A 144,179-nucleotide genomic window follows, 5' to 3' on the forward strand; every position below is an offset into this window, starting at 1 on the left:
AGAGTTCGAGAAGAAAGAACAGACAGCTACTTTTTTTTTTTTTTTTTTTTTTATGGAGTCTCACTCTGTCGTCCAGGCTAGAATGCAGTGGTGAGATCTCGGCTCACTGCAACCTCCACCTCCTGGGTACAGTAGTGTGATTATAGTTTACTGCAGGCTTGAATTCCTGGGCTCAAGCGATCCTCCAGCCTCAGCCTCCTGAGTAGCTGGGACTACAGGCATGTGCCACTGTGCCCAGCTAATTTTTAAAAATAGAGACAGGGTTTCGTTATCCTGCCAAGGTTTGAGAGCTGCTGTTTCTATTATACCTTCCTTTCCATTGTGGGGGAAGCTTTGTCTTTTTTTTAAGCCTTTTTTCCCCAATTAGGTTATAATTCATGTAATATGCAATTCATTATTTTAACCATTTTCAGTTGTACAATCCAGTGGCTTTTAGTTCATTCACAATGTTGTGCAACCAGCACCAGTATCAAATTCCACAACATGTTTTGCTTTGACCTCTTTAGCCCAGAAGATGGATGGAAGGGGGTGGACCTCATCAACAGAAACCAAGGCAGCCAGGGCGCCAGAGGAATTCGTGGTTTCCTTTGCTAAACAGATCCCCTCATTTTGCAGTTTCCATTGATAATGTGTTTTCCTCCTTGAGGGCCATAAAATGGTAAAAAAAAAAAAAAAAAAAAAAGGTTTTGCTTTATTGAGAGGCTTTCCACTTATCTATTTGTTCATCCCATTTCATTCATTCAGCATCGTTAGCATCTCTTCTAGGCCAGGTACTCAGGTAGTGCTGATGATCCAGAGGCGAAGGAGAACACAGGGTCCCTGTCCTCTGGGGTTTGCAGCCTTGCAGGGATGACAAGTAGGAATCAAACAATTACCATTGTGGCAAGAGCTGTGGGAGTGGGTCATAGAGAGACAACTGCGGCAGAGGATTGGGTGCAATTTCCCGGAGAAAGTGGTATTGAGTGTGGGAGGATTAGCCAGGGAAGGACAGTGTGCCACATGAGTGTGGCTGGGGTGGGAGAAGAAGGATGCGTGGGTGTAGACAAGGTCAGAGGGGATGGCACATGGTGACACCTGGAGCAGGAAAAAAAATGGCCATGAGGACTTGGAATTCCAGGGTGGCTAAAGCCTCAGGAGCTGCAGGAGAGTAGAGCAAGATGACACGAGGTACTGGGGCAGGAGGAAAGTCATGCAGGGCCTTGCAGGCTGTGTCAATGGTCTGGGGCTTTGTCTTCAAGATAGGAATCTGACCAGGCACGGTGGCTCACACCTGTAATCCCAGCACTTTGGGAGGCCGAGGTGGGTGAATCACCTGAGGTCAGGAGTTCAAGACCAGCCTGGCCAACATAGTGAAACCCCGTCTCTACTAAAACAGAAAATTAGCTGGGCATGGTGGCGTGCACCTGTAATCCCAGCTACTCGGGAGGCTGAGGCAGGAGAATCGCTTGAACCTGGGAGGTGGAGGTTGCGGTGAGCCAAAATTTCACCACTGCACTCCAGCCTGGGCCACAGAGCGAGACTGCATCTCAAAAAAAAAAAAAAAGGAATTCATCAAAAGAGATTCAGGCTGAAGACGAAAGGATTCACCAGCTCTACAAACAACAGCCGGGAGGTCATTATTGGGTGAGAAAGGGTAGCTGTTTGGGTTAGGATGGTGGCTGTGAGGTGGGAGAGGATGGAAGGATTTAAGAGATATTTGGGATGTAGAACAGACAGGGAAGGAGAGGGAGGTCTAAGGATGACTTGAACAACTAGGTGGATGGTAAGATGGGAACTCCGGTGAGAAACAAATTTGGAAGGAAAGATCATGGGTTCAGCTTAGAGCAGGCTGAGTTTGGGGTGCCTGAGAGGCTCCATGTGGAGACACCAAGTCCATAGCTAGGAATGTCTGGTCATTCAGAGGACAAGCATGGGTCAGAGATGTAAAATGAGGAGAGGTGAAAAGTAACAGTGAAAGCACCTTTCACTTGCACATATCACAACGTCTGAAACACTTGATTGGAGTTTTCTTTTCTTTTTTTTTGAGACAAGGTCTTTCTTGCTCTCTTCCCTAGGCTGGAGTGCCATGGCGTGATCATGGTTCACTGCAGTCTTCACCTCCTGGGCTCAAGCAATCCTCCCACTTCAGCCTCCTGAATAGCTGGTACCACAGGCGCACCCCACCATGCCAGGCTAATTTTTTTCTTTCTTTTTTTTTTTTGTAGAGAAGGGTCTCCATACGTTTCCCAGGTTGGTCTTTATCTCCTGAGCTCAATGGATCCTCCTGCCTTGGCCTCCCAAAGTGCTGAGATTAGGGTGTGAGTCACTGTGCCCAGCCTTGGATTGTCAATGGCCTGTCTTTTCTCTTAGTTCAGTGATTCTCAACTTTGTTCCACCCATTTCTGGACCACGTGTGCACTGCTCTCTCCGGTAGCTTCCCTCATTGTCTGCAGTGATTCTCCCTCATCCACAGGCTCCTTAAGGATAGAAATGTGTTGCTTATCTTTGCATCCCCAGCATCCAGGGCCCATTTTAGAAAGCCAGTAGGTGCTCAGATGGCTGATAATCATGTGTGCTGAGAGTACACATGAATCAATGATTGTGTTGCAATCTACATAAAATAATTCATCAGAGACAGTGATTGACATCTTTAATTTTGTAGCACCCATTATTAGAGTTTAAAATAATCTTTACTTATTTAGAAGCAAAACATACAATCATACAGATGATAACATGAAAGCAGCTTAAAAAGTACAGCACAAAGATGTATAAACAGTGTCACGAAGATTTAGGAGCTCAAGAGCATCACCTTTGCGGCTAAGGAACATCCTCCATGAAGCTTTGAGGACCTGCCTTGGGAAGATGCAGGGGTCACTGGGCCGTTACACCAAATAGAAGAGCATGGCTGAGTTCAGGATGTCCAGGGAAACTACCCTCTTGTACATTTGCAAAAGCGCTGATGAGCTCAATCGTTTAATTTCAAGTGGCACTGTGCATTGCTTTGGTCTCTTCAGCGGTGGAGCTGATTTCTAGGAGGCATCCCTAGCTAAACACGGCCACTAGACCCATGACTCGCAGCCCCTGCAGCCACAGGAAGAAAGGGAACAGGTTCTCCCTCACCTTGGTTCTTCTGGTCTAGGTGGTGAGCACCCCGAGGGGCGGTATCCACCAGCCCAGGGGTGCCAGCAGGCCCAGTGCATGGCCCAGCATCTCAGCCACGATCCTCTGTAAACACAGGGGAAGGAAGCAAGACTTGCCCTCATCCATTTACAACCGAGTACACAGGGTTCAGAAGGTGGAGATCAGAGAAGACATGGGGGTGAACGTTGCTACTGCCTTGGGCTCATGTAGATAAGCTGTGTTTCAAAGAGTAGAAAATGGTTTTAGCAATAGTAGGACCAAAGTGTCATTAAAGATGAAAGCCAAGGCTCATGCCTATAATCCCAGCATTTTGGAAGGCCGAGATGGGTGGATCACCTGAAGTTGGGAGTTCAAGACCAGCCTGGCCAACATGGTGAAACCCGTCTCTACTAAAAATTAGCCAGGGGTGGTGGCAAACACTTGTAATCCCAGCTACTCCGGAGGCTGATGCATGAGAATCGCTTGAACCTGACAGGCAGAGGTTGCAGTGAGCCGAGATTTCGATACTTCACTCCAGCCTGGGTGACAGAGCAAGAGTCTGTCTCAAAAAAAAAAAAAGAAAGAAAGAAACACAAGCCAACAATTGCCTCGGCACGGTCAGGAAAAAGGAAGCCCGTGGCGGGGAGAGGAAGGCTGTCGGCATATGGAGGAAATCTGATTTGAGAAATGAGTGAATGGCTCGAAAACAAGTGACACGAAACAATGACATGGACCCAGAGGAGAGGAAAATTATCAAACAAGGAGGGCAGAAGTGGAAAGAGATGTGATAAGAAGGACAGTCTCCTCAAACCTAGGTAAAACATTAATTCATCTAAAAGAGAAAGGAAGGGGGAAGAAAATCTCCTAGACCTTACTTATTAATATTGTACTTAAAAGAACATATTTTTGCATTGCATATTATAGAGGAAGTGACAAGGATAGTGCTCTGGGTCAATATTTGCTGTAACTATGAACTTTGTCCTTTAACATTACAGCTACCTTTGGTCACAACCGCTTCCTCGGATGCTAAATTGAAAGGGAAAGAGACCAAAAGCCCACAAAGGGCTAAGCCTAAGTCTACAGGAAGAAGGCATCCTGCTGAGTGGTAAAAATAATTCCCAGAGTATGGAACTGTTACTGGAGTTGGCTGGTCACACACTGGATCCGAATGACAGGGTGAAGTAGCGATGGACACATCCAGAGGACGGGGACCCTCATCTCAATTATGCCAGCCTCGTTCTGCTTGTATGTGCTCATTGGTAAAACAGCCTCACTCTTCTATCTTCTAGTGGGGCTACTTGCAAGGCTTTTAGCATACAACCAAGAATGAATTTATTTTTATTTTTATTTTTATTTATTTTTGAGACAGAGTCTCGCTCTGTAGCCCAGGCTGGAGTGCAGTGGTGCGATTTTGGCTCACTGCAACCTCTGCCTCCTGGATCCTAGTTCAAGTAATTATCCTGCCTCAGCCTCCCGACTAGCTGGAATTACAGGAATGCACCACCATGCCAGCTAATTTTTGTATTTTCAGTAGAGCCGGGGTTTCACCATGTTGGCCAGGCTGGTCTTGAACTCCTGACCTCACGATCTGCCCGCCTTGGCCTCCCAGAGTGCTGGGATTACAGGCGAGCCACCGCACCCGGCCAAGAATTAATATTAATAAAAGGCTGGTTGGTCCTAGGCTGGTTTTAGGACGTCAGCCCAGTCAGAAAGGATGTGTATAGATGCTATACTCCAGCAGGGGGCAGTACCACATAAAAATTACTATTAAGGAAACTCCAGGGCGCAGCATCTTTTGTCTGCTACCACATATTTTCTATGTTGTTGAATAATTATTATTTAGTGCCGTAAAAATGGGTGACTTGTTCATACAGTTGATCTTTTGAGTACTTGTGGGAAATCCCAGCACCACTTAAGCCCTAACAATGTAAACCTTTGCCATTTGAAAAGTCACGTGCCTTCTTTGAGTCTCCCTCCTGTGTGAGCCCTCCTGTGTGTGGATGTGTGGGCGAGTGTGGCCTTCCTTTCTCTGTGTGCAGTAATTTGCTATTGCAACCAAGGAAATGCATACTACATAGAACCTCATCAACTACCATTACAGATCAAAGTTTTGTTTAAGAGAATATACCCCAGATTTTTCTCTTTTTAAAATAGAGACAGAATTATCACGTGTTGCCCAGGCTGGTCTCGAACTCCTGACCTCAAGTGACCCTCCCACCCTCAGTCTCCCAAAGTGCTGGGATTACAGGCATGAGCCACCACACCCAGCCCTGTAATTTAGCAAAATATATTTCATTCTAGGCTGGGAATGGCGGCTCCAGCCTGTAATCCCAGCACTTGGGAGGCTGACGTGGGAGGATTACTTGAGGCCAGGAGTTTGAGATCAGCTTGGACAGCATAGCTAAACTCCATCTCTACTTAAAAAAAAAAAATTAGCCAGGCTTGCTTGTATAGGACTACAGTTTCCATTACTTAGGAGGGTGAGGTAGGAGGGTGAGGCAGGAGGATTCCTTGAGCCCAGGAGGTTGAAGCTGCAGTGAGCTATAATTTCGCCACTGCACTCCAGCCTGGGCAACAGACCAAGACCCTGTCTCCAAAAAATAATTTAAAGAAATAAAAACTAGATGTCTAATAGCAAAAGGACCTCATCATCAGCAGTTAAGTTTATAATATGCCCAATTTAACATGGATCCCTATGGACAGAAGTAAAAGTATTAATAAACTTAAATTTTAACAATTATTTGATCAATTAGTTATAATGTCCTACCTTTCCACTCTCTCCTTTGTAAAGTATCATCATGCTTATGCTATTACAGTACTTATTTGCTATAAATTAACTTTAAATAAAATGATTTTTGCGTTGTTATACAATTGATTGATACTTGTATTTCAGTTGGGAATTACTGTTTGATATTTTTGTATGCAACATTGATATAAATCATACTACATTTAGTCAAAGTCTGGACTCCGAAGGAACTTTAAAAATCTTTTGATTAAATTTCTCTCTGTTAATGGCATGTTCCTACTCATCAAAAATTTTCATAAACTCCAGTCATTACAGATGACAACACGTGCAAGAAACAGTACAGTCAAATTATAACAGCAAATTTATATCAACTCTCGTTTTTTGAGATGGAGTTCTGCTCTGTCTCGCCCAGTGGCAGATCTCGCCCAGAGTGCAGTGGCGCCATCTCGGCTCAGTGCTGCCTTCCGGATTCAAGTGATTCTCCTGTCTCAGCCTTCCCACTAGCTGGGACTATAGATAATTTTGTATTTTTAGTAGAGATGGGGTTTCACTAGGTTGGCCAGGCTTGTCTTGAACTCCTGACCTCAGGTGATCCATCCGCCTTGGTCTCCCAAAGTGCTGGGATCACAGGCGTGAGCCACCGCCCCCAGCCAACTCGCCTTCTACAAAAAAGAAAAAGAAAAGAAAGAAAATTCCTCCACCTTGGACCTTCCCCATGCAATTTTAATAGGAATTAAAACAGAACTATAAGGATGTTCAAAGCTTTCCTAGCCATGCTAGCAACGAGATGATGATAAATCCAGTGTTAGACATGACTAGCAATCAGGACTCTGGAAATAATGATACCAAATGAGACAAGTGGGAGGTTACCCTGTGATCCTGTGTTTTTCTTGTTATTCCTGTTATTACTGAATTTAAGGATAAAGGCACACACTCAACTCTGCCTGTATCTTATCTGCCTGAACCCTGCAAATCAGCAAATGTCATCTTGCTTGACATTTCTGATCCGTCTCAAGGAAGGAAAGTTCCACTGACACTTGTGAACAATAGCTGTGCTTCAGATAAGACGGTACGTTCCGTTTACAGTCGGTTTTGAGACTGCACTTTCGTGGTTGGAATTTTGGAAACATGCCCCCTAGAAGCTGTGCTCACTAAATTTTCCAAATTTAGAATTTAGAATTTAAGATCATTTTACAATTTTTATTTATGTTCGCTGCTGTGGCCCTTCGGAGGGAGTTAGAAGCCCACTTCTTGGGCTGCTGTCTCAGGCCACCGAGAGTGGCCCTGTGGCTTTCAGTAGAGCAGGGCTTCCTCTGAGCGGAGGACTTGAGTGAAGACTAGGAAAGGATCGGGGCGGGAAGGAGGATGGGCAGGGGGTGGGGGTAGGTGCTGTTTCTGTTTTTGTTTTTTGAGACGGAGTCTCACTCTGTCGCGCAGGCTGTAGTGCAGTGGCACAATCTCGGCTCACTGCAACCTCCGCCTCCCCGGTTCAAGCAGTTGCCTGTCTCAGCCTTCGGAGTAACTGGGATTACAGGCACCTACTACCACACCCGGCTAATTTTTGTATTTTTAGTAGAGACGGGGTTTCACCGTCTTGACCAGGCTGGTCTTGAACTCCTGACCTCGTGATCCACCTGCCTCGGCCTCCCAAAGTGCTGGAATTACAGGTGTGAGCCACCGTGCCCGGCCGCAGGTGCTACTTCAATGCCCTTCTTCCCCAGGGTGCCCTTTCTTCTTGCCAGGCCTCTACCCTTTTGTCAGTCTGAGGTGGAGGAGTCTCTTGAAATGAGAGAAACCTTCCCACCCCCCTCCACCGGGATGAAGGCTTGGGTGGGGGGTGCAGGTCCCACCTGTTCTTCCATCTTTTCTGTCTTTGTTTGCGGGGGGTGGAGGCCCAGAGGCGGGAGGAGGAAAAGAACCAGGTGAGGAGAGTATAGAAAGGGATTTTCCCTCCCACCCTCCCCTTTCCCTCTCCCACTGCCTGGATGGTGGCCACAGACTGCAGGCTGGTGTTAGGCTCAGGTGACAAGTGGGCCTGGGTGGAGATGGGGGAAGGAAGGGGCTTTCTGGAGGCACTTGGCCAGGCAGTCGTGCCAAGAAGATTGTCACCCCGAGATCCATTCTTTGCATCCCCGGGGGTGGCCGGATAGAAGAAGTGCAGAGCATGGGACAGCTGGGGTCTGCTACCACCAACACTAAACAACCACAGCCTTTTAAATCCCACTTCTCCAAAAGGTAAAAAAGGAATGTCCTCTTCCATTTCCCCGCAGTAAATTCTGGGCTAATAAATGAGAATGTGTCACACGTAGTTTAATGAGAATGTGATACATCAAATCCAATTTGTAGATGGCGAGAACTCCTAACCGCTTCTGTACAGTGCCCGGAACCTGGCTGACAACAATGTTTCATAATTGCCTCACTGAACACCAATTTGCCAAAGAATCTATTTTTTAAAATCTCAACATTTTATTACTGGCTGTTACTTTCAATATATCTGGTGATAAATCTGACATTTATCTCATAAATCTGACAAGAGAAGATGAGCTGGGTGAGATGAGCACTAAATCAGAAGTGATAAGTATGTCTCTATAATAGATTTTGCTAGTTTAGAGTTTACAATTGATGGTGAAGCTGACTTCATGTGCTAGCAACCTAATGAAAACCACTGTAATTGTCAGTGGAAAAAAACATGGTGGTTTAGAAAATAACTTTCTTTTGAGTTAATCCTAATCTTTCGGTTGCACTGAATCAGTGTTATTCATCATTTTTGCTTATTTTAATCAGGGACTTATACAGAATCCTTCCAAATTGAACTAAGTGTCTCAATTTTCTAAGCCCATAACCAAAACTAAATAGCACTTTCATGGAATTGTCAGTCAAAGCAAGGCTTTGCCTTTTATCTTTTCTCCCCCAAATTACCTAGAAAAACTGATCTTTCCAATAACAAATTTGAACCAAATGTTTCGTTTGTTTAAAATCCTTTAAAGTTTGGATTTGAAGGAATCCCTTCCCTCCCAGCGTCCACATAAAGACTCCCTCTTCTTGGATAAACCGCTGTGTAGTGTGATGAGGTACTGTTTTAAGCCAGGCTAGTAGAAGCTGGAGGTGGTTACATTTCACCAGTAGGTTACTGGATTTTCATTTATTTCTTAACTGAGCTTTATCTTAGGGGTGAAGCACTCAGCCTTACACAAAGGATGAAAAAGTAAATATTACATTAAATTATTATTATTATTACATTTTTTTTTTTTTTTTGAGATGGAGTCTCGCTCTGCTGTCTAGACTGGAGTGCAGTGGCGTGATCTCGGTTCACTGCAACCTCCGCCTCCTGGGTTCAAGCAATTCTAATGCCTCGATTTCCCAAGGAGCTGGGATTACAGGCGCCTGCCATGACGCCTGGCTAATTTTTGTATTTTTAGTAGAGACGGGGTTTCGCCATGTTGGCCAGGCTGGTCTCAAACTCCTGACCTCAAGTGATCCACCCACCTCGGCCTCTGAAAGTGCTGGGATTATAGGCATGAGCAACCACGCCCAGCCTAACTATCACATTACATTTTTTAAAGTCCCAGGTAACCAAAGGGGATTTGGAGTCCTTTTTTTTTTTTTTTTTTTGAGACAGAGACTTGCTCTGTCGCCCAGGCTGGAGTGCAGTGGTGCGATCTCGGCTCACTGCAAGCTCCGCCTCCCGGGTTCAAGCCTCAGCCTCCCAAGTAGCTGGGACTATAGACGCATGCCATGACGCCCGGCTGATTTTTTGTGTTTTCAGTAGAGACGGGGTTTCACCATGTTAGCCAGGATGGTCTCAATCTCCTGACCTCGTGATCCGCCCGCCTCAGCCTCCCGAAGTGCTGGGATTACAGGTGTGATGGAGTACTCTCTTTTTTAAAGTCCTGAGTAACCAAAGGGGATTTGGAGTACTCTCTTTGTCAAACACTATTCCCATGGCCTTGATTACCTCACTGCTTCCTGACTGTTTTCCCAATAATCATCAGTTTCTACAGGTCTTTAAAAAATATTTGAGCAAATGACATTACTGATAGTCCACCGATTGTAAACATATTTGCATAAAAAAGATGGGGCAGGTGTTCTCAAGAGTAACAGCATCCTGTTAATTCACCAAAGTACTTTCTAACAAAAAAAGTAATAAACCAACAAGACAGGGTCACTTCTCATTGCTGTTTTTTTTTTTTTTTCTTTTTTCTCATGGGTCACTGAGGCTTTTTATTTTGAGCACAAAATCACTGGGGATCTTGCCTGTGGCCACCCTGGAGGTGACACCGGAGGGTCACGTGGCTCCAGACACTTGGTGGAAAGTGAGGCGAGAAAAACAATGATTTGGGCCAATTACATGACCGCAAAGTTAGAGCTGCCAACAGGACTCCAGGGAGCTTGGCTTCTGTAGAAATTCTTTTTTTTTTTTTTTTTGAGATGGAGTCTCGCTCTGTCACCAGACTGGAGTGCGGTGGCATCATCTCGGCTCACTGCAACCTGCTTCTGTAGAAGTTCTAAAGAAGCAGTGCAAACTCCACGGCGGTGGGCGAGGGGAACTAACTAGCAGCGGCCCCTACAAATGTTGGTCAGGGGCCTTCAGCTGCCCGAGCTGACACGAGGGGAAGGGTCTAATTAGCCACCAGGTGACTGAAGGGCTTGCCTGCCCGCAGCTTAGTTGGCCGGGGGGGTTCTGAAGTTCCTGCCAGCAAACTTAGCCTTGCTGCCAAGCTCCTCTTCAGTTCTGAGGAGCTGGTTGTACTTGGCCAAGCGCTCAGATCAGCAATGGGCACCAGTCTTGAGCTGCCCAGGGCACAGCCCCACCACCAGGTCAGCAATGAAGGTATTTTCAGTCTCCCCAGAATGATGAGACACCATGACACCCCAACCACTGGCCTGGGCCAGCTTGCACGCCTGAAGGGACTCAGTCATGGAGCAAATCTGGTTCACTTTGAGCAGGAGGCAGCTGCACACCTTCTCATTCACGGCCTCGGCGGTCCTCTTTGGGCTGGTCACCGTGAGACCATCCCTCACTACCTGGATTCCTGCACTGGCCGTGAACTTCTGCCAAGCTCCCCAGTCATCCTGGTCAAAGGGATCTTTGACAGACACCACTGGGTAGTTTTTGATGAAGGACTTGGACAGGTCAGCCAGATGGTCAGGTGAGATGTACCTTGTGGGGTCGTCGGGAGACCTGAATTCCAGGTCACACTTCCCACACCTGAAGAAGTCAGAGGCCGCTGCGTCCCTGCCGATGATCACCTTATCAGTGTAGCCAGCTTTCCCAATCGCAGTCTTCAGCAGCTTCAGGCCTTCTTTATTCTCCAGGATGTTGGCAGCAAACGCGCCTCCATCCGCCACGCTGGTGGCATCTTTCCCTTATTTCTCCTTGATGACATTTTTCAGCTTGTGGTAAACCTCCGCTCCACTGGGCATGGCTTCCTGAAGTTTGCCACACCGACTGGGAGGACCATGAACTCCTGCATGGCCAGCTTGTTGCCAGCATGAGAACTGCCATTGATGACATTGAACACCAGGACTGGCAAGATGACTTTGGGGTTGCCAGGCAAGTTGGCGATGTGGTGGTACAGGGGAACCCTCTTCACAACAGCGCCAGCTTTGCAGGTGGCGAGGGAAACCCCAGAATAGCATTCCCACAAATTGAGATTTATGTTCTGTTCCATCCATCTTGATCATCAGTTTGTCAATCTTCTCTTGTTCTGTGACGTTCAGTTTCTTGCTAACCAGGGCAGGTGCAATAGTTTTATTGATGTACTCAACAGCCTTTGAGACACCCTTCCCCATATGGTGAGTCTTATCATTGTCCTGGAGCTCTGGGACCTCACAGATACCAGCTGAAGCACCACTGGGCACAGCAGCTCTGAAGAGACTTTTTGAGGTCAAGAGATCAACCTCAATAGTGGGATTCCCATGAGAGTCAAAGATCTCCCTGGCATGGCTCTTGAGAATAGACGTGGTGAATTTCTAGCCACTGGGTCTCATCGCCTAGGAGAGACGTGGAGGGTGCTGCAGACACTGAGGTGAGCATTCCTCATTGCTGTTTTCTTTGAAACCGTGGGAATGGCACTGATCAGGAGAGATGTTACATATAGTGCTGTGGGTATGTCTGGGCCTATCAGCAGTCTCAGGACCTATTTAAATTTTTAGCCGTATTTCAGGGAGAGGATAATTTTATTTTCACCATGGCATGAATCCATTCCGACTGTAGGACTTTGGCCCTTAGCGGATACTAGAAAATATGCTTTCCTAATTCCAGATTTGAATATTAAATTAAAACAGATGTGCAAAACTAAACAGAGATCCACCACCGAAACAAGCTACCCCTCCACAAAACTGCCAGCTTTGGGGAAAACCAGTGTCTACCGTTCCACGTCCTCATACTAAATTCCTACAAAAGAACAGATTCACATTCCTTCTTGATCTGTGGTTGTTTCAACGTCCGGAGAGGCCAATGAAGGAAGAAGAAGAGCTCTAGAAGCGCCTGGAGGGGTCTCCACGCTCCCGCTTGGGCCACTCCTCGTCCACCCACCTGCGCAGAACCTTCTCCACGTCGGCCCTGTGGTAGAGCCTGCAGAGCTCCATCAGCTGACCCACCGTCCTCTGACTGTTCCGCAGCAGGAACTCCAAGGTGGGGCTCTGTGGCCTCTGCTCCAGGAAGCACAATTCATCATAGGACATCCCCCATTTGCTTGCAAAATTCCTCCAGTTTTTCACCGTTGGGTGACATGGATCCAGCTTTATCCTGATCACATCTAATAAGTCCTGATCATTGAGCAAGTCACTGATGGTGGGGGCCTGGAGCAAGCAGGAGGAATAAGTACAGTTTTCTTTGCAGGAGTTGTCCTTGCTGATCTCTGCAGGGAGAAACAATTTAATCCACAGGTCAACAAGAGGCCTAACATACGCATTCATTTCTTACATCCTTTATTTTCCTGCTGAATTGTCAAAAGCATCATATGGAAGACTATTTCAGAATTCTCTTTTTTTTTTTTTTCTGAGATGGAGTCTCGCTCTGTCGCCCAGGCTGGAGTGCAGTGGCGCGATCTCAGTTCACTGCAAGCTCCGCCTCCCGGGTTCACGCCATTCTCCTGCCTCAGCCTCGTGAGTAGCTGGGACTACAGGCGCCGTCACCGCGCTCGGCTAATTTTTTGTATTTTTAGTAAAGACGGGGTTTCACCGTGTTAGCCAGGATGGTCTCGATCTCCTGACTTCGTGATCTGCCCGCCTCGGCCTCCCAAAGTGCTGGGATTACAGGCGTGAGCCGCTGCGCCCGGCCTAAGAATGCTCATTTCTAATAATGTGTTACTTTTTTTTTTTTTTTTTGATACAGGGTGTCACTCTGTTGCTCAGGCTGCAGTGCAGTGGCATGATCTTGGCTCACTGCAACCTCTGCCTTCCAGGCTCAGGTGATCCTCCCACCTCAGCCTCCTGAGTACCTAGGACTACAGGCACGTACCACTAAACCTGGCTATTTTTTTTTGGTAGAGATGGGGTTTCACCACGTTTCCCAGGCTGATCTTGAACTCCTAGGCTCAAGTGATCTGCCCACCTTGACCTCCCAAAGTGCTGGGATTACAGGCGTGAGCCACCGCGCCTGGCTGTGTTATTCTTCATAGCCAAAGATGGCTTGCTTTGCTGGAAGGAGTAGGAATTTTTAAAGCCAGTTTCCCTTTCTTTCCAAGACTATGTCTTACAGTGTGCATGTGTGACACTGCTGGCCAGAATAAGGCTCCAGCAGACAGAACTCTCTCCGAGGCACAAAGGTCTGCAGTGCCCGTGAGTAACCAGCCCACACTTGCATGCACCTCAGCCCTTGCCCCTTCCAAGTGACCAGTCAGCCCTGACAGTTTAACACCAAACACACCATGTCAGCGTGTACAAAACTGCACACTTCTTTGAAAGGTCTTTTTTTTAAAACAACAACAACAACGCAGACATGAAAACTGGAATATCCACTCCATATGCATATTTGAAAACAAGCGATAGTTGATAGTGCCAGAAATCTTACTTTTTAAATTTACGGCCCCCTTATCAGCCCTCTGCCTTTACCTGTGCTTTCTTCACCCACAGGCTCCCTTTGAAGTGGCGCCAGCACCCTGGGGTGTGTGCAGTGGGAGGGAAAGAGGCAGAAAACCCAGCAGGAGGCTTTTCCGCTGAGCTTCAGCATGAAGAGCATGCGTCCACACCAGAGGAAGGGCCGCCTTCCTACTGAATCTTCAAGACTCAACTGCAGCCTCATGTGACGAGCAGGAGGCATGTTAGGAGGAGGACAAAGTTTGTAGGTGAGAGGCGTGGACAAGTCATTTGTAATAAAGTATTAAGTGGTGTCTAAACAACACGGCAAATTAAGCAGCTTAAATTCTACAACAACACTGAGTCTCATGAGCCCTCTGAATTCAGATTTTAATAGCCAAAGGCCACTTTGCTTGGAAAGTGGGCTTGGCTTGGAAAGGCCACTGGCTTGGAAAATTCTGGGGAAGGTTATAATGGCCTTTACTATATATATTACGTTGAGTCATGGCCTTCCCAGTTTGGGAAGGTAAAGAATTTGGACAGAGGGAGTAACTCTGGTGATCATAAGGGAGCAAACCAGCTATCTTGAGGCCAGTAGAAATTCAAAGGCAATAAAACAAGAGCCACGAAAATATGCTCATACTCTTTGACCTACTAATGTAACTCCTGGGAATCCATCCTAAGGAGAGAATCCAAAATACGCATTTACATAAACATTGTTATCACGGTGTTATTTACATTACTGAGTTTCAAAAACAACCAAAATGTCTAAAGTTAGGGGACTAGTGAAATAAATGATTGTACTACTTGATGGAATATTATTTAAGTAACTATGAAGACAATATGGCAACCTAGAAAATGTTTGTGATGTCATGGGAAAAATGCAAGATAGAAAAAAATGTATGAATTCTACGATTAGAACTACATGAAAATCAATGAGTGGATAAAGAAAATGTGATATATATATACGATATATGTGATAAATGTGATATATATATCACATTTTCTTTATCCACTCATTGATTTTATATATATATGATGAAATACTATTTATCCATAAAAAGGAATTAATTAATGGCATTTGCAGTAACCTGGATGGAATTCGAGACTATTATTCTTTTTTTTTTGAGATGGAGTCTCCTTCTGTCACCCAGGCTGGAGTGCAGTGGTGCGAACTCGGCTCACTGCAAGCTCTGCCTCCCGGGTTCACGCCATTCTCCTACCTCAGCCTCCTGAGTAGCTGGGACTACAGGTGCCCGCCACCTCACCCGGCTAATTTTTTGTATTTTTAGTAGAGACAGGGTTTCACCGTGTTAGCCAGGATGGTCTCAATCTCCCGACCTTGTGATCTGCCTGCCTCAGCCTCCCAAAGTGCTGGGATTACAGGCGTGAGCCACCATGCCTGGTAAGACTATTGTTCTAAGTGAAGTAACTCAGGAATGGAAAATCAAACATCCTATGTTCTCACTCATAAGTGGGAGTTAAGCTATGAGGATGCAAAGGCGTAAGAATGATATAACAGGCCAGGCGCGGTGGCTCAAGCCTGTAATCCCAGCACTTTGGGAGGCCGAGACGGGCGGATCACGAGGTCAGGAGATCGAGACCATGCTGGCTAACAGGGTGAAACCCCGTCTCTACTAAAAAATACGAAAAACTAGCCGGGCGAGGTGGCGGGTGCCTGTAGTCCCAGCTACTCAGGAGGCTGAGGCAGGAGAATGGTGTAAACCCGGGAGGCGGAGCTTGCAGTGAGCTGAGATCCGGCCACAGCACTCCAGCCTGGGCGACAGAGTGAGACTCCATCTCAAAGGAAAAAAAAAAAAGAAAGGATGATACAATAGACTTTGGGGACTCAGGGGGAAAAGGTGGGAAGGGGGTGAAGGATAAAAGATACAAACCGGGTGCAGTGTGTACTGCTCGGGTTATGGGTGCACCAAAATCTCACAAATCACCACTAAAGAACTTACTCATGTAACCAAATACCACCTGTTCCTCAATAAACTATGGAAATTAAAAAAGAAAAAGTAAAAAGCACCCTGGGAAAACAAAAATTTCTCCCTGGCCAGTCACAGTGGCTCACACCTGTAATCCCAGCAATTTGGAAGGCTGACGCAGGAGGATCACTTGAGCCCAACAGTTCAAAATCAGCCAATGCAACATAGTGGAACCCTGTCTCAAAAAAAAACCTAAAAATTAGCCGGGTGTGCTGGCACATGCCTGTGGTCTCAGCTTCGTGGGAGGCTGAGGTGAGCGGATTGCTTGAGCTTGGGAGGTTGAGGCGGCAGTGAGCCGTGACTGCACCACTGCCATCCAACCTGGGCAACAAAGCGAGACTCTGTCTCCAAAAAAAAAAAAAAATTTCTCTCTGTGCACCTTTTAAGAATACCTGGACTTCCCTATGTACACTTAAGCTTTGCTGGGGTCCTTAGATTTTCTTCTGCTGTATCTGTCTAGTTACCAAGTCCCAGCCTTCCACTCCATGCTCCCCATGCTCTCTTCCTGTTTTATTTTCCATGACTGCCTCAATATAACTTGTGCTCAACCAAACTGGACTACTCGGTTCCCTGCATTTTCTTTTTTAAAGTTTAATTTAAAAAAAACAAAAACAAAAACTGGCTGGGTACAGTGGCTTCTGCCCACAGTTCCAGTGCTTTCGGAAACTGAGGCAGGAAGATTGCTTAAGGCCAGGAGTTCAAGACGAGCCTGGGCAACACAGCAAGACCTCCATCTCCACAAAAAAAATTTTAAAATTGGCTGAGTGTGATGGTGTGCACCTGCAGTCCCAGCTGCTTGGGAGGCTGAGGCAGGAGGATTGCTTGAACCCAGGAGTTCCAGGTTACAATGAACTATGACTGTGCCACTGCACTCCAGCCTGGGTAACAGAGTGGGATTGTCTCAAAAAACAAAACAAAATCCCTAATCTAATCTCAGTGTAGAAAATTTGGAATATATATATATACACACACACACACACACATATACACACACGTGTATATATATACACACACACATATAATACACATATATACACATATATAATACATATATACGTATATAATATATAATACACACATATAATACATATATACACATATAATATGTATATGTACACACATATATAATACATATATACACATATATACACGTATATATTATATATATATGAATTTTGGATAAACTATTAACAGTTAGGGTTTTCCCCAATTCTCCTGAGTGAAGATGTGATGCACACCTTTCACATAAATTTTGGCCGCATCTTTAATCATCTCACCACTAACAGGATAATTAAGTCAAAAGAATGAGCCTTCTAAGGCTACTGGTGCATGTGCCCCAAATTGCTCTCCAGAAAGAAAGGCTGTACCAGTTTACAGTACGAATTTCTTTTTTTCTTTTTTCTTTTTTTTTCTTTTTTTGAGACATTCTCGTCCTGTCATCCAGGCTGGAGTACAGTGGCACAATCTCAGCTCACAGCAACCTCCGCCTTTGGGTTCAAGCAATTCTCCTGTCTCAGCCTCCTGAGTAGTTGGAATGCCAGGCACCCGCCATCACACTCATCTAATTTCTGTATTTTTAGTAGAGATGGGGTTTCACCAGGTTGGCCAGGCTGGTCTCAAACTCCTGACCTCAGGTGATCTCCCCTCTCGGCCTCCCAAGGTGCCGAGATTACAGGTGTGAGCCACCATGCCCAGTCATTTCACCTTTGTCAGCGCCAAGTATTCGTTTTAAAAATCTCTTTTTAAAGGTTCTTAAAAAGTGGTAGGTTAAAGAATCATAAAAGGCCTTATCTTTTTCTGTCTCCACGCCTTTTTCAGTGTCTCCTTCATGATCAGAATGTCCTTCCTCTCCTTCTCACCGAACTTCCTCTATTGCACTTCTCTTCCTCTAATGAACTTTACCCATCCTAGAAAACCCACCTCGGATTCCTCCTTTCCATGAAGTCTTCCCGGCCGCTGTCTGGAATTCCACCTCACTTGGAACCCCCACATCATTTTGTTTGCATCTCCTGACCCCGCCTTGTAGTGAGAAACATTGTACAGTTTTCTTATTTCCATGCAACACCTTACAATCCTGAGAACAGACAGGCATCTCTGCTCCTGCCTCAGCCTCCCGAGTAGCTGGGACTACAGGGCCCTGCCACCACGCCCGGGTAATTTTTTGTATTTTTAGTAGAGACGGAGTTTCACTGTGTTAGCCAGGATGGTCTCGATCTCCTGACCTCATTATCCGCTCACTGTGCCTCCCAAAGTACAGGCGTGAGCCACTGTGCCTGGCTATAATGCAGTTCTTATAATGACAAATAATTCATTTATATCCCTGTAAATCGTGTATTATAAATACAGTCACAAGCATGGAGAAAAGTTTGGAAGGATCTATAACAAAAATGTTAACAATGGTTAATTCTGGGTGATGAGAGCACAGGTGACTAATTTTTTTTTTTTTTGCTTATGGATATTTTCCAATTTTCTATAATTATTGTGTTTATTTGAATACTATATGTATTTTTGAGACAGGGTCTTGCTCTGTGGCCCAGGTTGGAGTGCAGTGCTGCAATCATGGCTCACTGTAGCCTCCACCTCTCAAGCAATCCTCCTGCTTCAGCCTCCCGAGTAGTTGGCATGCACCACCATACCCAACTAATTTTTTAAAACTTTCTGTAGGCTGGGCGATATGGCTCATGCCTGTAATCCCAGTACTTTAGGAGGCCGAGGGGGGCAGATCACCTGAGGTTGGGAGTTTGAGACCAGTCTGACCAACATGGAGAAACCCCATCTCTACTAAAAATACAAAAATTAACTGGGCATGGTGGCACATGCCTGTAATCCCAACTACTTGGGAGGCTGAGGCAGGAGAATTGCTTGAACCCGAGAGGCAGAGGTTGCGGTGAGTGAGTTGAGACCATGCCACTGCACTCCAGCCTGGGCAACATGAGCAAAACTCCAGCTCAAAAAAAAAAATGTTGTAGGGACAGGGGTCTCACAATGCTCCCCAGGCTGGTCTCGAACTCCTGGGCTGAAGCAATCTGCCTCCCTCAGCCTCTCAAAGTGCTGGGATTACAGGTGTGAGCCACTGTGCCTGGCCTAAAATAGACATTTTTTAATGTCATAAAAAAATAAGGATTTAAACTGCTAAGTCCAGAATTATATGTAATGGTGTCTCAAGTTCCCTTTCTTGTCTTGTCTTTGTAAGAGTTAGCGTAGGCAATGTTACCGTCAAGAAGGAAAAAACATCAGAAAGTTTCTGTAAAGCTCCTTTATTTATTTATTTTTGAGACAGTGTTGCTGTTGTCAGCTCGGGCTGGAGTGCAATGGCACCATCTCAGCTCACTGCAACTTCTGCCTCCCAGGTTCCAACCATTCTCCTGCCTCAGCCTCCCAAGTTGCTGAGATTACAGGCACCAGCCACCATGCCCAGCTAATTTTTGTATTTTTTAGTAGAGACAGGGTTTCACCACGTTGGCCGGGCTGATCTTGAACTCTTTACCTCAGGTGATCTACCCGCCTCGGCCTCCCAAAGTGCTGGGATTACAGGCATGGGCCACCACGCCTGGCCTAGAAAGTTCCTTTAAACTGAGTATGAAAAGCTCTTATTTCTTTGAACAATCATATCGACCATTATCAGTTTATTTTAAAAAATGATATGCCAAAACATCTACTAAAGTTTTTGTTTGTGTGTGTTTTCTTTCCTTTTTTTGAGACGGAGTCTTGCCCTTGTTGCCCAAGCTGGAGTGCAATGGTGCCATCTCGGCTCACTGCAACCTCCACCTCCTGGGTTCAAGCGATTCTCCCACCTCAGCATTCCGACCTAGCTGAAATTACAGGTGCCTGCCACTACTCCCAGCTAATTTGTTTTGTATTTGTAGTAGAGACGGGTTTTCACCATGTTGGCCAGGCTGATCTCAAACTCCTGATCTCATGATCCACCCGCCTCAGCCTCCCAAAGAGCTGGGATTACCAGCATGAGCCACCGCGCTCGCCCTGTGTGTGTTTTCAATAACACAAGTGACAAACCATTTCCTTAATTGGAATCTACATGAACTGCTAATATAAATGAATCTATAGCTGCCTTTTAGAATTACAAATTCTAATTAGCTCTCTGGAGGACTTAACACAGAGCAAGCAAAGTTTTTTCCTGTCAAATACATTTTGTCCTGCTATACTTTAAATTACTATCATATATATTATACATGAAAGGTTAAACTGGGTAATGCCTCAGAGAGAGGAGAGAAAGACTTCGGACCAAATAAATCTTTATCAGAAATGGAGAAAAACGAGATTACTTATTTTATTTTATTTTATTTTTGAGACGGAGTCTCGCTCTTATCGCCCAGGCTGGAGTGCAATGGGGCGATCTTGGCTCACTGCAACCTCCGCTTCCCAGGTTCAAGCGATTCTCCTGTCTCACCCTCCCGAATAGCTGGGATTACAGGTCCCTGCCACCACGCCCGTCTAATTTTTATATTTTTAATAGAGACAGGGTTTCACCATGTTGGCCAGGCTGGTCTCAAATGCCCAACCTCAAGTGATCCACTGCCTTGGCCTCCCAAAGTGCTGGGATTACAGGTGTGAGCCGCCGCGCCCAGTCAAAAAATGAGATTATTATTTGATGCTTCTCAAATAACAAGCCCAGGGTTGCTGTACAGTGGAAATTCAAAAATTATCTGCTACATGAACAAATGAATGAGAACTGTGTATTGTCCCTGGGGGACAAGGTAGATTTGTTATTGTCGCTTAATGCATCTTAATACCTAAAGCGGGAACTTCTACTAAAGGAGAAAGAATGTAGCTGATATCTGCTAGCAGTAAATAGATACTGATGGAAAATACTAGAGAATTGGCCTTAAAATACAAATGATGGATTAATTCTAGGTTTGGGGAGGAGAAGAGAAGGTTATTGAAAAATTAATTACACATAAAAATTCACTTAGATTCGCTAATAATTGGGATCCCCATTTGCCATGTTTTGACTCTTGACCTGTATATTTTCCACTGGTGCAAAGCAAGAATGAAGCCACGTCAAGTCATTTATGTTGACTTCCTGTTTTAAAGGCCAAAGCCCCGAAGGTCTACTCTTGGTCAGTCTAGTTTGAGCAGTGGCTCAAACGAAGAAAACATTTGTCAGGTGAAGAAGGGCCAGGTTCCTTGTCATCACAGTAACTGTCATGATGAAGTGACAATTAACACAGTAATTATCACTATCAAAATTCTTGTGCCTAACGTATGGTAGCCCTGCCCCGAGTCCGTGACAAGCATAATCCCAAATCATCCTGATTCTGGGTCCTTTTGGATGGTGTTCTTCAAATCCCAATGCTCCAATTTCCTCAAGGCTTGATGTCTCAGGGCACTGAACCTCTAGGAATGTCAGACTCCTCATCTCCTCATCTATAAAATGGAGATGGCAGTAGTGTCTGTATTTCTTGGACTAGATGAGATGAGGGACAAGATGCCATTTTTGCCAAGTCTTATGCCAATGTTCTTTGAAGATGTTCGGTTTTGATCAGTCGGGTGTGGTGGTGCACGCCTATAGTCCCAGCTACACAGGAGGCTGAAGGGGAAGCTCACTTAGCCCAGGAGATTGAGGCTGCAGTGAGCCATGATCGTGCTACTGCATTCCAAGATGTTAGGTTTTAGATTTATTTATTTATTTAGAGACAGAGTCTCACTCTGTCACCCAGGCTGGAGTATAGTGGCACAATCATGGCTCACTGCAGCCTCCACCTCCCAGGTTCAAGCAATGCTCCTGCCTCAGCCTCCTGAGTAGCTGGGACCACAGGAGCACACCACCAGGCCCAGCTAATATTTTTATTTTTTGGTAGAAACAGGGGTCTCACTATGTTGCCCAGGCTGGTCTTGAACTCCTGGACTCAAGCAATCCACCCACCTCAGCTTCCCAAATTGTTGGGATTACAGGTGTGAGCCACCACATCCGGCTAGTTTCATGTTTTGAAGGAGGCAGGGGAAGAAAGAGGCCCCAGGCCATCTCTCAGCGCACCTCCTCTGCTGCTCCTCACTGCCCACACCCATCCTAGAACACTGAGCTCAGTCCAGCCTCAGGGTGTTTGCCCCAGCAAGTTCGTGTCCCTGGCATCCTCCTGTCTTAGATCTCCACGGGCCGGGTCTTTCGCATTGTTCGGGTCTCACTGCCCCTTCCGAGCTAAAGTGGCACCCTCCCCCTATCAGGCTTAATCCCATTAACCTGGCTTATCTTTCTCAAGGCACCTACCACCATATAAAATGACTTACTGATTCTGTGTTTATTGTCTGTCTCTCCCAACTAGAATATAAGCTCTACGAGGAAAAGGTCTTTGGATGTCTGGTGTCACTGCTGCACACCAGGCACACAGCAGGTGCCCAATAAATATCGATGAATATATCAAATGAATGAGGAGTGTGACAGTTCAAGAAAAAAATCAAACAAGAAATTAGGCTTCTTAGCAGCCCAAGAAGAGCTCTCTATCTAGAAATTTTCAAACCAGCTGACGCAAGTGTTTTTGGTGTTAACCAGGCAGCTGCAAGATTGCTATGGAGAGGACACCGTGTACCATGGAGATTAACGGCATGAGTTTGGAGGCAGCTAACCCCGCGCAGATGTGCGACTTGGACAGGTTACTGAGCTTGCTAAGCCTCTGTCTCACTCTCCAAACAGGGATGACACCTCTCTCACAAGGTGGTTGTGAGGATTAGATGAGGTAATCCTTTAAAGCCCCCATCCTAGCACACGGTAAAAAGCACGCAACAATGAACAGAACAGCTGTGGGGAAGCATTAATAACCAACAGCCTTTTTTAGGAGAATCGCTTGAGCCCAGGAGGCGGAGGTTGCAGTGAGCTGAGATCATGCCACTGCACTCCAGCCTGGGCGACAGAGCAAGAACCCGTCTCAAACAAAACAAAAAACCAAACCAACAGTCTTTTAAAAAGCAGTGGTTCCCAACCTTGGTCATAGGATGGACCCCCATCCCCCCACCCTACCAACCCCCCAGGGAAATTTACAAATCCCTGACGTGTGGTCCCACTCTCGGAGATCCTGATTAATTAGTCTGGGATGCAGGGAGGACACAGGAATTTTTAAAAGCTCCCTTGGGACTTCTAATGTGCAGCCAGGACTGAAAACCTCTGCCAGCCTTGAAGACATCTCTAGATTAAGTATTTAGTCAGGAGCACCTGGCAAAATCAGGTTTTGGAATTACACCCACCTCTCTTTGTGAGAGGCCATGTCTGTTGATGATTAAGAGTTCTCAGATACGCAGTGCTTCTCCACACTCACAACCTGATGAGCGGTTTTCCATGGGACATTTCTCCCCCCACCCTCCTCCTTTCCATCATTTCTCACTCAAATATTTTAAAATTATACTGTAAAGAAGAGTTCAGGAATCAAGCATGCTCATTAATGTCATTTAAAACAACTGTTAAAAAAATAGTGAATGTCTGGTAGTGTCTGTATCTAACTCATAAGTTCATGGCTGGCGGGTTATAAAATATGGGTCAATTAACAGTTAATTGTGAATTGGAACAAGATTCACAATTCACAAACGTCATGATTAGTTAGGTGTAGAAATGGCTCCAGTCAGGATGTTGGCAGCGGATCACAGACTGACTTAATGTGCCTCCCTGCAGGGAAGGTGCCCTTTTATCTTGCATCCTCTGGCTTTTCGAGAGTGATTGTCACGGGAGTGTTTCCCTCCACGGCCGCAAGAGGACTGTTAGCTCTCAGATCATTTGTAAGGATGCTCCCCGGGATAACCAGGTCTTGAGTTCGTTCAAAACCATTAGAGAGTAAACATTTTATATTGGCAACTTCAGAGATAGCTAAGTACTGTGGTTCTGAAATAAAATAACTCTATCCTGGCTGGGTGCGGCGGCTCATGCCTGTAGTCCCAGCACTTTGGGAGGCCCAGGCGGGCGGATCACGAGGTCAGGAGATCAAGACCATCCTGGCTAACATGGAGAAACCTCATTTCTACTAAAAATACAAAAAATTAGCTGGGCGTGGTGGTGGGTGCCTGTAGTCCCAGCTACTCAGGAGGCTGAGGCAGGAGAATGGCGTGAACTGGGAGACAAAGCTTGCAGTGAGCCGAGATCGCGCCACTGCTCTCCAGTCTGGGTGACAGACCAAGACTCTGTCTCAAATAAATAAATAAATAACTCTATCCCAGGTGGTTATACATGATCAGATTTGGAGGCTGCAAAATATCAACAAATGTTGAAGTAGAGTCACATCCTTCTGCAGTAATGGTTATTAAGGGGGCATAATCATGCTTTTTTTTTTTTTTTCTGTGTGTGGTTTCCAATGTGGTTGGAAATAAACATAGTTACATTACCAGTTTCTGGCTTTGATAAATCATTGGAACTTGGGGCACACACAAACACACACACACCACATTATTCATCGTAAGAGTCATATGTTAGCAGCTTTCGGAAAGTGATAAAGAATTATTTTTACCTACTAAGAAACTGACCCAAGGGCTTTTGGTGGGCGTTTGATCTCTTAACCAAAGGGGAAGAACAACGTGATTTCGTTTTCTCTAAACTATCCTTTTAAGGAGACATTAAGTTGGCAGCAGCACTGGGAAGTCTAACTGACAGGTTGGGTGAATCCAGGCAAGTAAATCATGCTGGGCCTCAATTGTGTCATCGAATAAAACTGGAGTAGAGAAAGCACGTGAGAAAAAGAAGCTAACTCTCACATACAAAAAGACCCAGGTTGGGCTGGGCGTGGTGGATGAGGCCGGTAATCCCAGCACTTTGGGAGGCTGAGGCGGGTGGATCACCTGAGGTCAGGAGTTCGAGTCCAGCTTGACCAACCATGGTGAAACTCCATCTCTATTAAAAATATAAAATTCACTTTGGGAGGCCGAGACGGGCGGATCACGAGGTCAGGAGATCGAGACCATCCTGGCTAACACGGTGAAACCCTGTCTCTACTAAAAAAAAATACAAAAAACTAGCCAGGCGAGGTGGCGGGCGCCTGTAGTCCCAGCTACTTGGAGGCTGAGGCAGGAGAATGGCGGGAACCCGGGAGGCGGAGCTTGCAGTGAGCTGAGATCCGCCACTGCACTCCAGCCTGGGCGACAGAGCGAGACTCCGTCTCAAAAATAAAATAAAATAAAATAAAATAAAATAAAATAAAATAAAATTATCTGGGCATGGTGGTGCATGCCGGTAATCCCAGCTACTTGGGAGGCTGAGGCAGGAGAATTGCTTGAACCCAGGATGTGGAGGTTTTGGTGAGCTGAGACCACGCCATTGCACTCCAGCCTGGGCAACAAGAGTGAAACTCCGTCTCAAAAAACAAACAAACAACATTCTGGTGGTTCATTCTGACACAAGTAAAAAATGTTTGAAGATGACCAGAAGCCTGATTAAAATTAATCTACTAATTAATAATGACTATCATTCAGAAGAGTCCTTGAAGGGTTTATAAATATTTCTAAACAAATTTCTGTACTCATTTTTATTTTAGTTAACGTGCCACACTAGTGTGTGGGGTGTTAGTCTTTAAAGAGTTTAAATATAGATTTTTTTAAATTAGAAAATAAATATGTGCTTGTCATGGCAAATCTGAAAATTCAGATGAGCATATGGAAAAAAGTAATGCTCCCATTACCCAGGCCAACCACAGTTAACCTTTTAGAAATTTCCTTGGTTATTTACCACGCAGCAAGGTATACTTACCGACATGTGATCATTTGTTATATATACATTTGTATACACAGATTAAATGCGGAGGGGCATTTCTGATACCAGCTCATGTTAGAAATTTTAGAAACATAGGATAGTGGAAAGAAAATAAAAACTCACCAGGCATGGTGGCTCATGCCTGTAATCCCAGCACTTTGGGAGGCCGAGGCGGTTGGATCACCTGAGGTCAGGAGTTTGAGAACAGCCTGGCCAACATGGTGAAACCCCATCTCTACTAAAATTACAAAAATTTGATGGGCGTGGTGGCTCACCATTGCACTCAAGCCTGGGTGACAAGAGTGTGAAACTCCATCTCAAAACAAAACAAAAACATCTACGGAATGAAAAAAAAAATCACCTAGAACTGCACCTTCCAGAGAGAACTGCTGCTCACATGCTGGTATTGGTGTATTTTCTAATATCATGTTTCTAAGGGGAAAAAACATTGAGTGTGCACTGCATGTTCTGCTTTCTCAGCTTGGTTACCTGGGCTGATGATAGCTGTCCTGAGGGCTCTATGGGTCCCCCACCCTGCTTAAGAAAGAAATAAACAAAACTCTGGTGACTCTAGTCAGTCAACGTATGCTTTACAAGATGCAGAAAATGTTGGTGAGGTCTTTTTATTATTATTATTTTACCAGCATTTTTTTGAGATGGAGTCTTGCTCTGTCGCTCAGGCTGGAATGCAGTAGTGTGATCTCAGCTCACTGCAATCTTTGCCTCCCGGGTTCAAGCAAGTCTCCTGCCTCAGCCTCCCGAGTAGCTCAGATTATAGGTGCCTGTCACCATGCCTGGCTAATTTTTGTATTTTTAGTAGAGACGGAGTTTCGCCATGTTGGCCATGCTGGTCTCGAACTCCTGGTCTCAAGTGATTTGCCCACCTTGGCCTCCCAAAGTGCCGGGATTACAGGCGTGAGCCACTGCACCTGGCCATTTGCTAGCTTATTTTAATGCTTACTCCCTCGCTCCCTATCCCTTCTGATTAATTAATGAGAAATTTAAACATTGCAAAAATGTCTGTCTTATGATTAAAAAAGGGGAGGGGGGAGAAATAAACTTTAATGTTTCTTTGCTTAAACACACTGAAAGCAGAAAAGGAGCAGGACTAACACCTGGCCTAATGTCAGGAGGGCTCCTTTGGCTACCCAAGTAGCCAAGACACACAGAGAGAGATGACCCAGCTGGCTTCTGGTCCCTTCCACCAAGCAACAAACAGCACGTTCTCCACCAATGCTATGGCTCTTAGAACTCAGAGGGAAGGAGAATCCGTTCAGTCTCAACTGGCAGGATCCTAAACCTGCCCCATTCAGAACCCTGCCATGCCCCTCACATGCAAAGGAAGGGTAGTGCAGAGAAAATACTCTTTGAAGGCTTTTGTGAAGTCTTGTAAGATAGGGCTTTCCCTGCAGTTTGCCGCGAGTAGAAAGTTGCTCTATTCTGCAGTACAGATTTTAAAGTTAATGATAAACACAGTCTCAAATTACTTTTATTTTATTTTAATTTAATTTTTTGAGATGGAGTTTCACTCTGTTGTCCAGGCTGGAGTGCAATGGCGCGATCTCGGCTCACTGCAACCTCCGCCTCCTGGGTTCAAGCGATTCTCCTGCCTCAGCCTCCCAAGTAGCTGGGATTACAGGCGGCCGCCACCACGCCCAGCTAATTTTTGTATTTTTGGTAGAGACGGGGTTTCACCATGTTGGCCAGGCTGGTCTTGAACTCATGATCTCAGGTGATCCACCCACTTCAGCCTCCCAAAGTGCTGGAATTATAGGCGTGAGTCACTGACTCCGGCCTCCAATTATCTTTAATTCAGTCATACTAGCTATTAGCCCAGATATTTTTAGAATAAATCATTTACCTGGAAGGGGATCTCCAGTGCTATCTGGAAAGCCATTTTCTTCTCCCTAAAAACCAAAAAGCAACCTTCATTAAAATCATATCCAAATGTGAATGGAGATATTATCCATCTTCCAACTTACTTAAATTTCCACCAAAACTCTGGGGGCTGGGGTGGGTGGAGGGACTGGATCTTGAGAATGGTATTTTAATGGGAGGTGAACCCAGCATCTGCCTCTAGAATATGAGCACCTTGAGTGCAGGGACTTTTGTTTATTTGCTCCCTGTGCTGTCCCAGTGTCCAGAACAGTGCTTGATACACAGCAGACACTCAAATTTGCTAAATGCTCTAGTGTCCCTATTTTTAAAAATTATCAGCTAGACACCATAGTTTGTGCCTGCAGCTCCAGCTACTTGGGTGGCTGAGATGGGAGGATCGCTTGAGCCCAGGAGTTGGAGGCTGCAGTGAGCTAGGACTGAGCCACTGTACTTCAGCCTGAAAGACAGCAAGATCTCAAAGAAAGAAAGAAAAAAAGGGTGTCAATGCAAGCAACAATGTGCTATTTTTATTTTACATTATGGGTTACTTTCCTTATTTTATTTCTTATCTGCTTTTTGTCTGTCAGGGCTTGTTGTCTGTCGATCCAGGTTACAATTCTTTCCCTTTTCTATTTATTTCAGTATATATTGCAAAGCAGCTAAAACCAACTATGAAAAAGTGGTGTCCAAATCTCTTGAGAGACAATCGTGTTTCTACCCTTCTGACTGGGGTTCCATTTTTATAATTAGGACCATGCTACAGGGATGTGAGGGATTTACTCTGATCTTGGAGAGGTGTGTGTGTGTGTGCACTTCCCATGAAGTCAGCAGAGGAGACCAGTCCCAGTATATCTTCGTTTATCTTAACTCCATCTTTCTACAACCAAATCTTTCTCATCAGCTAATGTCACCCCCCACCCACCCCCATCCACAGTACTGAAGAAGCACAACAGGCCAGTCAGAAGCCCTGGGCTTTAGAACCTCAGGCACAGTGCCAATGTGGGTCTCAGATTCCCCGTTTGTGTATTGAGGTAGCTGTTTAGCTCAGCTCTAACGTGCCTCTATTTTCTTGGGTCTGAGAGTTTCACCTGTCAAGATGTGCCAACTCCGTGGTGTCAATGTGTTTTAAGCCTTTTTTTTTTTTTTTTTTTTTTTTTCGAGATAGAGTCTCTCTCTGTCACCAGGCTGGAGTGCACTGGCGCAATATCGGCTCGCTGCAATCTCTGCCTCCCAGGTTCAAGTCATTCTCCTGCCTCAGCCTCCTGAGTAGCTGGGATTACAGGCATGCGCCACCACACTCAGCTAATTTTTGTATTTTTAGTAGAGATGGGGTTTCACCATGTTGGCCAGGATGGTCTCCATCTCCTGACCTCGTGATCTGCCCGCCTCAGCCTCCCTAAGTGCTGGGATTACAGGTGTGAGTCACTGTGCCTGGTGTGTTTTAAACATTTTAAACAATCTTTCTCTCTTAATCTTCTCAGAGAAGCCTTTTGCCTCATCCCAAGCTCATCCATCCCCATGTCTCAGCAGTGTACATACCTTCACCTAACCACAAACCTCGATTTTTTTTTTTTTTCACACAGGCACATTCCCATGTGTTACCAGCTAGACTTTTCTCCTAAGTAATCTAAATATTTCTTTGCTGGAACTAAAAACCAACTTGCTTACCATAATTCATACAATTTCTTTTCATTTAGTTGAAGTCGTACTTTCTTCTCACATTTCCCTTACTCAGGAGTGTGTGCGTGCATGTGTGTGTGTGTGTGTGTATCAGAGACAGAGTGTGAGAGAGAAAGAGAGAAACAGATGAAGAGGCAGAGATGGAAAGAGAGAATTATAGTGAGTCTCTGAGCAAAGAGAAATCTCTCTCTTTGCAATCTTTTGTTTTATTTCAAGGCTAACCCCAGAAGCCCCGTGACTTTAGGGACACTAGTCATTACTCTGCAGGTCATGTGGAGACCTGCCTTTTCATATCTGCATCACTCCTGCAGGATCGGGCAGGTATGTGGGCTCTTTTATCAACACAGTCACGGTTCTGCTCACTGAATTGGAAACCTGGGCTGAGGAAACAGAAACAGGAACTTCAGGTACTCTCGAGAGATACAAATGTTAGAACTTGACAGATTTTGTGGTATTTGAGGTTCCTGCTAAAACATGAACTTGACTCTAAGTAGAAACTATGTGACTTGGCATATTTGACTTGATTTCTTATAATCGGGAGAAAATTTTACCAAGGTCAATGTCCAGCCAGAATCATCCCCGTGATGCAGACAGGGAATACGAATTACTTGTGAAAGTTGATAACGATAGAATTTAGATGAATATGCATGATCTTTGTTCTTAGCTCTGATTATCAGGTTGCGCTATGTTGTGGGTTTGTTTTCTAAGAGTGAAATAGGGAAACCAATGATTTTTGTGGGTTTTGTAGTCTGAATGAAAGCATACACATGCCTTTATTCAACACCTATTTATTGAGCAGCTAATATGTAAAAGCCCCCATATTGCAATGCACAAAGATAAAAGGACCTGAACCCTTGACCTCAAGATATGCTGGGAAATGGAGACCACTTAAACAACTAAAATGCAAGGCACAAGATAGTGAATTCCAAGAGAGGGGTACAGATGAAGCCAGAGAGGAAAGGTGTCTTCTGATGAAAAAAATCAGAGGCAGTCTCTTGGAAAGAGACATATTTGAGATGGACCCTACTGAAATCCGGACAGTGGGGACTTGAGAGGAAGAAGCATCTAATCTTAAGCAAAGACCATGAGAGGGGCAAGAGGGAGATGATTCAGAAATCAGGCTGGAAGTTAAGAAAAACAAACAAAACAAAAGGAAGGGGGTGAGACAGGTGAATAGACTGGGGCCTGTCCAAGGAGCTGGATGTCATTCCAGACAACAGGGAGTCACTGAGGGGCTCTTGTCTGAAGCAGGGCATCCTCAAAGGTGTCTAAGACCAGCGCAGGAAATACCTGCCGGGCTACAGTGTAGGACGCATGGGGGAACAGAACATGTGGAGGCGACGGACAGAGAAGGGGGAAGAATGACATAAGCAAGGATTAATGAGACTCCGCATCACTCCTCTAGGAGAGAAGGGGATGAAGCGAGAGCCGCTGTAGAGATGCGATCACTGGGGAAAACAGGAAAGGAGGTGAAATGCAGAGCAAGCTGTGAAGAGGTGACAGAGAAGACAAGGGCAGGCTCACACACAACAAACTTGAGATACCCACAGGAGCTGAAAGCATGGTCCTGGTCCCTGGGAGAAGCCAGGGCAGGAGATGAAAATAAGGATGTCGAAGTGATTACGAAAGAAATGACTGGAAGTGAAAGGACAGCTGTGAGGTCACAACCTTGAGAAGGACCTGAGAAGGACACGTCAGTGGCACAGGAAGGAACGAAAGGACAGCAGAGAAAGTAGGTCAGAGAGGGGAAGAAAAGCAGGGGAAGCAGTATCAAAAGTTGCAGCAAACGGCCAGGCACGGTGGCTCGTGCCTGTAATTCTAGCACTTTGGGAGGCCGAGGCAGGCCAATCGCCTGAGGTCAGGAGTTTGAGACAAGCGTGGTCAACATGGTGAAACCGTGGCTCTATTAAAAGTACAAAAATTAGCTGGATGTGGTGGTGAGTGCCTGTGATCCCAGCTACTCGGGAGGGTGAGGCAGGAGAATCACCTGAACCTTGGAGGCAGAGGTTGCAGTGAGCTGAGATCACGCCACTGCATTCCAGCCTGAGTAACAGAGCAAGACTCTGTCTCAAAAAAAACAAAAAACAAAAAACAAAAAAACGATTGCAGCACTCCAACCCAGGTGACTGAGTGAGACTCCATCTCCAAAAAAAAAAACTTGCAGAAAGAGATGGACTCTGAGCACCAAGTGAAGACAAGACTTGGTGAGGAGGAGATGAGCAGCAATTTTGAAAGCCGTTCTAGCAGAGTGGTGGCCGGCTGATACCAGGTAGGCAGTGAGGCCATGGAGATGGCTGAAGAACACGCGTGTGGTTGTGTAGGCCTGAAATGCCACCTCTCCAGCCCTTTCAGCTGCTTAATTTCTCTTATCTGTAGAGCCTCAGCTTAGACATCACTTCCACTAGGACACCTTCTCCAAACCCCCAGTCTGGGTTCTGTGCCCTGGGCGTTCCCCAGGCACCCTGTCCATGCACCCCACAGGATGCCTGTTCCACTGGGCCTGGAGTGTATTCAAGGAGCAAGGGATGGACCTTGATGATGAAAAGACACCATTTCTTTGGAGATGGGACAAAGAGGGAGAAAAACGGGGGCAAATCTGGAGAAACCTGGAGGGAGGTGAGATATCCGTTGGCCCAGCCTCCTTGTCAGGGGATAGGAAGCAGAAACGGGGAATGGGGAGTTACCGTTCAATGCGTACAGAATTTCAGTTTGGGAAGACAGAAAAGTTCTGGAGGTGGACGGTGGTGATGGTTGCGTAACACCATGAATATACTTAATGCCACTGAGCTGTGCACTTAAAGATGGTTAAAATGGATCAGGCGCGGTGGCTCATGCCTATAATCCCAGCACTTGGGAGGCGAGGCAGACGGATCACCTGAGGTCAGGAGTTCGAGACCAGCCTGGCTAACGTGGTGAAACCCCATCTCTACTAAAAATACAAAATAAGACGGGCGTGGTGGTATGCGCCTGTAATCCCAGCTTCTTGGAAGGCTGAGGCAGGAGAATCACTTGAACCTGGGAGGTGGAGGCTGCAGTGAACTGAGATCTTGCCACTGCACTCCAGCCTGGGTGACAGAGTTAAAAACGGTTAAAGTTGTAACTTTTAAGTTATGTATATTTTACCACAATAAAAAATGTTTAAAATGTGTTCTCTCAAACGATGTGGGCAGTAGGGAGGGTGACATGCTCGACATGCTCTGTAGAGCCCTGTGCCAGAGTGACACGATACAAACAGTATTCCAAGGATAGCAGAGAAATGCCGTGTGAATAACATTTATGAAACAGGAGAGACGGGGGAAAATGCGGCATCTCTAAATTAGATTAATCTATGATTTTAAATATGTGTGTGTAAATTCATGTAATAACTTAAATCATACAGGTATGCATTTGCATAGTCGGTCTACCTTCCTAAAACTTGACGTTAATTTTTCTTAACACTGGCTGGGAAGAACTTCTCACTTATTTAATTGGTGTGGTGTGAGGCCTGGTCATGGGTTGTTTTAAATATCTCCTTAAGAAATGTTAAGGTGTTGCAGAGTCGAACACCTATGTTTTATATTCAAGTAAACTAAAGAAAACCGCCATTTTGTAAAACCTTCTCATTGTAAGAACAAGAGAATTATCTTATATTTGGGCAAAATGTATTAAGTGCTGCCAAGAATTCTTTGAACAGAAAGATGGCTAAGTTCCATGAATTTCACACCTTGGTTATTTTATAAACTGACAGTCAAGTCCCATTTCTGCTCAGGGAGCTGAAAGCTCTGGGTACTAAGGAACAGTTGCCTCTAACTATTTACAACTGAGATTTAATATCAGGCTCCAAGCAACAGAAACCCCAGGGCCCAGGGCACACTTGGGAAAAGCTCCCAGCTCCCAGCTGAATGCGCAGCCCACGTGGGAATGGACTGATGTGACCAGAGACACTAATAGGTTGATGGAGAAGTCAAATAAAAACAAGGAGAGGCTGTTGATTTGGACTGAGCTCCTGCACTGAGACCCCAATAGACCAACCCAAAATGGAGTCACTCACACTAAGGTTCCACATCACCAACCCAAAACCTCAGCTGTGTACTCCTAAGATCTGACCTTCTGATATCAGGAGAGAGAAATAATAGCTGACTCTCCAAACCGACCAGTTTCCCCCAAAAGAACCAAACCAAACCAAACAAAACAAAAAGAAAAACCCAGGAGATTCACAGCAACCAATCAAAAGGGGGCCAGTCATGTACTGACACGCTAGGGAAGTCCCCTTTGCTTAACCCATAGAAGGAAAGTCACCCGAAGTCCCCTGATGTTAACCAATCCACTCTAGGCACTGTGCTGTTTCCTTGTTCCTGCTCAAGCCACCTTCCAAAAACCAACTGTCCTGCAGTGCCCAGCAGAACCTTTGTCTATTTTGCAGACTATGGTGCCTGGTTCATGAATCATTATTAAAAGCCAGTTAGATCTTTAAAACTCAGTATGTTGAATCCTTGTTCTCTGACAGCCCCCATCGGTCCCATAGGGGCTAGTTTTCTGTGAAACATGCTCTTCAGGACTGTCTAGTTTAGTCTTGAAATGTCTGTGCTTAGCCAACTCATAAAGCGTTCATCTGTGCTACTTTGCAAACTATGGGGAGGATAACTGAATGGGAAAGCATGGCCCAGGCTGGTTCACCTGTTATGACCAAAGCCTGATTGGAAACCACCACGAACACCAAGACCAAGTTGTCACTCTTCATCTGGTGTGGCAAACTAAATTACAGGCAGAGAACCTGAGAAGAAATGCTCCGCACGCTTATGACTTGAGGCACCAGTTCAGCTCAATTACTTAACTAGCTTCTTTGGAATCACATTACCTGACTTCAAGTTATACTGCAGAGCTATAGTAACCAGTATGGTAGTAGCATAAAAACAAACACTTAGACCAATGGGACAGAATAGAGAACCCAGAAACAAACCCATACACCTACAGGGAACTCACTTTTGACAAAGGTGCCAAGAGCATACACTGGGGAAAAGACAGTCTCTTCAATAAATGGTGCTGGGAAAACTGGATCTCCATATGCAAAGGAGTGAAACTAGACCCCATCTCTCTCCATATACAAAAATCACATCAAAATCAATGGAAGACTTAAATCTAAGACCTCGAACTATGAAACCACTACAAGAATAACAATGCTCAAGTTTGATCTCTCTGCTTGCAGAAAATATTTCAGTACATGGCCTTGAAAATATGATTTTAAATTCCTAGGTGTGTGATGGTAACAGGATTCACAGCACATGGATTTAGACTGTTCAAAACTTTCTCAGGCTGGGCACGGTGGCTCACGCCTGTAATCCCAGCACTTTGGGAGGCCGAGGCGGGCAGATCACTTGAGGTCAGGAGTTTAAGACCAGCCTAGCCAATATGGTGAAACCCTGTCTTTACTAAAAACACAAAAATTAACTGGGCATGGTGGCAGGTGCCTGTAATCCCAGCACTTTGGGAGGCTGAGACAGGAGGATCACCTAAGGTCAGGAGTTCGAGACCAGTCCGGCTAAAACCCCATCTCTACTAAAAATACAAAAAATTAGCTGGATGTGGTGGTGGGAGCCTGTAATCCCAGCTACTCAGGAGGCTGAGGCAGGAGAATTGCTTGAACCCAGGAGGCAGCGGTTGCAGTGAGCCGAGATCGCACCATTGCTCCAGCCTGGGTGACAAGAGTGAAACTCTGTCTAAAAAAAAAAAGAGCTAAATAAGGAAGAGTGAAAATGTAAAATAAATGCTACGGTGCTTTGCTTGGATGAGAGCAAGCCTGTGGGTTTCTTGACCTGCAAGTCCTTCTTCTCTGCAATGAGTTTTCTATTCAATTACAAGGAAGACCTGCTTCTTCTGGAGTTGAAGTGGGGGGGGTCAAAGACATAACTGTTCCGGGACTTTGAGGCCGGGCAAGCTCAGGTGTAACTTCATACCTTTGCTATGGTTTCAAAGATGAAAGATAAAGGGGTTTTCCCTTTGTGTAGGATGTAGAGTTATTATTCAGAAATATCACAGAGTATTTTACAGGAGATTATGGTTTGTACATGCGAATACAAGTAGAGCACGGGGCTATGCATATGACAGAGAGGCAGGGAGTTTTTGCACCTATCTATTTCATTCACAAAACCCAAGCTATGGGACAGAGGTAATGCTAGCACATAGGCAAAGGGAAGGCTGAATACTAAGGAAATGCACCCACAGACTCCCTGGTTCAGTCTATAATTTTCCTTGGGTGCACAATTGTGTGCTAGCTGACCGCACAGAAAGACCATTTGGCTTCATCTGTCATATATGAAAAGTTTACTGAGTCTAAATACCATCTAAAGTGTTGGATGATTTACTCTATTATTTCTTCTTTGATTTGAAAAAATACCAGCTGGGCGTGGTGGCTCACGGCTGTCATCCCAGCACTTTGGGAGGCTGATGTGGGCGGATTGCCTGAGCTCAGGAGTTTGAGACCAGCCTAACCAACATGGTGAAACCTTGTCTCTACTAAAAATATAAAAATTAGCCAGGCGTGGTGGTGGACACCTGTAATCCCAGCTACCCGGGAGGCTGAGGCAGGAGAATCTCTTGAACCTGGGAAGCGGAGGTTGCAGTGAGCCGAGACCAGGCCATTACACTCCAGCCTGGGCAACAAGAGTGAAACTCTATCTCAAAAAAAAAAAAAAAAAAAAAGAAAAAGAAAAAGAAGAAGTACCAAAAACACCCAAAAAGTAAAAATTACTCAAAATCATGCTGTTTCTTTAGAAATCAAAAAGAGATAGGAAAAACTTTCTCTCTCAATCTATTATCACATCTCTCAATCCCATCTCACTCACTGCACGTTACTGGTTACAATCTGGGCACTTCCTTCCTGATTCCTTAGTCATGGCCATGTTCACAAATATATAGAAATATTTTTTTTAGGCCCCAAATCACATTGAGCTACAACTTGCTTTATCTGCTTAACAATACCTCAGATATATTTCTTAAGGCCAAGGCTCTCTCTTCTTTTTAATGGTTCAAAAATATCCCACAGCATCAATGCACCATAATTTATTCAACTAGTGCCTGCCAACGGGTATGGGAGTTACCCGCAGCTCTTCTCTATTTTGAATGCCACACTGTGTACCCTGCACCACGTAATGAGTTCTGTAGGATCAAGTCCTTAAAGTGAGATTGCTAGACAGGAGTGAGTGGGTATTGCTAAACAATTTTCTGTAAAGTTGTATCAGTTTACACTCTCAACTGTGTGTGAGAGCTCACCCTGACACCCACACCATCCAAAAGTCTAAGTGAAATTCTAACCTGCCCATAAAGTTCAAAGGCATTGCAGTCAGTGGAGCACTGCAAGGTAATGAGAAGAAGAGCCAAAGAACTGTCCAGTTTAATTATTAATAAACTTCTCTCCTGTTCTTCTTGGGGAAATAAGTACTAAGTGCTAAAAAGCAAGCATTTTTGCCCTTTGGCCTGAATTTTTTTTTTTTTTTTTTTTTTTTGGTGGGGCACGGAGTGTCTGTCACCCATGCTGGAGTGCAGTGGTGCGATCTTGGTTCACTGCAGCCTCCGCCTCCCGGATTTAAGCGATTCTCCTGCCTCAGCCTCCTGAGAAGCTGAGACTACAGGCATGCGCTACAATGCCCGGCTAATTTTTGTATTTTTAGTAGAGACGGGGTTTCACCATGTTGGCCAGGATGGTCTCGATCTCCTGACCTCGTGGTCTGCCCACCTCAGCCTCCCAAAGTGCTGGGATTACAAGCATGAGCCACTGCGCCTGGTCTGTTTTTTTTTTTGTTTTTTTGTTTTTTTGTTTTTTTTTTAGAGAGAGAGAGAAAGAGTCCGGCTCTGTTGCTTAGGCTGGAGTTCAGTGGCATGATCTCGGCTCACTATTACCTCCGCCTCCAGAGCTCAAGCCATCCTCCCACCTCAGTCTCCCAAGTAACTGTGACTACAGGCATGCACCACAATGCCCAGATACTTTTTGTATTTTTGTAGAGATGGTGTTTCACCATGTTGCCCAGGCTGGCCTCGAACTCCTGGACTCAAGTGATCTGCCTGCCCCAGCCTCCCAAAGTGCTGGGATTACAGGCGTGACCCCCATGCCCAGTAAACTTGAATATGTTTTACCACAAATACTTTATTTTGTCCTGGTCTAAAAGCAGAAATAAGTCAAAGCCCATAAGTATTAACAGACCACATCAAATCAGAGTAATCAGAGTACTATGGTTTTTCTTTTTTTAAAAAAAATAGCATTTTGGGGAGGTTTCACTATAGAAAAAAATACTCAAGGCCTTGAAATGATGGCTGAGGTTGAGTAGTAGGAATTGGCAGTGGGAAAAATGAGAACAACAGTTGACATTTCATGATTTTTTTCCAGCAATCAAAAACAAAGAATGCAGGTGGCCCTGGTTCACCCAAGCCTAGGGCTTGGCAAGGCAGGTTCCATTAAAAATCACCAGGAGCATTGCCAAAATGTTTGACCAGGGCATCGGGCTGGGTCAGTGAGGCCAGAGGAGGGCTGCAGGGCTGCGGTTCAAGGTCAAGAACTACATCAGCATCTCTCCACCGGCTGTACAGGGATGAGTGGGGAGTGTGACAGCTAAACACAGGTGCAGAGGGAGTGAGAGGGAGCCGGGGAAGGGGAAGAAAGAAAAGAGGAAGGCTGGGGTCAGAGAGGGAACTTCAGAGTCGCAGGTAGAGGGTTTGTTCCCAGCGGTGGCATGATCTGAGGCGTGGCCATTCCCTTGGTGGCACAGGCACACGTGGGAGGAAGGTCATGGCAAGGTCACGGTCTGGGATAAAGAAGTTCAGTCTAGAGAAAGTGAGAAGCCACATGCCGAGGAAGGTAAATACCAATGGGAGATAGAATCAGATCATTATCTGTTTTGGGCAAAATTGTTTACAGTTATCTAAAGACAGAAAGAGAAGTTCTACAGTTTTTAAAGACCCCAGCCAAGTTCTCCCGGCATTACTCACTTATTTTTAACTTTCTAGTGGTCAGTGAGTTATTCTAATACAGGACCCTCAATCACCTTACTAGAGATGAGTGAGTGGCCAGCTCTACAGACTGCTGGGAAGGCAGATAAATGAAGAACAGGGGAAGCAGGGAGATGCAGGAGTGTGAGGCCAAGAGAGATCCGTGATGCTTTTGTTCACAGAAGAGAACAAGTGATTTCTCCCTTGAACCCAGGAGATGGAGATTGCAGTGAGCGGAGATCACGCCACAGCTCTCCAGCCTGGGTGACAGAGCAAGACTCTAAAAATAAGAACAGGCGGCCAGGCGCAGTGGCTCATGCCTGTAATCCCTGCCCTTTTGGGAGGCTGAGGCGGGCAAATCACAAGATTAGCAGATCGAGACCATCCTGGCTAAAATGGTGAAACCCTGTCTCTACTAAAAATTAAAAAAAATAGCCAGATGTGGTGGCACATGCCTGTAGTCCCAGCTACTTGGGAGGCTGAGGCAGGAGAATTGCTTGAACCCAGGAGGCGGAGGTTGCAGTGAGCCAAGATCCCACCACTGCTCTCCAGCCTGGGTGACAGAGCCAGACTCTGTCTCAAAAAAAAGAACAGGCGATTTCTATTCCAATGCAACTGACCCCTTGAGATTTCCTCTCCCTTCTTTAAATGTCCAGACAGCTCTGCAACAGGAACCCTTTCACCACCTGTTTTGGGAACCTGCCGTTAGTTTGGACTGGAATGCAATAGCTGCAAGACTGAAGTGAGTCCCTCTCATCAGTGTTAAAAATATCAAGTATGTACTCTAGGCAGGTTTATAGTTTCATCTAATAGCCCTGGTTTCCCCCCGTTCTATAAACTTCCCATCAGGGATGCAGTAAGGAGTTACCAAGCAAACCAGAACGATCCGATTTTCCCTTAGAGGAAGGAACTAAGGACTCTCCAGTCTATCAAACAGATCTTGTCGGAGCTTGAAAGGATTCCTGCATATCATGAGAAGCAGGTAGGGGCCTGCCGGGCTGACTCACACCAGATATCATCTCCAGCAAGTGCTGGTCGGGTCCATTCCCTGTTATTATACTGTAGGTAATGACTTGGGGTCTGCAGAGAGTCTGGTGAGCTGGTTGCCCTGCCAAGCCAATGAAGTTGTTGGATGGGATTCTGCCCACTGCCTCTCCACCCAATTTTTTTTTTTTTTTTTTAAGACAGAGCCTTGCTCTGTCACCCAGGCTGGAGTGCAGTGGCACAATCTCAGCTCACTGCAACCTTTGCCTCGCAGGTTTAAGCGATTCTTCTGCCTCGCTTCCCTAGTAGCTGGGACTACAGGCATACACCACCACGCCCGGCTAATTTTTGCATTTTTAGTAGATATGGGGTTTCACCATACTGGCCAAGTTGCTCTCGAACTCCTCATCTCGTGATTCGCCCGCCTTGGCCTCCCAAAATGCTGGGATTACAGGCGTGAGCCACTGCGCCCGGCCTCTCCATCCAATTTAAGGAAAGGAGCAACCCTTCCATCTCCCAGTAGCTTTTATCTGCACCATTCTGCAAGATGGGTACCATTTAGAACTGTGGAAAAGTCTAAATCTCCCTAGATTTAGGCAAGGCAAGAGGCCCGGCAGCAGGTGGTAACAACTGCTACCAACTCAGACACGCTGGGCACTTGGCAGGGGTGCTGGGCCAGGTCCTGGGGCCAACTCTGCTGCTCATCCACTGTCCCAGGCTCCCTCATCTGTAAAGCAAGGAGGCTGAATAACGTGGCTTCTAAGGTTCCCTTCGGCTTTAAGATGCCAAGTTGTCAAACTGGGCAGCTGGGCCCCAGGCTCACTTTCTAAATTGTCAAGATTAGCAATGCCGAGTCATCCCCCTGCTCTAGTTCTGGATGGCACCAAGCCTAGGAAATAAAGCACAATAGATGGGGCCCTGGTCTCTGAATGACAGAGTGTGCATGCAGGCTAGGAGGAAGGAGGAATCCAGCCCTCTAAAAGGAAGATGTAGGTGATGTGTGAGGGGTCAAAGACAACAGGGTATGTCCCACTTAAGATACAAACTCTGGGCCAGGAGCCGTGGCTCACACCTGTAATCCCAGTACTTTGGGAGGCCAAGGCAGGCAGATCACAAGGTCAGGAGATCAAGACCATCTTGGCCAATAGGGTGAAACCCTGTCTCTACTAAAAAAAACACAAAAAATTAGCCAGGTGTGGTGGCACATGCCTGTAGTCCCAGCTACCCAGGAGGCTGAGGCAGGAGAATTGCTTGAACCTTGGAGGCTGAGGCAGGAGAATTGCTTGATTTCTGTTCCTCTGATGAGGAAACAAGATGTAAAACCAGTCACTATTTATTGGGTGGCTACATTAGCATCAATTATTAACTAAGATAGTTCCCCATTTATTCTGCATGACATAATGCAGAACTTAAATTGTTGAGAGACTTGGTAGATATCAAAGAAATCAATTACAGTCATGTGTCACTTAACAATGGGGATATGTTCTAAGAAATGCGTCCTCAGGTGATGTCATTGTGTGAACATCATAGAGTGCACTTACACAAACCTAGATGGTGTAGATCACTATACGCCTAGGCTGGGTGGTAAAGCCTATTGTTCCTAGGCTACAAACCTGTGCAGCATGTTACTGACTTGAATACTGTAGGCAACTGTAACACAATGGTAAGAACATATCTAAACACAGAAGAGGCACAGTAAAAACATGGTATTAGAATCTCAGCTAGGCGCGGTGACTCACACCTGTAAGCCCAACACGTTGGGAGGCTGAGGCGGGTGGGATCATGAGGTCAGGAGTTAGAGACCAACCTGGCCAACATGTCGAAGCTCCGTCCCTATTAGAAATACAATAATTAGTCTTGGCATGGTGGTATGCGCCTGTAATCCCAGCTACTTGGGAGGCTGAGGCAAGAGAATCGCTTGAATCCGGGAGGAGGAGGCTGAAGTGAGCTGAGACAATGTCACTGCATTCCAGCCTGGCTGACAGCGAGACTCCATCTCAAAAAAAAAAAAAAAAATCTCAAGGGACCACTGTCGAACACATGATCTTGTTGACAGTCAAGTTATTATGCAGCACAAGACTGTAGTTACTGCTAGGCTCTCAACAGATAAAACAGCATCATTTTCAACAGATAAAACAGCATCATTTCTTTTATTTGGTGGCATTTACCACTAGGAAGGGACTTGGAGTGCCTCTGGTTTGCTTAGTGGAAGAATGAACTGGCAATCGGCCTTAGGTCAAGTCTGCAAATATAGATATCAGGATAGTTGTAGGAAAGATACAGCTTTACGTGGGGGTAGGGGGCAGGTACTCACATTGTGACATTCACCAAAGCAGCATTTAGAACAGTGAAATCGTTGAAACAATCTCCAAGTCCCATAATAGACATAAAGAAACTCTTACATAGCTGTACGGCAGAGACTGTAACAGGACATCCTATAGGAGGATGTGAGATGGGATGTCTTTAGTGTTATAGGAGTTTTGATTGGGCCCAAGTGAGGACAGTGGTATGTACATGTTCCACAGAGAGGTGCCAGATAAACCCCAAAAGACTAGCTAAGGGTGGGCCAAATGTGGTGGTATGACCCTTGCCCCAAGCCCCACCTTCAGCTTATAGAAGTGTATTAGTACATTTTCACACTGCTATAAAGAACTGCCTGAGACTGGGTAATTTATAAAGAAAAGAGGTTTAATTGACTCACAGTTCCACATGGTTGGGGAGGCCTCAAGAAACTTACAGTCACGATAGAAGGTGAAGGGGAAGCAGGGCACGTCTTACATGGCAGCAAGAAAGAGAGAGGCGGGGGGACCGGCCACACACTTTTAAACCATCAGATTTCGTGAGAACTCACTCACTATCGTGAGAACAGCATGGGGATAACCACCCCCATGATTCAATCACCTCCCACCAGCTCCCTCCCCAGACACATACAGATTACAATTCAAGAGGAGACTTGGGTGGGGACACGGAGCCAAACCGTATCAATAAGAGAAAGAGATTTCTTAGAAGAAATTCACGGAAGAAGTGAAAGCTGGGGCTGCTGCCCTCCCTCTGCTCACAAGGAGAAACAGGGCTGCTCTCTGCCCCATCCAAGCCAAGTGATGGGGGCATCAAGATCACCACGAGGGGCTGCTTATCAGCAGGGGTGAGGACCGGACTCTCACTCCCCAACTGGATTCCTGCGGACTGTAGATACTCACAGGCCCAACCTTTCAACCACTGGAAGACCTAACCTGTGGGCCTGAGGAAGCGAGATGCTAGCTGGAACCGCCCTGGATGACGGCACTGTGGGGCATGTTTTCCATGGGTCATATGCACCAGGGCCTTCTGGAAAGCACACAGGTCTCTTACCTACTCAGGTAAGAGGTGCAAGGTGTACTCCTGGGAGAGAAGGAGCTGGGGTTGGCTGCTGGGGGGAGGTGTAAAAATTCAGCTGGGAGTGCACTGCCCATTTCAGGTAATTGTGCAGTGGCCGAATTCTCATCTCTGGGGAGGAGGGAGAAAGCCAGGTCCAACCGCCTAACTTTTAGGCCTCCAAATTCCAGATCAGGCCTGAGCTGAAGGTGAGGAAAGAAGCTTTGAGTCGGGTGTGGTGGCTCATGCCTGTAATCTCAGCACTTTGGTAGGCTGAGGCAGGCAGATCATTGAGGTCAGGAGTTCAAAACCAGCCTGGGCAACATGGTGAAACCCCGTCTCTACTAAAAATACAAAAATTAGCCGGACATGGTGGTGGGCACCTGTAGTCCCAGCTACTCAGGAGACTGGGGCAGGAGAATTCCTTGAACCCGGGAGGCAGAGGTTGCAGTGAGCCAAGATCGTGCCACTGCACTCCAGCCTGGGCGACATAGCAAGACTCTGTTTCCAAAAAAAAAGAAAGGAAGGAAGCTTTGAACTGAACTGGATGACAGACAAATACTCCACTGAGTTCGTTTCATGTAAATATAACATTAACCAGATATTTATTGAGCACTTACTGTGTGCTAGGAGACGAGTATTATGATGTCCATTTTACCAAGGAGAAAGCTGACTGAGAGGGGTTAGGGAACCAGTTCCAGGTGACACAGCAAAGTAGCAAAGCTAGGGACTGAGAAGGTCTGTCTAGCTCCAGAGGCCACGGCGATAGAATCAAGATAGTAGATTTTATCACCATGATTCCAGTCACACAGTACTGAGTAGTGGAGTCAAGACTTGCATTGTGTACCACTGGGAGAGGAAGAGCTAGAGTTGATTGCTGGGGGTAGGTGCAAAAATTCAGTTGGGAGTGCACTGCCCATATAAGGTAACTGTGAAGTGGCCATGGTGATAGAATCAAGATGGTGGAGTCAAGATAGTAGTATCAGCGCTCAGTACTGTACGACCTTCAACAAATATTTAACCTCTCTGGATCTCCATGTGTAAAGTGAGCATAATAATGGTACATCCTGCATAGGGTCACTTTGAAAACTATATGAGTCAGCCTGGGTGTAGTGGCTCATGCCTGTAATCCCAGCACTTTGGGAGGCTGAGGCTGGTGGATCACTGGAGGTCAGGAGTTAGAGATCAACCTGGCCGACATGGTGAAACCCCATCTCTACTAAAAATACAAAAATTAGCCGGGTGTGGTGGCGGGCGCCTGTAATCCCAGCTACTCAGGAGGCTGAGGCAGGAGAATCGCTCCTGGGAGACAGAGGTTGCAGTGAGCTGAGACTGCACCACTGCACTCCAGCAAGACTCTGTCTCAAAAAATAAAAAAAAATTTTTAAAAATGGGGCTGTCCTTAGAACAGCACTTGGCCTTAACATTTTTAATTATAATGATTATTCTCTTGATCACATCAAATTAACTCTTTATATAAAACGTTTATGATACTGTAGTAAGTAAAGAAAGCAAGACATTCCATTGTCTATACAGTGTGACCATAACTATACAAAAAAATAATTATACCCATGCAAAGGGAAAAAAGAGAAAAGCATACTTCCTTCATTGTCTTTATTATTATTATTATTATTTTAGAGACAGAGTCTTCCTCTGTGACCCAGGCAGGAGTGCAGTGGCACAATCATATGCCTAGGCTTAAGTGATCCTTCGATCTCAGCCACCCGAGTAGCTGGGACCACAGCTGTGCACCACCACACCGGGCCCTCATCATTCATCATCTTTTAATAAGCCTATTACTTTGTTTTTTTGTGTTTTTTTTGAGACAGAGTCTCGTTCTGTCACCCAGGCTGGAGTGAAGTGGCATAATCTTGGCTCACTGCAACCTCTGCCTCCTGGGTTCAAGGGATTCTCGTGCCTCAGCCCCCCCAGTAGCTGGGATTACAGGCGCCCACTACTACGCCCAGATAATTTTTGTATTTTTAGTAGAGACGGGGTTTTGCCATGTTGGCCAGGCAGGTCTCGAACTCCTGAGCTCAGGCAATCCGCCCGCCTTGGCCTCCCAAAGTATTAGGATTACAGGCGTGAGCCACCATGCCCAGCTGCCTGTTACTTTTATAATGGAAAAGTAATCATGTAACAGAAAGAATTTTGTAGCCCTAGCTTGATGTTACTATTAACAGTTTTAAACAAATAATGAGTACCTACCACATCTAAGGCTTTGTGACTTAGCAAAGGCTAGGTAAGCATATGCAGCCATATCCCGGATGGGAAGTAGAACCAAATAGAATGCATAGGAAAAGATGTAAGTATAACCGATATAGCCAGAATGAATGATAAAGCAAAATGATCCATGACAGTGGAGGCTGGTCGGGAAAACTCCAGCCTTCTGCTCAGAGGAGAATGGAAACCATCAGGGTGTATGTTTTCTGATACAGACAAACACACAATACCCTGGATGCTAAGACTTATGTATTCATCCATCCATCCCATTTAATAAATGTCTACTAAGTATCAGATTCCAAGATAAATGCTGCAATATAATCATCATCAAATTATCGTGTGGTGTTATGGGCTGAATTGTGTCTCCTGCAAAATCCCTACGCTGGGGTCCTGATACCCAGTATCTCAGAATGTAGGCTTATTTGGACATAGGGTCTCTACAGAGGTAAGCAAGTTACTATGAGATCATTAGGATGGGCTCTAAAATCCAATATGGCCAGTGTCTTATAAAATGGGGACAGTTGGAGACAGGCCTGCACACAGGGAGAACAACCAGGCAGAGGTTGGGATGATGCTTCTACAAGCCAAGGAATGCCACAGAGTGCCAGCAAACCACCAGAAGCTAGGAGAGGGACATAGAACAGAATCTCCCTCACAGCCCTCAGGAGAATCCAACACTGCTGGCACCTTGACCTGAGACTTCCAGCCTCCAGAACTGGGAGAACATAAATCTCTGTCGTTTGAGCCTCTGACTTTGTGGTACTTAGTTACGGCAGCCCAAGCAGACTAGGCACACGTGGTTATGTCAGTTACTTCTGAAAAGGAAAAAGAAGAAATCTCTGGGCCTCTGTTTTTGTATCTGCAAAGAAAGCTGGACTAAATGATACAGCTCCTTCCACCTCTAATGTCCTATAAGTCTACACAGTCTCTGTATCAGAAATGCACATTGGTTAGGTGAAGACGGCATTTCCCAAGGTGCGTTTCTTGGCCTAAGAAATTTGCATAGCAGGGCGGGGCAGGTCACCAGCGCTGGCACCGGAGCACCTATAGTTAGTTATTTGATTTCTTTCATCAGAGTTTTTATAGTTTTCCTCACACAGATCATATATGTATTTTGTTAGATTTCAACCTAAGTCTTTCATTTTGGGGGAGTTAATATATTAGAAATGGGGAAAGAGTTTTGGGAGTCAGGGAATACACTCTCTCATGCTCTTCCCCAGCAGCTGAGGCTGTCATTGTGGGCCTGCTCTGACCACCATGGTGGGACCAACTCTAGGATCAGACCCTCCCAAGCTGCCCCGTTCAACTTCAGCCCAGCAGGCCATCCATGGCAGCCAGGAGGAGCAGCCCACACGCAGGCTACATGAAGAGTTAGGCAGTGAACGTGTCTGCATTTCTCTGCCCTGTGGATGCGTGGTCTAAGCCAGCCTTCCTCGCTCTGGCTATGCTGGGAGAGCCCTGGGACATTTAAGGAAGATCAGTGCTTGGAGTCTATCCCAGATCACTTAAGCCAGAATCTCTGGGGCATGGGGCCCAGGCACTGGCATTTTATAAAAGCTCTCCAAGTAGGCCAGGCACGGTGGCTCACACCTGTAATCCCAGCACTTTGGGAGGCCGAGTCGGGCGGATCACCTGAGGTCAAAAGTTCGAGACCAGCCTGGTCAACATGGAGAAACCCTGTCTCTACTAAAAGTACAAAATTAGCCAGGTGTGGTAGCACGCATGTGTAATCCCAGCTACACAGGAGGCTGAGGCAGGAGGATCACTTGAGCCCAGGAGGCAGAGGACACAGTGAGCTGAAATTGCACCTTTGCACTCCAGCTTGGGCAACAAGAATGAAACTGTCTCAAAAAAAAAAAAAAAAAAAAGTTCTCCAAGTAATTCTAATGTGCAGTCAAGGACCAGAACCATTGGTTTAAGCAGATCATAGATGGGTACTAATACTGTTAGTAAGAAATTTTAAATCTGTTTTCTTTGGGCCACTAACTAATAGGCACTTTCCATGTTTTTTTTTTTTTTTTCAAATCTATTGTTAGGGATTCTCATTACTGCCTAAGGTGCTAGTCACAGGGTGGCCACTTGAAGCTTGCTGACCCCTCCCCCGTAACGGGGCTGATGTTTGAAGCACCTTCTACGTGTAAAGTGATGCGGCAGGCTCAGGGGTTATACAGAAACAGCGAAGAAGGGTAGGATGGCAGGAGGACATGCAAATGAAGGGTAAGAGGTACATGTGTGACTATTCTCACAATCACGACTACTGTAGATTTGTGTTAACCCACACTAAAATTATTCATATATCCATCCTGCTGTGGAACAGGTGAATTTAACCCAGAGCCAGTTAGCCCTCCTGTTCAATTATTTCATATTGGGTATGGGTTTGGGGTACATCAGAATCACCTATAAGGCTTTTATTTTTTTATTTTGAGGCAGGGTCTCACTTTGTTATCAAGCTGCCTAGGCTGGTCTCAACCTCCTGGGCTCAAGTAATCCTCCCACCTCTGCCTTCTGAGTTGCTGAGATTACAGGTGCATGTCACCATGCCCTGCTCCCGTAAGACTTTTAAAAACTACTTCCTGGGCCGGGCGCGGTGGCTCAAGCCTGTAATCCCAGCACTTTGGGAGGCCGAGACGGGCGGATCACGAGGTCAGGAGATCGAGACCATCCTGGCTAACACGGTGAAACCCCATCTCTACTAAAAATACAAAAACTAGCCGGGCGAAGTGGCGGGCGCCTGTAGTCCCAGCTACTCGGGAGGCTGAGGCAGGAGAAATGGCGGAGCTTGCAGTGAGCTGAGATCCGGCCACTGCACTCCAGTCCGGGCGACAGAGCGAGACTCCGCCTCAAAAAAAAAAAAAAAAAAAAAACTACTTCCTCCCAGACAATGTTAGCTGGGGGGCTGGGGTGGGACAGAGAAAAGAAGATTGAGAAGATCTGCTTTTGCAGCTCTGGAAGCTAAGAGATTTGCAACGCAGCCCTACTTCCTTCCCCCACCCTGCCTGCCTCTGTTCTCAATGACAGCTATGTGGTCTAGCTAAGGCCTCCCCACCTTCCACCCTCCCGAGAGACAGGACTAATCCACTACCGGAGAGTCCTGGAAACCTCTTCAGAGCACAGGGCTGGGATGCATGTGCCTGGATGAGCCCTGCAGGGTCCTGAGCTGCATTTGTTCCCTGTGCAAGTGTCTTGCTAGCTCAGCTCCACCGCAGGTTTCTGGAGGGGGGGAGCTTGGCCTTGTATGTCCTCTGCAAACCACGCTGCTCAAGCCACTGCCTGTGTGGCGGAAGAGGCAAGGCCGCTTGGACTTAAGTTAGCACAAGCTAACCTTTGATTGCTGGGAACTCTCCACATCTACTGTTTTTTGGTTTTGTTTTTCTTTTTGAGATAGGATCTCGCTCTGTCGCCCAGGCTGGAGCACAGTGGGGCAATCAGAGCCCACTGCAGCCTCCTCCTCCTGGGGCACCTTGAACACAGCAGAGTTTGTGTCTTTTTCTCTGTTAAAATGACACTCCCCGTTCTCCCCTGCTTTATTTTTCTCCACAGCACCCATTCCCATTAGAAACTATCTATATTACACAATCTTGTACAAATCTGTTCATGGTTAGTCTTATTTGTTACACACCCATAAGGCATAAATGATGCTCTTGATAATATTTTTAAAGCTTAAAAAATATTAACTCACTTTATCATCACAACCACCCTGAGGGAGGTACTACTGTATGCCTTATCTAATTCTATTGCCTAGTATTTTACAGACAGGGAAATGAAGGCCAGGCATGGGGGCTCATGCCTGGAATTCCAGCACTTTGGGAGTTCAAGGTGGACGGATCACCTGAAGTCAGGAGTTCCAGATCAGCCTGGCCAACATGGCAAAACCCTGTGTCTACTAATAATAAAAAATTAGCCAGGCTTGGTGGCATGTGCCTGTAATCCTAGCTACTCGGGAGGCTGAGACAGGAGAACTGCTGAAACCTGGGAGGCAGAGGTTGCAGTGAGCCAAGATCGTGCCACTGCACTCCAGCCTGGGTGACAGAGTAAGAGTCCATCTCAAAAAAGAAAGAAAGAAAGAGAAAGAAAGGAAGGAAGGAAGGAAGGAAGGAGGGAGGGAGGGAGGGAGGGAGGGAGGCACTGTCCAGGGTCACAGCCCAGGGTCACAGAGATTTTGCTATAGGTGCTCTGGTGCCAGCACTAGTGACCTGCCCTGCCCTGCTGTGCGCCCTCCTCATCCATTGGCTGTCAGCTCCTGATGGCAGGGGTTCTGTCTTTTGTTTACCACCACATCTTAGCACTCTGAGCAGTACCCAGGACAAGCTGACCAAGCATGCTGACGAAATATTCACATGCTTTACAGTGTGTGCACACTTCATGCACGACGCTGGGGACCAAAGATGACCAGGACAGCCTCTCTGTCCTTAAACAACTCACAGTCTAGTGCAGGCCTCTTCCAACTTTTTGACCACAACCTACAGAATGAAACATGTAACACTATTTTGCACAAATATATGTGTTTTTAAAAAATGTCTACTCGAAACCAAAAATTTACAAAAATAATTCTATTTCACGCATAGCATTTTGACACATTTTCTACTTTGTTGTATTGCATTCTACTCATTTCATTGGTAGAAATGCTGGTCAAGACTTAAGAAGCTTTTGTGACTTTCTCTTTTTTTTTTTTTTTGAGACAGAGTCTTGCTCTGTCGCCCAGGCTGGAGTGCAGTGGTGTAGTCTCGGCTCACTCAACCTCTGTCTCCCGGGTTCAAGCAATTCTTGTGCCTTAGCCTCCCGAGTAGCTGGGATTACAGGCGCATGCCACCATGCCCAGCTAATTTTTTGTATTTTTAGTAGAGACGAGGTTTCACCATGTTGGTCAGGCTGGTCTCGAACTCCTGACCTCATGATCCACCCACCTCAGCTTCCTTATGACTTTCCAATCTATGTCATTGTCTAAAGTTTGAAAAATACTGAACTATAGGCATAGCCAGGCCAAAGGCTGTAGGAGAGGTCTGTGTAACAAGGGGGAGAAGGGGAAGGTCCTTAGGGGCCCGAGGCCTCTTGGTCTTTGTTTAAAAAATGGCAGCAGGAAGATGTCCCGCTCTTCTCTTACAGTAAAATGGAGCTTGCATTTTTCATATAAAGCATTTCTATGTCTTTCAAAGTATAAATGCCACGCTCTGCAGACATCAATAATGAATCATGACTTCTCGCTCTCCAACCATTGACACTCTGGTACTTAGACCTGCCAATCCTACAAGCACTCTTTGCGTATGGGTGCTCACAGTGATCGGTTCCAACAGGGGTGGAACCGCTGAAAAAAAGGAAAGGCACAAAGGCAGCCAAGCAGGGAGCCCGGAGACAGAGAACCTGGGCTTGCACCTTCATTCGTCTGGAACATGAACAGATGGTTTAATTCTTCTGCATTTCTTCATCTATGAAGTGGAGGTAATATCTCACCTCCTAAGACTGTCGGAGGCATCAAATATGGGCACACACATTTATGAAGACTGTAATGTGACTTACAAATATACTGAAAAGTTTATTAGTCACCAATTTAACCTTCTTCTTCATTTCTACCTCCCTGTGACCTTGGCCAGTGGCAAAGATCCCTGCTGTAGTGTGCTCCTGCCTCCTGCCTAGCTCATCCTCAGATGTAGAGGACAGTCAATAAAGAATTGATTATGGTCTGGGTGTGGTGGCTCATAGCTGTAATCCTAGCACTTTGGCGGGCCAAGGCGGGCAGATCACCCAAGGTCAGATGTTCAAGACCAGCCTGGCCAACACGGTGAAACCCTGTCTCTACTAAAAATACAAAAATTAGCCAGGCGTGGTGGTGCATGCCCACCTACTCAGGAGGGTGAGGTAGGAGAATCATTTGAACCCGGGAGTCAGAGGTTGCAGTGAGCCGAGATTGCACCATTGTACTCCAACCTGGGTGACAGAGCAAGACTCCGTCTTAAAAAAAAAAAAGAAAAAAAAAAAAGAATTGATTATGTCTCAACTAATGCAATAACACAAAAAAGTAAATAAAAGGTACAGTGGAGAAATAAATAAAACTGTCTTTGCTTAGATGATATGACTGTCTATGTAGAAAATCGGAAACAGTCAACAAAAAAGTAAATTTTTATGGCAGGGTGGCAGGATACAAGATTAATACAAATAAGTCAATTGCTTTCCTATATATCAGCAATGAAGAAGATCCTGACATCTCAAGCACAATACCATTTATCATATATTAACTCCCCCCAAAATGAAAGACTTAGGCTGAAATCTAACAAAATACATATATGATCTATGTGAGAAAACTATAAAAAGTCTAATGAAAGAAATCAAATAACTAAATACAGGCATATCTCAGAATTATTGTGGGTTCAGTTCCAGACTGAAGAGGTGGGGTTGGCTGCTGGGGGTAGGTGCAAAACTTCAGCTTAGAGTACACTGCCCATATCAGATAACTGTGCAGTGGCCATGGTAATAGAATCAAGATGGTAGTCAGTCGGGTGTCGTGGCTCACACCTGTAGTCCCAGCACTTTGGGAGGCTGAGGCGGGCGGATCACCTGAGGTCAGGAGTTTGAGAACAGCCTGACCAACATGGAGAAACCCTATCTCTACTAAAAATACAAAAACGTGCTGGGCATAGTGGCACATGCCTATAATCCCAGCTACTCAGGAGGCTGAGGCAGGAGAATGCCCTGCCCCTGCTTCATGCATTATTTATGTACTAAGTTTATGTACTATTCTAAGTTTATATACTACTCTAAATTCTTTGTTGTCTTTTCAACAATGTTCACAGCATTTTCGTCAGGAGTAGATTCCATCACAGTCTCCCAGAGAGAGAGGTTGCAGCGAGCTGAAATCATGCCATTGCACTCCAGTCTGGGCAACAAAAGTGAAACTCCATTCCAAAAAAAAAAGATGGTAGAGTCAAGACAGGAGAATCAGTGCCCAGTACTGTATGACCTTAAATTATTTAACCTCTCTGGATCTTGAAGTGTAAAGTGGGCATAATAATAGTACATCCTGCATAGGGTCGTTTTGAAAACTGTATTAGTTTATATGATTTAATTAAACATAAAATAAAACAATAATAATAATTAAACATAGTTAATAAAACAAATATAGCAATAAAGCAGGTCACTCAAATTGGTTTCCCAGTGCATGGAAAAGCTATATTTACATTATACTGTACTCTAGAAATAGCATTATGTCTAAAAAAGTACATGTCTTAATTAAAAATATTTTATTGCTAAAAAATGCTAATGATCACCTGAGCCTTCAGCAAGTTGTAATCTTTCTGCTGATGGAGGGCCTTGCCTTGATGTTGATGGCTGCTGACTGATCAGGGTGGTGGTTGCTGAAGATTAGGGTAGAAGTGGCAATTTCTTTAAAAATTCAATAATAAGGTTTGCTGCATCAATGGACTTTTCATTTCACAAAAGATTTCTCCGGAGCATATGATGCTGTTTGAGAGCATGTAACCCATAGTAGACATTCTTTTAAAACTGAAGTCAGTTCTCTCAAGCCCTGCCACTGCTTTATGCATTATTTATGAACCAAGTTGATGTACTATTCTAAGTTTATGTACTGCTCTAAAGTCTTCGTTGTCTTTTCAATAGTGTTCACAGCATTTTCGCCAGAAGTAGATTCCATCACAAGAAACTACTTTCTTTGCTCATCCATAAGAAGCAACTATTCATCCATTCAAGTTTTATCATGAGACTGCAGAAATCCAGCCCCATCTTCAGCACCACTTCTAATTTTAATTCTCTTGCTATTTCTACTATATCTGCAGTTACTTCCCCCACTGAAATATTGAACCCCTCAAGGTCCTCCATGAGGGCTGGAATCAACTTCTTCCAAACTCCTGTTAATGTTGATATTTTGATCTCCTCTCATGAATCATGAATGTTCTTAATACCACCTAGAATGGTGAATCCTTTCCAGAAGGTTTTCAATTTACTTTTCACAGAACCATCAGAAGAATCACTACATTTAGCCTTACCAAATGTATTTATTAAATAAGTCTTGAAAGCCAGAATTATTTCTTGGTCCATGGGGTGCTGTATTAGTCCATTTTCTGTTACTCATAACAGAATATCTGAAATGTGGCAACTTATAAAGAAAAGGAATTTATTTCTTACAGTTCTGGAGGCAAAGAAGTCCCAGGTTGAGGGGCTGCATCTGGTGAGGGTCCTCTAGCTGGTGGGGCCTCTACTGAGGCAGTGCAGGGTATCTCATGGCAAAGGAACTGAGCATGCTAACATGGTAGCTTCTCCTTCTTAGGAAGCCTTCAGTTCCTTTCCCATGATAACTCATTAATCCATAACCCAGTAATCTGTGAACAGATTAATCCATTCATGATGCCAGAGCCCTCATGATCCAATCACCTTTTAAAGGCCCCACTTCTCTCAACTACTATATTGGGGATTAAATTTCAACATGAGTTTTGGAGAGGACAAATATTCAAACCACAGCAGCTGCGCTATGGATATTGTGTTAGCAGGCATGAAAACAACATTAATCTCCTTGTATATCTCTATCAAAGCTCTTGGGTGACCAGGAACATTGTCAATGAACAGTAATGTGTTGAAAGGAATCTTTTTGATTGAGCGATAAGTCTTAACAGTGGGCTTAAAATATTCAGTAAACCATGATATAAACAGATGTGCTGTTAGCCAAGCTTGGTGTTTTATTTACAGAGCATAGCACAGACAGAGTAAATTTAGCCTTATTCCAAGGGCACTGTGATTTTCAGGATGGTCAATGATCATTAGCTTCAACTTAAGGTCATCAGCTGCATTAGCTCTTAACAAGAGAGTTAGCGTCTCCTATAAAGTTTGAATCCAGGAATTGACTTCTCTCTAGCTAGGAAAGTCCTAGATGGTCAGGCTTGGTGGCTCATGGCCAGGCACAGTGACTCATGCCTGTAATCCTAGCACTTTGGGAGGCTGAGGCGGGAGGATCACTTGAGGTTAAGAGTTTGAGACCAGTCTGGCCAACAAGATGAGACCCTGTCTCTACTAAAAATACAAAAAATAGCTGGGCATGGTGATGCATGCCTGTAATCACAGCTACTTGGGAGGCTGAGGCACGAAAATCACTTGAACCCTGGAGGTGGAGGTTGCAGTGAGCTGAGATCACGCTGCTGCACTCCAGTCTGGGCAACAGAATGAGACTCTGTTTCAAAAAAAAAAAAAGGGAAGTCATAGGTGGCATATTCTTCCAGTAAAAAGTTGTTTCATCTACACTGGAAATCTGTTGTTTAGTACAGCTACTTCATCAATGATGGTAGCTACATCTTCTGGATCACTGGTTGCAGCTTCTCAGCACTTGCTGCTTGTTTTATCTTGCACTTTTATGTTATGGAGATGGCTTCTTTCCTTAAACTCATGAACCAACCTATGCTAGCTTCAAACTTTGCTTCTGCAGCTTCCTCAATTCTCTCAGCCTTTATATAATTAAAGAGGGTTAGGAGTCTGGGCGCAGTGGCTCATGCCTATATTCCCAGCAATTTGGGAGGCCGAGAAGGGTGGATCACTTGAGGTCAGGAGTTCAAGACCAGCCTGGCCAACATGGTGAAACCTTGTTTCTACTAATAATACAAAAATTAGCCAGGTGTGTAATCCCTGTAATCCCAGCACCTCAGGAGGCTGAACCAGGAGAATCGCTTGAACCCAGGAGATGGAGACTGCAGTAGCAGAGATTGCGCCACTGCACTCCAGCTTGGGCAATAGAGCAAGACTTCGTCTAAAAAACATATCTATATATATATTCTAATATAATATATTATAATATGTATTTTTGTATTTATCATACATTATATATGTATTTATATATAATTAATTATATATTATAATATATAATTATTATATATAAATAATTTATATATAATAATTATATATCATAATATATAAATAAACATACATAAATAATATCTATAATTGTATATTATATTATATATAGTTATATAATATATATTTATATATTTATAATATATAAAATATATAATAACATAATATAAATTATAAAATATACTTTAAATATTATATATTATAAAATATACTTATATATTTTATGTATTTATAATATTGTATAATATATAATATTTCTTTACTTTTACTTCTTTACTGGAAGAAGATGCCATCTAGGACTTTCTTCTTTCTTTCTTTATATATATATAAATGAAGAGAGTTAGGGCCTTACTCTGGGTTAGTCTTTGGCTTATGGGAATGTTGTGGGTGGTCTGATTTTTTATCTAGACCATTAAAACATTCTAGACCATTTTATCTAGACCATTAAAACATTCTAGACCATTTTATCTAGACCATTAAAACATTCTCCATATCAGCAATAAGATAAGCATAAGATAAGAATAAGGGCTTTCTTATCATTTGTGTGTTCACCGGAGTAGCCCTTTTAATTTCCTTCAAGAACTTCTCTTTTGCATTCATAACTTGGCTGTTTAGCATGAGAGACCTGGCTTTCAGCCTATCTTGGCTTTTGATATGCCTTCCTCTCTAAGCTTAATTATTTCTAGCTTTTGATTGGAATTGAGAAATATGCAACTCTTCCTCACTTAGAGCCCATGGTAGGGTTATCAACTGGCCTAGTTTCAATACTGTTGTGTCTCAGGGAATAGAGAGGCCCAAGGAGAGGGAGACAGAGGAATGGCCAGTCATTGGAGCAGTCAGAACACACACATTTATCAATTAAGTTCGCTGTCTTATATGGGTGCAGTTCACGGTGGAGCTGTGCATGAGTAGGGGCAGGGAGTGAATGGGAAATTTGTATACCTTTTGCTCAATTTAGCTGTGAACCTAAAAATTCTCTAAAAACATAAAGTGTATTAAAAAAATAATAAAATAATCAACTACGGATGATGTGCAGGGAGTGGGAAAATGATAGCATTAGGTAATCCACCAATCAGATAATCAGCCCTCGGAGGATTAAGTGACATGGAGTCTTCAGTTTTTGTTGATCAGACTCTGTGCTTGCTTTTCCCACTGCCCAAACAAGTGGTTTTTCTATTTTCGACAGTGGTCCGCACCACAGCCCTGGTCACCAGAGGGGATTCTCTGAAGCAGACCTTCAGCCCTTCCCTCCACTTCTGTCCCAGCGTCTGCCAGACACCAAAGCAAGTCTTCATCTCTCCCTGAAAATGCGCTGTTGTTATATTGTAAGGTTCTTGTTTTACTTGGTTTTCGAACATTGTTGTGGATTGGCCCGTGTCTCCACACAATTCCCATGCTGGCATCCTAACCCTCAGTACCTTAGAATGTGACTGTATTTTGAAATGGGGTCCTTACAGAAGTAATCAAGTTAAAATGAGGTCATTGGGGTGGACCCTAACTCAGCATGACTGGCTTCCTTACGAAAAGGGGAAATTTGGACACAGACAGACAAAGAGGGAAAACTATGTGAAGAAACACAGGGAGAAGCCAGGCAGCTACAAGCCAAGAAGAGAGGCCTGGAGCAGGTCCTTCCCTCATAGCTCTCAGAAGGAATCAACCCTGGGCGGGGCACGGTGGCTCACGCCTGTCATCCCAGCACTTTGGGAGGACGAGGTGGGCAGAACACCTGAGGTCAGGAGTTCAAGACCAGCCTGGCCAACATGGTAAAACCCCGTCTCTACAAAAATACAAAAATTAGCCGGGCATGGTGGCATGTGCCTGTGATCCCAGCTACTCAGAAGGCTGAGGTGGGAGAATCGCTTGAACCCAGGAGGCAGAAGTTGCAGTGAGCTGAGATCACACCACTGCACTCTGGCCTGGGTGACAGAGCAAGTCTCAAAAAAAAAAAAAAAAAAAAAAAGAAGGAACCAACCCTGCCAACACCTTGAGCTCAGACTTGTAGCCTCCAGAGCTATGAGATGATGGTAAGCTTAAGCCACTTCATTTGTGGCACTTTGTTTATGGCAGCCCTAATACACTAAAACCAACATGTTAGAACTGCACTCTCCCCTCTTCCTTCTCCCTGCCACAATCCAAATCCCACATCCCTGGGTGAGTGCAATAGCCCTCAGGCTCTCCTGGCCTCAGTCTTTCTTCCCATCTAATCTCTAGACCATCCTCTGCTAGGATGCCCTTTCTAGAATTCTGCCTTTTTACCCCATCATTCCACCATCAGACTCTTTCGGGAACTTTCCAGGGTGTGGGACATCAAGTTCACACTCTTCCACCCTGGCATTCAAGACTTCCATTTGAACAACTCTTCCCAAAGTAGTATTTAGAGGAAACATGAGATGCAGGGGACATTTAACAGGTATGCCCCGGGGCTTGGAAAAACAAGTATTTCTCTGTTCAACTAAGCTTACCTGTCGGTCAGGTGTTCTCTCTATCTTTTGCCTTTAGGGATATGTGCTGAGCTTCTCTAAGAGGGGGATTTTCTTAGAGTACTTGCCTATGGAGCTTCTGTTACTGGAGCATCCATAAACACTTCCACTCACCCTTCCCAGTTGGAGAGTTTCAATGCCAAACTTGACTGGAAGTTCTAGGTATTCACTATTGTATCCGCAGTCCCTAAGGGAGTGCAGGTAATACATTCTTGGCACTGAAATACTTGAAAGATGGAGGGATGAATGGATGTTTCACCATCCACTATCTTGCAATCTATTTCACATTTATCAAATACTATCATACCATTGCCTATTTCACGCAGGTCTCTGCCTCCCTGCTGTATGAACAGAGTAAACTCTTTAGCCCCCTAATAACTCTGCTCCATTTCCTCCCTCCTGTCCCAACCAAATGCCATGATTCAAGGCACAACACCAGTTTCACATCAGCTAACTCAACTTCTTGCCTTTGCATCCAAAAAGAATATTTCTAACTTTCCCCATCCAACCTTCTTTGAGTCCTGCCTCTGAAAAAGAGTTAAGGTTCTTATTTATTTATTTATTTTTTTGACAGGATCTTGCTCTGTCACCCATGCTGGAGTGCAGTAGCACAATCACAGCTCACTGCAGCCTCAACCTCCCAGGCTCAAGTGATTCTCCCGCCTCAGCCTCCCAAGCAGCTGGGACTACAAGTGTGCACAACCACACCTGGCTAATTAAAAAGAAAGTTTTGGTTGGGTGCAGTGGCTCACACCTGTAATCTCAGCACTTTGGGAGGCCGAGGTGGGGGGATCACCTGAGGCCAGGAGTTCGAGACCAGTCTGGCTGACACGGTGAGACCTATGGTGATCTCTACTAAAAATGCAAAAATTAGCCGGGAGCAGTGGTGCACGCCTGTAGTCCAAGCTACTTGGGAGGCTAAGGCAGGTAAATCGCTTGAACCCAGGAGGTGGAAGTTGCAGTGAGCTGAGATCACACCACCGCACTCCAGCCTGGGCAACAGAGTGAGACTCCATCTCAAAAAAAGAAAAAAGAAAGAAAGAAATTTTTTTATAGAGATGGAGTCTCACTTTATTGCCCAGGCTGGTCTTGAACTCCTGGTCTCAAGCAATTCTCCTGCCTCGGCCTCCCAAAGTGCTGGGATTACAGGCCTGAGTCACCATGCCTGGCTGAGGTTCTTACTTTTAAAATGCAAATTCATCTCTCTGTGTCTTTGATGACTCTTATTTATCAAAATTATGTGTGCATATTTCTTGACTTCCTTGCCAGGTTACAGACTCCTTGAGGAAAATCTAGTGTTGTGTGTTCTCTACCAAACATAGGATATCAATAAATATTTGCTCAGAAAATGAATCCCCTCTTCTATAGGAAAACATCCCATGTTAATCCTCCACTCCTGCTGATCCTTTTTCTTTCTAAAATCTTCAAGTTTCTCATCCTGAAAAGTAAAAAGGAAGCCTTTTCTGTACTTTCCAATACCTTCAAATAACATTTTAGTATGCTTCTTTGCTACCTTAATGAATTTCTGGATAGAACTGCATAAGCATTCTCGTACTCACTTCTTAACTCTTGCAAGTAAATCCAATGACGTCTTGGTAGGTCTCCCTCTTGACCACACTGTGTCTCCTGAGGGTGGTGACCATTCCTTCCCCGACATGTGAGGCAATGTCCTTCCCTGGCTTTTCCTTTTCTTTATTCAATACATAGTTATTGAGACCTACTAGGTAGTAGGCATTGAAGATACAATTATGAGCAAAAAGACACAGGAGTCCCTCCCTCAAGGAGCATGGCCTAATCAATGGGCGAAGACAATGAAATAGTCAGCAAACATGTGGCTATGAACTAGGATCAGTGCTATGAAGGAAAGAATCGTTGCCTTGACCACAGATGGCTTTCTTCTCTGGCTATTCCTCTAGTTACCTCTGAGCTCCTTTCTTCCTCTGGCCTCCAAAAGTAAGTGTTCCTCAAGGTTCCATCTTGGTTCACCTGTCTGCTTTCCTATAAGGATGAATTTCCTTGACAGTGTCATCCATGCCTAGGGCTTCAACTATAACCTCCCAATGCATGAATCCTAAGCACAGTACCTAGTGTTGTGTCACCCACACAAACAGTCTCACTGGTACAACAAATCTCACATACTCCAAACTCCACACACCTTTATCTCCTCTTTCTTAACCAGCCAACCAAGAAAACTCAGTCCTAACAACACACACACATCTGATGGTCTTCTTCCTGAATCCTCTATTGATCTTGTCAATAGCATCCTTCTCCCAGGCACAGGCTTAAAATCCAGTCTCATCTTCGTTCAAGTTCCCCTGGGATCCTAGATAAGGTCATGAGAAAGTAACTGAAAATCCCCAATACCTTCCACCACCTACCCCTCTCCGGCATTCAAGGCTCTGGTGCCTCAACTTACCTTCCAGCCTCATCACCTAAGATCTCTCAGGCCAAGTTCACTCTGTCACAGACTCTCCCCTCATATCCTCTGTCTATACCAGGGGTGTCCAATATTTGGGCTTCCCTGGGCCATATTGGAAGAATTGTCTTGGACCACACGTAAAATATAATAACACTAATGATAGCTGAAGAGCTTTTTTTTTTTTTTTTTGAGGTGGAGTCTCGCTCTGTCGCCCGGACTGGAGTGCAGTGGCCAGATCTCAGCTCACTGCAAGCTCCGCCTCCCGGGTTTACGCCATTCTCCTGCCTCAGCCTCCGAGTAGCTGGGACTACAGGCGCCGCCACCTCGCCCGGCTAGTTTTTTTGTATTTTTAGTAGAGACGGGGTTTCACCGTGTTAGCCAGGATGGTCTCGATCTCCTGACCTCGTGATCCGCCCGTCTCGGCCTCCCAAAGTGCTGGGATTACAGGCTTGAGCCACCGCGCCCGGCAGATAGCTGAAGAGCTTTAAAAAAAATGCCAAAACCCTGGGCATAGTGGCTCACGCCTATAATCCTAGCACTTTGGGAGGCTGAGGCGGGTGGATCACTTGAGGTCAGGAATTTGAGACCAGCCTGGCCAACATAGCAAAACCCTATCTCTACTAAAAACACAAAAAAATTTAGCTGGGTGTGGTGGTGCACACCTGTAACCCCAGCTACTAGGGAGGCTGAGCCAGGAAAATCGCTTGAACCCAGGTGGCGGAGGTTGCAGTAAGCTGAGATCACACCACTGCATTCCAGCCTGGGAGACAGAGTAAGATTCCATCTCAAAAAAAATAAAAAATAAAGAAAAGAAAAATTGCAAAAACACTCATAACATTTTAAGAAAGTTTACAGATTAGTGCTGGGCTGCATTCAAAGCTGTCCTGGGCCACATATGGCCTGCAGGCCACGGGTTGGACAAGCTTGGGCTATACCATTCCACCTACTAGGAGGGCTCTGGCTCCGGCCCTCAGACTCGCATCCTAGAATCTATTTCTGTGTCAGATGGGCCTACCATGCTGCCATATGACATCATCATGACCGTGACATCATCATGGCCATGGAGCAATAGGATGGCAAAACCATGGAGCAAAGTGGATAAAATGTTTCTGAATTATTAAACAACAAAAGCAGGATATAGAACAATATCAAATTATTTGCAGGGTTTTTTTGGGGGGTTTTTGTTTGTTTTTGATTTTTGAGACAGAGTCTCACTCTGTGGCCTAGGCTGGAGTACAGTGGCGCAATATCGGCTCACCACAACCTCTACCTCTTGGGTTCAAGCAATGATCCTGCCTCAGCCTCCAGAGTAGCTGGGATAACAGGCACCCACCACCACACCCGGCTAATTTTTGTATTTTTAGTAGAGACAGGGTTTCCGTTTCCCCATGTTGGCCAGGCTGGTCTCAAACTCTTAACCTCAGGTGGTCTGCCTGCCTCGGCCTCCCAAAGTGCTGGGATTATAGACATGAGCCACCGTGCCCAGGCTTATTTGCAGTTTTTATAATTATACATACAAAAATGTACAAAGGAATACAACGAAGTGACAAAAATAGTTGTATTCAAGTCGTGAAATGAGCAATGTGCCTTTCATTGATCTAGAATCTAAATTTTATTTAGTATGCTTTTTAAAGTAACCCTTTTATTTTAGAATCATTTTAGATTTACAGAAAATTTGAGAAGACAGTGTAAAGAATTCCTATATATATATCCTACCCCCGGTTTCTCTTATTATGAACATCTTACATTAGTGGAATATGTTTGTCGCAAGTAAATGAGCCAATAACTTAATGATACTGTAGTTTCTTTCTCTTTTTTGAGAGAGAGTCTTGCTCTGTCACCCATGCTGGAGTGCAGTAGCAAAATCACAGCTCACTGCAGCTTCAGCCTCCCAGGCTCAAGCTGAGCATGATCTCAGCTCACTGCAACCTTCCCCTCCTGAGTTCACGCCATTCTCCTGCCTCAGCCTCCCAAATAACTGGGATTACAGGCGCCCGCCATCATGCCTGGCTAATTTTTGTATTTTTAGTAGGGACAGGTTTCACTATGTTGGCCAGGCTGGTCTAGCACTCCTGATCTCAGGTGATCTGCCCACTTTGGCCACCCAAAGTGCTGGGATTACAGGCATGAGCCACTGAGCCAGTCTGTAGTTTCTTAATGTAGTTTCTAAAACTAAAAAAACTTGTTTTGTAACCCAAATAAACAACAAAGGAGACAATGTCATTCTTTTCATAACTTCTAACTCCAACTTAGTACCCTAATATTTGTTATTTTTCTTATTTTTGTTTTATTACCTTAGATTCCTCTTGGCATGGATTCTTGGCTACAAATTGGAACCAATTTTTTTTTTTTTTTTGGTAACAGGGTCTGGCTCTGTCTCCCAGGCTGGAGTGCAGTGGCATGATTTCCGCTCCCTGAAACCTCTGCTTCCCAGGTTTAAGCAATCCTCTCACCTCAGCCTCCTGAGCAGCTGGGACCACAGGTGTGGTTAATTTTTGTATTTTCTGTAGATTTGAGGTTTTGCCATGTTGCCCAGTCTGGTCTCAAACTCCTGGGCTCAAGTGATCTGCCCACCTTGGCTTCCCAAAGTGCTGGGATTACAGGTGTGTGCCTCCGTACCCAGCTGGAACAAATGTTTGCTTTACTTTCATTTGCCATATGCTTGTGCATGTAGTTAAAGTAATTAAAACTTTATTGATTGATAAAGGTCCTAGGAAATGTTTTCCTTAATGTAAAGTATGGAAATCGTTTACACATCTGAGCCTTACGCACATCCAAGAATCAAACCGTGTGTGTACTGGCTCTCCAACAAGTCTACAAGGTCTGCCTGGGGTCTCATATTCCACCTCCTCCTCCTGTATTTTTTATGTCCAAGAATACCCAGTTCAGATTGGTCTTAGAGTATATCCTCAATAAATATCAGTTGTAATAAGTTGTAGAAGTTGAATAGTTCTAGTAGATGGGGTATTGATTTTAAATAACTGAAAGTACAGGGTTCTTTCTGAAACTCTATTTGAGATGTCAGACCTTAATGTTTTGTTTAAGAGACAGGTCTTGCTATGTTGCCAGACTAGCCTCAAACTCCAGCTCTCAAGCGATCCTCCCACCTCAGCCTCCTGAGTAGCTGGGACCACAGGCATGTGCGACCATGCCTGGCTTAGACTTTAATTTTTGACACTAGGACACTACTATGTTTTTCCTCAGCATCATTCAAAAAAGGAAGCTAAAATTAATCCTTAGTAGAAGTAGATTTTAGTTCTTAAGTTACAAAAATCACTAAAAAGGCAGATAATAATGATTCTAAAGAACATACTTCCAGCTTGCTTTTGTTTTATTTATTTATTTATTTATTTATTTTAAGACAGAGTCTCACTCTGTCACCCAGGCTGGAGTGCAGTGGCACAATCTCGGCTCACTGCAACCTCCACCTCCTGGTTCAAGCAATTCTCCTGCCTCAGCCGCCCAAGTAGTTGGGATTACAGGCGCCTGCCACTGCACCCTGCTAATTATTGTAGTGTTAGTAGAGACAGGGTTTCACCATCTTGGCCAGGCTGGTCTTGAACTCCTGACCTCGTGATCCACCTGCCTCGACCCCTCAAAGTGCTGGGATTATAGGCGTGAGCCACCGAGCTCAGCCTCCAGCTTGCTTTTAATGTCTGAACTATAGAATGGAGTGTGGGTTGTTTTCTTCTTTTAAACGTTTCTCCCTGGTGAAGTTTCTTTGTTCTAACTGCCAAGTTCATTTCAAAGAATCCTTCTGAGCATCTAGCAGTTAAAATAAATCCTATAGATTATACAAGGAAACAGTCAACGGAAGCAGCCAGCTGCTTGTAGTACTACTTTTTATAGGACAAGAAGACATTTTGTTTTAAAACAGAACTTTAAAAATCTCAAAGAGGTCATTCCCCTATTTTTTTAGTTGATAAATATATTTTCACCTTTTAGGATAGTATTTACTTGATATAGCCAAAATTATAACACTGAAATGAGGGAAAATGCTGAACAGTGTGCTAACATATATTCTGTACCTCATCTTCAGCGGTTTTGGGAAATCCCTAAAAGTAAAGTACATGAAAAACTTAGCAATCTTTTATCTTCAAGGAAGTCTACACGCTACCAAAAAAACTTGAGGAACAAAACTTTGTTTAAAAATTAGGATTATGAGAAGAACAACTTTATACTTTCAGTTTACTAAACTAGTTTAAATTCGGTAAGTACAGAAGCCCACTATTAGGTTGTAATTTCAAGGAAAATGTTGAGTATCAGGAGTAAAGTGAAGTCTGATATTCACAATTAATGGCTGAAGATTCCCCGAAACAAAGTTAAAAGTAGCACCACTGACCATTTTCAAGAGAGTTATGTGTTTTAATTTAAATTGCTTATTTTATCAACTGTTGTGTAACTTCTCTTTATTACGGAGGTGATTTGACTACCCAACAATGTTACTATTAAAGACTTTATTACAGACTGATGTTTTTAAAGCAAGACTAGGCAAAACTTGTTACAAATTAACTTGATGTTATATATAGAAGGAGCAGAACTGAATCAGCCTATTTGAGGCAAGACATGCCTTTGAGATACTGAATGCTGTAAATATAGTTAAGCAACTCTGCTAACGAGCTTTGGGAGAGGACAGAGGTGGCTTGGACAGTACAAGAAGTAACTGACCAAGGAAGTCCCCAGCAAGATGTATATCAAAAGGTGGAACAGTGGAATGATAAGCAATTCTCAATATTTTGTGTGTACTTTTTTGCACAATCTGAACTTTAACATGATGAACATTCTGGCCAGGTGCAGTGGCTCACGCCTGTAATACCAGCACTTTGGGAAGCCTAGGTGGACAGATCACTTGAGGCCAAGAGTTTGAGACTAGCCTGGCCAACATGGCAAAACCCCATCTCTACTAAAAATACAGAAAAAAAAAAATAGCCGGGCGAGGTGGCAGGCGCCTTTAGTCCCAGTTATTTGGGAGGCTGAGGCAGGAGAATCGCGTGAACCTGGGAGGTGGAGCTTGCAGTGAGCTGAGATCACACCACTGTACTCTAGCCTGGGCGACAGAGCAAGACCCCATCTCAAAAAAAAAAAAAAAAATTAGCTGGGCATGGTGGTGCACACCTGTAATCTCAGTTACTCAAGAGGCTGAGGCACGAGAATCTCTTGAACCCGGGAGGCAGAGATTACAGTGTGCCGAGATTGCACCACTGCACTCCAGCCTGGGCAACAGAGTGAGATTCTGTCTCAAAAAATAAATAAATAAATAAAAATTTTAAAAAAAATTCTTTTATAATCATAACACAATAAACGTTTCCTTTTTGTAAAAAGATAATAGAAATAATACGTTAAAGTTTGACATCTGTTATCTAAAAAAATTAAAGTTTTATAAAGCATTACAAAAGTGTTATATTAGAGTATCTAGTTGTGTTGTGTCTTAAAGAATTTGCCCATCCACAGGGTGCCAACTGCATTAGAAAGAAAGCAACTCTCCTTTCTAACTCACCAGCATTGATTTTCTGTTGCTGGCATGTAGATAAGTATTTCAAAGAATGAATGAAAGCTACAATATTTATTAGAAGTAAAAAAGTTCTAAAGATATGCTGCTTTACTAGGATGCTTAGAGACCATTTGCAAACCCTGTATATGATCTAGAAATCCTGTTTTTCATTTTTTATTTGTAAAGTTCTATAATTCTCAAAACATTTTAGGTGGGTTATCATGTACCTAAGGGTAAAATATAGTTGAAATTATTCTTACCTGATTTTTCATATCTGAATTGGGGGGCAGTTCAAAGTAATTGTATCACATTCTTCAGCTAGGAAAAAAAAGAAAGAAAGAAACAAAGTGTGATTTTAAAAAGCACACACTCCATGGTGTAACACCTAAAATTAAGGCTCAGTGTCACATGCTGCCTTGGCACCCGGTAAAATCAGAAGGGCTGGACTACAAATTCCTCTCCAAACTCTGCTCTTAAGGATAAGATCCCCCTGCTAAACAATGCTCCTTATCAAGAAATTAGGCACAATTCCTGCTTATTTTTTATTTATTTATTTAAAATAAGAGACAGAGGCGGGTGAATCACCTGAGGTCAGGAGCTCGAGACCAGCCTGACCAATATAGTAAAACCCTGTCTCTACTAAAAACACAAAATTAGCCAGGCGTGGTGGCGTATGCCTGTAATCCCAGCTGCTTGGGAGGCTGAGGCAGGAGAATCGCTTGAACCCAGGAGGCGAAGGTTGCAGTGAGCTGAGATCGTGCCATTGCACTCCAGCCTGGACAACAAGAGCAAAACTCCAACTCAAAAAAAATAAAAATAAGAGACAGAGGGTCTCACTCTGTCATCCAGGCTGGAGTGCAGCTCACAGTAACTTGGAGCTCCTGGGCTCATGTGATCCTCCCACCTCAGCCTCCCAAATGTCTGGGCAGATAGGCATGTGCCACCACACCCAGCGAAGGAAGATACAGGGTCTCACTGTGTTATCCATGCTGGTGTTGAACTCCTGGCCTCAACTGATCCTCCTGTCTTGGCCTCCCAAAGTGTTGGGACTACTAGCATGAGCCACTGTGACTGCCCCCTGCTTATCTTTGGGTAGTGGGTTTCAGTTTCCTGCCAACCTGTGGAATTATTCCAACAGGCTGATCATGTCCTCCCATAGGAACCAGAAGGCAGCCCACCCTTTTGATGCCATAATGTTTGCCTCACACAGCCCATGGTTTTTCGCTCTGCTCTCTGGTACAACATCTGTGTCTCCCTGCGTGGCTCTGCGTGATGGGCAGTGTCCTCCTCCCCTGGGCTGTCAGTATATGTGACTCATAAACTGCTGCTGATCTTGTCTCTCCAGTGGTGGGTGTGTGTGTTTGTCCATCCCCATAATCCTAGAGCAGGGGTGAGGAGAAGGTGATCAAAACAACTGGAGTGATAGCCAGGAGTGGTGGCTCGTGCCTATAATGACAGCTACTCAGGAGGCTGAGGCAGGAGGATCACTTGAGACAGGAGTTTGAGGGCAGCCTGGGCAACACAGTGAGACCCAATCTCAAAAAAATTAAAAACCAGCCAGGCATGGTGGTGTGTGCCTGTAGTCCCAGCTACTTGGGAGGCTGAGAGGGGAGGATCGCTTGAGCCCAGGAGTTCAAGGCTGCAGTGAGCTCTGATCATGCCACTACACTCCAGCCTGGGGGACAGAATGAGACCTGTCTCAAAAAAAAAAAAAAAAAAAAAAGACAAGGAAAAAAAAAAGAAACAACTGGCGTAATGAACAGGATGACCCAACCACAATCAAGGATATTTGGTCAGATTTCATTAATTGCTCTCGGCTAACCAACTTCACTAATACCATGCAGGCTGCCTGGGATGGAATCGACGATTAGCGGAAGATTTGCATTCTGGCCTATGCAATGCTGTGTTGTCTTTGTTGATTGTTTGCTATCTCATCCCAAGATGAAAACTGTTGTGAACTGACTGGACCCCAGTGCTGTCAGGTTGGGCCTGTGTTTGGCAGGTGGTCTCTTGAGGCTCCCATCTGTACAGACGGTGGTAGCACAGCCCCCTAACCAGTTGCTGCTTAAGTCCCACTTACCAAGGGATAGGTGCAAGCTCTCTTAGCAACACAACTAGCTTGGTGACCATCACTGGCCACTTGGGGCAGCTGTACAGACACTGTTTGTAAATACACATCCCCAGGTCAGCCATGGGGATGGTCCTTTGCAGACAGAGGTTTGCAGGAAGGAAGGAGAGAGACCAGGGAGTTCCCCAGGGGAGTTTCCCTGGTGCCCTGGTTGCTGTTAAGGCCAAGGGCATGACCCTATCCCCTCAGCTGCTGCCCATGTGTTCTCCTGACCCCCTGGGGCACCGAGGTGCACAGCCATGGCGGTCTGTGGCCCAGGTGCTAACGGAGAAAGAAAAGGGGAGAAAGTATTTGGTACTCAACTGCTCTCTTGGCACACAGCCCCTGGTGAGCGCACCCAGCTGTGCTCAGTGCTGCTGCTTCCAACATGCCAAAGAGCTCATCTTGCCATAGTGAGTTTAATGTCCCCACCTGGGCCACAGACAAAACCACCTGACTGGATGAGGACCCCATCCCCAGGCAGACCGACTGGCATTCCCTGGAGGAAGAGGTGGCTGCCTATGACGGGGTCCACCTGGCTCCCAACCCTGTGCTTATAACCTCCCAGATGGTCCCTGTCACAGATGATCATATGGAGACAAAAACTGAAAGCCACAACTTTTTGTGGCTAGAAATCCAAAATATTCTGAGGGCATTTGTACAAGAGAGAAAAAAATCCCTAAACAGATTAGTTAATTAATTAAAGAAAACTCTCATGGCAGAAAAGACAAAGCCGTAGCAGAGTCCCTCCACCTCTGGGTTACAGGCCAGCACTCTTCCATTGGGCTGGACCACGCTGCAGCTTATGCCCCTATTGCGACAAAGATCCTGATCCTCAGAGTTGTAGGGAAAACTCCTGGTAGCCCCGGGGCACAGTAAAAGGGTTAATTCACCCTGACATAAGCCCACGATTTTTAAACTACATGAGAGCAACCACTGCCACAGGGAAGGCCCCACCCCTGATTATACTGATTTGCGGTTCTCCGGGGGAAGAAATTTATCAATATGAGCAGAGTAGAGAAGACTGCCCCTGCCAAAAGTATATCCAGTGAACATGAAAAGGGAATGAAAGAAAGATAAAAAGAAACCTGGACACAAAGGAGAAGACAGGCCGGGTGTGGTGGCTCACACCTGTAATCCCAGCACTTTGGGAGGCTAAGATGGGAGGGTGGCTTGAGGGCCCAGAGTTCAAGGTCAGCCCAGGCAACACAGCAAGACCCTATCTCTACAAAAAAATTTAAAACTTAGCTGGGCCTGGTGTCACATGCCTATCGCCCCAGCTACTTGGGAGACTGAGGTGGGAGGATCACTTGACTCCAGAGGTCAGGGCTGCAGTGATCCAGCCCTGAGTGACAGAGCAACGTCCTGTCTCCTTAAAAAAAAAAAGAAAGAAAGAAAGAAAAGAAGATGCTCCATGGTGGATTACTACAATTTTATTTTTATTTTTTTATTTTTATTTTTATTTTGTTTTGAGATGGAATCTCGCTCTGTTGCCCAGGCTGGAGTGCAGTGGCCAGATCTCAGCTCACTGCAAGCTCCGCCTCCCGGGTTTACGCCGTTCTCCTGCCTCAGCCTCCCGAGTAGCTGGGACTACAGGTGCCCGGCACCTCGCCCGGCTAGCTTTTTTGTATTTTTTAGTAGAGACGGGGTTTCACCGTGTTAGCCAGGATGGTCTCGATCTCCTGACCTCGTGATCCACCCGTCTCGGCCTCCCAAACTGCTGGGATTACAGGCTTGAGCCACCGCGCCCGGCCTTACAATTTTATTTTATTTATTTATTTTTTGAGACGGAGTCTTGCTCTGTCACCCAGGCTGGAGTGCAGAGGCATGATCTCAGCTCACTGCAAGCTCCATTTCCCAGGTTCAAGTGATTCTCCTGCCCCAGCCTCCCAAGAAGCTAGGATTACAGGTGCCCACCACCATGCCCAGCTAATTTTTGTATTTTCAGTAGAGACAGGCTTTCACCACGTTGTCTAGGCTGGTCTTGAACTCCTGACCTCAGGTGATCTGCCCACCTCAGCCTCCCAAAGTGCTGGGATTACAGGCGTGAGCCACCGCATCCAGCCGGATTACTACACTTTTATTGCTGTGGTCCCATGCCTTAAGGCTTCCATACCCCATGCCCAGTATGATTGGAAAACACCGACTCCATCCAATTAGTGACCAGAAAATATTTTGCTATTACAGATTTGCCTGAAATGTTCTGTTCAGTACCTATCACAATAGTCTCTCAGTCAAAGTTTGCCTTCATCTGCAAAGGGACACGATACATCTTTACAAGGCACCGATGGGGCCTTTCAAGAGCCTGGTCATCACACACGGGCTTTGTAGGCAAGATCTAACTGCATCCCGCTTTCTCAGCCTCATGAGTGTGATGACATTACACAGATGAGATCCTCCTCTGAGGACATTCTCACTTGACATTCTCATGCAGGCCACGCAGTACACTACTCACAACAATGCTCACGGAAAGAGATGGGCCACTGCCCCCACACACAGTGCAAGGCCCTGCCACTGTGGTGAAATTTCTAAAAATTACTTGGTAAACTAAGGGCTGCTCCCACGCAGACACTGTCAATAAAGAGCTATTGACCCTTTCTGCACCCACAATGTGAATACAAGTCTAGTATTTTTTTAGTTCTTTTTTGGGTTCTGGTAGCAACAAATTTCTCATTTACAAATTTAGTCTCATTGATGCCAGTACTTGCAAGTTAACTCAATGTAAATTTGAGCCCCTCTAATAAAAGTCTACAGCAGGCAGTCCCATTAGGACCCCCAGAGATTTCTGCACTGCAGGGGCTTCAGCAACCTCCTCCCATTCCCCCTGAAGTCTCTGGACCACCCATGACAGCTGAAAGTTGTCCACAGGCTTTTGACGCAAGAAACTGCCCTCCTAGGCTCTGTTCTATACGTTATTAGAGCAGCAACTGCTAGCTGCATACTGGGCTCTCTTGGAAATAGAGGCTGTCATTAAACCCTAGCTGTGCCCCTCCACACTGCGCTGTCCATTATGCCTTGGGTCATGGAAGCAAAATCCTGCAAGCTCTGCATGGTTACCAAGGCCTCCTTGATACAGGATGGAGCCAAACCCGGGCCCTCTGGCATATTCCATCTGCAGGAAGGGGTGGCGTCCCCCGTCCCTCACCAGAGCCGGTGGTGCTGGAAAAAGTCACCCCTCTTGCAGACTCCTAGGTTATCTGGGGAGCCCCTTCAAAGCAACTGGGTGAAGAGCAATGGGAATTTGTAGACTTTACAGATGACATCACCCCATCATACACGATGAAGCTCAGTGGACAGCTGCTGCTTTCCATCCCTTAACCAGCATATCCCTGATAAAGGAGGGACCCAAGGTTAGCAAAACTGGTCAAACTTCAGGCAGTCATCTTATTGCTGGATGTCCTGGCCAACAAATTGCCCCATCTGCACAGTTTTTATAAACTCTTGGACCATTGCCTAAGAGTTGCATCCTTTGTGGTAAGGAACTCTCAGAATCTCTTGCTTCAAATACACCCAAACTATAAATCAAAGAAACAGATGTCCCTACGTACAGCAAGGCCACAATACAAGGCTTCAGTAGAACATTTCTGGTCCCCCTTGGAGTCCCACATATTACTGACAGGGAACAAGACACTCATTTTTCTTCTGAGAATATACAATGCCGGGTTCTTAAGCCATTCAATGAAACTTCCACCTCCCCTCTCTCATCAGGCAGCAGGTTCGATTGAGAGGCATAATGAAATCTTCAAGGAACTCCTATGTAAGTTACTGGGTGTCACTACTGCCACAGGCCTTAATGAATCTAAATCCACAACCTCTGGGGACATGTACTCCCTACTCAACCGCCTTTACTGGCCATCAGGAGACACCTCTAAAGTTCATGTTTTTGGTGACAGTCTCACCATGTGGCCCTCTCCCTCCTGGTCAAGTGCCTTCCTTGCTTCTTAGTGGGGCACTTCTATTTCCTAGAAGTCTCAGCCATCATCAAGGTTTAAATTTATGCCATGGCATCCGGGGGTGAACTGCTGTATAAGACCTAATATTGAGGCTCAATTTATGTGATGCCCTGACACTGGTAGAACTGGGAAGGGCTCACACCTGCAATCCCAGCACTTAGGGGGGCCAGGGCAGGTGGATCATTTGAGGTTAGGAGTTTGAGATCAGCCTGGCTAACATGGTGAAACCCCATTTTTACTAAAAATACAAAACTTACCCAGGCATGGTGGCTCACGCCTGGAATCCCAGCACTTTGGGAGGCCAGGGCAGGTGGGTCATTTGAGGTTAGGAGTTGGAGACCACCCTGGCTAACATAGTGAAACTCCATCTTTATTAAAAATATAAAACTTAACCAGGCATGGTGGCTCACACCTGTAATTCCAGCACTTTGGGAGGCCAGGGCGGGTGGATCATTTGAGGTTAGGAGTTGGAGACCAGCCTTGCTAACATAGTGAAACTCCATCTTTATTAAAAATATAAAACTTAACCAGGCGTGGTGGCTCACACCTGTAATTCCAGCACTTTGGGAGGCCAGGGCGGGTGGATCATTTGAGGTTAGGAGTTCAAGACCAGCCTGGTCAACATGGTGAAACTCCATCTTTATTAAAAATACAAAACTTAACCGGGCGTGGTGACTCACACCTGTAATCCCAGCACTTTGGGAGGCCAAGACGGGTGGATCATCTGAGGTCAGGAGTTGGAGACCAGCCTGGCCAACATGGTGAGACCCCATCTTTACTAAAAATACAAAACTTAACCAGGCGTGGTGGCAGGCACCTGTAATCCCAGCTACACAGGAGGCTGAGGCAGGAGAATTGCTTGAACCCAGGAGGTGGAGGTTGCAGTGAGCCAAGATTGTGCCACTGCACTCCAGGCTGGGTGATAGAGTGAGACCTCATCTCAAAAAAAAAAAAGAACTGGGAAGGTCCTGAATGGCCTAACCACAAGTTCCCCTTGCCACTCTGCTCCCATGGAGAAAGTCCCCTAGCTAAACAATGCCCCTTACCAAGGGGACCAGGCACAGCCCTTGTTCTCTTTTTGTAAAGGGCTTCATTTCCCTCGACTCCATGGACTTACTCAAACAAGTCAATCACATCCTCCATGACAACCAGGAGGCACCCCACCCTCTTAATACTATAAAGACTGTCTGACAGCCCCTGGTTGTTTGCTCTGCTCTTAAGTGCAACCCCCTTGTGGCCCTGCGTGATGCACAGTGTCCTCCTCTCCCAGGCTGAGTATACATGACTCATAAATTCCTGTCGATCTCATCTGTTCAGTGTTGAGTGTCGTGTGTTTGGCCATCCCTGTAACCCTAAGATGGAATCCCTCCCTCACTAACGGGGTGAAGAGGAGACAATCAAAACACATTCTCCCCTGGTGGGTCGCCGTGGCTCATGCCTGTAATCCCAGCACTTTGGGAGGCTGAGGCAGGTGGATCATCTGAGGTCAGGCGTTCGAGACCAGCCTGGCCAACATGGTGAAACCACGTCTCTACTGAAAATACAAAAATTAGCTGGGTGTGGTGGCGCATGCCTGCAATCTCATGAACTCCAGCCTAGGAGACAGAGGGAGACTCCATCTCAAAAACAAAAACAAAAATCCCCTGATTAACAACATGATATCAAATTCCACTGTATTCATTCGTCTGTCATTTTACTAAGCCTTTCAGACAGTAGAGAGTGGGATTATACTTGTCCCAACAGCTCACCCTCCTAAAGGTCAAACCTACACCATTTTGGTTCTCTTGTTCAAGTTCACGTTGTCAGCAAAAAGCAAAGGAACTTAAAACTCATGTTAAACATTTAACATCTTTCCATATGAATTGCTAGGAAGCAACTTCCATTCCAAAGTTGCGTTAACTTCACAGTTTTCCTACCAATGGTGAAGATGGTACAAAACAGCTTGAAAACTGACTTTGTTCCATCAGATTCTAATCTTTAGTCACAGAATTCAAGGCCATACTCTAAACTTTAAAGTTGGCAGAAATATATTATAAAAGAAATTTTAGCACCATGTAAAATTTTAAAGTTATTTAGCCTTAAATACAGAACCATTTAACTCAGGGTTGAAAAGTCAGGATGAAGTGAGGGATTGATTGATTAAGCCATTTGTTTTTTACATTCATTAGCAGTCTTTTTTATTTTATGTGTTTATTTATTTTGAAACAGAGTCTCACTTCATTGCCCAGGCTGGAGTGCAGTGGCATATTCTCAGCTCACTGCAATCTCTGCCTCCCAGGTTCAAGCGATTCTCCTGCCTCAGCCACTCCAGTATCTGGGATTACAAAGGTGCATGCCACCACACCTGACTAATTTTATTTTTGTATTTTGAGTAGAGACGGGGTATCGCCATGCTGACCAGGCCGGTCTGGAACTCCTAGCCTCAAGTAATCCACCCATCTTGGCCTCCCAAAGCTCTGGGATTACAGGTATGAGTCACCGTGCATGCATTAGCATTCATTCACCTATCATGTGCTGAGCTGCTAGATTGGTTCGAGTAAGAGACCATGTGTATTCATTGTCTCACACACAATTCTGACTGGAATAAAAGACTTTCTTTTCATAATAGTATGATCTGAGAAACTGAAGCTAAAAGTGTGGTCTTTGCCTAAGGCTGTGTATGTTATCTTTTTACAGCTAGAGCGGTTGCCATCTGACCCAGGCTTGGGTCCCTCTCAACTCTCCTGCCTCTCAATCAGAGTGCTGGGCTCTCCCCCAGACCTCCTTAGTTGGAATCTCCAGGGGTCCACAAGTCTGCATTGTTGACAAGCATCCCCACATTCTGATGCACACTGAAGGGTCATTCATCACAGCCCAATTGTAATAAGCATGTGACTTCAATCACAGTCATTCCCACAATGTCAAAATTATTAACCCAGATTTCTTTAAAGTGTTTTTTTTTCTCAATACAAGAAGTTGAGTTTTTTGTTTTGTTTTAGTTTTGTTTTTGTTGAGATAGGGACTCACTGTTACCCAAGCTGTAGTGCAGTGGCGCAGTTATAGCTATAGCTCACTGCAGCCTCGAACTCCCAGGCTCAAACGATCCTCCAGCCTCAGCCTTCCATGTAGCGGGGACTATAGGTGTGCACCACTACACTCAGCTAATTAATTTTTTTTTTTTTTTGTATAGATAGGAGTCTCACTATATTGCTCAGGCTGGTCTCAAACTCCTAGTCTCAAGTGGTCCTCCTGCCTCAGCCTCCTGAGACACTGAGAAAGAATTTGAATTTAATAGCAACTTTTCTCAGGTGGTTTTCCAAATGCTCCCATGGTCATAGTCCTCTCCCTCCCCTCTATCCTCTTATACATAAAAGATTAAAAAATGTTTTGGAGAGTTGTTTCCATTGTATTCTTGCCATAACTGGGAGGGGAGGGCACACTGATTTTTGCTTTACTGTAACAGAAGACTCCCAAGATGGCATCTTGATTTTTGGTTTACTGTAACAGAAGATTCCCAAGAGAGTTTCTGTCAACGCTTGGGGGACAGGAGCGGGGAGTGTATTTATTGAACAAGCAGGATGAGAACACACAGCACACCATGCAGGTGGGAGGATGCGGAGTTTCCCGTGAGAACAGGGACAACTCTTCCCATGGCATCACTATCAATCCGTGAGGTAGGAAATCATATCAAATACAACATACTGGCTTCCTAGTTTTAGGACAGACATTTCTACTTTTGAATTATTTAGTGATTTCCTGGTACTTGTTTATTTTCTCTTCACGTGTTCAAACTGAACTACTCCTTCATAGTTAATTAGATTGTTAATGTAATTAACAATGTTAATTACACTGCTCTAAAAGGCACCCCCAAACAGCATCTATGCTTAAGTTCCTCAAACTTCCTAAGGTATAGCATTAGTCTACCTTACTTCAGTGGGCTCAGTGGCTCATGTCTGTAATCCCAGAACTTTGGAAGGCCAAGGTGGGTGGATTGCTTGAGGTCAGGAGTTCGAGACTAGCCTGGCCAACATGGTGAAACCTCCTTTCTACTAAAAAATACAAAAATTAGCTGGGTGTGGTGGTGGGCGTCTGTAGTCCCAGCTACTTAGGAGGCTGAGGTGAGAGAATTGCTTGAGCCTGGGAGGCAGAGGTTGCAGTGAGTTGAGATCATTGCCACTGCACTCCAGCCTGGGTGACAGAGCAAGACTCAGAAAAAAAAAAAAGAGGCCAGTGCAGTGGCTCACGCCTGCAATCCCAGCACTTTGGGAGGCCAAGGCAGGTGGATCACGAAGTCAGGAGATCAAAACCATCCTGGCTAACACAGTGAAACCCCATCTCTAATAAAAATACAAAAAATTAGCTGGGCTTGGTGGCTGGCGCCTATAGCCCCAGCTACTTGGCAGGCTGAGGCAGGAGAATGGTGTGAACCCAGGAGGCAGAGCTTGCAGTGAGCTGAGATCATACCACTGCACTCCAGCCTGGGTAACAGAGCGAGACTCCGTCTCAAAAAAAAAGAAAAAAAGAAAAGTCTACCTTACTTCTCTTTAACTTCTAAATACACTATAATATTTTTTGAATGATCAAAGAAAAGAACAAGGACACGAGAGGAAATGAAGATGATAAAATCTTGTTAGATTCGTATATTTAAGTGTAATTTTCTCCCATTATGAATAGTGGCTCAAAAATCAAAATTCCTTTTTCAAACACATTTTTCTCTCGAAAATGTGAACAGTCACATTCCCTTCAGAACAACCAAGCAGCAGCTTCTATGAGATACTGGGAATCATGTGATGGAAAGTAAACCTCAATCCGCAGATTCATAGAATGGCCATCAGAAAAGAGCCCCAAACAAAATGAACCCCCGAAAACTGTAAAATCAGGGGGTGACTGCTTGAGATGGAAGCTCTGCATTTATGCCCAATGAGAAAACAGACATAATTTATGTTAACACATTTCACCTCAAAAACAGATGCTGATCACTGAAATTACACTAGATTTCCACAGCTGATTATCAAACCACATTATTCAAAACCAATCTATTCTGGCCACTATTAAAGGTTTATACTCTCTGTGAATAATGTAGGAATATGCTAGCAGTATGAAAGAGATTTTGTGAAACTGTTAACGCTAATTACAAATGATGCTTCTAGTAAATAAAGCCGGCCTCCTTAAAACTCACTTAAATGTTGGCATCCTAGTCTTTCCTTTATAGAATTAAATTACAATTGCTTTTAAGTCTATAAATCAGTTAATTCACGTGGATTTTTCCTTCCCTAAAAACAATTTATTTATTTATTTATTAGACAGGGTCTCATTCTGTCACCCAGGCTGGGGTGCAGCCCAGGAAGTTCATGCCTCACTGCAGCCTCAACCTCCCAGGCTCAGGTGATCCATCCACCCCAGCTTCCCTGGTAGCTGGGATTACAGGCACATGTCACCACGCCTGGCTAATTTTTTATAGTTTTTGGATAGATGGGGTTTCGCCATGTTGCCCAGGCTGGTCTTGAACTCCTGGAGTCAAGTGTGAGCCATGGCACCCAGCCATAAACAACTTGAATGAGAAAATTACCACAATGTCTAATGATAGTATTGGTCCCACTAGCGACATCAAAGAAAAATACTCGTAGACATCAAATTGTTACATTGTTGAGCGCAAATGCAGGAGTAAGTTTTAAACTTCTAGACATGGTTCATTTACTTATAAAATGATGTATTTGGAAATAAGAAATTATGCACTTAATAATAATGTTCACTCCAATCTGTCCCTTGATCTAAGAAAAAAACACTATTCAGCATGAATGAGGACAAAGGAAAGCACTAGGGTATGGTTTTCACATTCATGTCACTTATAAATTCATTAAGGTTTTGCAGAACTCAAATTCTAGGAGAAATCTGATGATACAATTGCTGTATTATCAGGTTGCTAGGCAACAATCTTTTTCTTTCAAAACAGGAAATCCACTTAAGAGTGACAAAAAAAGATACTGAGCCCGATGGCACCACGACATTCAATGCTAGGGCCACTGCAGCTCCGTCTTTTTCTAAGACAGTTTCACTTTGCCACTCTGACTGAAAGCTTGATTTTTTCACACTTCTTCAGCCAGATTTCCCTGCACCCCTGTATGGTGCTCACAAGTGCCAGGCACCATTCTCGATTTATTTCATTGAATTCTCACCAGCACCCTGGGAGGTGGACAGTAACCTTGTCCTTCCTGCTGCGCTGAGGAGGAAACAGAGACCCTGAGACCTGAAGCCACTTGCTGAGGCCACTCACAGCCTTTCTGGACAGAAAAGAAAGGACACTCTAGTGGTGTCATTTCAGGGAGCAGGGAGAAGGGTCTGGGATAGTAGGGGGAGAAGAGCAGGAGAGCTTTAGCCAAACTCTGGACAGGTTGGCCCTGGGGATCTCCCTACGATTATCCACTACCATGAGAACTGCTGGGGAGACCCACGTTAGTGCGTGCTGGGCAGGCCTACCCCTCCATGGTGACCAGGATGCCAGGTGCCCCTGCCATCTCTGAAACTAGTCAGATCTGATTGTCCCCAACCTCACCCCATTCCACCCCTCGTCTCTGGGTTGTCAGCAGACTACAAGGTAGTGGCACCACTGTGACAACCAGCAGCCTGGCCTCCATAAAGGAACACAGGGCCCAGGTGAGGTGGGTGGCTCCCACCTGTAATCCCAGCACTTTGGGAGGCTGAGGCAGGTGGATCACCTGAAGTCAGGAGTTCAAGACCAGCTTGACCAAATGGTGAAACCCCCGCCTCTACTAAAAATACAAAATTAGCCGGGTGTGGTGGTGGGCACCTATAATCCTAGCTACTTGGAAGGCTGAGGGAGGAGAATCGCTTGAACCTGGGAGGCGGAGGTTGCAGGAGCCGAGATGGCGCCATTGCACTTCAGCCTGGGCAACAAGAGCGAAATTCTGTCTCAAAAAAAAAAAAAAAAAAGGAACAGAGCCCTGCTGACCACCCAGCAGGAGAGGTTATTGAAGGCTAGTGTCTAGCCACCCCTATGGTCTGCACCATGCCTAAAGCATAAGTGTATGGGTTATCAAAGATAGTTTTTTTAGTTTGCTTTTGGGCCGAACAAGCATCCCTCAAACCTCACCCCTTTGTCTAGCCACAGAACATTCTTTCCTAGACAAAGTGGCTTGGGCAAAATCCACTGTGTGACCCTCCTCCTTGACCCCATTTCAAGGCTCAGACCTGGCCAATGTCTTCCATCCTCCCAATGACAACAGTTGATTTAAGGATGACCACATGACCTGAACTGCCCCAGTCACAATCATCTCTCAAACTGTGCTATCCGTGCTGGCAGAAAGGCTCCCTCTTCCTCCACCACCTTGAGAACACCATCTACAGCAGGAGGCGCTAGGAATCATCTTTCCCTCCACGGGGTGGGGGTGGGGGAAGCATCCTGCCCAAGAATGGAGCCAACATGGAACAAGACAGAGCCATGAGACGGAGAGACTCAACCTGACAGCCTCATTTAGATGCTTGGATTCAGCAGGGCCCAGAGACCCCAAAGTCAGTGAGTTCCCACTTTTTTTTTTTTTTGAGATGGAGTTTCGCTCTTGCTGCCCAGGCTGGAGTGCAGTGGTGCAATCTTGGCTCACTGCAACCTCCGCCTCCCGGGTTCAAGCGATTCTCCTGCCTCAGCCTCCTGAGTAGCTGGGATTACAGGCGCCTGCCACCACGCCCAGCTAATTTTTGTATTTTTAATAGAGACGGGGCTTCACCATGTTTACCAGGCTGGTCTCGAACTCCTGACCTCAGGCGATCCACCTGCCTCGGCCTCCCAAAGTGCAGGGATTACAGGTGTGAGCCACTGCACCTAGCCAGTTCCCACTTTTTAAACAAATTAGTGTTAGATTTCTCTCCCTTTGCAACCCAGAGTCCTGACTATCTTCATTGGATTCCTGTTAAAAACACCACAGGAATTTAATGCATAATGTGTTATGGAATAATTTACATTTTTTAATAAGAAAATTCATTTCTATTGCAAGGTTAAAACATACGATTTTAAAAAAGAAAAAAGAACTAATTTCTGAGATAATCATGTCACAAGTCACGAGCTAATCTATGGGCATGTTTCTGCTTTACAATTTTAAATAATGAAAAATTACATCACAATATCAAAATAATCACACGTTCAAGTAGTTATTTTAACCGTACATACCTTTAGGGAGTTCCGTATCTTGAATGGGATATTTGTCTGACTGTAGAAACCAACAAAAGAGGGGAGTTATTTTTAAAGGCCATATAAGATCAAAGTGAAAAAAAAGCTTTGTCTTGGGAAAGTTATGACTTTGATTAAAAACTTGAACATATTTAGCCTCAAACTTATCAACTAGCCTCATCCACTGATTGTATTTATTCTCAGCTGACAGGAATGAAAGCAAGGTTGACAAGAGGTTAATGCTGGAATATGAAACAGAATAAACTTTACAAATTTCCACAGCTTGGACCACAAAACTACACTTCCTCTCTTTTCTGCAGTGCTAGCCTCCAGCAGTTTACCATTGAGGAGCATTTGTTGTCATGAATTCTGGGGACAGATGCCTTTCTCTCACCGTTTCTGCAACAGTCATTGGTCATGCGTTCTGGGCAGTACTCATCTATTGCAGAGCTCTGGCCTGGGTTGACTGAGACAGGATGACTCAAAAGATCCTTTTCTTACTGACTGCACAAAGCTCTAAAAATCAGTAATTATGCAAAATTCAGCACAGTTCCTCAGTGTATCAGTTGAGAGTAATACTGTTATAGGAATTCAAAATAGCAAATGTTCTCACAATCACATATATTTCTTTTCATTTATTCGTACTTCCATGCAGATATCTAAAGTTCTGTAAACTTATTTCAGACTAAACAATGTAGCCATTTCTGAAAACGTCCATAAGAGGAATGAAAAGAGCCTAATTTCCCAACCCTGTCCCCTAACCCCTGCTCGGCTCCCAACTCCACTCAGCCCCCATCCTTCAGCCTGAACAAAATTACACCTCAACAATTTCCTGTAGGTCTCACCCATGTCTTCCTCTGAGAGAGGAGAGAAAGAAAGAAATGGAGAATGGAGGGTTTCGTTTTAAATGCCTTTCCTTGGAGTTTCTTTGGAGTTGGGCAATAAAGTTTCAGAACTTCTAGAAGCCTCCAACCTCAACCTCTCCTAACAAAAATAAATTAGTAAATAAAAGTTAATCACAAAGAATAGTCCTACAGTACTACCCCAGATCAAATTAGTTCTCATCATTCTACTCCCAAGACTGTGGAACACAAATCTGTACTAGAACATTTATCACTCTGTTTTAAAAAGAGGCTGGGCGCGGTGGCTCATGCCTGTAATCCCAGCACTTTGGGAGGCAGAGGCAGGCGGATCACCTGAGGTCAGAAGTTCGAGATCAGCCTGGCCAATATGGTGAAACCCTATCTCTACTAAAAATACAAAGATTAGCTGGGCATGGTGTCTCGTGCCTGTAATCCCAGCTGCTCAGGAGGCTGAGGCACGAGAATTGCTTGAACCCGGAAGGGGGAGGTTGCAGTGAGCTGAGATCATGCCATCGCACTCCAGCCTGTGGAACAGAGCAAGAGCTGGTCTCAAAAAAAAAAAAACCAAAAAAAAAGTACTTATCTATTTCCTCAGATAGACTGAGTTTTTCCAGAGATGGAACTACAATCTGTGCGTCCCCAGATTGTAACATAGTTTTAAGCAAACATCCACTCAAAGTCTGCATGGAAGACCGCACAAGCCAGAGCAAGTGGAGAGCTCCTAGAAAGACTGACACTGGAGCTGGGCCTAGAGAATGGCCAAGAATTGGATGAACTGAGAAGCAGCAGCAAAGTAGTTACAGGTGGCAGGCATGGCAGGAGCAGGGACCAGGTGGCTGGAAGAGCTGAGGGTATAGAACTGAAACAGTTTGTTGGAGGTGGACAGAGGAAGGTGGGATTAGATGAGAAATGATGGACCCAGTTTCCAAGAAAGACCAAGAAAGACAAGCAAAGGGATTTAGGTGGGATGCCCTTCTAGGTTCTCAGGCAACTTGCTACCTGCCTTGCACCGACTTTGCATAAGGGAAGATGGTCAACACAGTCTTGCAAGAAGTCAGACAAGCAGGCAATGACAATTCTCTGAGAGAGCAAATAGGGATTGGGCTACGGAAAAGGGAGCACCTGAAGGTCCCAAGGCAAAGAAGGCTTCGTAGATCAGGGGAACACTGGAAGTGAGATGGGAAGCAGCACAGCAGTTCATTAGGTAAGGATGCAGAGAGATTTTCCTTGCCAAAGGGAACAGCATTATTGCTACCCTGGGAGGGTGGAGGCCATGGCGTATTAAGAAGCACCACACAGCCACACAGGGCTGGGTCATCAGGTGACCACTGGATGCTGAGGTAAGGCCGTGGAGGACCTCATCTCCCACGTCAAGGGGTATATACTAAATCCTGTACCCAGTGGGAATGCTGCGGGTTGGATTCTGTCTCCCAAACCAGATGTGTTGAAGTCCTCACCCCCAGTTCCTCAGAATATGACTTTATTTGCAAATAGGATAGTTGTAGAGGTAATTAGTTAAGTTAGGAAGAAGGCAGGCCCTTGACCCAATATGATCAGTATCTTTAAAAGAAGAGATGAGGGCAGGGCGCGGTGGCTCACACCTGTAATCCCAGCATTTTGGGAGGCCAAGGTGGGCGGATCACCTGAGATCAGGAGTGCGAGACCAGCCCGGCCAACATGGTGAAACCCCATCTCTATGAAAAATACAAAAAATTAGCCAGGTCTGGTGGTGGGCGCCTGTAATCCCAGCTACTTGGGAGGCTGAGGCAGGAGAATCACTTGAATCCGGGAGGCGGAGGTTGCAGTGAGCCATTGCACATTGCACTCCAGCCTAGGCGACAAGAACAAAACTCAATCTCAAAAAAAACAAAAAACAAAAAAACAAAAAAACAAAAAACGAAGAAAAGACAAGACAGAAACAGCCCAGGAGAAGATGGTCGTGTGCTAACAAAGTGAGAGAACGCAGTGATGCCTCTGTAAGCTGAGGAGCTTCCACAATGGCTGGCAACCACTACAAGCTAGAAGAGCCAAGGGAAGATTCTTTCCTGTGGCTCTCAGAGGGAGCATGGCTCTGAGGATGCCTTGATTTCAAGCTTCCAGCCTCCAGAACCATGAGCAAATACATTTCTGTTGTTTAAGCTGCCCAGTCTGTGGTATTTTGCTGCAACAGCCCTAAGAAACTAGTACCAGGGACACTTTGGAAATATCACTTTGTCCCCATCATGGAGAAGTAATTAGAGGCAGCTAAGCCCCAAGGTGAGCATAAGGAGATGACTCCAAGGGAGGGAAAGAAAACCTGGTATCAGGAAGTGAGCGGGATACCAGGGAGACCTGGATAGTCACAGGTGGGGGCAGCGGGAAGGGAAAGAAGGCAAACTGAATAACACGTTATAGAAACCAAAGGCTTTAGTAACAAGCTACTCCAAAGACATAGAGGCCATGGCCACAGGTTGTTCTTCGTTTCATTTTGATGAGAGTGAAGAGAGTGAGAATTTTTCATAGGAATTTCCAGCAGGTATCAAAACTTGACCCCCTATGCTATCCACAATTTATCAAGCCAGGGGTAATTAAAGGACAGGAAAATAAACACCTCAGGTCCTCAAGACACCTAAGATTTAAAGACATTTAGTTGAATTATATGAAGTGTATTTTATGTCTCTGTAACTAAATTAGTTAACCAAAACTTTTCATGAATTGGTAGATCCCATGCTCCGAGGATCTGGAACAGAAGGAATATGTCCTACACAATATGCCCATCACATATGCCGTGCTGTCAGAGGGCACTGCTTTGGCCCTGAGCACGAGGCAGGGCTGGGCAGGAGAACAGGGCTCCGGTCTAGGTGGCTGCACACTTCCATTAACTGTCCTTTCTGCATCTGTTGGATAGGGATACCTGCCCCACCATCTCAAGGGATGGTTGGGAGGTTGAAAAATAATGATGGCAGCCATAAAAAAGAATAAAATTCTTCCTTTGGCCGCGCACAGTGGCTCATGCCTGTTATTCCAGCACTTTGGGAGGCTGAGGCGCGTGGATCATGAGGTCAGGAGATTGAGACCATCCTGGCTAACACGGTGAAACCCCATGTCTACTAAAAATACAAAAAAATTATCCAGGAGTGGTGGTGGGTGCCTGTAGTCCCAGCTACTAGGGAGGCTGAGGCAGGAGAATGGTGTGAACCCAGGAGGCAGAGCTTGCAGTAAGCCGAGATCGTGCCACTGCACTCCAGCCTGGGCGACAGAGCGAGACTCTGTCTCAAAAAAAAAAAAAAAAAAATTCTGTCCTTTGCAGCAACATGGATGCAGCTGGAAGCCATCATCCCAAGTGAAATAACTGAGAAACAGAAAATCAAATACTGCATGTTCTCAGTTATAAGTGGGAGCTAAAGAATAGGTACACATGGACATAAAGATGGAAATAACAGACACTGGGGACTCCAAAAAGGGGGAGGGTGGAAAGGGGGCTCAGGGTTGAAAAATTACCTATTAGGTACAGCATTCACTATTTGGGTGATAGATTTACAAGAAGCCCAAACCTAACCATTATGCTATGTATCCACATAACAAACCTGAGTATGTACCCATGGAATCTGAAATTAAAATGATGATAATAATAATAAAACCATTAAATGAATTCTAAAAAACCAATATATGTGAAATCTTTGGGTAACCTTAAAGCAATAGCCTCAGAATGGTTATGGGAGGATGGGAAGAGGATGAGGCTCAGAAGCTAGATGCTAGGATTAAACGCCCTAACTGAGGTAAATCTAGCAGCATGTGTCCATCTGGCATCCAGGCTGTTCCATTACCAAACCAGTAGTATTAAAAATAGGCCAGTGAAACCTCGTCTCTACTAAAAATACAAAAAATTGGCCGGGTGTGGTGGCGGCCGACTGTAGTCCCAGCTACTCGGGAGGCGGAGGCAGGAGAATGGCGTGAACCTGGGAGGCGGAGCTTGCAGTGAGCCGAGTTCGCGCCACTGCATTCCAGTCTGGGCGACAGGGCAAGACTCCGTCTCAAAAAAAAAAAACAAGAAAAGAAAAAAAAAAAAAACAGGCAAGTAGGCTGGGCACGGTGGCTCACATCTGTAATCCCAGCACTTTGGGAGGCCGAGGCGGGGGCGGATCAGCTGAGGTCAGGAGTTCGAGACCAGCCTGGCCAATGTGGTGAAACCCCAATTCTACTAAAAAGAAAAAATAATAATACAAAAATTAGCCAGGCATGGTGGCGCACGCCTGTGGTCCCAGCTACTTAGGAGGCTGAGGCAGGAGAATTGCTTGAACCTGGGAGGCAGAGATTGCAGTGAGCTGAGATCACGCCACTGCACTCCAGCCTGGATGACAGAGCAAGACTCCGTCTAAAAAATAATAGTAATAAAATATAAAATTAAAAAAAGGCAAGTAGACAAAGCCTTCACATAATTTAATATCACCTACAACACGTACAAAACAAGAACAGATTCTAATGCCATTTTTAGCCAACCCAAAGTTTATTATTATCACATACAATACCAAGATAAAGCAGTTTGTCTTAGAAAAATCTTACTTTGGGCTTTCTGATGCACATGTAAATACAGAGTAATAAAAACATAAAGAAGTAACAAAGAAAAAAAGCAAAACAATAATTATCGCCGTTAGTGTAAAATTTGTAACCTACCGTGTTAAAGGACAAAGTGCTAGGGTCTGTGTCTTCCACTGGTTCCTGTGCCGTATGATCTGTAAAAGAAACAAACACAGAACAAAAACAAATAGAGCACGTTTGCTTTCATTTAAAACCACAAATTAGTCCTTTGATAACTGTCTCTTACAGAGGCAAGTAATTTTACTCAGGCTGAAGAAAACTTTACTTTTTTTTTTTTTTTTTTAGAAATAGGGTAGGCCGGGCGCGGTGGCTCAAGCCTGTAATCCCAGCACTTTGGGAGGTCGAGACGGGCGGATCACGAGGTCAAGAGATCGAGACCATCCTGGCTAATACGGTGAAACCCCGTCTCTACTAAAAATACAAAAAAAACTAGCCGGGCGACGAGGCGGGCGCCTGTAGTCCCAGCTACTCGGGAGGCTGAGGCAGGAGAACTGCTTGAACCCAGGAGTCAGAGGTTGCAGTAAGCTGACACAGTGCCACTGTACTCCAGCCTGGGAGACAGAGTAAGACTCTGTCTCAAAAAAAAAAAAAAAAATAGAAATAGGGTCGGCTCGGCACGGTGGTTCATGCCTGTAATCCAGCACTTTGGGAGGCCGAGGCGGGGGCGGATCAGCTGAGGTCAGGAGTTCGAGACCAGCCTGGCCAATGTGGTGAAACCCCAATTCTACTAAAAAGAAAAAATAATAATACAAAAATTAGCCAGGCATGGTGGCGCACGCCTGTGGTCCCAGCTACTTAGGAGGCTGAGGCAGGAGAATTGCTTGAACCTGGGAGGCAGAGATTGCAGTGAGCTGAGATCACGCCACTGCACTCCAGCCTGGATGACAGAGCAAGACTCCGTCTAAAAAATAATAGTAATAAAATATAAAATTAAAAAAAGGCAAGTAGACAAAGCCTTCACATAATTTAATATCACCTACAACACGTACAAAACAAGAACAGATTCTAATGCCATTTTTAGCCAACCCAAAGTTTATTATTATCACATACAATACCAAGATAAAGCAGTTTGTCTTAGAAAAATCTTACTTTGGGCTTTCTGATGCACATGTAAATACAGAGTAATAAAAACATAAAGAAGTAACAAAGAAAAAAAGCAAAACAATAATTATCGCCGTTAGTGTAAAATTTGTAACCTACCGTGTTAAAGGACAAAGTGCTAGGGTCTGTGTCTTCCACTGGTTCCTGTGCCGTATGATCTGTAAAAGAAACAAACACAGAACAAAAACAAATAGAGCACGTTTGCTTTCATTTAAAACCACAAATTAGTCCTTTGATAACTGTCTCTTACAGAGGCAAGTAATTTTACTCAGGCTGAAGAAAACTTTACTTTTTTTTTTTTTTTTTTAGAAATAGGGTAGGCCGGGCGCGGTGGCTCAAGCCTGTAATCCCAGCACTTTGGGAGGTCGAGACGGGCGGATCACGAGGTCAAGAGATCGAGACCATCCTGGCTAATACGGTGAAACCCCGTCTCTACTAAAAAATACAAAAAAAACTAGCCGGGCGACGAGGCGGGCGCCTGTAGTCCCAGCTACTCGGGAGGCTGAGGCAGGAGAATGGCGTAAACCCGGGAGGCGGAGCTTGCAGTGAGCTGAGATCTGGCCACTACACTCCAGCCTGGGCGGCACAGCAAGACTCCGTCTCAAAAAAAAAAAAAAAAATAGAAATAGGGTCGGCTCGGCACGGTGGTTCATGCCTGTAATCCCAGCACTTTGGAAGGCCAAGGCGGGTGGGTCACCTGAGGTCAGGAGTTCAAGACCAGCCTGGCCAACATGGTGAAACCCCATCTCTACTAAAAAATAAAATAAAATAAATATATAAAAATTAGCCGGGCATGGTGATGGGCACCTGCAGTCCCAGCTACCCGGTAGGCTGAGGCAGGAGAACTGCTTGAACCCAGGAGTCAGAGGTTGCAGTAAGCTGACACAGTGCCACTGTACTCCAGCCTGGGAGACAGAGTAAGACTCTGTCTCAAAAAAAAAAAAAAAAAAAAGAAAGAAAGAAAGAAAGAAAGAAAAAAGAAATAGGGTCTTGCTCTGTAGCCCAGGCTGGAGTACAGTCAGTGGCACAATCATAGCTCACTACAACCTCGAGCTCCCGGCTTCAAATGATCCTCCCACCTCAGCCTCCCAAAGCACTGGGATTACAGGCATGAGACACCGCACCCGGCCTGAAAGCCTTACTTCCAATTATTAGTTGAGACAAAATAAGGAGGAACAGATTCAGATTGCATCAACAAAGAGATTAATAAAAATAAACTATAGGCTAGATGCAGTGGCTCATGCCTGTAATCCCAGCACTTTGGGAGGCCAAGCCAGGCTGATCACCTGAGGTCAGGAGTTTGAGATCAGCCTGGTCCAACATAGGGAAACCCCATCTCTACTAAAAATATAAAAATTAGCCCGGCACAGTGGTGGGCACCTGTAGTCCCAGCTACTTAGAAGGCTGAGGCACGAGAATCGCTTGAACCTGGGAGGTGGAGGTTGCAGTGAGCTGAGATCGCACAATTGCACTCCAGCCTGGGCAACAGAGTAAAACTCCATCAAAAAAAAAAAAAATTAATTAAAAATATAAACAAATAACTATATAAAAAACCCCACCATATTTTGGAACAGGTTAACTATAAATATCTTCAAATACCCAGAGTTACAAACAACCACAAACTATACAGGCATGACATTAATGACTCTCTTGCCTACTGAATTTGACACTGCCTTCAGTAGGAATTATTCTGTTCTGAATTATTCTCTTCTGATTTCCTGTTCTGCTGCAACTCAGTTTTATTAATCTTCTGAATGTTGTTTACGTGAACTAACAAAGCAAAAAACTTATAGTTTTTTTAATCAAAAATAAACTTGATTTCTCAATATTTCATTTCCGATACTTTACCACTTGTTGCATTTAAGGAATTTAATGGGGAAATACAGAAAAAGGCACAGACCTCAGTCAGAACCTAATTAGTACAAATTAGAAAAGTTTCCAACCTCCAAAATGCTTTATAAGACATCTGCCAGGGAGCTGTCTCAATAAATAATCAAACCTATTTGCGTGGGATCCTCTAGATTTGTGCAGTGCACAACCTGCAGTACCCTAAGTGGCAGTCATGGGCCTGCCAAGCATCAACGTTCACTTTTGATCCAAATCCTCATTAAGCACATATTGCAGACTAGGAATTAGATCCTGGGAATGCCTTTGGGTATCCAAATAAGCACAGCAGGACCATTTGTCAAGATAATAATTCGTGTGTGTTCTTCCTAGGTGTTTCCCTGCTGAGAATGTGTCTGAACTTTCCATAATTTCTTCGCCCTGCAGGTGTTGATAATGCCCAAAGAAGCTTCGAGAAGGCAACATCTCTTTGTTTTATGACAGCCTCCAGTCACTGAAGAGAAGTGGGGATGAATGGAGACAGCCTTCGTCAGTGCCTCCCATGAGCAGGGCACAGACATCTGCAGAGCACGAAGAAGGTAAGACTGCATCAGAGACAGCACTGAGCAGCCTAACCCCCGGGGACCGCGGCCTAGCCCCAGCAAAGAGACCTGTGCCCTGTGTCCAGCACAGAAACAGAGGGCTGCTGGGTCTCAAGGGACTTCTCAGGCCTGGACCATGAGACAGCAATGCCTCCCTGATGCGCTAAAAATTTGAGGTCCTTTCCTAGTTTTCCCAGCATCACATGAACCCCTCAGATTCCTGGGTGGCCCTGAGGGACAGGGCCCCAATTCTGACTGAAGTGGAATTTCCTGCCAGTCCAGTGCAATACACACTCAGATTTGGATTTAAATGGATAGAAAGAAAATGAAAAACAAATTGTGTTGCTAACGTCTCTCTGAGATGGCAGAACTCTTACTGCCCAAGCAACAAGCAATGACACAGAGCCCTGAGTGCCAAGGCAGTGGCAGTGCAGGACAACCAGGGGACACCCAGAACCAGCACTCGAAGCCTGGGGAGCTCCCGGAGAGAGGAGGAGGGGCGGGAGAGGAGCCTGCAGAGGGCCTGAGGGCTGAGTCTGGAAGGATGAGTTGACGTGGTAGAAACGGAAAAGCATTCCAGGCAGAGGGAATAGCACAGGCGCAGAGAGGAGAGAGAACATGACACATTAATGTACAATCACAGGACAGACCATGTATATGACGGTGGTCCCATAAAGATGAGATCACTATCTTCTCACCCTACCTTTTCCATGTTGAGATATGTTTAGACACACAAACAGCACTGCATTACAACTGCCTGCTGTATTCAGGATGGTCCCATGCTGTGCAGGTGTGTAGCCCAGGAGCAGTGGGCTGCACCATACAGCCCAGGAGTGTTGTAGGTTACACCATCTAGGTTTGTGTAAGTGCACTCTGTGATGCTCACACAACTATGAAACCATCTAGTGACGCATTTCTCACAGTGTATCCCTGTCGTTAAGTAACATACGATGATGCTTCAAATGAGTCCTTACAGCCAGACACAAGTGCATTCAGTTTTCCAGTTTTTCCTTCCCATCCTTCTCACACGCTGGTTCCTAGCTGGGGAGGGGGTGGTAGAAGCCACCACAAAATAGCCCCAAGTCCCTTCTCCCTCCTCTTATCACAGCCCAGTCTCACATATTTCATCTTCACTAAGGTGTACCTGGAGGACATGCTTTAAAATGCTATCCTGCTAGGAGTGTGGCTTGTTAATAGGCATCAGCACGTGAAATTTCAGGTAAATGGGTTTGGAGTGCTGAGGCTGGGGTGAGGTTGGGGGCTTTTAAATGCCCCTGACACCATCCTCTGCAAACAATACCCGCTGTGTCAAGGACAAGTTAATCCTGTTTCCTACAGGAAAATTAGAATGAGCAGAAAAAAAGAAAGAAAGAAAGAAAACATAAAAGAAGAGGAAAATGCAGTAGATCGCTGGGAAAGGCAGAGCCACAAAAAAAGCATCATTGAGGACACACACAGGACAGTTAAAAACAAGGAAGGACCAGTCCTCACTGGCACATCACTAAGAGCTAGCAGTCTGGCCTTGAACAAATCTAGTGCTGTGGCCTTGGACAAGCCTAGAGGTGTGACCTTGGAGAAGTCACGTAAGCTTTCTAAGCCTCAGGCTCTTCCTCTGCACCATGAGGAGTCCCGGGTCTCTGGATCCCACACTCAGCTTACTACCATTATTCTGGATTTGGGAACCACCTGGGTTGGTGAATTTCAACTCCCCTCAGACTCTGACTGAGTTCTATGAGATCCTGGCGCCTGTGTTGGAGGGTTATGAAGCTAACAAGATAGAGACAGAAGACAACATAGGCTTGGAGGCACAAAGTCTCTTGCTTTGGTTGACATCTCAGAATAAATGGAACTTAAGAAGACAAAGACACAGAGAATTTAGTTTTTTTTTGTTTTCTGAAGCACAACAATGAAGTGAGAGGGGAACGGGGAAAGGCACTACTTTCAGGTATTAGAGGCATTTTCAGGTCTTTTTTTTTTAATTAATTAGTTAAATTTTTTTTTTTTTTGAGATGGGGTCTCACTCTGTCGCCCAGGCTGGAGTGCAGTGGCGTGATCTCGGCTCACTGTAACCGCCGCCTGCTGAGTTCAAGCGATTCTCCTGCCTCAGCCTCCTGAGTAGCTGGGATTACAGGCACCCGCCACCACACCCGATTCGTGTTTGCATTTTTAGTAGAGACAGGATTTCCCCATGTTGGACCAGGCTGCTCTCAAACTCCTGACTTCAGACGATCCACCCGCCTCGGCCTCCCAAAGTGCTGGTATGAGCCACCGCGCCCAGCATTTTTTTTTTTTTTTTGAGATGGCGTCTCGCAGTGTCACTCAGGCTGGAGGGCTGTGGTGTGATCACTGCTTACTGCAGCCCCAACCCCCAAGCACAAGCAATCCTCCCACCTCAGCTTCCCAAGTAGCTGGGAAGGCACGCGCCACCATGCCCAGCTAATTTATGGGGGATTTTGTTTTTGTTTTTCATAGAGACAAGGTCTCGCTATATTGCTGAGGCTAGTCAGGTCTTTTATTATTTTCCTTCTTGTGGTTCTGACTTCATTAGCCTTTGCCTTATATTAAGCTGTGGATTAAGTTCTTACCTACGTGTTATTGCCATAAATGCTCACAGACCCAGGCCCACGGTGGTGCCCCATGCACTCTCTCTGGTACTGCACCTTCTCCCTGGCCTGTTTTAGATCATGCCAGACTCCTTATGTTCTCACAGGTCCAGATGCATGTGTGTACCAGGGAAGTTATTCCCAGGAGAGCAGAGCCTGGTATATTTGAGACTGATCCAGAAGGGGAACGTTGCCCTAAGGTCTTTCTTAGGGCCTTGGAGTTGCATGTTTACAATACTATTAAGTATAAAATCAAATCATTTATCTAGAAGCTTTAAAATATTTGTTTTTCCCAGCCCCCGCCTAACAGCAGGCTGAGCCTTCAGGCAAGGCTCTGATATCTGATGGGACATGGCACAGAGGAGCCCCAAACAGAAGCGGGGCTAGAGCCCAGCGGAGATATCTGATGGGGCATGGCACAGAGGAGCCCCAAACAGAAGCGGGGCTAGAGCCCAGCGGAGACAAGACCAGTGGTTTTGCCAGGGCCGGGTGCAGGATCCGTCCCCTGCTCATGGCTGCCATCTTATGCCGGGCTGTGTTTTTCTGCCAAAGCTGCCTGGGCTCCCCTGGGTCGGCGACTCTGCACAAGGCTCAGATCACCTCAAATTAGCTGGTAACTGACTGATGGGGATATCTCTGCTGGCAGTAAGAATGAAGTTTAACTCCCTCAAGCATATTCTGGAAAGTTCCTCAAAAGGCATGAGAGAAACCTGGTGAACTGAAGCATCAGGGCTGGCGAGGGCACCTGGCCTGGCTCACAGAGGCTGCAGGTGACAGCAGGCAGGGCAGGCTGCACCCTCATTTTCTTTCTGTGGGCCCTAAATCCCTAACTTAAACCTCAGGAGGTGAACAGAGCCCCTCTACATCCCCTTCCTGTTTTAAAAGTCCATGAGTGGTGAGTAGTAGTAGCCATAAGGGTCAAAGAGCACCTCCAAGCTGAAAGTTCACAATTAAACTTTCAAAGCTCTCACTTTGAAAAGTTCGAAAAGTTGTCCAGGCGTGGTGGCTCACGTCTGTAATCCCAGCACTTTGGAAGGCCAAGGCGGGTGGATCACTTGAAGTCAGGAGTTGGAGATCAGCCTGGCCAACCTGGTGAAACCCCATCTCTACTAAAAATACAAAAATTAGCCAGGCGTGGTGGTGCGTGCCTGTAATCCCAGCTACTAGGGAGGCTGAGGCAGGAGAATCACTTGAACCTGGGAGGTGGAGGTTTCAGTGAGCCAAGATCTCACCACTGCACTCCAGCCTGGGCAATAGAGTGAGACTCTGTCTCAAAAAAAGAAAATAAAAGGAAAGTTTGAAAAGCTTAAAAGCTTCCCTAGTGTCTGCTCTGCATGGCACGGCTTACTCACAGTCTCAGCTAAGCCTTACAGTAACCCCGAGGAAGGCATTAGGCACCCCTTTTTCACATATTGAGTGCCCAAGATCACAGGGTGGCTGGTAAGTGGAAAAGCCAGAATTTGTATCTGGGACTTTCTGGCTTCACAATCGGTCTGTTTTCCAGTATAATCAGGTTCTAGAAGTACCTCATGGCCAGATGTGGTGGCTGACATCTGTACTCCCAGCACTTTGGGAAGCCAAGGTGGGAGGATTGCTTGAGTTCAGAATGCTTGAGAACAGCCTGGGCAACATAGTGAGACCCCATCTCTACTTATTTAAAATAATAAAAAATAAAATAAAAATGTTGAGACAGGGTTTCACTCTCTTACCCAGGCTGAGTGCAGTGGCTTGATCACAGCTCAGTGTAGCCTCCACCTCCTGGGCTCAAGCAATCCTCCCACCTCCTCCTGAGTAGCTAGGACTACAGGCATGCACTGTCACATCTGGCTAATTTATTTTTATTTTTGTAGAGATGGGGGTCTCACTATGTTACCCAGGCTGGTTTCAAACTCCTGAACCTGCCTTGGCTTCCCCAAGTGCTGGGATTACAGGCATGAGCCACCATGCCTGGCCAATAAAATAAAATTTAAAATAGAAGTGGGCTGGGCACGGTGGCTCATGCCTGTAATCCCAGCACTTTAGGAGACCGAGACAGGCGGATCACGAGGTCAGGAGATCGAGACCATTCTGGCTAACACAGTGAAACCCCATCTCTACTAAAAAATACAAAAAAACTAGCCGGGCGAGGTGGCGGGTGCCTGTAGTCCCAGGTACTCGGGAGGCTGAGGCAGGAGAATGGTGTAAACCCAGGAGGCGGAGCTTGCAGTGAGCTGAGATCTGGCCACTGCACTCCAGCCTGGGCGACGGAGCGAGACTCCGTCTCAAAAAACATAAAAAATTAAAAAATTAACTGGGCATGATGATGGATACCTGTAATCTCAGCTACTCGGGAAGCTGAGGCAGGAGAATCGCTTGAACCCGGGAGGTGGAGCTTGCAGTGAGCCGAGACTGCACCATTGCACTCCAGCCTGGGCAACAAGAGCGAAACTTCGTCTCAAAATAAAACAGAAGTGATTCATGCACTGACCACCTGACAGACTCTCTTGAGAAGGTGAGTGTCTGTGTGTCCTATTTCCCCTTTTTATATGGGCTCCAATCATATTGGTTTAGAGCCCACTTTGATGACCTCATTTTGACTTGGTTACCACTGGAAACACTCTGTTTCCAAAGAAAGTTACATTCTGAGATACTGGGAATTCTGACTTCAACATATCTTTTTAGAGGGACACAATTCAACTCCTAACAGTCCACACTCCGCCCCCTGCCCATCCTTTCCACATGCAGAATCTATTTGCCTCCTCCCGACATCCCCAAAAGCATTAATCATTCCAGCATCCACTCTAAATCCCAAATCTCATCACTCATCTTCAACTCAAAGACTCAAATCTCATCATCTACCAAATCAGAGCCTCTTCAGGAATGCCAGGAAACACGTACTGTATGCAACAGCCTCTCCAGAAAGAATCCTCAGCACATAACCCAAAACAGACACCGGTGAGGTGGCCGAGGACTGCACTGCCGCATTCTGACATCAGATAGTGGTGAACAGTTCCTAGAGATGGTTTCTCAAAGGAAGTTCAAACATCTCTAAAGATGTCCTTTCAGAGAAAACAAAGAAGGAAGTATGTCAGGACTTCCCGGCTTTCCCAAGCATCCTGAGCCAGAAAAATGCAGTCACTGTGCTTTCTAGTGAAGAACTACAGGCAATCCTTTGAATGAGTGATTGCAGGATTAATTTCTTTCTCATTTGTTATTTGTTTTGTGCCATAGCTTTTTTTTTTTTTTTTTTTTTTTGAGACATTCTTGCTCTGTCACCCAGGCTGGAGTGCAGTAGCGCGATCCCAGCTCACAGCAACCTCTGCCTCCTGGGTTCAAGTGATTCTCCTGCCTCAGCCTCCCCTATAGCTGAGATCACAGGTGCCCACCACCATGCCCGGCTAATTTTTGTATTTTTGTTAGACGCAGGTTTCACTATGTTGGCTTGCCTGGTTCTGGAACTCCTGACCTCAGGTGATCCACCTGCCTCAGCTCCTAAAGTGCTGAGATTATAGGCGTGAGCCACCACTCCCAGCCCATAACTTTTCTTTTGACTGCTATTGTCATTATTGGATATACAAAAGGCTTGGAGGTGGGGCGTGGTGACTCACTCCTGTAATCCCAGCACTTTGGGAGGCCGAGGCAGGCACATTGCTTGAGCTCAGGAGATTGCTTAGGCAACATGGCGAGACCCCATCTCTACTAACAATACAAAAAAAAAAAAAAATAGCCGGGTGTGGTGGTATGAGCCTGTGGCCCCAGCTACTCAGGAGGCTGAGGTGGGAGGATTGCTTGAGCCCAGGAGATGGAAGTTGCAATGAGCCAAGATCGTGTCACTGCACTCTCGCCTGATTGCAGAGCGACACAAAAAAACAAAAGGAAGAGAAATGAAGTGAGAATTGGGAAAAGCCACACAGAGGAGAAAGAGAGGGCAGAAGGAGCAGAGAAGGGAAAACCACAGATTGCCATCCCTCTCTTTAGTGTATCTGCAGAAAGAATTGGCTGGTCCAGCTTTGCATAAATGAGTGCTCCAGGAAGTGGCTTACCCTTTAGTCCTGGGTACTGCCCACAATGCCATGGGAGAGACTGGCACCTCGGACCCATCGAAGCCCGCAGGAGGGGCTGTGGGAGGTGAAGTACCACCACTGGGGCTGTCCTGAGTTGGTGGCTCAGGGCCAGGGTTCCCCCAGGAAACAGCCCTGTGCTGTGGCGTCTCAGAACAAAGGGAGAATGTGCTCTTCTGCAGTGCTCTGTGGTCGTCGGCACTTGCCCTACTGTAACCAAGCAAGGAATTGTGCCACCTTTGACCCAGACCTTCAAAGCCCCGTTGTTTGTTTCTGTCTTTAAAATCTATCTGTATGAACAATCAAGAATAACCAGATTGTACACACATTTGACAGACAAATCTGGCTCCTCCAGTGCGAGACTGTTTCTTAGTGGAAGAGACACCAGGATGATAGCTACACTGTAACCACTGTCATTGTTTTCTTTCCATGTGACTGTGAGTCTTGTGAATTTTCTCAATGTGAAAAGTCACTTTTAAAATTAACTCACGGCCAGGCCGTGGTGGCTCACGCCTGTAATCCCAGCACTTTGGGAAGCTGAGGCAGGCAGATCACTTGAGGTCAGGGGTTCCAGACCAGCCTGGCCAACATGGTGAAATCCTGTCCCTACTGAAAAAGAAATACAAAAATAGCTGGGTGTAGTGGCACACCCCTGTAATCCGAGCTACTTGGGAGGCTGAGGTAGGAGAATCGCTTGAACCCAGGAGGTGGAGGTTGCAATGAGCCAAGATCACACCATTGCACTCCAGCCTGGGGGACAGAGTGAGACTCTGTCTCAAAAATAAATAAATAAATAAATAGTAAAAAATAAAACTAACTCATAGTATAGTATAATCATATACATACTTTTGTTATATGCATGTGGATATACAAACATCTTACTTTAACTTTACAAAGAAAACTTAGTTATACGGCTAACTCGATGAGTAAGTTCCTAAAATGCCAATGTGGGAAGAGCTTTTTTTTCCCCCCAACTCTTTAAAGGGCCTGTGGTTAAATTTTATAACCTTCCTTCCTTTGCCCAGGGCTTACTATGTGTGGAGTACTGTGCTGAGTGTCAGGGAGAGCTACCACACAGACATGGCCTCTGTCCACGGGTTTATGGCCTACTGGAAATAGCCACAGTGGCCAAATAATCACAGCTAGAAATAGCGACAGGTGCCAGAAACGAAAGGTACAGGGTTTGCTGAGCGTGTATAACATTGGGCTTGATCTGGGTGACCTATGAGCTGAAATCTGGAGGCTAAGTAGAAGGAAACGGGTGGGTAGAGGATGGGGTGAGGGTTGTAATGCAGGGGGCCTTCCAGGCCGCAGGAACAAAATTTGCAAAGGCCAGGATGTGCCAGGGTGCAAGAGGCTTCAAGGAAATGAAGGGAGGCAGCACAGCCGTGTGCAGAGAGCAGGGGTCAAGCTAGGTGTCAGGTGAGGCAGGCGAAGGAATAGGTAGGGATTGATTGTACAGAGTGTGGAAGCCTCAAGGACTGAGGATCTGTCGGAAAGTGTTTGAAAGCCAGCACCGGATTCAAAGTCAGCACAGAAAAATGGCAGAATCGGATTTGTTTTTAAAAGATGACTGGCTGAGCACAGTGGTTCACAACAGTAATCCCAGAACTCTGGGAGGCCAAGGTGGGTGGATCACTTGAGGTCAGGAGTTCGAGACCAGCCTAAAAATACAAAAAATTAGCCAGGCGTGGTGGTGTGCACCTGTAATACCAGTTACTTGGGAGGCTGAGACAGGAGAATCTCTTGAACCCGGGAGGCAGAGGTTGCAGTGAGTGGGGATCATGCCACTGCACTCCAGCCTGGGCGACAGAGTGAGACTCCGTCTTGAAAAATAATAATAATAAAAATAAAATAAAAGATGACCCTGGCCACCTTTTGCAGAATACGTAACCAGAAGGCAAGAGTGGGTGTGAAAACCTAAGTTGGAATGGTGTGAAAACACCAGACGGGAGAAGAGGGTGGGAAATCAGGCAAGAGAGTATGGTAACTTGGTCTGGGGTAAAGTGAGCTCAAGATACGGGCACCATCTATGGTTTCTTTACAGAAATAGGAGTAAGGGGGTGTCTCCTGTGGGTTGCAGAAATGACACAGTATGTTAGGAAGGGGAAACTGGGGTGTGTGTGTGTCTGTGTTGAAATGGAGGAGTGCTCATTTTATAGACAGAATAGAGTCCCAGAGTGGGAATGGACATTTGGGAATGGACATCTTTCGGATGGTCAAATATGTTCTTCAGCATCGTCTGCCAACTGGTGGGGAGCTCTCACCCTCAGGAGGCCTCCTTTCTCTTTGTGGGAAGCCCAAATCCATCTCTCTCTAAAGTTTTCACCGACAGGTTTGGGTTCTACCTCTTGAAGTCAAAAAGACAGATTCTTTCCACACGACTCCCTCTTACCATCATAGCCTCTGTCCATCATATCCTCTACTCCTCCACATGTTCTGGGATTTTGAAATCCCTTTGTTCCATGTTGCCCATTTGTTCCAGGTTGTGCACATCCATTTTGGCTGGACCAGGCAGACTAAGAATACCATCTTGGGAAATCTGGAACCTGTAGCTTTTTTTTTTTTTTTTTTGAGATACAGGTTTTTGCTCTGTCGCCCAGGCTGGAGTGCAGTGGCTCAATCACAGCTTACTGCAGCCTCGACCTCCTGGACTCAAGCAATCTTCCTGCCTCAGCCTCCCGAGTAGCTGGGACAATAGGCATGCACTGCCACATTGGGCTAATTTTTCTATTTTTTGTAGAGTCAGGGTCTCACTATGTTGCCAAGGCTGATCTCAAACTCCTGGCCTGAAGCAATCCTCCTGCCTCAGCCTCCCAAAGTGCTAGCATTACAGGCCTGAGCCACTGCACCCAACCACTGAGCTATTTATACACTGTGGTCACTGCTGAGCTGTTTTCCAGCCCCCATCTTGCCTGGTAGTGCCGATTTAGGGGGGGCCCAAGTAGATTTTACATTTTATCTCTATTCAGTGTGTCTCTCTCAAGATCTTTTTGAATCCCCCCCACACACACACCTGCAATGATCATTTAATGAGATCTGAGGCCACTATTAGTGAAATCTAGCCTAAAACACCCCTTGGCCCCTTGTCAATTCCGTTCTCAGAAGAGGAGATGGATGCTAGGGTAGGAGTGGAGTGGGATGGGGCAGTACGAGGGTTTCTCCCTTTGCTTCCCCTTCTATTTTTTCAAATAACAGGTATGGGGATGGGGAAGAATATCTAGACAATGTATTTATTTTCCGCATTCAATTGATAAAATGTTTACCAAGCCCCACTTTAAAAAAAAAAAGGTAGATCTTTCCCTGAAGTTTCCAAGAAACGCCCCCAAACTCAGCCCTCACAATGCCAACTTAGTTGTTGGGTGTAGTCTTCTGACCACCTGCAGACACACTGTCTCCTTCTAACTGCTGAAGCCACAATTTAAGGATGGAACATTCGGCCGGGCGCGGTGGCTCAAGCCTGTAATCCCAGCACTTTGGGAGGCCGAGACGGGCGGATCACAAGGTCAGGAGATCGAGACCACCCTGGCTAACACGGTGAAACCCCGTCTCTACTAAAAAATACAAAAAACTAGCCGGGCGAGGTGGCGGGCGCCTGTAGTCCCAGCTACTCGGGAGGCTGAGGCAGGAGAATGGCGTAAACCCGGGAGGCGGAGCTTGCAGTGAGCTGAGATCCGGCCACTGCACTCCAGCCTGGGCGACAGAGCGAGACTCCGTCTCAAAAAAAAAAAAAAAAAAAAAAAAAAGGATGGAACATTCAAACTCGGCCCCTGCCCCAGCTCAAGAAATGAAATAAGAAACGCGTTTATCTAGACTGTTATATCAGGTTCTACGTAACTCTCTTCAGTGTTTCCAACCTCAACAAAACCAAGTAAAGCCCCAGTGTACTCCGAGGGATAGATCATTCATTCATTTGTGTGTTCAAGAAACACCCACGGAGGTCACCGTCTAGGTTATATGAGAGCGCAGAGACAGAACTCCAGGAAAGCGAGGTCTGGGACGGATTTTAGAATCACGTGAGAGAAAAGAGAAAAATCTCCACTCTGACCTCGGTACCAACACACAGTATTTTAAAACAGAGACAGAACTAGAGGCCATTCTAACCACAGATGGGATCCCACAGGTGGGATCTGCCTCTCCATTCTGCGGATACTATCTGATGAAATAGCTCCGAGGGCCAATGTTTAGACAAACAAAACCATTTCATCCAACTGCACTGGGGGTGAGGAAGAGGAGTAATGAGAAGACATGTGAGCGGAGAGAAAAGAAAAAGCCCGGGAGGGGAAAACGAAATCCACCCCCTTGCGCTCATTTCTGCCAGAGATTTGCAGGACGTGTCTCAACCTGGCATCCCGAGTCCAGAACAAAAGCCACTGGGGCTGCGGCGTGGGCAGGGGGAAGGCGCGCGGTGGGTGACGCGGGGTAAGGGCCGTGGCGAGCGCGGAAGGGGCGGTCAGCAGCCGCTCGCGGGGCTGGACTAGGAGCCCCATGAGACCCCGGGTCTGGCGCCTGGGTTGGGGGTGGTTCCCGGGCGTCCCTCGGGGGTCGCCAAGGCCCGGCCTCGATAGCCCTGCGGCTGCTGCGAGCGCCTCCCGAGCTCCCGCCCCGCGGTGCCCGCTCCAGGTGCGGGCGCGACGCTGTGTACCTTTACCTGCGCGCAGAGGGCCGTCCGGTGAAGCCATGGGGGCGGGTTAGGGGCAAACGAGCGTCCGAGCGGGGCTGGCCGGCCTCCGGGGATGAAAAGTCCTGCGGTTCCGACGCGCCTGGAGCAAACCGCGGCTCTGCGCGCCCCTGCCCTCCTCTGCCTTCCCCTCCCTCCTTCTCCTCCTTCGCTTCTTCCACGAGCTCACTTCCTGCTTTGGCAATTAGCAAAGCCCCTTCGCTGCGCGTCCCTCGGTACCTCCCTCCGGAGGAGCGGGGCGGGAGCCGGGGTGCCGCGACCCGGGGCTGGGACGCAAGGCGGGGCCCCGAGTGTCCCGGGCGTCCCCAACGCCCGGAGCGCGCGTCCTGCCCGGTGCCCACGTCCCCCTGGGCGGGTCCTAGCGGGGGGCTGACACGACTGCCGCCCGGGACAGACTGCGGGAGAAGGACTGGCCTTAAGAAACGGCTGCAGTCGCGGGTCGCTTTCCCGGCTCCCTAATCACGCCCTCAGCTGAGACACCAGAACTCCCCCTACACAGGCCTGGGCCGAGATGCCCGCCGGCGAACTGATATTTAGACAATTTCCTGATCTTTAAGCAGACTCTGCTGCTGCATGATGGCACACGCTGGCACTTTCCATTTTGATTCTTCTTTGGCATTAGTTACTATATGACCTCCAGGGTGAGTGCTGCACAAAAGGAGTGAAAACAAGTGGCCCGATACGCACTCACAGCCTCCCTAGAAAACACAGCTTCGGGTTCTCTCGGAAAGGATGGCTTCAAATATTTAAAATACTACGTTTCAGTGGGGTTTATACCCATTACTTAAGGGGGAACACGTTGGAATTGGTTATGAAGAATATATTTAAGATCGCTATATTTTAACTAAAACTATCATCCATCATAAGTCTATTATAGGAAGGGGACGGGCATTTTAAACAGGAATCTTTGAAGAGCTCTAAATAATCTTTCTCTGCCTTCGCACATAAGAACAGAAAGATAAAAGTTGGGTCGAAAAAGATAATAACACATTATTTAGTGTATAATATATCAGAAAATTATCATAAATAAGCAACCTCTTGCTAAAAACTCAGCTCTGAGAAATCCAGGAAGACAGCAAATGCCTACATACCGTCTTGGTGACCAGGGGCTTTAGTGCCTCTCCCCATCTGTTTAGTCTTCCTGAGGCCCATGGCAACCTTGAGTTTGGCTTCTTATTCTCTGGAGTTTGCCATGGAAGCAGCAAGAGGTTCCAAGAAGATGCTCGCTGGTTGTCTAGCCAGAGTCAAACCTTCCAGATGAAAGCTCTCTAGGGGAATTTGTGGGTGGGAGGATAAACTTCCTCTTGGTCTGCCTTCGGATAGGAAGGGAAATTTTTTTAAAGGGTATTTTATCTTAGAATCAATTTGGAGGTTTCTTTGTGGTTCTTTCTGTACTTCTCATGAAGATGGAATTATTCTGACGTTGGCTGTCAGGAAACACTAAGTGAGCCTGTTAGCAGCCCAACCTCAAGCATTGCTCTAGAGCTGGTTTGCTTTTTGAAACTCTGAACCGTAATTCATCTTTTTTATCATTCCCATTCTGCATTATATCAAACAGAAGATGGGCGGTATGTTTTAAGTTTTTCTTTGTTTGTTTGTTTGTTTGTTTTAAGGAAGATTGACTAGTTATGTAGGTTACTATTCCCTTTCATTTTCCATTCCTTGTGCCTCCTTTCCTATGAATTTCAACAATCCCCATCATTACCTTTATTTTTCCCATGTGCTTTGCGAACTATAAAGTATGATACAAATGGGTGCTATTGTTGTTTTGCACTTTACAAAAAAAGTAATTTAAAACTGATTCTCATTCACCAGAGTTCCCACACAATTTGTTGTCATAATATGTCCTTCGACTTTTATTTCTCTTGCTGTCCAAGAGTGTTTTAAACCTTACTGTTGAAAATAGACATTTTTGGGTTGGGCGTGGTGGCTCACACCTGTAATCCCAGCACTTTGGGAGGCTGAGGCAGGCGGATCATCTGAGGTCAGGAGTTCAAGGCCAGCCTGGCCAATGTGATGAAACCCTGCCTCTACTAAAAATACAAAACAACTTAGCTGGACATGGTGGCACATGCCTGTAGTCCCAGCCACTCAGGAGGCGGAGGCAGAAGAATTTGCTTGTACCCGGGAGGTGGAGGTTGCAGTGAGCTAAGATTGTACCACGGCACTCCGGCCTGGGCGACAGAGTGAGACTCTGTCTCAAAAAAAAAAAAAAAGAAAGAAAATGGACATTTTTAACATTTCCTGATAGTGCCCAAACAATCTCAGAGTCATGTGAAAATTTTCATATTTCCATAACTTCACTGATCTCCAATTTTCCTTTTCCAATAAATGGAGATAGTACATTTGGTCATCATGGAGTCAAATATGCTGGATTTTGCTGATGGACCTGTCACTGTAAGGTTGTGTTACATTAAGTAAGAAACCAAAACTGAGTCTGTAAGTGTCTGCAAGATTGTGATAATTCACTGAAATAATGTTTATGTGAAAATACTGACTGGTCACGGTGGCTCACACATGCAATTTCAGCACTCTCGGAGGCCAAGGTGGCAGGATTGCTTGAGGACAGGAGTTCAAGACCAGCTTATGCAACATTTTGAGACCCAGTCTCTACAAAATAATTTAAAAATTAGCTGGATCCCAGCACTTTGAGAGGCCAAAGTGGGTGGATCACTTGAAGTCAGAAGTTCGAGACCAGACTGTCCAACATGGCAAAACCCCATCTCTAATTAAAATACAAAAATTAGCTAGGCGTAGTGGTGGGTGCCTGTAATCCCAGCTACTAGGGAGGCTGAGGCAGGAGAATCACTTGAACCCAGGAAGCGGAGGTGCAGTGAACTGAGATTGTGCCATTGCACTCCAGCCTGGGCGACAGAGCAAGATTCCATCTCAAAATAAATAAATAAACAAACACAAATACAAATACAAAAATTAGCCAGGCATGGTGGCAGGCACCCAACTACTTGGGAGGCTGAGGCAGGACAATCGCTTAAACCTGGGAGGCAGAGCTGCAGTGAGCTGAAATTGTGCCACTGAACTCTAGCCTGAGTGATGGAGCAAGACTCTGTCTTAAAAAATAATAATAATAAAATAAATTAGCTGGGCATGGTGGTACATGCCTGCAGTCCCTACTACTCTGGGAGGGTAAAGCACAAGGGTCACTTGAGCCCAGGAGTTACAGACCTCAGGGAGCTATGATAACACCACACCACTGGGTGACAGAATGAGACCCTGTCTCCAAACAAACAAACAAACCCAAACTAAGGCCTGTCATACAGTAGTTACAAATAAACCAGCTACTTTCCTACCTTCATTCTTTCCTTGGAATTTAGTTTATTGAGAGAAGCTCCTATTGCCTTTGTTATAAGAAATAAACCAATATTTATTACAGTGTTTGTACACAGCATGGAGCAATGGATTGACTGGTTGCATTCATTAATGCAATTTTAAAAATCTGACTGCCTCCCCATGAATGAAACAAAATTCCAAGCCCTGGGGAAATTAAAATGAGAAGTCCCTGACTGTTAGGAATTTGTGGTCAAAAGAGATTTGCAAATATTGTTTTGCTATAGAACTGGAGAAATGAAAGTTTAAACCAGGAAAGGTGTGTGTGGAAGGAGGCACTGAAGATGTACAGAAGCAAAGTGGCTTGGTCATGACCATCTTGGATTGACAGAGGAAGTTTCAGGCAAATTCCGAGGCCTTACTGCATGGGTACAAGGCTGCAGGCGTAAGTGGGGAGAGAACTGTTGGTCTCGTGTTGTTTCACAAACAGATGACAATGATCAGAAATGTGCTGTTTCAAATGGGGGAAACAACAACTCAAAATATATGTTGTTTGATTCATCATAGAATATGTCGTTTTTGTTTATTTTATACCATTCAAGGTAAGTGTTACAGAAATTTCTGCAGTCTAAGATAAAAAGTTAAATTATTGAACCACGTACCTCTTCTTTCAAAGGATATGTACATTGTGTACAGATAAAACCCAGCAAATTGGGCTACTCAAGTGGGCCTGAGCTATAGAAAAGTGGCTAGAACCACAATGGTAAAATATGAATTTAGGAACATGAGAGACCCTATGCCTCAGAATGGGCCAGTTCCTACAGCTGAATTTGCTTGATGTACCCTTACTGAATCATATGTGATGGAAGATGCCCCAACAAGAGTTACTAAGTTCCTGTGTCGCTGCATTTTTGGAACACAGTTGTTAAATTTTGCCCAGAGTGCTATAAGGCAGTTGTACTAACTTCTTGTAATAGTGCCCAAGTTTTCTTCTTGAGAATCACCGTTCCCATCCTCAATCCGAGCAATTAGGTGGTGGCGACATTACCCCGACTCCTGAGTCCAGGGGCTGGAATATGACTCAATTACAGCCTTTCAGGGCATTGCTACAGTGAGCCACTGAGTGGATGAGGTGGGTGAGATCTTTACAGGGACAGGGGAATGGGTCTAAAATAACTGGCCCAAGCTGGGCGTGGTGGCGGGTGCCTGTAGTCTCAGCTACTTGGGAGGCTAAGGCAGGAGAATCTCTTGAATCCAGGAGGGACAGTTTGCAGTGAGTTGAGATCACACGACTGCACTCCAGCCTGGCAACAGAGTGAGACTCCATCTCAAATAATAATAATAATAATAATAGTAATAATTAGCCCAAGAGCACACAGCTGGTATGTGGTGGAAGGAAGGAGCAGGAGTGAAACATCTAGGAGGCTCTACACTACTGACCTCCTTGAATGTCAGACAAAAGCATTTGAAACTAGTTTTTAGACAACAGGAAGCCAGGAAGCTAGCGTTTGAAAAGTGGCATGAGAAAATTAGTGTTTTGGAAGATTAATCCAGCAGCTGTGTGTAGGATGCAACAGAGCTAGGAGAGAATGCAGGGAGAGACCCTTTAATCCTTTTGATACACTGTAATTTATTAGAGTTGAATTTACATCCTCATCCAAATGCAGGAGAAACTCATATCAGAATATTTTTTCCATAAGTTATTGGGGTACAGGTGGTATTTGGTTATGTGAGTAAGTTCTTTAGTGGTGGTTTGTGAGATTTTGGTGCACCCATCACCCAAGGAGTATACACTGCACCATACTGGTAGTCTTTTATCCCAGGCCCCCTCCCACTCTTCCCTCCAAGTCCCCAAAGTTCACTGTATCATTCTTATGCCTTTGTGTCCTCATAGCTTAGCTCCTACATATCAGTAAGAACATATGATGTTTGGTTTTCCATTCTTGTTAGAAAATTTTAAATCTTCTTTTGCTACTTTTTTTTTTTTTTTTTTGAGACAGGGTCTTGCTCTGTCTCTGAGGCCGGAGTGCAAAGTGTAGTGGCATAATCACAGCTCACCGCAGCCTCATAGTCCTGGGGTTCAAGCAATCTTCCCACCTCAGCCTCCTGAGTGTCTGGGGCTACAGATGCGCCCCATCACGCCTGGCCAATTTTTTTATTTTTATGTTTTGTAGAGACAGGAGTCTCACTATGTTACCTAGGCAGGTCTCAAACTCCTGGACTCAGGGGATCCACCTGCCTTGGCCTGCTGAAGTACTGGGATTACAGGCGTAAGCCACCATGCCTAGACTTTTTACCTTCTTAAGCATTCATTATTATACAGGAGTCAATTGCCTTGTAGGTTTTGCATACATACATAAAATTATCTGGAAAGTTATATTCCAAAATGTCAACAGAGGGACAGAAGCTTAAATAAGTAAAATATTACCTTTGTGCTGATTTGATTTCTGTTTGTCAGAGGCACAGTATTCCAGTGCATGTATTTAAGCATGAATAATTCTTTATTTTTTATTTTTTTATTTTTATTTTTTTGAGACGGAGTCTTGCTCTGTCGCCCAGGCTGGAGTGCAGTGGCGCCATCTCCGCTCACTGCAAGCTCCACCTCCCGGGTTCACGCCATTTTCCTGCCTCAGCCTCCCAAGCAGCTGGGACCACAGGTGCCCGCCACCACGCCCACCTAATTTTTTGTATTTTTAGTAGAGACGGGCTTTCATCGTGTTTGCCAGGATGGTCTCGATCACCTGACCTTGTGATCTGCCCACCTCGGCCTCCCAGAATGCTGGGATTACAGGCGTGAGCCACTGTGCCCGGCCAAGCATGAATAATTCTTCAAGTTTCCTCTCTTCACTTATGCAACACCCTTCCTCACACAGGAGATTAAATCTCTCTTGTTTACTTGCAATTTACTTTGAATTGTTTACTCACTAGAAGTATGAGCAATGTTTGGTTTCCCACAAAGAGAATGGCAAAGTGTGGGTGATTCTCAGTATGGTGTGTTGCTAAACACACTTTGAATGCCCTGGGTGGGGAGTGGTAGGTGCAGAGCAGAGAGGAGGGACAGGATGGGATAAAAAAGTGTGGCTGGGCAGAGGGCACTTTTATTCTACATATCCTCCTGCAGCCTCGGGATCCTCACTCACCACCTTGCAGGTGTTCCTGGTGCCTTGATCATGGGTGCTCCCACACCCAGCATCATTTCCAGCTGCTTTTTTAGTGAATGCCTTCATACATAGCAATTTATTTCTTGCTTCAGATTTTGAGATAAAATCTGTTCCGAGAAACGAACTTCATATATTAAAACCTGAAACCCAAGTAACAAAATTCAGCTAGAGAAGTTTTTTTGGGGGATGTTTGCTTTGGTTATTGCTGCTGCAAGAAAAGGACAAATGGAAAAACAATCTAGTGTTATCAGTGACCGTAGCTAGCGCTCAGTTTCCTGTGCTTTCTACCCCCAGAATGGAGAACACAGGCTCAGACTGGTAACTCAGGAATCTACAAAAGCATCAATCACTTTAAAATTCATTTAACAAATTGTCATCTAAAACTTATTCTGAGCTAAGACAAGAAGATGGACTTGGATCCAAGTGAGTCACCTGAGAAACTATTAGAAGTAGTAAGTGAATATAGCTTGGTGGGGAGTTATCAAACACCAAGAGCTTTCTTACATGCCAACAATACCCAACTGGGTGTGGGGGGAAGGTCCCATTTAAACCAACAAATAAAACTATAAAGTAACTAGAAATAAATTCAATATAACTTTGTGAGAGCATTATTGCAAATACTACAAAGCTTTAGTGAAAAACATAAAAACAAATCTGACTAAATAGCAAGCTATACCATGTTAATGGATAAAATGTCTCAATATTGTAAAGATAATCATGATTCCTTAATTAATCTACAGATTCGGCCGGGCGCGGTGGCTCAAGCCTGTAATCCCAGCACTTTGGGAGGCCGAGACGGGCAGATCACGAGGTCAGGAGATCAAGACCATCCTGGCTAACACGGTGAAACCCCGTCTCTACTAAAAAATACAAAAAACTAGCCGGGCGAGGTGGCGGGCGCCTGTAGTCCCAGCTACTCAGGAGGCTGAGGCAGGAGAATGGCGTAAACCTGGGAGGCGGAGCTTGCAGTGAGCTGAGATCTGGCCACTGCACTCCAGTCCGGGCGACAGAGCAAGACTCCGCCTCAAAAAAAAAAAAAAAAAATTCAAGACACAGACTCATGTATGTGTTTGGAATATGATAAATGATAAACACATTTAAACGGTAAAAAGACAGTTCAAAAAATGGTGTTGGGAGGACACACACACACACACACACACACAAAATGCAATTTGTATTTCTGTCTCACCCTATACACAAAAGTAAGCTTTGGAGAGATTAAAGATCTAATTGTAAAACATTAATTTTCAAATTATGAAGAGAGAATACAAGAAAATCTCTTAACAATTTGGTAAAATAAATAGCTTTCTTTTTTTTTTTTTTTGAGATGGAGTTTCATTCTTGTTGCCCAAGCTGGAGTGCAATGGCATAATGTCTGCTCACTGAAACCTCCGTCTCCTAGGCTCAAGCAATTCTCCTGCCTCAGCCTCCCAAGTAGCTGGGATTACAGGCACCTGTCACCACATTCATCTAATTTTTGTATTTTTAGTAGAGACGGGGTTTCATCATGTTGGCCAGGCTGGTCTCAAACTCCTGACCTCAGAAGATCCACCCGCCTTGGCCTCCCAAAGTACTGAGATTACAGGCGTGAGCCACCAGGCCCAACCTGGAAGAGCTTTCTTAAGGAAAAAAAAAAAAAAAATCAAAAGGCATAGAAGAAAAATCTGATAAACCCAATCAGATACAAATTTAAATTCTCTGCAGCAAGACAAGAGAAGTTCTAAAGCAGGGGACAGACTTGGATAAATTAATTTATATTAATGATTAATCTTTGATATATAACCAAGGTGAGTGTCCAAATTTTAAAGCATTTCTTCAAGTAAGTTAAAATATAATAAAAATAATTCAATATAAATGTAAACAAAGACTAAACAGAAAATTTCTAGAAGAAATAAAAATAGGCAATACAATTATTGTCTGAAAATGGGCCAGGAGCTTTGGAAGGTCCAGGAATCCCTTGAGGCCAGGAGTTTGAGATTAGACCAGCTTTGGCAGCATACTGAGACCCTGTCTCTACAAAAAAAATATTAGCCAGATGCAGTGGCACAGACCTGTCATCTAGCTATTCAGGAGGCTGAGGTGGGAGCATCACTTGAGCCCAGGAGTTTGAGACCAGCCTAGGCAATACACAAGATCCTGTCTCTACAAAAAATTTAAAAATTAGCCAAGTATGGTGGCACACACCTGTAGTCAGGCTAATTGGGAGGCTGAAGTGGGAGGATCCCTTGAGCTCAAGAGTTTGAGACTATAGTGACCTATGACTGCACTACTGTGCTCCAGAGCAAGACCCCATCTCTTAAAAATAAAAACATCAAAAAAGGTACTTAATCCACTAAAAATAAGACAAAGGCAAATTAAAATACTAATGAGTTAACCGATTGGCAAAAATGTTAAAGCTTGTTCATATCAAATATTGGCAGGATTGCAGAGACACAGACCCTCATACATTGTAGGAATGTAAATTGACATGATCACATTGTAGAGGAATTTGACTGATGTATTTTCCCCAAGCAAACTCTTACATGTGGGCACAAGGAGACATGCATAAGAACACTGGTTGCAGCGTTGTTTGTAATAACAAAGATTGGAAATAACCTAAGTGTTCATCAATGGGGTATGGGTAAATATGATACAACACATTCACGTAATAGAATATTTTACAGAAGTTACACGACATAAACTCAAAAACATTATTTTATATTATTTTATTTTTTTGAGACAAGGTGTTACTCTGTCACCCAGGCTAGAGACAGTGGCACAATCACAGGTCACTGCAGCCTCGACCTACCAGACTCAAGCGATCCTCCCACTTCAGCCTCCCGAGTAGCTGGGACCACAAACATGTGTCACTACCTGGCTAATTCTTAAACTTTTTGTAGAGATATGGTATCACTACATTGCCCAGGTTGGTCAGTTTTGACCCCAAATAACCCTCCCACCTCAGCCTCCCAGAGTGCTGGGATTACAGGTATGAGCCACCATGCTCAGCCAAAAACATTTTCAAATAACCAAGTAAGTTGCAGATTAATACCAGAGGTAGAAAAAAATCCAGTCTGTATATTTTCTATAACTACATGTAATTCTTTTGTAAATGGACACATGTCAACTTTGTCTTGCAACCAAGATAGAGTAACAGGAACAAGATTTGCCCTTCTGCCTGAAACAACACAACAAAAAATCCAGATAAAATGTATGAAACAACAGGTTTTAAGACATAGCACACCAGGTGAAGAAGGATGGTGCTCTCTGGGAGCTGGAATACAAACAAGGGGATTCCTATTATTGCACCCAGCTTATTGCCTTGAGAGATTTCTTTCTTTTTTTTTTTTTTTTTTTGAGACAGAGCCTCGCCCAGGCTGGAGTGCATTGATGTAATTTTGGTTCACTGCAACCTCCACCTCCTAGGTTCAAGCTATTCTCCCACATCAGCCTCCCGAGTAGCTGGGACTACAGGCATGCACCACCATGCCTGGCTGATTTTTATATTTTTAGTGGAAACAGGGTTTCTCTATGTTGGCCAGGCTGGGCTTGAACTCCTGACCTCAGGTGACATGCCCACTTTGGCCTCCTAAAGTGCTGAAATTACAGGTGTGAGCCACGTTGCAGTGCAGGGAAAGGACGCTCAGACAGAGGCTGGTGGACTCCTGGGCTTGAGAAGCTAGAACTGAGAGTCTGAGGAAATCAAAACATCTAGAAATCTCAGGACAGAATACTGTAGGGTAAAGACTTCCCAGAAAGATCCTAAGAGACCTAAAGAATGTCCCCCTTGAGGACCCAGTAGAACACTTATTGATCCGTGCATGCATCCTGGAAATTATCCAAGGCTGGGGAAAGAACCATGTGGGAACATTAGAGGGAACCATGCCTGGTGCTTACTCAGGGCCAGTAATAGTGTCTGTTCCTGCCAACCAGACTGGAAAACAACCTCATAATTCATGAGCATTTGGTAGAGTACACAAAAGGGTCTTGCCTGAATAGTGGAGAATAATTAGTCCTAGACTGAGCACACCCTGCCCCAGTTCCACCTAACAAACCTTAAAAGTGAGACCCGAAAATTTCAAATTCTTTCCAACCAACTTAACTGCACCCAGGACAAAGCTCAAGAAGAGGTATAGGAATACAAAAATATCTAGTATCCAATGAAGTGAATTCATAACATCTGGAATACAATGATTGCCAGACTTGCAGGAAGCAAAAAAATGTAGCTTACAATGAGGAGAAAAATTGGTCAATTGAAACAGACCCAGAATGGACACAGATGATAAGTTAGTAAGAAGGACATTAAAACTTTTATTATAACTGTATTCCATGGGTTCAACAAGCTAAGTAGAGACACAAAAAATATAAAAAGGCCCAAACTACAACTTTTAGAAATTAAAACGATAATCCCTGAGATTAAAGATACTCTGGGTGGAATTAATGGCAGATAAGATATTGCAGAAGAAAATATTAGTGACTTGGAGACATAGATATTGAAGGGAAAAAGTAATTTTAGACAATGAAAAGGACTATGAGTAACTTCAAATCTCTTAATATACATGTAATTGGAATCCCAGAAATGTAAAGAAGAAGGAGGACAAAAATGTTTGAAGAAATAATGGCCAAAAATTTTTTTCAATTTGAGGAAAACCCTAAACTCACAGACTCCAAAAGCTCAATGAACACCAAGCACAAGACATATGAAAAAAAAAAATCACTAAAACCCAGCATAATCACATTGCTCAAAGCCATGGATAAAGATAAAATTTGAACAGACTAAGCCAAGTATAGTGGCATGTGCCTGTAGTCCCAGTTACTCTGGAGGCTGTGACAGTAGGATGGCTTGAGCCCAAGAGTTTGAGGCCAGCCTGAGCAACATAAAGATCCCATCCATCTCTGAAAAAACAAATTAAAGCAACCACAGGAAGAAAAAGAAAAGACACATTACAGAAGCATAAAAACAAGGATAACAGCAGAGTTTTCATCAGAAACCATGTAAGGCAGGAGGGAGTGGAGCTATTTCTTTAAAGAATTGACAGAAAAATATGTCAGCCTAGAATTGTACACCCAGTAGAAGTATCTTTCAAAAATGAACATCAAATAGAGACTTTTTCAAATATATGAGAGTTGACAGAGCTAACGCCAGAAGACCTGAACCACAAAGAAATGTTAATGAAAGTCCTTTGGGCCGATGGAAAATGACACCAGATGGAAATTTAGATCTATGCAAGAGAATGAAGGGCACGGAAATGAACAATATGTGGGTAAACAGAAAAGGATTTTTCTATTTTTTTATTTAAAAAATAGGTCTTTGTTTTGTTTTGTTTTGTTTTGTTGAGATAGGGTCTCCCTCTGTCACCCAGGAGGGGGTGCAGTGACATGATTCCAGCTCACTGCAGCCTCAAATTTCCAGGCTCAAGCAATCCCCCCAGTTTAGCCTCCTAAGTAGCTAGGACTACAGGTGCATGTCACCACATCTAGCTAACTTTTTTTTTGTTTTTTGTAGAGATGGGATAGCACTTTGTTGCCCAGGCTGGTCTTGAACTCCTAGCCTCAAGCCATCCTCCCACCTAGGCCTCCCAAAAGTCTGGGATTACAGTCATGAGCCACCATGCCCAGCTTAAAAAATATATTTTAAATCAAAATGTAAGAATGTATTTGGGGCTTATGATATATGTAGAGATAAAACTGATGACAATAATTGTTCAAAAGCCTAGAGGGGAGATATGGAAGCTAAGGTTTTCATGCATGAATTGTCATGATTTCATGCATGAATCACTTAAAAATACACTCCGACATGTTAAAGATGTATACAATAAATGCTAAAGTAAGCACTAAAATAGCACAAACAAGAGTTATAGCTAATAAGCCAATAAAGGAAATAAAATCAAAATAACATTTTGGCAGTTTATTTAAAAATTTAAATGTACACCTATTATATGACCCATTCATTCCACTTTTATTCACCCAAGAGCAATTAAAGCACATGTGTGTTCAAAGACTTATACACGAATGTAAAAGCTGAAATGACAAAACTTCTAGAAGAAAACATAGTAGAAATTTTTATAACTGTGGGTTAGGCCAAGATTTCTTAGGCAAAACACCAAAAAGATGATCCTAAGGGAAAATATTTAAAAACTGGATCTCATCTTTTTTTCAAACATTTGCTTTACTAGAGAAACTCTTAAGAGACTGGAAAGACCAGCCATTGCTGGGGGGAACTATTTGCAAAGCATATATCTGACAAAGGACTTTTATCTAGAGTATTAAAAAAAAAACCCTCAATATTTAATTATAAGAAACCAACTAACCAACTCATTAAAAAAAACGGACAAAACATTCAGAGAGACACTTTACCAAAGAAGATGGCAAGTAAACACATGAATAGATGCTCACATTACTGGTCTTTTGGGAAATTCCAATTAAAACCATAATGAGGGCTGGGTCCGGTGGCTTGTGTCTATAATCCCAGCACTTTGGGAGGCCGAGGCAGGCAGATCATGAGGTCAGGAGTTCAAGATCAGCCTGGCCAACATGGTGAAACCCTGTCTGCATTAAAAATACAAAAATTAGCCGGACGTGGTGGCTTGTGATTCCAGCTACTCGGGAGGCTGAGACAAGAGAATTGCTGGAACCCAGAAGGCAGAGGTTGCAGTGAGTCGAGATCTTGCCACCGCACTCCAGCCTGGGTGACAGAGTGAGACTCCATCTCAAAATAAATAAATAAAATAAAATAAAATAAAACCATAATGAGTGAACTGGGCATGATGGCTCATGCTGTAATCCCAGCTACTTGGGAGGCTGAGGCAGGAGGATCGCTTGAGGCCAGGAATTCAAGACCAGCCTGGGCAATATAGTGAGACCCCATCTCTAAAAAAAAAAAAAAAAATTTAACCATAATGAGATACTTATGAACACCTATTAGAATGGCTAAACTTGAAACTACTGACCACACCAAGCATTGGCAAGGATATGGAGGAACTGATATCCTCATACCCAGGAAGTTGGAATGTGAAAGGGTACAACTATTTGGAAAACCATTTGACAGTTTCATAAAAAATTATATACACAAACTGTATGATTTTGCTATTCTACTTTTATGTATTAACCCAAGTTTAAAAAACACTTATATACATACAGAGACCTGTACACAAATGTTCACTGCAGCTTTATTTGTAATCGTTCCAAACGGGAAAGAACACAAATGTTCATCATCAGATGAATGGATTAAAAAAATATTGGCTAGGCGCAGTGGCTCAAGCCTGTAATTCAGCATTTTGGGAGGCCAAGATGGGTGGATCACTTGAGGTCAGGAGTTTGAGACTAGCCTGGTCGACATAGTGAAAGCCCGTCTTCACTAAAAATGCGAAAATTAGCCGGGCACAGTAGTGCATGCCTGTAATCCTAGCTACTGGGGAGACTGAGGCAGGAGAATCACTTGAACCTAAGAGGTGGAGGTTGCAGTGAGCCAAGATCATGCCACTGCACTCCAGTCTGGGCAACAGAGGAAGACTCTATCTAAAAATAAATAAATAAATAAAAATTAAAAATAAAAAATGGTATCTCTTTAGAATGGAGTACTACTTAGCAATAAAAGGAACAAACTATTGACACACATAACAACGTAAATGAATATCAAAATAGTTATGCTGAGTGAAAGAGGCCAGAAAAAAACAAAAGCATGCATATTGTATGACTCCACTGATAATAAATCTATTGCAACACAAGCCAATTTATAATAACAGAAAGCTGATTAGTGGGTGCCCAGGATTGAGGGTGGGGAGGGAAGGATGGATTACAAAGGCAGATGAGTAAACTTTGGGGGCTGATGGACATGTTCATTCTTTTGCTCATGATGATAGTTTCATGGGCCTATATGTGTGTCAAAACGGATCAAGCTGTGCATTTGACACACGTGCAGTTGATTGTATGACAATTAGACCCCAATAAAGCTACTCGAAAAAAATAGCCAGGCACTGATGTCACAGGCCTGCGGTCCCACATACTGGGGAGGCTGAGTCAAGAAGATTGCTTGAAACCAGGAGTTCAAAGCTGCAGTACACTATGATGGCACCGTGGACAGCCACTGCATTCAGCCTGGGCAACATAGCTAACCCCCATTTCTACCACAAACAAAGAGATACATGCCAAGCTCATAACAATAGCTAATAAGTTATTTCTGGGCAATTAGGGAAGGACTAGGATTGGGAGAAAGTAAGGCTTAAAGGGGACTTTAGCTTTGTCTGTAACGTTCTTTATTAAAAAATAAATAACTTATCTTTGTATTTTTATGTAATTAAAAAATTTTAATAGCAAATTTAGAAATGACTTTTACAAAGGCACCTGCTTAGCAAAATAAGTCTTGACCTTCCCTGTCCCCCAATGGACCATGTTTCACACAGTAATCTGTTCCAAATATTTAGTCACCTAAAAAATTTCCCTTCTGTCTTCTCATTTTCCAGACTATGAACTGTTCAAATAAAAACGAAAGTAATATTAATTTGTACTTGCTTCCTTTAAAAAAAAATGAAAGTAAAATGGATTTTTCCTCCATTTTACAGAGTTGTGGTTAGCACATGTGAAGTGACTTGTGATTTTTTCTATCTGAACTTACACCTTTAGCATTTTATTCCTTAGTGTTACACTACTTTAATCCTTTTCAAGATGCAAATAGTCATATGCTATTATCGATAATTTTTATCCAACCAGGTTTTCTCTAGGAAGCATGGGAGCGTTATGAAGGAAGGAAATAATGAAAGCAACAAGGAAATGGAAGTACACTGAGAGGGCAGGTAGGGGCACCAAAGGCAAACAGCAGTTCAGAGGACCTGCACATCAGCAACCTCAAACCGGCACTGCTGTTGTGTTATTAACAGCTGTAACACAGCAATTTTAGTGGCAGAAACACCTACTTCTAAAAATAAGCAAGTTATACCTGGCACCTTTAGCACAGAGATAAATTTAGTTTAATTGTATCTGGAATATAATTCATCACAGGTTAACAAATTATTGATGTTTCTCTTGTGATCATTAAGAATTTGCATTTAATTTTTAATTATTAATTTTACTTATTTTTTTTGTGATGGAGTCTCACTCTGTTGCCCAGACTGGAGTGCAGTGGCATCATCTCAGCTCATTGCAGCCTCCACCCCCCCGGGCTCAAGCAATTCTCCTGCCTCAGCCTCCCAAGTAGCTGGATTTACAGGTGCCCGCCAGCATGCCTGGCTAATTTTTGTATTTTTAGTAGAGATGTGGTTTTGCCATGTGAGCCAGGCTGGTTTCGAACTCCTGACCTCAGGTGATCTGCCCGCCTTGGCCTCCCAAAGTGCTGAGATTACAGGCATGAGCCACTGCACCCAGCCCCAACCCTGAATTTTAGAACTGCCTATCACCAGTATTTCAATAGACACTTTCTCAGTTTCAAGGGTATCTGTTTTGTTGAGAAGGCAGGGATTGTGACTTTAGTTGTTTGTTTGTTTATTTATTTATTTATTTATTTTTGAGATGGAGTCTCGATCTGGCAACCAGGCTAGAGTGCAGTGGCATGATCTGGGCTCACTGCAACCTCTGCCTCCCAGGTTCAAGCGATTCTCCTGCCTCGGCCTCCCAAGTACCTGGGATTACAGACATGCGACAGCACACCCAGCTGATTTTTGTATTTTTAGTAGAGACAGGGTTTCACCATGTTGGCCAGGCTGGTCTCGAACTGCTAACCTCAGGTGATCCTCCCACCTTGGCCTCTCAAAGTGCTGGGATGACAGGTGTGAGCCACCACGCCCGGCTGACTTTAGTTGTTTAAACAGGTAACTTCCAATAATGCTGAGTTTTCCTCAGAATTTTTTTACTTCAATCAGTGCAAAGACTTGTAGCTCTAGAAAGAATAATTTTTATCCCTCTCTCCTCATCCCCTCTCTGCATCTAGTGATCTAATCAATTACAAACACTGTAGTCTTTTTTAAAAAATAGAGTTTGGGATTGAGGATTATGGATCTAAACGCTGAATATAAAAAGAAAATAATGAAGAAGAAGAAGAATTTTAAGTACACAAGATGATCATTTTAGCTGAAGTTTAAGTGCCTCAGAGATAAATAAGGAAAAGGTGTATCTAAAAGTTCAGTCAGTGGTTGAAGTAGTAGAGTGGTTGAATCATGCTACATTAACGAAGACTGCAAAATATATCAATTCAACAATACAATAGTTATTTTGCTCTCAAATACTTAAAACTTTATCAGCATGCAGGGAGCTTGGAAGTCGTCACTCTGTCCTAACAAGTACAGAGCTCCACACACTGAAACATCTAACACTCTTCTTACATTTATCAGAGAAGTAAGGTCATAGGGCAAATTCCTGCCCCCCAGAATCGGAAACACAGACAGGTGGATATAGAGACCCACAACTTATGGGAGTAGAAACCTCCCCAGGAACCAGCTCTAGGGTAGGAAAACCTGAACTGTAATTGAAGAATTGCTGAGTTGCTAGCAATTCTCTGAGCAATAAAAACTTCAGGCTCCCTTACTACACTTTTGTATTCACCTTAGAAGTTCCCCCAGGTTCACACAGTGACTACTGGAGAAAAATCCTCTTGTGCTTGCAGAAGAGGGAGGCGAAAGAACCATTTTGAAATATACCAGAGCATTCTATTCTTCTTAACAAGGCCTGATCTTAGGAGAAACTACTTCATGAGAGCCTAACTGACCAGGAGGAAGGAAAATACCCAACTCCAGCCCATTCTAACCATCAGATCCCACCTAAAGGAGGGTGGGTGGGACTGAGAAACACTTGTGAAGTTCACAATTCAGAGTCATAGGCTGACAAAAAGACTGAGATGTAATCATAGGACTAGGGAAAGCTTCCCTCCCTCCACCCCGACACCTTAATACCACATTGCTGAAGACCTGTGAATATCAGTTCCTTTTACCCAGTATATCACGTCCAGCAGGTTAAGAAAAATTCGTAAGACATACTAAAACGCAAAAAATTACAGGTTTTGTTTTTTAATGGAGTCGCGCTGTCATGAGGCTGGAGTGCAGTAGCACGATCTTGGCTCACTATAACCTCCGCCTCCCGGGTTCAAGCGATTCTCCTGCCTCAGCCTCTCGAGTAGTTGGGACTACAGGCGCCCGCCACCATGCCCAGCTAATTTTTGTATTTTTAGTAGAGACAGGGTTTCACCATGTTGGCCAGGATGGTCTCGATTTCTTGACTTCATGATCTGCCCACCTTGGCTTCCCAAAGTGCTGGGATTACAGGCTCAGTCAAAAAACTACAGTTTGAAGAGACAGGGCAAGCATCATCATCAGAATCAGACTCATATATATGCGGCAGGAATGTTGGAATTATCAGACTGGGAATTTAAAATAACTATTATTAATTTGTTAAGAGCTGGGCTGGGCGTGGTGGCTCACGCCTGTAATCCCAGCACTTTGGGAGGCTGAGACGGCCAGATAGTTTGAGGTCAGGAGTTTGAGACCAGCCTGGCCAACATGGCAAAAACCCATCTCTACTAAAAATAGAAAAATTAGCCGGGTGTGGTGGCGGCACCTGTAATCCCAACTACTCAGGAGGCTGAGGCAGGAGAATGGCACGAACCCAGGAGGCAGATGTTGCAGTGAACCGAGATCATGCCACTGCACTCCAGCCTGGGCGACAGAGCAAGACTCTGTCTCAAAATAAATAAATAAATAAACAAAATAGTTAACATACATTTATATATGTATGTTGAGGGCTGTAATGGATAGAGTAGGTAGCATGAAAGAACAAATGGGCAATGTAAACAGAGAGACAGAAATTCTAAGAAAAAAATCAAAAAAGAAATGCTAGAGATAAAAATACTGCAACAGAAATGAATGAATGTCTTTCATGGACTCATTGGTAGACTGGACATGGCTGAGGAAAAAAATTTCCTCTGAGCTTGAGGATATGTCAGTAGAAACTTCCAAGATGGAAACGCAAAGAGAAAAGAGCTTGGAAAAAAACTGGAATGAATATCTAAGAACCGTAAGACAACTACTAAAGGTTTAACATACACATAATGAGAATATCAGAAGGAAAAGAGAGGAAGGAACAGAAAAACTATTAGAACAATGACTGTGTATTTCCCCCCATATTAATAATGTCAGACACCAAACCACATATCCAGGAAGCTCAGAATATGCAAAGCAGGATAAATGCCAAAAGATTACATGTAGGCATATCATGTTCAAACTGTAGGAAATCAAATATAAAGAAAAACAATTTGAAAGAAGACAGAGAGAAAAAAACACCTTATTTATAGAGGACCAAAAGTAAGAATTACACCCAGCTTCTCTTCAGAAATGTAGGCAAGATGAAAGTGAAGTGAAATTTTTTTAAGTGTTGTTGAGAGAGAAAAAGGAACCAGTCTGAAATTCTATACCCTGCAAAATTATCCTGCACAAATGATGGAGAGATAAAAAGCTTCTCAGATAAACAGAAATTGAGAGAATGGCTTGCCTGCAGTCATGCCTGGAAGAAATGTTAAAAGAAGTTCTTTAAAGTAAAAGAAAATGACATAGGTCAGAAACTCAGATTACAAGAAGAAAGGAAGATCTTTAGAAAAAAGTGAAAGTAGGCTGGGCATGGTGGCTCATGCCTGTAATCCCAGCACTTTGGAAGGCCACGGCAGGTGGATCACCTTTGATCAGGAGTTCAAGACTAGCCTGACCAACATGGTGAAACCCCGTCTCTACTAAAAATACAAAAATTAGTTGGGCATGGTGGTGCACGCCTGTAATCTTAGTTCCTTGGGAGGCTGAGGCAGGAGAATTGCTTGAACCTCAGAAGCAGAGATTGCAGTGAGTCAAGACTGCACCATTGCACTCCAGCCTGGGTAAGAGAGTGAGACTCTGTCTCAAAAAAAAAAAAAAAAGAAAGTAAAACAAAAACATTCTTTTTTTTTCTTAGAGACAGGGGCTCACTCTGTCAGCCAGGCTGGAGTGCAGTGGCATAGTCATATCTCCTGGTAGCCCTGACCTCCTGGACCAAACAATCCTACTGCCTCAGCCTCCCAAGTAGCTGGGACTACAGACATGCAACACCAATCTTGGCTAATTTTAAATTTTTTTTTTGTAGAAACAGGGTCTTGCAATGTTGCCCAGGCTGGTTATTTTTCTTTTTTCTTTTTCTTTTTCTTTTTTTTTGAGACTGAGTCTTACTCTGTTGCCCAGGCTGGAATGCAGTGGCGTGATCTCAGCTCATTTCAACCTCCACCTCCCGGGTTCAAGTGATTCTCATGCCTCAGCTTCCCGAGTAGCTGGGATGACAGGCATGAGCCACCACACCTGGCTAATATTTGTATTTTTAGTAGAGATGGGGTTTCACCATGTTGGCCAGGATGGTCTTGAACTCCTGACCTCAGGTGATTCGCCTACCTCGGCCTCCCAAAGTGCTGGGATTACAGGCGTGAGCCACTGCGCCTGGCCTGGTTATTTTTCTTATTGTTAATTTAACTAACAATAACAGTTTGTTCAAAAATAATAATAACAACAATGTACTCAATTATGTATGCTTATATGCATATATATTTATGTATGCTTATGTATCTGTGAAATGAATTACAATAATGATATAAGAAATAGGAGGGAAGGGCCGGGTGCGGTGGCTCAAGCCTGTAATCCCAGCACTTTGGGAGGCTGAGGCGGGCGGATTGCGAGGTCAGGAGATCGAGACCATCCTGGCTAACATGGTGAAACCCCGTCTCTACCAAAAAAAAAAAAATTCAAAAAACTAGCCGGGCGAGGTGGCGGGCGCCTGTAGTCCCAGCTACTCAGGAGGCTGAGGCAGGAGAATGGCGTGAACCCAGGAGGCGGAGCTTGCAGTGAGCTAAGATCCCGCCACTGCACTCCAGCCCGGGCCACAGAGCGAGACTCCGTCTCAAAAAAAAAAAAAAAAAAAAAATAGGAGGGAAGAATTAGGATTATTTTGTTATTATAGGTATCTGCACTGCCTGTGTAATGGTATAATGCTACTTGAAAGTGGATTTGTATTAGCTGTAAATGTATATTGCAAACTGTAGGATAGCAACTAAAGAAAAAGAAAGTTTAAAAATAGTAGTATAACTGATATACTAAGAAAGGAGAGAAAATGGAATTATATGAAATACTTCATTAAAATCACAAAAAGCAGAAAAACTGTAGAAGACAAAAATAGGAACAAAGAATAAAGACAATGAATAGAAAACAGTAACAAATATGGTAGATACTTAATTATATCAATAATCACTCTAAACATCAATGATCTAAGTAAACCAATTAAAAGAGATTGTCAGAGTTCACAGTAGATCAAAAAAAGACCCAACTATATGTTTTTCACAAGAGACCCACTTTAAATATAAAGGCACATGGACATTAAATGGAAAAATTAGAGAGATACATACCATGATAACATTAATCAAAAGAAAGTGAAAATAGCTATATTAATATTGAAAGAGCAGACTTCAGAGCCAGGAATTTATCAGAGCTAAAGAGGGGGCATTATATAATAATAAAGGGGTCAATTATTCAAGAAGACATAACAATCCTTAATGTGTATGCACCTAACACCAAAGCATCAAAATGTACAAGGCAAAAACAGAAGTGCAAGGAGAACTAAATGAATCTACTATTATGGTTGGAAATAGCTTAAGCCCAGGAGTTCGAAACAAGCCTGGGCAACTTGGTTAGACTTTGTCTCTACTACAAATAAAAAAATTAGCTGGGTGTGGTGATGCATACCTGTAGTTACTTGGGTAGCTGAGGTGGGGAAGATCACTTGAGCCCAGGAGGTTCATGTCACTGCACTCCAGCCTGGGAAACAGAGCAAGACCCTGTCTCAAAGAAGGAAGGAAGGAAGGAAGGGAGGGAGGGAGGGAGGGAGGGAACAGATCTAGCAGGCAGAAAATGAGTAGGAACAGAACATAGTGGAATTCAATAGCACCATCAGTCAACTTGATATTACTGATGTCTATTGACTATTTTGTCTAACAACAGTACAACACACACTCTTTCCAAGCTCACATGAACATTCATCAAGATAGACAACAGTCTTGGTCATAAACACACCACAACAAATTTAAAAGAATAGAAATTACACAATATCTGCTCTTAGACCACAGTGGAATTAAACTAGAAATCAATAATAAAAAGATATCTGGAAAATCTCAAAATATTATACTTGTAGATCAAACAACACACTTCTGAATAACACATGGGTCAAGGAAGAAATTGCAAGATAATTTTAAAAATACTTTGAACTAAATGAAAATGAAACTACAACTTATCAAAATTTGTGGGATTCAGCAAAAGCAGTACTTAGAGGAAATTTATAGTTTGAATGTACATGTTAGAAAATAAGTAAGATTTTAAATCAATAGTCTATGTTTCCACCTTAGGAAAACAGAAAAAAGAGATCAAATCAAATCCAAAGAAAGGAGAAGGAAAGAAATGATAAAAATTAGAGCCCAAGACAATAAAATTGGAAACAGAAAATCAATAAAGAAAAACCAACAAAACCAAAAGCAGGCTCTTTAAAAAGATCAGTAAAATCAACAAGCTTCTAGAAAAGCTAACCTAGAAAAAGAAAGAAGACACAAATCATTACTATCAGAAATGTAAGAAGGGGCTGGGCACGGTGGCTCATGCCTGTAATCCCAGCACTTTGGGAGGCCAAGGCAGGTGATTTATTTGAGGTCAGGAGTTCAAGACCAGCCTGACGAGCATGGTGAAACCCCGCCTCTACTAAATATACAAAAAAATTAGCTGGGTATGGTGGCAGGTGCCTGTAATCCCAGCTACATGGGAGGCTGAGGCAGGAGAATCGCTTGAACCTGGGAGGCAGAGCTTGCAGTGAGCTGAGATCGTGCCACTGCACTCCAGTCTGGGCGACAAGAGCAAAACTTCGTCTCAAAGAAAAACATCTAAAAAAAACCTACAGCCAACATCCGCGAATAGTGAGAAACTAGAAATTTTCTGATATGATCAGTAACAAGTCAAGGATGTCTTCTCTTGCCACTCCTTTTCAACATCATACTGGAAGTCTGAGCTAAGGCAATTAAGACAAAAAAAAAAAAAAGGAAATAAAATATATTGATTGGGAAGGAAGAATTAACACTGTCTTTGCAGATAACATGATTATCTATGTAGAAAATCTGAAATATTCAATGACAACAACAAAAAGCTCCTGAAACTAATAAATAACTACAGCAAGGTTGCAGAATCCAACATTAATATACAAAAACCAAATCACTTTTTCATATGCCAGCAATGAAAAAGTAGAATTTGAAGTTAAAAACACAGTATCATTTATATTAGCACCTCTAAAAATGCAATACTTAGATATAAATCTAACAAAATATGTACAAGATCTATGTTTCATGGGGGGTACCTATGCAAACCTACCCCTAAAGTCCAAGGAAGCTGAGAGGCTGAAGAAAGAGGCTGACAAAGTTGGGTTGAAACTGCCTTTGCAAAATTATGACTGAGACAGCGAAAGAGATCTAACTTAACCAATTCTATCTTGCTTCTAACCTCCAAGCTGTCCTTATTTATTCCTGGGTGTAGGCCGAACTAACTTTGAAAGAAACTTAGTTTATAGTTGACAGTTTAAACAAAGACCTCCTTCTTGTCTAGGGACTAGACTGCCTTTGTAGGACTTTATAAAGATTACAAATTATGGTTTAGGAGTCACGCAGCTGGAGGCTACAAGCTTCTGACTCTCCCTAAACTGCTCCTAAGATTAGTGCTTTGGATATTTTGCAGACCCTGCACTTGATGGATCACGGGGCACCACCCTGATCAATAAACTGGCTCATCTGGTCTTGTGGCCCCCACCCAGGAACTGACTCAGTGCAAGAAGACAGCTTTGACTCCCTATGATTTCATCTCCAACTGATCAGCACTCCTGGCTCACTGGCCTCCCCCAGTCCACCAAGTTATCCTTAAAAACTCTGTTCCCCAAATGCTGAGGGGGACTGATTTGAGTAATAACAAAATACTGGTCTCCCACACAGCCAGCTCTGCGTGAATTACTGTTTCTCTATTGCAATTCCCCTGCCTTTTTTTTGGAGACAGAGTTTCGCTTTGTCACCCAGGCTGGAGTGCAGTGGCATGATATTGGCTCACTGCAACCTCTGCCTCCTGGGTTTAAGCAATTCTCATGTCTCAGCCTCCTGAGTAGCTGGGACTACAGGCACACACCACCACACCTGGCTGATTTTTTGTATTTTAGTAGAGATGGGGTTTCACCATGTTGCTCAGGCTGGTCTTGAACTCCTGAGCTCAGGCAATCTGCCCGCCTGCACCTCCCAAAGTGCTAGGATTACAGGTGTGAGCCACGGTGCCTGGCCAATTCCTCCATCTTGATGAATAGGCTCTGTCTAGGCAGCAGGCAAGATGAACCCCTTGGGTGGTTACAAGTTTCTTAGAAAGAAATAGTTAATAGGGACTTCTGAAGAGAAGCCATGACTGTGTCTTGGGTGGCAGCGAGACAAGATGGTGGATCCCTGCACCCTTATTCCTTAGACCCAGCACTTACATACCAAAGAGAAGTTGTGGTTCAGAAGGGATGTGTAGGACAATTGAAGTATGATAACATCAAGGATAGTTGAAGTATGATAACAATTTTATGATAAGTACTGGCTCTTACACAAAAAACAAAGGATAAACTGGAAATCTTAGATGGCTTCCTGGAACAGGAGTTAATCAGAAGCCAAAACGGCAGATTAGGATCCAAATGAAGTCGCTTTGGCCTCTGCAATCTGTATAAGGAAAATAATAAAAGAAAAGGTGAAAGAACTCGAAGAAGAACTAAATAAATGAAAAGATACTTGATGCTTATGGGTAAGGGGACTCAATATCATCAAGGTGACAGTTCTTCCCACCTTGATCTATAGATTTAACACAATTTCAGTCAAAGTCCCAGCAAGTTACTTTGTGGATATCAACAAACTGATGTTAAAGTGTATGTGAAGAGTCAAAAGACCTAGTAGAGCCAATTCAATATTGAAGAAGAATAGCAAATTTGGAGGATTGACAATACCTTGCTTCAAGACTTACTAGAAACTAGCTATAGGCTGGGCACAGTGGCTCATACCTGTAATCCCAGCACTTTGGGGGGCTGAGGCAGGCAGATCACTTGACTCAGGAGTTCAAGACCAACCTGGGCAACATAGCAAGACCCTGTCTCTAAAAACTTGTTTCAAAAAGGCATATTCCTTACCTCAAAAATTTACATATTCTTGGGAAGACATACACAGATAGTAAAAGAAAAATACATAGCTGGATCATGGATTATCAAATGATTGATACAGAAAGTAAGTACTATAAAGCTTAAAAGAAACAGAAATATAAGAGAAAGATTTTTTAGAGTTGTAAAGTTCACATGACTAACAAGAGGTAAGAGTGTTGTAAGAATGACAGGATGAAAGCTGGGCACGGTGGCTCACGCCTATAATCCCAGCACTTTGGGAGGCCGAGGTGGATGGATCACTTGAGGACAGGAGTACGAGACCAGCCTGACCAACATGGAGAAACCCTATCTCTACTAAAAATACAAAATTAGCCAGGTGTGGTGGCGCCTGCCTGTAATCCCAGCTACCGGGGAGGCTGAGGCAGGAGAATCACTTGACCCCGGGAGGCGAAGGTTGCAGTGAGCTGGGATTGTGCCATTGCACTCCAGCCTGGGCAACAAGAGCAAAACTCTGTCTAAAAAAAAAAAAAGAAAGAAAGACTGGATGAGGGCTGGGGTAAGAGGAGGTGAGAACAAAGATTATGAAGACAAGAGAATAACATGAATGGTTATACAATGAGAAATCAAACAATAGCTAAATAACACTTGGCTGAAGTAAAGATTTCTATGGGACATAAGGTTGGAAAGAGGTGGAAAAGCCCAACTGAAGACCTTAAATGCCAGCCAGAGGCTTGCTTGTGATGTTGACGGTGGTAAATATTATGAGTTATATGATGAAAGTTTTATGACCTTTTGGAGATACAGAAATTAATTTTGACTGGATTCCAAATATTTTATATTACTTATTGGGATTGGATTTTTTCTTTTTATTTGAGACAGGGTCTCACTCTGTCACCCAGGCTGCAGTGCAGTATCTCACTATGTTGCCCAGGCTGGTCTCAAACTTCTAGGCTCAAGTGATCCTCCTGCCTCAGCCTCCCGAGTAGCTGGTACTACAGGTGTACACCACCACAAACAGATAATTTTTTAATTTTTTGTAGAGACTAGGTCTCGCTATGTTGCTCAGGCTGGTCTCGAATTCCTGGGCTCAAGTGATCCTCCAGCATCTGCCTCCCTAAGTGCTAGGATTATAGGCATAAGCCACAGTGCCCAATCAATAGTATACTCTGACTATGTTTTTCCTCTTTATTTTTCATTAGAGTCAGTTATGAAATATATATCAACAGTAGCCTATGTCTGAGTAGGTCCCTTTTTATAAATAAATAAGCCAAAACATCTTAGCCCAAATGTCTCGTTTTAGGGTTTGAAAAATATTGTGGCTGGGCGTGGTGACTCACGCCAATAATCCCAGCCCTTTGGGAGGCCAAGGCTGGAGGACTGCTTGAGTCCACGAGTTTGAGACCAGCCTGAGCAACATAGTGAGACCTCATCTCTACAAAAATGAAATAAAATGGGTTGGGTGCGGTGGCCCATGCCTGTAATCCCAGCACTTTGGGAGGCTGAGGTGGGTGGATCACCTGAGGTCAGGAGTTTGAGACCAGCCTGGCCAACTTGGTGAAACCCGTCTCTAGTAAAAATAGAAAAAATAGCTGGGCGTGGTGGCAGGCGCCTGTAATCCCAGCTACTGGAGAGGCTGAGGCAGGAAAATCGATTGAACCTGGGAGGCGGAGGTCTCAGTGAGCCAAGATCATGCCACTGTACTTCAGCCTGGGTGAGAGAGTGAGACTCTGTCTAAAATAAAATAAAAAAAATAAAACCCTTAGTTTCTGCTTCAAGCCAAGATGAAATAACAGGAACTGGAGGTATTGTCTAGCCTGAAACAACCCAAAAAACAGGCAAGACATGTGAAAATGTAGTTTTCAAGACACTCTCCTTTTTTTTTTTGGAAATGGAGTCTCACTCTGTCGCCCAGGTTGGAGTGCAGTGGTGCAGTCTTGGCTCACTGCAACCTCCATCTCCTGAGTTCAAGCAATTCTCCTGCCTCCTGCATGAATCTCCTGAGTAGCTGGGACTACTGGTGCATGCCACCACCCCTGGCTAATTTTTGTATTTTTAGTAGTGATGGGGTTTCACCATGTTGGCCAGGCTGGTCTCGGACTCCTGACCTCAGGTGATCTGCCCACCTCAGGCTCCCAAAGTGCTGGATTTACAGGCATGAGCCACCGTACCTGGTCAGATACTCTACATTAAGCAAAGGTGAACAGTGATCCCTGAAAGACAAAAAAAAAAAAAAGAGAGAGAGAGAGAGATGAGCTCTCTGACTCAGGTTACTGCCTTGAGAAAGCTTCCAGGCCAAGATGCAGGGAAGAAGAAACTGAGGCCAAATCTGGCCAACTTCCTGCACTGAAGAAATAGAGCTAAGAGTTCAGGGAGACCGAAGCAGTCGGTGTCGGTAGGTCAGAATACCAGGCAGGAAAGGGCTGCACAAAGATCTGGACAGGGTTTCCCTCAGTACTCAGTGGAGTGCCAATCAGCACAAGTGTGGACAGAATCTACACAAGGCCAAGGACAGAACTATCAGAAAAGACTAGAGGTGCCCAGTGTACACAGAGGACCAAAGGACACAGTGCCTGTTCCCACCAGGCCGACTGGAAAAACTCATAATTCACAGGGCATTGAGTAACAGGCTCAAAAAGGTCTCAGCTCAGTGGTGGGGAGTCATTAGCTTCCGTCAGAGCACTGCTCCACACCCACCTAACAAATCTGAAAAGCAAGACACGAGAAGCTCCAAGTGTTTTCAAAAAACAAAGCTTAAGAAGATTTATAGGAATAAAAAAATATCCAGCACCCAGCAAGATAAAGTCACAACGTCTGGCAGTCGACCAAAGATTTCCAGGCATGCGAAGACGCAGAAAAACATGACCCATACTGAGAGTCATCAATCGTAACTGTCCCAGAACTGACACAGATGTTAGCATTAGATCTGTTACATTTAGAATTACGTTTAGATGTTATTAAAATTGCATTTCATGTGTTCAGAAGTTAAAGTAGAAATATGGGAGGTATTTTTAAAATACCTAAATCAAAGTTCCATTGAAGAAATGACAAATTACAAGAAGACAAATACACTGGATGGAATTAAAGGCAGATTAAACATTGCAGAAAAAAGGTTAGTGAATTTGAAGACATAGCAGTAGACACTAAACCAAATGACATACTGTGAGAAAAATAAGAATGACAAAGGATGATGAGAGCCCTAGTTAACTGTGGGACAACTTAGAGCTGCTTAGCATGTAGATAAAAAGAGCCTCCAAAGGAGGGAGGCCAACTGAAAAATGTATTTGGAGGAAGAAAAGACAAAAGTTTTCGAAACTTGATTAAAACTATGCACCTACAAATCTAAGAAATCAGACACGAGATTCATGAAGTAAAGTAAACCAAGCAGGCACAGTGCCTCATTCCTGTAATCTCAGCACTTTGGGAGGCCAAGGTAGGAGGATTGCTTGAGGCCAGGAGTTCAAGACCGGCCTGGGCAACACAGTGAGAGCAACTCTGTCTCTACAAAATATAAAAAAATTTAAAAATTAGTTGGGTGCAGTAGTTCATGCCTGTAATGCTAGAACTTTGAGAGGCCAAGGCTGGAGGATCACTTAAGCCTAGGAGTCTGAGGTCATCCTGGGCAACATAGTGAGACCTTGTCTCTACAAAAGATAAATAAAATTAGCTAGGTGTGGTGGCACACACCTGTGGTCCCAGCTACTTGGGAGGCTGAGGTGGGAGGATCACTTGAGCCTGGGAGGTTGAGGCTGCACTGAGCCCTGATTGTGCCACTGCATTCCAGCATGAGTGACTGAGAAAGACCCTGTCTCAAAAAGACAGAGAGAGAGAAAGAGAGAGAGAGAGAGAGAGAAAAGAAAACCTATGTGATCACCTCAATAGATGCAGAAAAACTTTTGACCAAATCCAACACCTATTCCTGATAGTCTCAGTAAACTTGGAATAAAAGGGAATTTCCTCAAACTGCTATAGAAAATCAAAAAAACTACATCTAACATTATACTCGATGGTAAAAATTGAATATTTTTCTCCTAAGATCAGGAACAATGCAAGGACGTCTGCTTTCACCAATTCTATTCAGCATTCCACTAGAGGTTCTTGTCAGTGGAATCAAGCCAAGAAAAAGAAATAAAAAGCATCAGATTGGAAAGAAATTAAAACTCTTATTTATAGATGACATGATGTCTACATAGAAAATGTGATAGACTATACAAAAGAGCTATTAGAACCAATAAGTGAGTTTAGCAAGTTTGCAGAGCACAAAATCAACACACTCAAATGAATTATATTTCTGTTTGCCAGCAACAAACAATCAGAAATGGAAATTAAAAGCTACAATTTACAATAGAATTCTAAAAGATGATGAATTACTTAAGGATTAATCTGAGGATGTGAAAGACCTGTATGCTGGTAACTAAAAACATTGCTGAGCTATATTAAGGAAGGTATGAATAAATGGAGAAGTATACCTTGTTCATGGGTTGGAAGACTCAATACTGTTAAGATATCAGTTTCCTCCAAGTTGATCTATCTATTCAAAGTAATTATGATCAAAATCCCAGCTAGATTTTTGGGGCAATTGAGAAGCTATTTAAAAAGTGACGTGGCAATGCAGAGTTTATAGAGTGGGCAAACAGCTCCGCCAAAGGACAAAGGTGGAGGGCTGACCCCACCCGATTTCAAGACAAGGCTATGATAGACCAAATAGCTTCATATTAGCAGTAAGATAGACATGTATCTGGGATAATGTATTAGTTCATTCTTGCATTGCTATAAAATGAAAACTGTTGTTAATTCCTTTAACTATAGGAATTAGGTTAAATATTATAAATACTATCAAGACTGGGAAATTTATTTTTTTATTTATTTTTTTGAGATGGGCAGTAGCGCAATCTTGGCTCACTGCAACCTCCACCTCCTGGGTTCAAGCAATTCTCCTCCCTCAGCCTCACAAGTAACTGGAATTACAGGTGCATGCCACCACACCCAGCTAATTTTTTGCAGAGACAGAGTCTTGCTATGTTGTCCAGGCTGGTCTCGAACTCCTGATCTCAAGTGATCTGCCCACCTCGGCCTCCTAAAGTGGTGGGATTGCAGGTGTGAGCCACTGAGCCTGGCCAAGACTGGTAATTTATAAAGAAAAGAGGTTCACTTGGCTCACGGTTCCACACGCTGTATAGGAAGCATGATGCTGGCATCTCCTGGGCTTCTAGGGAGGTCTCAGGAAACAACTGTGACAGAAGGCAAAAGGGGAGCTGGATGTACTTCTTTTAAAGTGGAGGTACTTCTTTTTAAAAATTATTTGTGGAGTGGTTGTGATGGCTCATGCCTGCAATTCCAGCACCTTGGGAAGCTGAGGTGGGAGAATTGCTTGAGACCAGGAGTTCAAGATCCCATCTTATTTTTTTAAGTAAAAATACATACATACATACATACATACATACATATGTACATACATATATACAAACAGATCATTTGTGTAGAGATAGAATCTTGCTATGTTGTCCAGGCTGGTCTCAAACTCCTGGCCTCAAGTGGTCCTCCTGCCTTGGCCTCCCAAAGTGCTGGGATTACAGGCATGAACCATGCCTGGAGAAGGAACATGTGGGGGATGTGACACACTTTTCAACAACCAGACCTCACAAGAACTCACTGACTACCAGAATAGCACCAAGAGGGACATCCGCCCCTATGATCCAATCACTCCCACCAGGCCTCACCCCCAACATTGGGATTACTACTTGACATGAGATTTGGGCGCGGACACAGATCCAAACCATATCAGATGATAAAACAAACAAACAAAAATTGACACATGGATCAATGAAAGAGAGTAGAGATGTCAGAAATAGATCTGGGCCAGGCATAGTGGTTCATGCCTATAATCCCAGCACTTTGGGAGGCCAAGGCAGGAGGATCACTTGAGGCCAGAAGTTTGAGACCAGCCTGGAGAACATAGCAAGATCTGTCTCTACACAAATTTCATATATATAATTGTGTGTATATATGTTTTATATATTTTTTATATATTTATATAATATAATATATATTAATATATTATTAAATATATATAATAGTATATAATATATCATATATTATTATATTTATATATAAAATATATATTATTTATTATATATTTATATATTTATTTATATTTATATATTTAATTTATATTTATATATAAAATATATATTAATATATTATTAAATATGTTATATATAAAATATATAAATATGTATAAAATTATATATTTAAATATATATTTATATATTAATTTATATTTATATTTATATATAAAATATATATTATTTATTATATATTTATATATAAAATTTTATATATGTTTATACACATATTTTTTTTTACTTAAAAAAATAAGATAGGGTCTTGAACTCCTGGGCTCAAGTGATTCTCCCACCTCAGCTTTCCAAAATGCTGGGATTATAGGCATGAGCCACTGCAACCAGCCCATAAATAATATTTAAGAAGTAGATCCACACATAAATCGACAATAAGTGTTTGGTAAGGGCACAAGGCAAGGCAGTGGAGATAAGATGGCCTTTACAACAAATGTTGCTGAAACAACTGGATATTGATGAGGATGAAAAAAAGAATTTGAATACTTCACAGTATACAAAAATTAACTCAAAATTGATTCTAGATCTAATAAAACTTCTAGAAGCAGCAAAGGAGAAAACCCTTGGTGACAGTGGGTTAGGCATTTCTTAGGCACAACACTAAAAGTGGAATCCATAGAATAATAACATCAAATGAAAACCGGGACTTCATCAAAAATGAAAACTTCTGCTCTACAAAAGACACTGCTAAAAGAGCAGAAAGACAAGCCACAGGCTGGGGAAGTGTTTTGCAAAGCATCTACTTGATAAAGGATTTGTATCCATCATAAATAAACATCTCGGCCGGGCGCGGTGGCTCAAGCCTGTAATCCCAGCACTTTGGGAGGTCGAGACAGGCAGATCACGAGGTCAGGAGATCGAGACCATCCTGGCTAACACGGTGAAACCCCGTCTCTACTAAAAAATACAAAAACTAGCCGGGCGAGGTGGCGGGCGCCTGTAGTCCCAGCTACTCGAGAGGCTGAGGCAGGAGAATGGCATAAACCCGGGAGGCAGAGCTTGCAGTGAGCTGAGATCCGGCCACTGCACTCCAGCCTGGGCGACAGAGCGAGACTCCGTCTCAAAAAAAAAAAAATAAACATCTCACAAAACCTGACAATAAGAAAACAAACAACACAATTAAAACTAGGCTAAAGATCTAGATTCACCAGAAAGACATATGGATGGCAAAGAGGCACATAAATAGATGCTCAACATCATCAGTTGTTCCATACATGCAAATTAAAGCCACAACAAGATGCCACTGCAGACTCTTTAGATGGCAGAGATTTAAAAAGATGACAAGTAATCCCCATACTTTGAGAGGCCAAGGTGCGAGGATCACTGAGCCCAGGAGCTTGAGGTTACAGTGAGCTATGATCGTGCCACTGCACTCCAGCCTGGATGACAAAGCGAAACCCTGTCTCAAACAAGAAACAGATGGCAATACCAATTGTGGGTAAATATGGGAGCAACTGGGACTCTCCTATTCTGCTGTGAGACCATAAAGTGACAAAGCCCCTTTAGAAAACCATGAGACAATTTCCTAAAATGTTAAACATATGTCTACCACATAATCCAGGCATTCCACGCCTAAATATTTCCCTAAGATAAAAGAACGCATATAATTAAACAAAAACTTGTACATAGATGTTCAGAAAAGTATTATTTGTAATAGCCCCAAACTGGAAACAACCCAAATGACCATATTCATTCATCAGTAGGTGATGAATAATATGAATAAACACATTGTGGTATAGCCACACAAAAGCCATAATATTATGGAACAAGAAAAAGGGACCACTGATACTAACAACATAGATGAATCTGAAAATAATTATTCTGAATGCAAGAAGCCGGACAAAGTCGAATACCTATGGTATGAATGAATATATTTATATAAAATTTGGCCATGCTTGGTGGCTCATGTCTGTAATCCTAGCACTTTGGGAGGCCGAGGTGGGCAGATCACTGAAGGTCAGGAGTTCGAGACCAGCCTGGCCAACATGGTGAAATCCCGTCTCTACTAAAAATACACAAATTAGCTGGGCGTGGTGGCGGGCGCCTGTAATTCCAGCTACTCGGGAGGCTGAGGGAGGAGAATTGCTTGAACCCAGGAGGTGGAGGTTGCAGGGAGCCGAGATCGTGCCACTGCACTCCAGCCTGGGTGACAAAGCAAGATTCCATCTCAATAAAATTAAATAAAATATAAAACAAAACCAACGAATCGATAGTGGTATAAAGTAGATCATTGTTGCTTAAGGACTGGTGGCGTAGGGGAAAGGAATTACACAGGGTTATGAGGAAACTATTGGAGATGATAGGCTTGTTCACTGTATTGACTGCGATAATGTTTTCATGAGTATACACATATGTCAATGATTTGTCAAATTTTGTACCTCAGATATGTGCACTTTGTTGTGTGTCAACTGTATGTCAATGTAGCAGGGCTCTTTGTTTTTGTTTTTGTTTTTTGCAAAAACCTTAAAATGAGACTATTTTGGGTGTCACTCCAACACCTGTTTCCAGGCCCTGGCAATGCTCCCTCTTTCCTTGTGTCCTTAATGTTGGCTGCCTTCCTACTCTGGCTGATCTCTGATTCACCTCACCTTCCAGTTTGGCCTCTCAGTTCTTCATCACTAGTGCAAAAAAGTACCCCTGGCTGGGCGTGGTGGCTCGTACCTATAATCCCAGCACTTTGGGAGGCCGAGGTGGACAAATCACTTGAGCTTAGGAGTTTGAGACCACCCTGGGCAACATGGAAAAACCCTGTCTCTACAAAAAAGTATAAAAATTAGCTGGGCACAGTGGCTCATACCTGTGGTCCCAGCTGCTTGAGATGCTGAGCTGGAAGGTCACTTGAGCATGGGAGGTGGAGGTTGCAGTGAACCAAGATGGCACCACTGCACTCCTGCCTGGGTGACAGAGCGAGATTCTGTCTCAAAAAAAAAAAAAAAATCCCTGAATTAAAATCCCTCTGTCCTGCATATTTGAAGTTGCTTCTGTGTACCTAACAGATCCTGTCTGATATATTTGGTCACCACACAGTAATAATTTATCCAGGCCAGTAGACGAATCTCTGTGTGATCTTGGATGGATGTCATAAGGCTACCTCTTTTCTCCTTTTAGTCTCCTAAGTACCTGAAATCTCCACTTCTTTTTTCCTTTTTTATAAGACAGGATCTAGCTCTGTTGTCCAGACTGGAGTGCAATGGCTCAATCACAGCTAACTTCAGCCTTGACCTCCTGAGCTCAATTCACCCTTGCCTTTGCCTCCCAGGTAGCTGGAACTACAGGTGTGCACCACCACATCTAATTAATTTTTTTTTATTTTTCTTTTGTAGAGACAAGTCTCTGTCCAATCGGGGCTGTAGTGGTCTGGATTGTACATCAGACTTAGGAAGTATCTGACAATTTGCTTGATAATTCCTACCATTAGGGAGTTTAACAAGAGTGTGGTTTTTCTTGTAGCCACAGGAATTTAGGAAATTGCCATGCCAGCTGAGCCCCGAACCCTTGACTCACTGGTAACTTTCGTTTCCTTAACCTTAACGTTTGTCTTCGTTGATAAAGGGATGCCAACTCGGCTCTCCCAGATCACAGATATTATCTATCATCTTATGGCTGGGGAACCTGAGGCTCAGAGAGTTTAATTAATTTGTCCAAGGTCACGGAGTCAAGAAGGGAGAATGCTGGATTTGAACCCAAGTATATCTGACATTCTATATTCTAGCCTTTTCCCTCATTCTGATATTTTCTCTGAAAACCCCGGGTTTATCCTGGCACTTTCACGTGTGTAAGTCATTTGTGCAGAAGCCAAGGTTTGTCTCCTGGGTAGGCGCTGCAATACCTCCTTGGTATTTGAGGTCAGTACATTATAGGAATAAATTGTGCTGTGTCTAGGCTTTTAAGTATCTAAATGATCGAGAGTTAGTGTTTTCTCAAAGGAGAAAACAGCATTATAAAACAGGACTACAAAGGCAAGGCTTAGTGTCTTAGAATCTCTCAGCCTCACAACCCAAAGAGCAGAAGAGAAAAAATGTCTCCAGCTCCAAAAGAACTAATGAGCTTTAAACGAAAGAGCTAGAGTCACATTTTCCCCTGAACTCCCATACATACATGAATATAAATCCGTTTTTTCTCTTGCAAAAAAAAAAAAAATTTTTTTTTAAGGAAAGAGCTGTCATTTTGCTAAGCAACACCAAAAGCTGATTATCTGGTGCCTGCTCTGGGTAAAAGGCAGAAAAGTCAAACGATGAAAAGATGCCACCTCATTTAACAACTAAAATATTACTACACAGTCGAGTAACTACCAAATAGGGTCCATTTAAACACCAACTTTAGTCCAATATCTTTTTTTGTTTGTTTGAGATGGAGTCTCACTCTTTTGCCCAGGCTAGAATGCAGTCGTGCAATCTTGGCTCACTGCAACCTCTGCCTCCCGGGTTCAAGTAATTATCTGCCTTAGCCTCCTGAGTAGCTGGAATTACAGGTGCCCACCACCACGCCCGGCTAATTTTTGTATTTTTAGGTCTCACCGTGTTGGCCAGGCTGGTCTTGAACTCCTGACCTCATCATCCACCTGCGCTGGCCTCCCCAAGTGCTAGGATTACAGGTGTGAGCCACCACGCCTGATTGTCCAATATCTTAATGTAACATCTCCTTGTCCTAGAGACAGGGTTTCACCATGTTGGCCAGGCTGGTCTCGAACTCCTGACCTCAAGTGATCCACCCGCCTCGGCCTCCCAGAGTGCTGGGATTACAGGCATGAGCCATCGCGCCCGGCCCTGGCTAATTTATTTTATTTATTGTAGAGATGGGCTAGAGTGCAGTGGTGCAATCATGGCTCACCACAGCCTTCAATTCCTGAGCTCCAGCAATCCTCCTGCCTCAGCCTCCCAAGTACTTGGGAATGCAGGGACTCACTACCTCAAGGTTTTTAAAGGAAAAGAAGAGGCAGTTCCTAAATTGTTTGCCAAGATTTCACAATTAAATAATATAAGCTATTGATTGGCTATACATTCTCCGTATCACAAATTCCAGGAACTGGAAGACACTGGGTGAGGCAGCTAGTCAGGAACACAATTACCTTAAACAATTGACCCCCAGGTGTGAGGCAGGGGGAGGGCTGGAGGCAGGCATGACTGAAGTCTCACACTCCTGTCTCTCTGGTCCCCAGTACTTGACAGAGCTCAGAATGCTTGGAGCTATTTTTCTTCTCTCAAATCTGTAGGAGGAAAATAACTTGGAAACGACCAATCTGCTTTTTGTTCTCAGCTTCCACTAATACTTTCCTCAGCCTTTTTCTGTCTACCAAGCCAACCGCCTCTGCTCAGCTCATCAGAACCCTCATTCTATCCCAGGCTGGTGGCTTATGCCAGCACTTTCGGAGGCCGAGGTGGGAGGATCACCTGAGGTCAGGAGTGTGAGACCAGCCTGGCAAACATGGTAAAACTCTGTCTCTACTAAAAATACAAAAAAAAAAAAAAGAAAGAAAGAAAATTAGCTGGGTGTGTGGTACACGCCTGAGAGGACTAAGCCCAGATTTTTGTTTGTTTGTTTGTTTGTTTTAATCTTGCCCAAATTCCTATCTAAGGGATCTGGGGAGTCATGCCCTACAAACCATAAATTCTCATCAGATGGGTTTTATTTAACCCTGTATATCATGACTTACTTTCCAATCTGACCCTGGCATGACAAGGAAGAATATCAAAATATTTTACCCCAAAACATGTTTCTCTGCCACATCTTGAAATGGCCCTGCAAAGCCATCCCTTGTGGGAAAAATGCACATTCTATAGAGAATCCTCTTTCCCCCTTTCTTTCGTTGTTCTTTTTTGTTTTCATTTTTTTGAGACAGTGTCTCACTCTGTCGCCAGGCTGGAGTACAGTGGCAAGATCTTGGCTCACTGCAACCTCTGCCTCCTGGGTTCAAGCAATCCTCCTGCCTCAGCCTCCTGAGTATCTGGGACTACGGGTGTGCACCACCTCGACCCGTCTAGTTTTTGTATTTTTAGTAGAGACAGGGTTTCACCATGTTGGCCAGGCTGGTCTTGAACTCCCGACCTCAGGCGATCTGCCTGCCTCGGTCTCCCAAAATGCTGGAAATACAGGCGTGAGCCACCGCGCCTGCCACCACCCCAACCCCCCGCCCTTTTTTTTCCTTCCTTCCTTTCCAGATCCAGGAGATAATCAACTAAGAGCCAGACACCCTTTTAGGTCTGATAAGAAACATTTTACAACCTGCTCTCTCTGGTCTGCTATCGGAGAGCTTCCTCTGCACAATAAAACTTGGTCTCCGCAATCCTTTATCTCAACCCGAACATTTCCTTTCTCTTGATCCCAGGATAAACTCAACCGTCAACCAGAAAATGTTTAAATTTACCTATAGCCTGGAAGCACCACCCCCCGCCCCCCGCACCCCGCTTTGAGTTGTCCCGCCTTTCTGAACGGAACCAATGTATTTCTTAAATGTATTTGATTGATGTTTCATGCCTCCCTAAAATGTATAAAACCAAGCTGTACCCGGACCACCTTGGGCACGTGTTCTCAGGACCACCTGAGGGCTGTGTCACGGGACGTGGCCACTCATATTTGGCCGTCTCATATTTAAGAGAATAAATCTCTTAAAAAATATTTTACAGAGTTTGAGTCTTTCGTCAACATGCCTGTAGGAGGCTGAGGCAGGATAATCGCTTTGAACCCGGGAGGTGGAGTTGTAGCGAGCCAAGATCCCATCACTACAGTCCAGCCTGGGTGACAGAGCAAGACTCCCTCTCAAAAAAAAAAAAAAAAAAAAAAAAGAGTCTAGTACACCGTGGTGCCTGCCTGTAGTCCCAGCTCCTTGGGAGGCTGAGGCAGGAGGATCACTTGAGCCCAGGAGTTTGAATCTAGTCCGGGCAATATAGCAAGACCCTGTCTCTAAAAAAAAAAAAAAGGAAAGAAAAGAAAATCAACTATTTCCTGGGCTAACACAGGAGACATTTCTGGTCCTTGTTTTTATCTTATTTGGGGGGTATATTCTTTTTAGACACCAGTCAAAATCAGTAGGAAGTTGTAGGCAACCAACACTTGAGATTGCAGTATTTTACCACAATTCAAACTTGAAATGGCTTCATTCAGGGATTCTTCCATTTTGATAGGGCACTCAGTGAGAGAAGGACTAGAGAAGAGGTGGGCGCCTTCCACCGAGGTTCACGTGTTGCTTCATTGGGCAGTACATCGACGGCAGCCTGGAAGTAGGTCTTTGTGTTTGCAACTGTTCATTGGGCAGTACATCGACGGCAGCCTGGAAGTAGGTCTTTGTGTTTGCAACTGTGGACCGTGCAGGGTACCAGATTTCCGAAAGCAGCTTCTGTTTACTCCGGGATCCTACAAGTCACTGGTGTAATTTCTAACAGCCTGTAGGTATGAGGCTACAGAAAGACTCATGAAGGAGGAGAGCCCCCTGTTTGCAAAAGTCCAGGCCTATCTTTGGAAAATCAAGGCTGTGCAGGGTGAGGGCGTAAATGCTGCATGTGGAGGCTGTAACCCGCGATGTGGGAGGGCCCAGGTAGGAGGGCTGCGACTGCCGGCGGGGCGGAGAAGAGCGCGCCCAGCAGCCCCGCTCGCACCTCACGGTATTTTGGAGGCCCACGTGATTCCGCCTCATTGGCCGTCAGGGAGCTCCAGCCCCGAGGAGGCGGAGCCGCCACCGCCGTTGTAGTTCCCGAGTTTCCTCATCCGGCTCCCGGGTCGGACTGTAGCGCCCTACGGTCGTCTGGGATCAGAACTCCCAGAAGGCCTCACGCTCGAGGGCGTGACACTGCAGGGTGGGCGTTGCAGAGATGCAAATGAAGTCTCTGCGCCCAGCATCTGCGCGCCCTCACTGGGCTTTCAGAGGACCGCCGGAGGGATTCCTCCTCCTCTGACCCTCTGGACTCTCTCACCGCCTCGAACGTCACCTCGGATACCGCTCGAAGGGCAGCACGTTCCAGAGTGGCTGAGCAGGCGCAGGGCTGGGGACTGGGTTGCGTTGAAGCTGCTGGTCCTCCGGCCTGCTTGGGCAGCCTGTTTGGCGCCCAGGAAGTTACGGTGCTAAGAGGGGAACCATGGGGGAACCCCACGGGTCCCCACCCAGGACCCCCAAGTCCAAACCAGCACCACAGGGTGGAAGCCGACTGTAACTGGGAAAAAGCAGAGCCGCTAAGGTGCTTTAATTTTGGCTAAGAAGATGAGCAGGAAAGACTACAGCCAAATCAATGGGATGAATGTCTGTGGATTATGCTGCGGTGTTTAAATCTGTCCTCCATAATTCTTTGTCTTTCATAAAGCTTTGATCGTTTTATCCCTTAAGTTACCTTCTGGGAGAATTCCTTGGCTTCGTATTTATTCCAGCTCTCTTGTTTGCTTTTCAGCAGTGCCCATCCTGCTGTTTTGCCCACCTCTTGAAGGTTTCTTTTTCTTTCAGTAGCTGTTTCTGTGTCCAAGATCTCTGGTTAATTCTTACTATTATTCTTATTCTTATTTTTAGATGGTGTCTTGCTCTGTTGCCCAGGCTGGAATGCAGTGGCGAGATCTCGGCTCACTGCAACCTCCACCTCCTGGGTTCAAGCGATTCTCCTGCCTCAACCTCCGGAGTAGCTGGGATTACAGGCGTGCGTCACCACACCTGGCTAATTTTTGTGTTTTTAGTAGAGACGGGGTTTCACCATGTTAACCAGGCTGGTCTCAAACTCCTGACCTCAGGTGAGGCCTGCTTCAGCCTCCCACAGTGCTGGGATTACAGGCGTGAGCCACCTCGCCCGGCCTGGCTTTCTTTTCATAACTGCCTGCTCTCATTTCATGCTGTGATATTCTTGCTTATCCCTATATGTATTTTAGTTACACTGATTTTCACTCTTTTAAACTTTTTTCCAAGTGCAGGTCCTCCTTTAGAAAAAAAAATGAGGCCGGGCACGGTGGCTCACACCTGTAATCCCAGCACTTTGGGAGGCTGAGGCAGGCAGATCACCTGAGGTCGGGAGTTTGAGACCAGCCTGACCAACGTGGAGAAACCCCGTCTCTACTAAAAATACAAAATTAGCGGGGCGTGGTGGTGTGTGCCTGTAATCCCAGCTACTCGGGAGGCTGAGGCAGTAGAATTGCTTGAACCTGGGAGGCGGAGGTTGCGGTAAGCCCAGATAGTGCCATTGCACTTCAGCCTGGGCAACAAGAGCCAAACTCTGTCAAAAAAAAAAAAAAAGAAAGAAAAGAAAAATATATAAGGTTATTCTTTCTATGTGTGGTTTTCCTCAAATGTTTGTGACTGGTTATGTCCCATTTCTGTACCTGAGATTCGTTGTTGGCCTGTTTTTCACTCTTTGCACAGATTTACCCCTCCCCCAAGTATGTGCAAAGAGAAGTGGGTGCTACAGGATTTAATTAATTTTTTTTTTTTTTCCTTTTTGAGATGGAGTCTCGCTGTTGTTGGCCTGGACTGGAGTTCAATGGCGCGATCTCGGCTCACTGCAACCTCTGCCTCCTGGGTTCAAGAGATTCTCCTGCCTCAGCCTCCTGAGTAGCTGAGATTACAGGCACCTGCCACCATCCCTGGCTAATTTTTGTATTTTTAGTGGAGATGGAATTTCACCATGTTGGCCAGGATGGTCTCAAACTCCTGACCTCAGGTGATCCACCAGCCTTGGCCTCCCAACGTGCTGGGATTACAGGCGTGGGCCACTGAGCCCGGCCAATTTGTTTTTTATTTTATTTGAAGAGACAGGGTCTCACTCTGTCACCCAGGTTGAAATGCAGTGGCATAATCATAGCTCACTGCAGCTTCAAATTCTTGGGCTCAAGGGATCCTCCCACCTTCAGCTTTCCAAGTAGTTGGGACTACAGGCATGTGCCATCACACCTGGCTAATGTTTTAATTTTCTTTGTGAAGATGAGGTCTGGCTTTGTTGACCAGGCTGGTCTTCAACTCCTGGCCTCAAGAGATGCTCCTACCTGAGCTTCTGAAAATGTTGGGATTCCAGGCACTGTAATCCCATAGTGAGCCACTGTGCCTGGCCCCCTTTTTTTTTAATGAGAGAAGAGGCAGTATTTGTAGCCTCGTGGCTAGCTGGGGGCTCCCCGTTCCCCCTAGTGTGATAATCATTGGCATTTGTACCCGTACTCACAGATGGAAGCAGAGACCCCATTTTCTGTTTCCTGGAAGGTTGTATTTTGGTGAAACTTTTTGTTGTAGTGTCTCAGTTACCCTGTCACTCACTGGTCAGGTGTCTTATTGCTTCAGATATTTGCACAATAGACTGATGAAAATCCATCTCCGGCTACTTACAAACTGTTACAGGCAGTGGAGCTTTGAAGGCTTTTGCTACAAGTCAAAGCCCTGGTTGTTAAAATTGTAGGAGAGGCTATTATGTAGCGTAGGCAGTGTGACAAATTGGCACCAATAGTTTGCAGGGGTGACAAACATCTGGAAGGTTCCCAGGAAGTGGTGGGTTTTGGGGGGAAAGAAAATGAGGGTGGGATTACCAGATTTAGGAGGTAATGAATAAAGCTTGAGAGGTAGGACTGGAGTCATAGATTTTTGTTGTTGGCTTGACAGGAGTTGAGGTATGAGGGTGTCCTGGTGCGGTGCTGAAGTAGATGGGATGCAGGGAGGTGGTAAAGTTGCTACTCCAAAATGAAGCCGGCATTTGAATTTGGGTATCAAGACACCACCAGTATAATTCAGCTGAATTATCATATTTGTAGTTTTGTGTGTGTGTGTGCATGTGTGTGTCTCGTGGGTGTGTTATGGTAGCATGTATCCCAAGCCCCACAGTGAGTTTATTTTATCCATAACCAGACCCAGGTCCTTTGGCTCCAGGTCTGCTAGTTGGGCTGACCATCCTATATGTCAGGTGCAAGACAACCACAGGTGAGAGGTAGATACTTTTCATTTCCCCTTGCGGACGGTGGACCAGCTCTATCAACTCTGACCAATAAGGGAAACCTGGCAAGCCCCTGGGACCGCATGCCCAGGGCAGAGTGTGCTGGTAGGAGACTCACAGGAGGCCGGCAGGAGGTGCCTCCAGTTGTTCTCCTTCCGTCACAGAAGGCGCTTTGAGGTGGAGCAGGGAGCAGTATGGAGGTGGAACAGCAACAGGCCTAGAGAAGACTGGAGCCATTGGAACGGGAGGGTTTGGTTGTTTTTGATTTTGCAAGTGTGTGTGTATGTGGATGTGTGTGCATGAGAGAAAATGCACTACATGTTTCTTTTAAATCTTTTTTGAGAAGAGTCTCTGTCACCAAGGCTGGAGTGGGGTGGCACAATTATGGCTCACTGCAACCTCCACCTTCCGGGCTCAAGGGATCCTCCCATTTCAGCCTCCTGAGTAGCTGGGATTACAGACATGTGCCAATTTTTTCCATATATATGTGTATACAAATATTTTTTATATATATGTATATATATGTATGTGTATATATATTCTTTAGAGACCAGCTTTCGCCATGTTGCTGTTGCCCAGGCTGGTCTCGAACTCAAGCTATCTGCCTGCCTCTGCCTCCCAAAGTGCTGGGATTACAGGCATGAGCCACCATGCCCAGCCTAAATTTTTAAATCAGAAAATAGCATTTGGTTTTTGTCTGATGAGTTTTTTCTGTGATACCAAGAAATTCTATATGATTGTAAATGGAGTGCCAGTGCTGGAACCAAAGATTTGGAGAGGCAGATCCAAAGAGCTGTCTTCTTCTTTTTGTTGTTGTTGTTTTTGTTTGTTTGTTTTTAGATGGAGTTTCACTCTTGTCACCCAGGCTGGAGTGCAGTGACGCGATCTGGGCTCACTGCAACCTCCGCCTCCTGGGTTCAATTGATTCTCCTGCCTCAACTTCCTGAGTAACTGGGATTATAGGCATGTGCCACCATGCCCAGCTAACTTTTTTTTTATTTTTAGTAGAGACAGGATTTCACCATGTTGGCCAGGCTGGTCTCGAACTGTTGACCTCAAGTTATCCGTCCGCCTCGGCCTCCCAAAGTGCTGGGATTACAGGTGTGAGCCACTGCTCCTGGAGTAGGAGCTATCTTCTTAAGTGGTGTAAACGCCTAGCCGTTGGCAAGACTGCAATTCTAACAATACACTATGCCTGATGTAGTATTGGACTTGCTAAACTTGCCTCACTGTTTTTAACCTAATGGAATGAATCTTCATGGCATTAAGTGAAAAGGGCCCTGCTGCAATGCAGTGTGAGGAAGTTGTAGGCAGCTATGCCTTTTGGGGCCTTTGTGGGTGGTACTCTCCTGGCCTCCTGCTCAGGCCCACTGACTTGCCACTTCAGCAGCATTCAGCATATACTCGCTGTGCAACCTATAGCAGTAAAAATAGCAACAGAGGTCAGTTAGGGGCGCTTACTCTATTCTGTTCCAGGCACTGTGCTGTCACCTGGGTCTAGAATGGTGAGATTTAAAAAAAAAAAAAAAAAAAGAGATTTGGTCTCTATTTCCATGAAACTGAAGCCCCTCTGTTCTCTTTCCCATTCTGTCTTCTTGAATCACTGCAAGTGCTTACAGGGTTGCAAGTGTCTGATTCTGTAAAGTGACTGCAGTGTCCTCCGTGTGCTCCTAAGTTTGGCTCCGCCTTGAAAAGGCGGGGCATTTCTCTTCTTTCCGTTCACCATCTATTTTGTACTCTGGTGACGGTTCCTAGTTGCTGAAAGTTGTAATTAATCTGCAATGTCCAAGGTGTTATTTGTGAGAGAAGAGTGGGGAACCATGGAAGAAGAGCAAGTCCCCAGTGGTCCCTCTTACTCTTGGGGGTCGAGCATATTCCAAGAATGTGGCTAGTTCCCAAAGGTTAGTAGGCGTGCTGTGTGGAGTGGTCTGGCGTTTAAAAGCAATGCTAACAGCCCAGTTATGTTAACTGACTTCCTGATGTTTTGCAGTTCTGCAAAGCATCTTGTGCTGAATAAGATGGTTTGTGGAACAAAAGGGAGAATGATGGAAGAAGTTTTCCAGTCATCGAGTTTATTAAGTTTTTTTATTCTGAACAGCACTCATTAATCTCTAGCCTAGTCGATATGTTAGTTATAAAAATGGGCTTTCTTTAAACTGACATTTCTCGTTTTGTGTCCTCTTTTAGGAATGCAAATCATTCTAACTTTATCCCAAATTTATCTAACCCTGTCTAGTAAAGCCAACTTGAGAGTTTTATGGTTCTATAAACATTGAAGAAAAACAGTTGACTCATTCTAGTTACTTTTTATCCTGTGTACTTGCCAAAGAAAGGAGAAAGTAGATAGCAGAAATCTTACCACCAAGTACAAATTGCAATTTATGCCCAACTCAAAATAATCAGGCTCTTCAGAAGCCTTATTTCTTGTCATATCTCTATTATACCATACAGATTAAGGTAGTTACCAGACCCCAGTTGGTTCACTTATAAGAGTTCAGCTTACTCCTGGAAGTACAAATAGTTTATTATGCTCTTTTTTTTTTTTTTTTTTTGAGATGGAGTCTCACTCTGTCACCCAGGCTAGAGCACAGTGGTGCAATATTGGGCTCACTGCGACCTCTGCCTCCTGGATTCAAGTGATTATCCTGCCTCAGCCTCCTGAGTAGCTGGGACTACAGGCACACACCACCATGCCCGGCTAATTTTTTTTTTGTATTTTTAGTAGAGATGGGGTTTCTCCATGTTGGCCAGGCTGGTCTCGAACTCCTGACCTCAAGTGATCCTCCAGCCTTGGCCTCCCAAAGTGCTGGGATTACAGGCATGAGCCACCGTGCCTGGCCATTTTTTTTTGTTTTTGGTTTTGTTTTGTTTTGTTTTGGTTTTGGTTTTGGTTTTTTTTTTTTTTGAGATGGAGTCTCACCCTGTTGCCGAGGCTGAAGTGCAGTAGTACAATCTCGGCTCACTGCTCTCTCCGCCTCCCAGGTTCAAGCAGTTCTCTGCTTCAGCCTCCCTTAGCTGGGATTACAGGTGCACACTACCACACTCAGCTAATTTTTGTATTTTTAGTAGAGATGGGGTTTCACCATGTTGGCCAGGCTGGTCTCGAACTCCTGGCCTCAAGTGATCCACCCACCTTGGCCTCCCAAAGTGCTAGGATTACAGGCGTGAGCCACTGCACCCGGCCGTTTGTTACACTTTCA

The 144,179-nt window shown here is 44.6% G+C and overlaps 1 protein-coding gene and 2 pseudogenes across 2 annotated transcripts; 1 reads left to right on the forward strand and 2 right to left on the reverse strand.

Moving 5' to 3' along the window:
- Window positions 1-10,039: 10,039 nt before the first annotated feature.
- On the reverse strand, window positions 10,040-11,800 carry LOC117074892 (annotated as a pseudogene). Its single transcript, XR_004433752.1, has one exon. The product of XR_004433752.1 is annotated as an alpha-enolase-like (transcript).
- EDARADD (EDAR associated death domain) lies at window positions 10,044-100,884 on the reverse strand. The gene is given in 7 exon segments (XM_033196838.1): window positions 10,044-12,708; window positions 27,399-27,444; window positions 65,108-65,130; window positions 65,133-65,165; window positions 79,069-79,108; window positions 85,710-85,768; window positions 100,452-100,884. Coding segments are annotated over 7 exon segments (645 nt in total). The 5' UTR covers window positions 100,513-100,884; the 3' UTR covers window positions 10,044-12,325.
- A 36,730-nt stretch (window positions 100,885-137,614) lies between these two features.
- Window positions 137,615-144,179, forward strand: part of LOC117076333 — a 53,556-nt pseudogene continuing 46,991 nt past the window's right edge.

This window comes from Trachypithecus francoisi, unplaced genomic scaffold (genome assembly GCF_009764315.1).
Source record: "Trachypithecus francoisi isolate TF-2019V2 unplaced genomic scaffold, Tfra_2.0 Lachesis_group5, whole genome shotgun sequence".
Classification (NCBI taxonomy): Eukaryota; Metazoa; Chordata; class Mammalia; order Primates; family Cercopithecidae; genus Trachypithecus; species Trachypithecus francoisi.